This window comes from Sycon ciliatum, chromosome 11 (genome assembly GCF_964019385.1).
Source record: "Sycon ciliatum chromosome 11, ocSycCili1.1, whole genome shotgun sequence".
In the NCBI taxonomy this organism is placed as follows: domain Eukaryota; kingdom Metazoa; phylum Porifera; class Calcarea; order Leucosolenida; family Sycettidae; genus Sycon; species Sycon ciliatum.
The window spans coordinates 7,487,192-7,631,370 of NC_088653.1; the positions used below are offsets into that span (position 1 = coordinate 7,487,192).

At 47.5% G+C, this 144,179-nt stretch overlaps 1 protein-coding gene across 1 annotated transcript; it reads right to left on the reverse strand.

The window, feature by feature from the left end:
* Positions 1-48,456: 48,456 nt before the first annotated feature.
* LOC135827044 (uncharacterized) lies at positions 48,457-111,510 on the reverse strand. The gene is made up of 15 exons (XM_065339566.1): positions 111,187-111,510; positions 107,297-107,347; positions 106,619-106,684; positions 100,964-101,357; positions 98,773-98,999; positions 81,283-81,489; positions 79,115-80,215; positions 78,546-78,723; positions 78,159-78,219; positions 72,915-72,991; positions 70,410-70,493; positions 62,893-62,953; positions 57,907-57,983; positions 55,360-55,683; positions 48,457-50,111 (listed from the first exon to the last, which is right to left on the reverse strand). The coding sequence occupies exons 1-14, from the start codon at positions 111,508-111,510 to the stop codon at positions 55,364-55,366; spliced, it is 3,228 nt and encodes a 1,075-aa protein (XP_065195638.1). The 3' UTR covers positions 48,457-50,111; positions 55,360-55,363.
* Between the last annotated feature and the right edge of the window lie 32,669 nt (positions 111,511-144,179).

Consider the following 144,179-nt stretch of genomic DNA (forward strand, 5'->3'; position numbering starts at 1 on the left):
GAAGAGGGGAGGCATGGAAGAAGAAACATGGTGGAAATCAACCAGAAGAAACCCAGCAACGATGATAATCATGTCACTAAAAGGCTACATGATGCTACAAGTGCTAAAAGGTTACTTTTATAGCAGGTTGCGTGCCCCTGTGCGTAATTTCACCAGTTTTTATCAGTTCGTGAGCACTCCTGGAGCCTGGGCTACATTTTTGTGATCATTCTCTCTTCCTGCCAGCCATTTATTTCCTTTCCTCCTTTGCTTCTTTCCAACCATAATTCGCCCTTATGTTATAGGGCCTAGTAAAGGTTTCATTTTCAAAGTAAAATAAACACAAAGGAACAAGGTGTACATAAGTAAGACTAACTCCGTTAACTGTGTTTTTTTTGTCATGCGTAGTCACAATCACTGTACGCGCTTTACATTTCGCAAACCTATTTCGTGGCGATGTCTGCCAATGTTCACTGCGGTATCCGGTCAGTTAGACGAATGACATTATCCGCTCGAGACATTTCCAGATGGTGTAGTGTTATGAGCATGATGGTCAACTGTTTACTTGTAGTGGTCCCAGTCTACACTATGCACAAGACTGGCAAACTCTCAGCAGGTCAGTCAGTGTGGGCTTGTAAGTTGTGTAGCACGTTCAGCCAGTCACTCGGCATTATGAAAACTCGGTATTATGAACAATCGGTATTATGAACAGTTTTTGTGTGGTGTGGAAAGCCACTAGTCATCATGATTGTATCAATGTGTGGCTATCATGGAAAGCAGACAGGTACAGTAGTAAACGTGTGCTAGCGAAGACGCACTGACAGTAGCAGGAGGAGTACAAACATACTAGTATATTCCTCCAAGTCCAAGGCATGGGTGTGACGGTTAATAGATGCTCTTTGGATGGCATTGCTCATTAGTGAAATACCAAGAATTATCATCTGTACAGCAACCCCAGTGTCCGGGCTGGCTCGGGGGAAACATGGAAGTTAGAGCACAAGTCATGTTTGTACAGTTTTTAAAAAGTAACTGAGATAGAAATGGATATCACGAGCAAATCCATATACATTTTACATGCAAGGTGTAAGCAAATATTCCGGTGTATAGAACTTTGGAAGAATAATGGAAAACAGTGATGCGCTGACCATGCGTGACAATTTGACTCTTTGACCAAAGATTTGACTGTAGAAACGTACAGTTACTGATCAGAAAACCGAACACGATTACCTGAGATATTTGGTGACCTGGTAAGCCGCTAAACGCTTGCACAGCTCAATACTAGTAGCGCTAACCACAGTTACGGTAATTTCATGTACAGTCGCTGATTTTATACGTCTGAGTCGTAGAAACTTGGTCCCAGTTGGCCGTAGTCTGAATAGCCTATGATTGGCATAAAGTGCAAAACCAGCGCTCTGGACCAGTTAGGTTTTTTTGCGGTATCAGCCCCATCTACGGGCAAAACCAAGTATAGTGATTATTATTATGTGTCTAGGATGCACAGTACTGTGAAGTGACTATAATACACTGCTAACACAAGAGAAACTCAGTCCAAGCAACATTCAAAACGTATTTTCAGGCGTGCCTCCGCAACGACAACCGCAGCTGGATCTCGAGGTGGTTGGACCTAACACGCAAACACATGTAGCTGGACCTTACCAGCGCAAAGCATAGCCGAGTGCGGAGCATAGCCGAGTGCGGAGCATAGCCAAGTCATGGAGGCAGAAAACCGATCATTTATATTTTCAGAGACGAGACCAGCCAAGCGCTTGTACAGAACCTATGTTACTATCACTGAAATCCGGTCAAAGGTGCAAACCTAGCGCTCTTGGCCAGCTATGATTGCATCCCTTCACATACATATCTACTTCCATCCGCATCCTTACCAGTCACAAGGGGCTAAATATGCACCTTGGATCAGATTTCGCCGTACACATCAAAAGCAGAGAAAACAAGAAGAAATCGAAATGAAAAAGAAGGAAATGTAAAAGCAACACTGAATGAAAGGGTTATGAGTTACAGTACACTACTTGAACAAGATAATACACAGTTAGAAAGCGTGGTAATAATAATAATAATAATAATGACAGTTCGCATTTCACTCATTGCATGAGGTCAACGCATCTGTTAACAATTTCGAGCCAAGCAGCTCTATCAGAAGCAGATTGCACAGCATCCAGAAGCGACAGATTAATGCATTGTAAGTCTTTCTTGACAACGTCGATCCATCTCAGACGTGGTCGTCCTCGGGGTCGTCGTAGCGTGGTAACTTAGTACAAAACTGACAGGCTACTTAGACATTCAACTACCAGACACCTCACATAATCTAAAAAATATTCATTGCCCAAACGAACATACTTCCAGCCTGGAAGGTTCAATATTATGCTAGGACCTATGAGGGGAAGGTGAGCGCAGCACAAATGTGCAAAAGCTGTGTCTCACGGCAACAAAGAATGTGAGAAGTAGAATAGAGAACAATGGGAATGTGGGTACTACAGAGTACTTGAAGTCGTGTTGGTGAGTCTGGGCGAACTCCACAGACTAGTGGTCTTAGGAACAGCATGCCACCAGAGCATAAGAAGAGGGGAGGCATGGAAGAAGAAACATGGTGGTAACCAACCAGAAGAAACCCAGTAACGATGATAATCATGTCCCTAAAAGGCTACAGGATGCTACAAGTGCTAAAAGGTTACGTTTACAGCAGGTTGCGTGCCCCTGTGCGTAATTTCACCAGTTTGTATCAGTTCGTGAGCACTTCTGGAGCCTGGGCTACACTTTGTGATCATCTTCTCTTCCTGCCAGCCATTTATTTCCTTTCCTCCTTTGCTTCTTTCTAACCGTATTCGCCTCCATGTTAAAGGGCCTAGTTAAGGTTTCATTTTCAAAGTAAAATTTACACAAACAAACAACAAGATGTGCATTAGTAAGAATAACTGCGCTGCATAACAGTGCGTGTTTTTGTCATGCGTGGTCACAGTCACTGCACGCGCTTTACATGTCGCAAACCTGTTTCGTGGCGATGTCTGCCAATGTCCACTGCGGTATCCCGTCAGTTAGGCGAATGACAGTATCCATTGGAGACATTTCAAGATGGTGTAATGTTATCAGCATGATGGTCAACTGTGAACTGTGTACTTGTAGGGTTCCCTGCCTACACTATGTACAAGACTGGCAAACTCTCAGCAGGCCAGTCAGTGTGGGCTTGTGAGTTGTGTAGCAACTCAGCTAGTCAGCTAGTCACTCGGTGTTATGAAAACTCGGTATTATGAACACTCGGTATTATGAACATGTTTTTGTGTGGTGTGGAAAGCCACTAGTCATCATGATTGTATCAATGTGTGGCTATCATGGAAAGCAGACCTGTACAGTAGTAAACGTGTGCTAGCGACGCACTGACAGTAGCAGGAGGAGTACAAACATACTAGTATACTCCTCCAAGTCCAAGGCATGGGTGTGACGGATAATGGCTGCTCTTTGGATGGCGTTGCTAATTAGTGAAATTGCAGGAATTATCACCGGTACATCAAACCCTGTTTCGGGGCTTAGTCTGGTGAACAAATAATATTTGAGATAATATACTTCTAATATTATTAGAAGCAAGGAAGTGAGATCATCTCTCATATTTGTACAGTTTGAAGTAACTGAGATAGAACTGGATATCACGAGCAAATCCATATACATTTTACATGCAAGGTGTAAGCAAATATTCCGGTGTATAGAACTTTGCAAGAATAATGGAAATCAGTGATGCGCCAGCCATACGTGACAATTTGACTCTTTGGCCAAAGATTTGACTGTAGAAACGTACAGTTTCTGATCAGAAAACCGAACACGGCTACCTGAGATATTTGGTGACCTGGTAAGCTGCTAAACGCTTGCACAGCTCAGTAGCGCAAACTACAGTAATGTTAACTGAAATACGGTCAAAGGTGAAAAACTAGCGTTCTGGGCCAGTCATGATTGCATTCTTTTTACCTGAACATACCTAGGTCCAGCCACATTCGTACCACTTCCAAGGCGCCAAATATTCACTTTTGATTCGATTTCGGAGCGCAAATCACTAGTAGACGCTGCAAATCTCGTTGTTAGGAGCAATCACCAAAACTATCAAAAGGCAACACGCCCATCCCAATTACCAGGCGTCAGTTGATTAGCGCTATGGACAGGACCACAGCTGGATACTGTCAGGTTTTTCACACATACAAATACTTGGGTGTTAGCGAGAACAGCGCTCAGTTAGTGTTGACCAGGATCAAGTGAAGATGTGCAGTTAGAACACTCTCATTGGCTGCCATTCTCGAGCCAGAAAGAAGACTGAGGTTTAGAATCAACAACAGTAATTTAGCGTCAATACTTAGCGTTCATCCGATCTGCTTCATTCCGTCAATGGCAGACATGGTGAAGAAGATAGAGCTGATCTACAGTCCTTGTCAGGTCAGTAACCATTTCAAAAAAACGAATCAAACGGTCGATTGGGAAATTCGTTTACCTAGTTATTTTAAACCAGTTGAGCTCTTCGTTGAAGTGACGTTCAAGTGTAGAGACTTTCAGACAGATGTTCCGTTTGATAAGACATTCCAGAATGTACTGCGCGCATTGAACTTTGACCATGTACCCCGAACGAGAGCGAACGTAACAGTAGCAATAAAAAATTGTCCGTTGGAATGCATGGAAACGGTTACCATGGAGATGTTACACTTGAGTAATGCGCGCCGATCCAGTGGTGATATACCTGAGACATTATATAGGTTCTTTCATCTTACAGCTCCCGGAAGGTCGATGAAGAAGCTCAACTCCCGTCAGCTGTACCAAACATCCATAGTGCATTGGCTGCTACGAGGAAATTTAGAACTTTTTCCTTTCACAATAAGCATGCTATACACGGTGGCAGGTTCTCAGCAAATGAGGGAGACCGTATATTTTTATATGAAGGGTGATGTCTGGTCTGCTCAAGTTGACTTAGATGTTTGCTGTCATCGCAAGAAAAGCGCCTTGGATTTGAGTTTACTGCAGCGGAACATACGCCTGGTTTCCTTCCTAGCGAAAACGAGTTTTCGAGGATTTATGCATCCATTACCAAGGTTGAACAGGTTTGACACGTTTAAAATCGAACTCGACTTCTGTCAAATCTGCATACCATTGGTTATAGCTGCCCTCAGATTCCTTCTCAACACATTGTCCCATTTTCACGTTTTCTTGCCAATTGACCATGCATTCAGTTTACGTGCTGTGTATGGTGCATCCGACAGTAATGATGTTAACTGGAATTCGACATGGCCTGTTGGATGCTTTTATATTCCAAATAATCTCTTCTTTAACATGGAAGATTATCGCCCCAAGTTACGCCTTTATGTCGGTTCTAATTCTAACCCTCCACAGTATGATCAAAGTAGTAGAGGACTCAGTGCACATGACCGGCATACCAAGCTTGGGTCTTTCTCATATATGCTGCCCAAGCCATGATCATGACAACATCTGCATCAGTGGATGTATTTCACTGTGACCTGGTCCTTTCTATTCACAGAATATACATTGTGTTAATATCGCATTTCACAAGTTTCATTTAGATAATTATTATTTAGGGTTGATATCTCTTCCACCATGGTTGATTTAAGTATAATTTTGACACTTCTTGCAGACAAGTATTATGACATTAGTGTTTGATGTGGTTGATTTCACCACTACCACCGTTACTCTCTTTGACTGACAACACTTGCTTGGGTTGGATTTGTTAGTGGTTTCGAAACGTTTTCGCTTTTCAGAATATTTTCCAGTTTCTTATGTATTCTTTTTGCCATTGATCCGGTTTATAAAGGGAAATGCCCCCTCCCCCCCCCCCCCCCCCCCTGCGGCATCAGTTCCAAAGATCTATTGCAGATACATCGTTAGTTACAGTGCAAGCATTGTCACGTATTGTAACCAGGTCCAAGTCACTGCCGTAAGGGCACGTTTAGACTACCGTGAATCCCGTCAAACCGTGAATGCCGATAAACCGTGAATGCCGATAAACCGTGAATGCCGATAAACCGTGATGGACATTTACACTACCCATAAACTAACGTTACAGGTACGTAAGTTTTGCAGCTCTCACTGAGGCACTGAGAAGGGATTTTCCCTTTTTCCCAGGCCGAGCACTCTTTTTACTGCCGGAAAAGGTTTACTGCCGCAGCAGCCGCGGCAGTAAAAAAATTCCACCAGTAACGTGCCAGTAACGTCACGTGATCAAATAACCTTGGAAACTTCCCCATTCCGTCACTTTTTATCGGTAGTCTGATCGCGCCCTAAGGAGTAGTGGACGTTGCATACTGTCTGTCATCGTGACACCAGCCAGTATCCATGGTCCATAGTTTAGTTTCGTTTTGTTTAAAACTATACAGCGTACATGTACATGGCTGGGGCTGCCACTGACCACTTTGCGTTGCGATTGGACGGCTTTTATGGCCAATCATTGCCGGCAGGAAAAATAAAAATAAATCGAAATGAAAAAGAAGGTAATGTAAAACCAAGACTGGATGTATGGGTTACGAGTTATGAGTTACTTTACACGACAACATGTCTTGACTGCGCGCAGTCAAGACGCTAGTAATGAAAACATACTTCGCAGCACATTTCATTCCTGTATTCACGACGATACGTGCGTTCATGGTGAGGAAGGACGTTCTACCATCCCATAGTTTGAGCCATTTGGTTTACCAATTTGAGTGCCGAAATTGTGGTAGCCGGTACGTTGGTAGGACCCTTCAACACCTGACCGCACGTATCAAACAGCATGTACTGCTGCATATTCTACCGGATGCAGCTAAATCCAAGCGACCGAAGCGTGGCCGACCGCTCAAGAACCCGCCCCCTGTGCCAGTGGTACAGACTGAGCCAACACAGAATGCAGTGCCGTGTGGGAGAGCTAGGCTGCCCAAGTTGCCAACTCCAGCAGCACCACCGTCGCCCTTGCCACCACCAGAACCGCCACCGGCTCTTCTTGTGGCGGGGGCTGGGGTGGACCCAATACACTCGCGCTGGTATCACCAACTCTCACACGAATTGCCACGCCGCCCACATTAACCCAGAGACCTCGGAGGGCAACAGCAAACTACCCCACAGAGATCTATGCTAGAAACGGCCAAGGACCACACGGTGTGGACAGTACCAACAGGAGGAGGGTCGAGCAGTATCATGAGTCTGTGAGTGAAGCGGATCTGGAGGAACAACTCCGCTCACGGGACGAGCAGCTAGCAAATGGGAGACAAGTGGTCTGTACTGAAACGGAGGATGAGACGGATGATCAGGGGATGGAAGAGGAATTGTATGACGAAACGGTTGGTGAGGAGACAGAGGACGAGGCAGATGATGGTGGTGATGATGATCGTGGGGATGACGAGCGGAACGAGGAAGAGGGCGATGAGATGGACGAGGAGGAGTCGGGTGGGAAGGAGCGAGATGAGGCGGATGAATGTGTTGATCGTAAGAAGTCAGCTGTGTATCTACACTTGTTATCTCGTCCTGACTGTCTTGGTTTGTATGATGACTCTCATTTTCTGTACTGTGTCGTGCGCGTTATGTCCAACAGTTGAAAGTCCTTGAGGCAGTTTGTATACGTATTCATAAGCCTGTTTTGTGTAAGCAGAAAGAGCACGTTGTTGCACTGAAGTTGTATTCGTAGGTTGACACTTCGTTCAGTGCCTTCTCGCCTTTGGTCATGTAATCTTGTTACCTTTTTGCGTTTCCTTTAGTGGTTTTATTGCACTTGTATCTTGTTGTTATTTCTAACACCTTTCTATTTACAGTACTTATCTTCAGTTTCTTTGGTTGTATCCTTAGTTCCGTTTTTTCCCACTGATGATTGGAACGAGAAAATCGATTCTGGGTTTTCAAAAGAATTTTTGTTTTAAAATACACAGTAATACATGTCAAACAAGTAACGTAGTTGCGTGATGTCTGCGGCCTTCATCCTATTCATAGCTATATTAAAATTATTATCTGCACGTAGGTTATTTGTATATAAAATATAAAATACACAGTAATACATGTCAAACAAGTAACGTAGTTGCGTGATGTCTGCGGCCTTCATCCTATTCATAGCTATATTAAAATTATTATCTGCACGTAGGTTATTTGTATATAAAATATAAAATACACAGTAATACAAGTCAAACAAGTAACGTAGTTGCGTGATGTCTGCGGCCTCAATCCTATTCATAGCTATATTAAAACTATTATCTCGACGTAGGTTATTTAAATAAACAAAGGTGTACATTAGTAAGACTAACTTGGCTACATAACAGTGCGTGTTTTTGTCATGCGTGGTCACAGTCACAGTACGCGCTTTACATGTCGCAAACCTGTTTCGCGGCGATGTCCGCCAGTGTTCACTGCAGCATCCGGTCAGTTAGGCGAATGACATTATCCGCTCGAGACATTTCCAGATGGTGTAGTGTTATGAGCATGATGGTCAACTGTTAACTTGTAGTGTTCCCAGTCTACACTATGCACAAGACTGCTAAACTCTCAGCAGGTCAGTCAGTGTGAATACCCGGGTATCATGAACTGTAGTCGTAGACTTGTGAGTTGTGTAGCATGTTCAGCCAGTCACTCGATATTATGAACAGTAGTTGTGTGATGTAGGAAGTCAATAGTCATCATTTACAATACATGTACATGTCCATGTCCTGTACATGTGTTGTTTGGCTTCCGTAGAGTGCAGGAAGGTACAGTAGTGATCGTGTTCCAGTGACGTCATGACTGTAGAGGGAGGATGAGTGATAATAGTACCCTCCGCCAAGATATGGGTCTGGCTGCCTTTTAGCCTGTCGTTGCTCATTAGGGAAATTGCAAGAATCTTCACCTGTACGTCAAACCGGGTGTCGGTTCGGGCGAAGAAAATAATTATGGGAAAAATGGAATTTGGACTTTGTTTTTCTAAGAACTCTTCCTACTGGTCAGAAGGGCTGAAGACAGCAGAAAACGTAATAAAAAAAACAGCAGGGAGGGTAAGGGCTTCGAAGCAATCCTGTGCTGGTGAGGCAAGCCCACAACTCTTTGGTCTCGCCGTTAACGTGTACATGCACACCAAAGCATTAAACAGGGGGGAGGGGTGATTTAGTGCGAAAAAAAGACAAGAGATGGAAACAGGTGAGGTAGAATGGTTGAGAAGAGAGACAGAGAAAGAACGAGAGAGAAAAAGAGAGAGTGAGAAGAGAGAGACATAGAGAGAGAGAGAGAGAGAGAGAGAGAGAGAGAGAGAGAGAGAGAGAGAGAGAGAGAGAGAGAGAGAGAGAGAGAGAGAAGAGAGAGAGATGTAGAGAGAGAGGGAGCGAGGGAGAGAGAGAGAGAGAGAGAGATAGAGAGAGAGAGAGAGAGAGAGAGAGAGAGAGAGAGAGAGAGAAAGAGAGAGAGAGAGAGAGAGAGTGAGAGATAGAAAGAGAGAAAGAAATAGAGAGAGATAGAGTGAGAGAAAGAGAAAGAGATAGATAGAGAGACAGCCAGACAGAGACAGAGAGAGACAGAAACAGAGACAAAGAGGCGGAGAGACAGAGAGACAGAGAAGGAGAGAGAGAAAGAGAGAGAGAGAGAAAGAGATAGAAAGAGACCCGAGGAAGAGTGAATTTTGGGAGAATAATTGCAAGGAGTGATTCACGAATTTGCCTGTACGAACGTACATGTGTTAATCAAATCCCAGAGGACACTCACAGGTATATGAGACATTTGGTATCATGGTAAGCTGCTCAAAATCGCTAACTACAGATAAGCTTACTAGAAGTGGTTAGCATTTTTACCGTTCACGCTATTTTCCACGGTCCGCCTGTACCGTTTTTTTGTGTGTGTACGCATGGCATGTTACCGTTCATGCTAGATCCAACTGTACTCGCCCTCTCCACGCCGAACGTCGAAAATAGCTTGAACGGTAAAATGTTAACCATGTCTAATGAAATCCGGCCGACCGTGGAAAACTAGCGCCCAGGCCCAGTTACGATTGCATCACTTTACTTGGGCATCTGTACGTCTGTACGAAGAGGAAAAGAAGAAGAAAAAACGTCTGTACGTCCCGAAGATTTTTCCACCACTCCCAGGACGCCAAATACGCACTTTGTGTCGCATCTCGTTGTTATGAGCAATATCGCCTCAACAACACCACCCCCCCCCCCTACCCCTCCCCCATACTCACGAACTGGCGTCAGAAATCGCCAAAGGCAGAGTTGATTAGCGCTTTGGGCAAAGACTTCGGCCGTAAACTGTAAGCTTCTGACACATAGAAGTACATTTGTGGCTTGAAGTACAGCGTTCAGTCGGTGTTTACCAAGATCAAGTGAAGAGGTGTAGTTCGAACACGCCCGTTGTCCGCCATTCTCGCGCCAGAACGAAGACTGAGGATTTGAGTCAACGACAGCAATCTAGTGCCGTTACCTGACGTCCAGCCAATCTGTTCCATTTCGCCAACATAAGACATGAAGGGGAAGCTAACGCTGATCTTCAGTCCTTGTCAGGTCAGTAACCATTACCGGGAAACCAATGAAACTATTGACTTGGAAATTTGGTCACCAAGTTTTAAGGTATCACGTGAGCCTGGTAAGCTTCAAGGGACGGTAGAACTTGTCGTTGAAATGACGTTCAAGTGTAGAGCTTTCCACACAGAAATTCCGTTTAGCGAGATGTTCAGGCGTGTACTGCGTGCACTGAAGCTTGGTCGTGTACTCCGTCAAAAACTTAGCGTCACGTTAGCATTGAAAAATTGTCCTGCGGAATGCACTAAAACGGTTGCCATGGAATCGCTTCACTGGATGAAGATGGTCCTACGAAAATATTATGATTCTGACACATGCGGCATATTCTGTACTCTTAAAGCTCCCAGGAGGATGATAGAGAACCTCACAGCCAGTCAACTGTACCAAACAACCATGTTGAATTGGCTGCAACGTGCCAAATCAGAAATTGCTCTTGCCACCGAGTGGATTCATTACAGTTTAGACGGTTTTCACCCAGCATTTTGGACAGAGCGTTATGCTAATGGTGAAAATGTTATGAGTATATCTATTTCTCATCATAAGACAAGCTCTTTGGATATGAGTTTACTCCTCAGGGAGTCACGCCTCGTTTTTTTCTACGAATAGCAAGTTACATTGACCTTGCAAACCCGTTACCAAAGCGGACAAGTTGGGACAACCTTGAAATAACTATTGACGTATGTGACATCTGCATACCTGTGGTTGCACCTGCCCTCAAATACCTTCAGAATACGTTGTCCTACTTTCACACGTTTTTGCCATTTGACTGTTCTGTGCACATGTATAAAAGATTGTCCTGTGATTTCTACTGGAAATCAACATGGCCTGTGCAGAGGTTCGATATTCCAGACTTCCTATTCCAAAACACTATTAACCCTTACATGGAGTTGAGCATTCGTGTCTGTGCTGACTCTACACGGCTTAATCCACGCAACCCGATGTTGTCTACTGGATGTACAGCATACAGTTCATATGACCAGAATACCGGAAGGGGCGAGTCTCACTCGCAGCTACAGCCCAAACCATGATCAGGACAACATTAGGATCAGTGTATGTAGTTCGCTTTGGGTTGGTCTTTTTCAGAATACATAAAGGTTCATTGTGTTGATATTCTATTTCACAGGTTTCTTTCAAGGTTAGAGTTTAGTTTGATTAAAACACTTGCTGGCACACAAGCATTATCCCAGTAGTGTTGCATTTCTACCTTGACTATATCACCATCACCGTTGTACTCTTTGCTGACCATACTTGCCCGTGTTTGAGTTGCTTTTCTTAAAAAAACCTTTTACGCATGTCAGAGTGTGGTCCATGTCGGCTATAGTTCCTTGGCATTACCCAATCCAAATCATGCAGGTTGAACCAGCTTAGAAGATTGTGACAGCTTCAGCTGCTCTTAGACGACCACTAGTCAGACACATAGCGATGTTATGCAAACTGTGGTGATAGTGACCAGCATTGCTGATACTTACCGTTTACGTTAGTTCTATTCCAAGCAATACAACGTACAGTGCAGGGGCAGCTAATGACAATATTGTTTGGCGAATGCAGGGCTTTTATATACAACAATGGCGGACAAGGAAAAGAATAATAAGTCAAATAGAAAAGGAAAAGGAGAAACTGTAAAAAGGGAAAAGAAAGGACATACAGGTAGATGTGTGGATAAGGAAAATTATGAGTACCTGTCCAATACTGTCACAAGATATTAAGCGGTCAGATACTGCGAAAAAAAGCAACAAACTGACAATCTAGTGAGACAATCAACGACCAGAGATCTAGCTCTAACAAATCTCCAGTGCGTAAACTAACAAAATTTCATATTTCAAGTTTGTTATAGTAGGGACCTAGGAGTTGAAGGTGATCACAGTAGAGAACAATGGGAATGTGGGTACTACTGAGTAGTAGGGTTGGTGAGTCTGAACATACTCCACTGACCTTTTGTCCTAGCACTAGCATGGCACCAGAACACTAAAAAGGAATGCATGGCGAAAGAACATAACAACCCAGAAGCCAAATAAAAAAGAGTGATCTAGCATGGATGACATCATATCCCTTCAAAGCTATATCTACAGTAGGTACACTGTATGCTGTGGTTACAGTGTGTACTTTTCATCATGTGTGGGCACAGTTACGTGATACGCTTTACATTTCGCAAATTTATCTGGCAGTTATCGGCAGGTGTCAACTGTGGTATTCGGACACTTAGGCGAATGACATTTCGTCTCGAGACATCTTGAGGTGGTAAAATGAATCCGTCGAGTGACAATTCACGACTGTGCGATTTCGTGTTATCAGCATGATGGTCAACTGTTTACTTGTAGTGTTCCAAGTCTACACTATGTACAAGACTGGCAAACTCTCAGCAGGTCAGTCAGTGTGGGTGCCCGGGTATCATGAACTGTAGTTGTGGACTAGGCCTTGACAGATTATGCTAGCATATATTTTCGCATAATTCCTACCAAAATCGAATAATTGCATAATTCGAGGCAAATTGCATATATATGATACGAATCGCATAAAATTGGAATAATCCGCCTGTTCGCATCAAATTCCATACAGTTGTACATGTTCTACAAGTACAAATACAAGTAAAGCGCCTTTCCAGTGTTCCATTTGCACCCCTGGTTCTCAATCTATTGCTCTTCCTCTCCTGTGACTTTAAAAAAATCTCAGATTTTGAGTTTTTTGCACTCCATACATCATTTTATTTTCATTATTTTATTGGTTTGGTGAGACTCCCATTATAGGTATATATTTCTGCCGAGTCTTGAGATGTTGTAATAAATAATAATAATAAATAATAATTTACCTCTGAAGAATCCGTAAATATACATACCAAACAAGTAGATGCACGAGGAAGTCGTAGGTTTACGACTCCCTTGATAACATGTCTAGTCCACTACAATCCTATTGTGGACTGGTGTGTTGTGCAGCATGTTCAGCCAGTCCCTCGGTATACTAACAGTTTTTGTGTGGAGTAGGAAGTCACTAGTCATCATGATTGTATCAATGTGTGGCTGTCGTGGAGTGCAGGAAGGTACAGGGGTCATCGTGCTCTAGCGACGCACTGACAGTAGCTGGAGGAGCACAAATATACCAGTATACTCCTCCAAGTCCAAAGAATGGGTGTGACGGTTAATGGCTGCTTTTTGGATGGCATTGCTCATTAGTGAAATTGCAGGAATTATCACCTGTACATCAACCCCCTTTCGGGGCTGGGTCTGTTGAAGAAATATTTGAAACATGGAAGTTAGAGCACAACTCATGTTTGTACGGTTTGAAGTACCTGAGATAGAACTGGATATCACGAGCATATCCATACACATTTTTTGTGCAAGGTGTACGCAAATATTCCGGTGTATAGAACTTTGGAAGAATAATGGAAAACAGTGATGCGCTGACCATACGTGACAATTTGACTCTTTGGCCAAAGATTTGACTGTAGAAACGTACAGTTGCTGATCAGAAAACCGAACACGGCTACCTGTGATATTTGGGGACCTGGTAAGCTGCTAAACGCTTGCACAGCTCAGTAGCGCAAACTACAGTAAGGCTTACTGAAATACGGCCAAAGGTGAAAACCTAGCGCTCTGGGCCAGTCATGATTGAATCCCTTTACCTGTACATTTCTACGTCCAGTCGCATTTCGTACCACTCCCAAGGTGCCAAATACTAGAGTATGTACTTTTGATTGGATTTCGCAGTGCACATCAGTAGTGGAATGTGAAAATCTCGTCGTTATTATGAGCAATCACCAAAACAGTCAAAAGACAACACGCCCATCTCAACTATCAGACGTCAGATAACGCCAAAGGCTGAGTTGATTAGCGCTATATTATGGACCACAGCTGTATACTGTCAGTGTTTTTTACAAATGGAAATACATGTGTGTCAGCGAGAACAGTGCTCAGTTAGTGTTTATCAGGATCAAGGGAAGACTTGCAGTTAGAACACACTCGTTGGCTGTCATTCCCGCGCCAGCACAAAGATGGAGTATTAGAATGAACAACAACAATCTAGTGCTAGTATATGACGTACGCGTGTGTGTGTGTAAGAGCGCGTTGGCGGGGGGGGGGGGGTGGCAAGGGTGAATAAAATAACTATTTGAAACATGGAAGCTGGACCTACACTCATGTTTGTAACTGAAGTGGTGCTGAATATCATTAACCAATCCATCTACATTTTATATGTAAGTGGTAAGCAAATTTTCGCTGTGTAGAATTTGGGAAGAAAAATAGAAAACAGTGACGGGCGGGTAATACATGACAATTCGAAAATTTGTCAAAGGATTTTTAAAAGAGATTTCACTGTAGGAAAGTACAGTTTCTGATCACAAAACTGAAGAGAGGTACCTAAGACATTTGGTGACCTGGTAAGCTGCTAAACGCTTGTACAGCACAATAGCACTAACTACAGTTGGGCTCACTGAAATCCGGCAAGAGGCACAAACCTACCGCTCTAGACCAGTTACGAAGCATCACTTCATTTGAACATGTACATCTGTACCTGCAGCTGCATACCTATCACTCATAGGCCGCCAATTATGCTTGTACAAAGCCTCTTCTACGGGCGAACAAAACACAATACGCCATTTTCCTATCACTCACAGGTCGCCAAAAATGCACTTGGATTAGGGTTGGGTTTCGGCGAGCACTGGTGTAGTAAACTTTGGAAATCATGTTGTTAGGAGCAATACCGACGCAGCATCTTCAGAACCATACAAGATTGATGCTGGGGTCCCACAAGGGAGCATCCTTGGGCCCACACTGTTTTTGCTGTACGTGAATGACGCCTGCGACGTCCTACCGGAAGGGATCACTCCGGCTGTTTACACAGATGACACCACGCTTTATGCCCACATCCCAACGCCACATGCTGTGACAGAAGTGTGCCGCAACCTCCAAGCTGGTGTGGATGCACTTGCTGAATGGGGTGCTCAGTGGCGCGTCACTTTTGAGCCAACGAAATCACAGGCCATGACTGTGTCCCGCCACCGCAGACCCTGGGAGACACAACCCATCATGTTCAACGGCTTAGCGGTCCCAGAATGCTCGCGGCTGAAGCTCCTTGGAGTGACGTTTGATGCCCATCTAACATGCTCAGAGCATCTTCGAGGAACTGCAGTGCGTGCCACAAAGCGAATTGGTTTCTTCCGAAAGGCGTGCCACGTCCTGGACCCACCGGGCCGGGCCACAGCATACCGGGGGTTCATTCGGCCTCTAATGGAGTACTGTCCACTTGTATGGATGGGAGCTGCGGCTACCCATCTCTCACAGCTGGACCGAGTCCAGCATCGTGCCCTCACCCTGATTGGGACAGGGGCTGCAATGGACACTCTGTCCCTGCGGCGCCGTGTGGCCGGCCTCACAACTCTGTACAAGCTCCATTACATCGCAAGCCCGCCAGCTCTTGCAGCGACACGCCCAGCCAGAGCCATCGCACCCGCCATCGCGCCTGCCACACGTCGCCGCTCGGCAGCCAATCTTGCGCACGAGCTTCAACTCCAGACAGCCCTACCTGCCAGATCGTGCAATGTTGCGCTGCGCTCTTTCCCGGAGTGCCTCATCGAGGCCTGGAATGAACTGCCAGCCACTCTCCTCCGCAATGCACCGTCTGCCAAAGGGATGCAGCAGTTCAAGGTTCAGACCTACCGCTAACTGAAACGGTCGGGTTGGTCATTGGCCACGGACATCGCCCCCTAGGCTACTGCCAGTACGACCCTGTTCATGTTCTCGGAGCACTGCCTTCTCATCAAACTCCCAATCCATCTGTCTTTATCTCTCTCTAACTCTCCTCCATTCTAACTCTAATCTTTCGTCAAATCTGCACGGCAATCAGCCTCTACTTTTGCCTCAGCATCATGATCTTGATACTGCTATATTTGTACTTGTTTGCGTACTTTTTTGCACTCATATCTTGGAATAACAAGTTTCCTGGTTTCCTACCCCCCCCCCCTCCTCTCTTTCCTACCCTTAGAGTTCTTGCTCTCCTGCTCCCCTCCCCGCCCTTCCACTCCCCATTTTGTTTCCTTTGGTGCACATGTGCAGCTGTGATGCCGAGACCCTTGGTCGGCTGAGCTTCACAGGTCCCACCCACTACGTCCTGCTGGATATGTACCGTTGTGTCGAGTTCTTCTCCTCATTTTAGTTCATCACGCAGTGAGTGTTCAATAGTAAAAAAAAAAAAAAAAAAAAAGCAAATAAGAAACAGGACCCCCAACCCAATAATCAGTCCTGGAGATGTCCTAGATAGGACATCACGGAACCCAGCATGCCCCAGCATACATACTATGCTGTTCCCATAGTAATCGTGACACGTGACTCAAAACTTTGTGTCGCGTCCGAGGAAGATGAACATTCGAACTCAAAACAAACGCAACGAAGGCCTTTCGTCTCAAAAGTAATTAGTTGTCGTTCTCCTGGCGGCTTGCCTCAAGCGAGTCGAGATTCGTATCTTGCCTCTTGCCTTCACGAATTTTATTTTCCTCGTTGTGGAGTACGCCTGGACAAAGGAACTGGCAAGCGAATCATTTTGGTCGCATTGAAAATTGCAAGTGCACAAGAGGATTGGCGAAGCAATTTGTGTTCGCACTTTCAGCAGAGCAGTAGCTGCTGCTGCGATAAAGTTTTACTTTCGCCATTGGTTTCAGGCAGCAGAAGGATCTGGCTGAAAGCGATGGCGATACGTCCATGACCACCACGTCCTGGGTTGATATCCAAGAAAGACCGTCCAAGGTCCAGTTTTAGCCAAGACCTGTCGTATCCAAGAAATCGAAAACGCCAACAGCAAGCTTTGGCCAAATAATATCTTCCAGGCAGTAATTTACGGGCCTAGCGCCTGCTGCCTCGTCGTCCTCCTCTGCATGGCCAGGTTTGGGGCGAAATGAACGCACGGGGCGTGAAGAAACATTCCAAAGGCAAAACATTCAAAAATTAGAACCAATCGTTTCCAAAGAAGCGCCGCGTGGCTACGAGAAACCCCACATGAAATCCCCAAACGAAAACGGCCATTCGGTCGGGTATTCGATGGCGAATCGAATATACACTACCTCAATCCCCGCCGATGTCTGATATTCTCCGCCTATTCCCTCAAACTTGACCAATTCGGAAAGAAATCCATCGCCATTACGATCGTGCATCCTCCACATACATTCAGAAATGCTCACGCAGCACTTCTTTTCATCGCGTGTGCGCGACCGACGCTTCCATGACAACTCTGGGACAGGTAACCAATCAGACTCATTCAGAGTGCGATGTCCTAGATAGGACATCTCCCCGACTGATAATCAGGCGGCAGATATCGCCAAAGCCTGAGTTGCTTAGCGCTATGGACAGAACCACAGCTGTAAACTGTCAGGTTTTCCACACATAGAAATACTTTTGTGTCAGGGAGCACAGCGCTCAGTTTGTGATCACCAGGATCAAGCGAAGACGTGCAGTTAGAACACGATAATTGCCTGCTATTCCTGTGATAGAATAAAGGCCGAGGTTTAGCATCAACAACAGCAATCTAGTGTCGGTACCTGACGTCCAGCCGATCTGTTTCATTCAGTCAACAGCAGACATGGTGAAGAAGATAGAGCTGATCTACAGTCCTTGTCAGGTCAGTAACCATTTTAAGAAAACCGATCAAACGGTAGATTGGGAAATTTGTGTACCCAGTGATTGTGAACCATTTGAGCTTTTCGTTGAAGTTACGTTCAAGTGTCGAGATTTCCAGACCGATGTTCCGTTTAATGAGACGTTCAGGAGTGTACTGCGTGCATTGAACCATGATAATGTATCCCGTTCAAGACTAGACGTAACGATAGCAGTGAAACATTGTCCAGTGGAATGCATGGAAGCGGTTACCATGGAGATGTTACATTGGATGACTACATTCCGACACAGTGATAATCGTTCTGAGAGATTATCTAGGTCTTTTCATCTTAACGCTCCCGGAGGGTCGATGAAGAAACTCAACTCCAGTCAGCTGTACCAAACATCCATAGTGAAGTGCCTGCGACGTGCACATTTAGGAATTTTACCTCACATTAGACGCATGCAATACAGGCTGGAAGGTTTTCAGCTAATAAGTGAGACCGTATTTTTTACCTTGACTGGTGGTGTCTGGTCTGGTCTGGTTAACTTAGATTTTTGCTGTGATTACAAGGCAAGTGCTTTGGATTTGAGTTTACTGCAACGGAACATATGCCTCGTTTTCTTCCTAGGGATAGCGAGTTTTAGAGAATTTAGGCGCCATTACCAAGGTCGAACAGGTTTCTCGCGTTTCAAATCAAAATTGACTTCTGTCGAATCTGCATACCAGTGGTTATAGCTGTCCTCAGATTCCTTCCCAACACGTTGTCCCATTTTCACGTTTTCTTGCCAATTGACCATGCATTCAGTTTACGTTCTGTTTATAGTCTATACCACACTGATTATGTTAACTGGTATTCAACGTGGCCTGTTGGATGCTTGTATATTCCAGAAAATCTCTTCTATAACGTAGATGATCCTCGCCCCACGTTACGCATTGATGGCTATGCTAATTCTAACCCTCCACAGTATGATCCAAGCTATCCGACGGAGTCTACTTCTAGAGAACTCAGTGCATATGGCCGGTATACCAGGTTGGAGTCTCACTCACATCTGCTGCCCAAATCATGATCATGACAACAATTGCATCAATGCATGTATATCACTGTCATCATTGTGTCCTTTACTATTCAGAAAATGCATATTGTGTTCATATCGTATTTCACAGGTTTCTTTTGTTGTTAATTTGTTAAGGATTGCTATCACCTCCACCATGGTTGATTTTAGTATAATTAAGACAATTCTTGTACAAAAGTATTATGACGGTAGTGTTTGATTTCTTGGTTGATTTCACCACTACCACCGTTACTCTCTTTTCCTCAACACACTTGCTTGTGTTGAATTTCCTAGTGTTTTCAAAAACGTTTTCACATTTAAGAAAATTTTCCAGTTTCTGATGTAGTTCGTTGGCATTACCCAATACAAATCATGCTGGTTGAACTGGCTGAGAATGTTGTGACGGCTTCAGCTTGTCTTAGGCGACCACCAGACACACACACAGTGACGTTGTGCAAAGTGTGGCATGAACGTTTCCATGTTCTCGGCATCGATGTAAAATGCGGTTGTACTGCAGGGTTGAACGACTCGTGCTTGTAGCCTTTTGTAAATTGATCCGGTTCAGAAGCGATATTGGCCTCCCCCCCACCCGTCCCCCTCCTTCCATCAATCTAGCTACACATATCCACTGTGAAACTAGAAGAATCATGACCTGTACCAACCCTGTGATGATTCGTGCAGTTTCACTAATGAGCAATGCCATCCAAAGAGCAGCCATTAACCGTCACACCCATTCACTAGAGAAGTATTCTATTAGATATGTACTTCTCCAGCTAATCTCAGTACGTCAAAAACATGAGGGCAGGACCATGAGACCTAGTGTTGGGGTTGGCTCGGGTGAAGAAAATATTTGAAACATGAACGTTGGACCTACACTCATGTTTGTAACTGAGATTCGCGCATTTGAGTGCCGAAACGTACAGTTGTTGCCCACGAAACCGAAGATGGGTACCTGAGACATTTTGTACCCTAGTAAGCTGCTAAACGCTTGCACAGCTCAACAGCGCTAACTACAGTCACGCTTAGTGAAATCCGGCCAAAGGTGGAAAACTAGCGCCCTGGAATAGTTATGATTTCATCACTTTACTTGATCATCTGTACGCCCATCCGCATTCCTATCACTCCCAGTGCCCCAAATACAGTAAACTTCGCTTATAACGACACCCGACGGGGCATCAAAAAGGTGTTCTTATTTGCGAAGTGTTGTTATAACAGTACCCGAAGTCTCATTATATGTATGTGTTATTAGCCGAGTATCAGGGCAATACCGGCCGATATCTGCCCGAACGGCGTCAGCCGTGAGGGCAGATATCGTAGCCGGTATTGCCCGTACTACGAGGCTAATAACACATTTATTACATGCATACTTCCCGAATTTGATGTACTCATCAACGTACACTGCCTTCACACGTGGAATTCGGGATCAGTACTCGAAAAACTACGAGGCACATGTATCCAACTGGTATTACATGCGCACCTATGTACTTCCCATGTTAGTTGATCCAATCACCGTACACTGTCATTCATATTGGCAAGAGTACATAACCTCCCAAGAGTACCCCCCGTGATATCAAGAGTACATGCCCCCCCCCCCTCCCTCCCTTGTTGGTGATACATGTATCCGTATTCTGATAAGTTTGTATGCGACATTCATCACCGGCACCGTAGGCCAAACACCATGCATGCACCACAAACATGAGACTGGCCATGTGTACTCACTCGCTTGCCTCAGCTCACACTTCTACTTGTAGTTCAAATTACAACAAACACATCGAAGCTTTTTATTTCTTCACAAAGTTGATTGTGCAGTTGTTGAAAGTGCACGTCTTGAAAGCTGAAGGCATTGCTGCAGGCATTTCCTGGTGGCATTCGAGTTCATCCAGCTCTTTCTGGGACGCCTGAGACAGGATCAGATCAAGATCATCATCACCGTCATCATCCTGGATGGAAGGAGTGGCTTGGCGTGCTCGCTTAGCCGGAGGCGTTGAAGATGCAATGGATGCTGATGATGATGCTCGCTTTGCACATGAACGTTGATCCAGTAGTGCTGCTGCGTGTAGCTTGTCCTTTTCAGATGGCTGGTCATAAGACGCAAGACTGGCGCTGGATCTGTGCTTCGAAATGCCCATAACAGTGGACGGTGCTAGACCCTGTCGAAGAAGCTCAGTGATGCAGCTGGCTCTCACCGAGTGGTTCGTGTACTTTACGGTTAGTACAGCGGCTTCTGATATTTGAGTCATCATGGACCCGAGGGTGTTCTTGCCCAGGGGCTTGCCATTGTACCACGTATCTCTCTGACGGGTTGCTGCTGACACTTGCTGGAACAATCTTGTTTTCTCTCCTGTGCCCTTCGTTAGCTTGGAGGTATACAAGTTGAACGCACTCACTTGAAAGCTGTCCACGATCCTACCATCGGACACTTCGTCAGCGGAGGTAAGGGAACCCTGGTGATTTTTTTCTTTGTGGGCAGTGGTCATCCGGATGTAGGTTGTTGTGCAGTCAGACTTGACAGTTTCGAAGTCCTCTATGCACAGACTTGATTGGCTTTCCCGACCTCTCATACAGAAATGCTTGGTCACAACAAACCAAACGAATCTCGAAAGCCTAAGCGGATCATTGGTGCAGTCTGTGAAGTACTTGTCCAATCTTGTGTTGTCTTCTTCACTGATGGGGGGCTTGTGACTGACCGCTTTCAGGTCACCGTCAGATTTCAGCTTCTTTATGTAGGCAGCAAACACTTTGTTGCACTCTACGAACTCGATGCCGGTTATGATGTTGATGTTACGCTTGTGATTGTTTAGCTCTCGTTGGATAGCGTTTCTAAACGACACTAAGCTTGACTTCGCATAAGGGGCGCCTTTCTGTGTTTTGAGCGAAACATACGCAAACTTCAAAATGCTAGCTAGATGTGAAGCGGAAACTGACTTCAGATCACACTGTTTCTTCTCTGCCACAAGATAGTCACTAAACACTTTCAGCCAATTCTTCGTTGAATTCTTTGTGTTTTTGTTTTCCTGTTCCCACAGCATCTTCTCAACATCTTGCTCGCTCACTCTCACAAATCGTGAGTTGACAGCTCGTTCACGGACACCATGTTCTGTCTCAACTCGAACGACGCTGGTAGCTTGAACTTGGTTGATTGGTTCACCGTCCAAGTCAGCTAGCATCTCGGTCAGGACATCCGGGTGTACGTCCAATATTTGAGACACATCGTCAGGAAGGTCAGACAGAAGTCCTTCTTCCTCAGCCATCGTCAGCGCTCCTTCACACCACAAGTAACAATGAAACCTTTTTGGTGGTGTGGTTTGCTTTGTTGATATGTGCAGTGGTGCAGTGGTGCAGAAATGAAAGGACCCGGGGTGCGGGGGGGGGGGGTGGGTGTGGTGGGTGCGGAAGTGTACGCGTGTACGATTTGTATGTGTATGTGTACAGTGTGTATGGGGTCAAATGCCGGGCAATATCGTGTAATATTGGACCGCCTGAGCGGGCTTGTATGGAGAAATATTGCCCGCTCTATCTGGTCGCTGATTGGCTGTAGACCTGGAAACGGTCACCTGACGTGTAATAAGTATTACGATGGGATGGCACTTTGCTCTGGGCATTGGAAATTCTGTCGTTATTTGCGAATTGTCGTTATATCCGCAGTCGTTATTAGCGAAGTTGACTTTGGATCGGCTTATTATATTATATTATAATACTAAAAGCATGTCCGCGTAGGTGGCGGGGGTGCCACTTTCGCTTATGCCATTCAGGATTGATGTCTGAAGAGTAATACGATACAATGAAATAACAGAAGTGACGTCAACAAAAGCCGTTAGCAACAACACCAATATGACTAATGGAAAACTTCATCCAAAGTATAAAATAAACTAGAATATGCATACAACATGTCTGGTCAGTCCTGTTAGGTAGGGCGGGCTCCACGCCATGCCTGTCGGTCCGCTGCCATTGCGCGGACTGCGTCAACATCTAGCGGCTGGTGGAGGGTAAGTCCATGCCATGATAACAGTTCCGTCTGCAAGACCGTTACCTAAGTCGTCCGAGGTCGACCCCTGAAGCGTTCAGCGCCTTCGTCGTTGGCCAGGCGAAGATACATATCCACTGCCAACTGTGGAGGAGCAGTTGGGGCCAAACGAAAGATATGGCCAGCGAGACTGTAGCGCTGCCTTGTGATCATCTCGATGATGGGAACAGCTCCGCAGCGCTTATACAGAGTGTCATTGCTAATTCGTTTAGGGTACCGCATGTCGATGATGCTCCTTAGCTGGGTCCTGTGGAACGAATCCATTCGCGCGAGCTCCGACATCGGTAGGCCCCAAGTGTCGCAGTTCTAGGTAAGGACTGGGATGACGTAGGCGTAGTAGAGCCTCAACCGAAGACCTTCACTGATCTGGCGCCTGCGGGTCCAGATCTTGAGGAGTGAGTTGAAGGCGGCGGCGGCCAGTTGACGCCTCCGAGCAGCATCTTCGGCGTCACCAAGGAGGGAGCCTAGTTTGCGGACAGTACGCCACGTTTCTTGGTTCCTATCGGGAAATCGGGTGACGGTGGTATCCTCTGTCTTGGAGGGATTAACGTTCAGGTTCCATCTCGCAAGAACTGCTGGAGCTTGCTGCTCAACTTCACTGAGAAACGTTCATTTGAGGCTTTTGGAATTGGAGAATTTATTGAATTTAAGCATGGCTCTCGTCCCTTCTAGAGAATTAACCAAGACCCTGTGGGGGGCAGAAGATGACTTCGTTGGCTTCGTGAATACACTAGCTATGCGGTGGTCTAGTAGTTTGAGTGTGTGGTTCGTAATCAAAGTGTTCCAAGCCGCAGTTCACTCTAAGGTCATCGTGGATACGTCTGGACTTGAAAATGAAGGCTGGAAATGGACTGCCTGGTGTGTCCGAAGGGTATGTTTTGCACTGAAGGCATTTTTGTATGAATTGTTGAAAGTGTCTACTTGTTCGAAATGCAAAAGGGATGGTCGCAGATCCTTGGCCCACAACACCCCACTAAATAAACTATGACCTGTCGTGAAATGATGTGAAATTGATCAACACAATCATCCACAAATTACCTTATGCCAAAGTCTTGCAAATAAAAAAAATAGCATCCCTTTACCTAGGTCATGTTTGTAGGGCCTTATGCCACCTTTTTGCATGATTTCCACATGCAAATCGTGTGCCTAGCTTCGAAAACGCATTGCGCTAAGGGCCGAATATATACCTGTGAATCAGAACAACAGCACTCACTATTGCTTTCATGAGTGGTAATGGTCAGCTGAAAGGAAACTTCTATCCATCAACTCATAAGTAAAGTAATGACTAATCTCCTTGCTGCGCATGTGGTTCCTTCGTATTTATATGCACCGTAAAGTACCGCCAGAGCGCCCCTCCATCTCGTCCTTTCGGGGTCGTATTGTGGAGGTGGTCTCCTTTCTGTAGGTTATACGACACGAACTTTGTACACACATTGCACGTTCTTCAGACAATCCGTAGCTTCGAGCGGACACGAGCTCCACACAAAAACCTGCTTAGTGTGACCTCAGTACACTAAGAGTGCGTTCTTAAATCCTCTCGGAAAAGTTGGAGACTCTCCGAAAATTTCGAGAGCTGTTCTTATATCCTCTCCGAATTTAAGGAGGCTCTCCAAAGCTCTCGAAGCTCTCTAAGCTTCAGAGGTGGTTGAAACTCGGAGATTCCCGCGGTTTCGGATCAGCGCATGCGAACTAGGCTAAAAGCCACGTGTTGATCATGAGTGTACGCATTTCCCTTTTCACATACGCCCAGCGCATACTATTTTCGTGGCACTCAAGATCACGGTCCCTTTGGCGCTCCATTTTGCTTGACATCTGCAAAATATCTCCGAATTCTTCGAGACCCGTTCTTGAAGAATCCCAGTTTCTTCGACTTCTCTTTTCTTCTTCTTCTAGAAGCTGGAGAATTTAAGAACGCACCCTTAGTTGCTCACACCGTACGAACTTCGTTTCACTCTGCCTTAAGATTTTCCTTTCCCTCGCTGTAAAATCTGTCGCAGCAAAATCAAGGTGGGGCGCTCTCGCGGTACTTTACTGTATGTGCACCTCTCTGTGTTCGGTGAATGATTTTGAATATTTGCGCACGACTTCACGAGAGTGCACATTGTGTGGATGTACCTGCGTGCGTAATCCTTTCATGATTTAAAAAATAGGAGCTGTGCTTCTCATCACCGTGGACAAGTAAATGTCGGCCAAGTACGTAGCGTTTGGAGACTTGCACAAGTACAGTTGCGTGTCAATTATGCGGCACCCGCGGAATAAAATGAATATTCTGGATGACTGAAGCTACAAAGCCATTTAACAGATCAAAAAGACAGTACTTCGAAGTACCTGTATTTATCACTACTAAAAAAACAGTAAACACAGTCGTGCTCATCTCTAGAGACTGGTTTGTATTTAACTCTACGTAATGGCAACTTTCAGGATGCTGACTGTCTACATTTCTTGAAGTAGGACTATAAATACTAAATATAAGGTCTATAAGCTGTCAGTGCGGTGCTGTTAGATACCCGACATGCCATGTGACTGATCGCCAGATAAACGATATGCGAATGTACCAGTCACAGTGTAGCTGGATTTTCACGAAAAAATGAAACTTGTACGATTGTGAGAAAAGTTCAGAAACCACACTTACACATACACACACACATATACACACACGCACATACGCACACACACACACACACACACACACAAACACACACACACACATGTACCGTTCTGTTAAGCCACTACCACAACTTGGCACAAGGATCGCATCGGCCCCAAAGGGGCAGTAGTCCGAAAGTGAAAGGTGTTGGCTTCGAGTTCACCTATCTCTACGGTGAACGCAAAATCGATCGAAAGTCATGCCAAACGGATTTATTCATTATTCTCTTAGATACACACCTAGGATATATTAGAAGTTAAAGAAGAAGCGGCAAATAAATGAATTTCTCTCCGGTGCACACCTAGAGGTTGACTACTTCTTCTTCGAGTTAGCTTTGTCGTTGCTATAATATCTAATCTTACTCAAAACAGAAATGCGCAGCCGCTTTAATGCAGCAGACGCCGTATGCTTACATACGGACATACACTAAATGTACATCAAGCAAAGCTCCGTATTAGTTCCGTACTACTTCCGTATTGGTCGGGCAGGGATACTACACCCTTCCTTCCTACAGATACTAACGCCCTCGTGATTTTCAAAAAATTAGTGAAGAGTTACGAACACAGCGTCAACCGGAAGATGGCAAATTATATCGGAAATGATAACGTTTAGAGTAGACAGAAGAAATGAACTGATAACAAATCATAAAATAGAAGTAAAAGCACACCCTGTTCACACGATCTCTCGGGTCAAAAGGGAAAGAACGGTCCTCCAAACAGGACGTGAAAGACAGCCAAATTTCTGAACTTCGCGGGCTCAAACTGCCAGGAAATTCACAATTTCAAAAAAATGCACTGCATCATGGGAACTTACTCCGGTACACACCGGGAGTGTAAATGGGGATTCTCCCATACTTCTCTCACCAGGTTACTTAGGTAAACCGTGGCTCACCATGATCAGACGCCTACCAAACTAAACTGGATTCACACACTCGCGTAAAGGAAGACTGAAGAGACCAGGGAGACTGAAGGAAGACAGGCAAGAAAATGCCATACCTGGAATCAGCGTTAGTAACCACGGCGGCGGCTGGAGCTATGGCGGAGTGCGAGCCAGGTTTTATCTTCATATTTGGTGGAGCCAGTCACTCAGAGCGGCTAGCTCGGCGTCAGACAAATGACCTCCCTCCTCGTCTTGAATCGTGGTCTTCACATGGTCGATAGCATCGCTTTGCGCGACGTAAAGAGTGATGGTCTAGCCAGGAAGAGTGTTGACGAAAATCTGCATCCCACCACGGAGGCGAAGTACCAAATGAAGAGTGTGCTCCTGCTTCCGACTGCGTGCCGGCGAAAATCAAACGCTGCTGGTGTTGGTGAATACCCTCCTTGTCTTGGGCAGCAGCCTGCCTGTTGTCGTCCTCATCAGCTTCGCCATCACCACCGGTAGTATACATGTAGGTAGCGGGTCGCTTGGAATCGCCATCGGAGTCACCAGTGGATGCCATGCGTAGAGAAGGGTGATCCATGCTAGCACCCTGACTGTGCTGCAAGCTAATAAGCAGGGCCAAGCCCAGGAAGGCAAGAAACATGATTCTCATCTTGATTCGTCGCAGGGAGCTGCAGCGGGTTGAGCCATGGGGGTCTGGGGTCGAATCACGTCGTTTTATTTAAAACTACACCACTGCCACCAATGTAACAGGTAGCGGAGTGGTAGGCGCGGTGCAATTAACACGAGTTATCTTTTATTATTATTCTCTTAGTTACACACCTAGGATATATTAGAAGCTAAAGAAGAAGCGGCAAATGAATGACTTTCTCTCCGGTGCACACCTAGAGGTTGACTACTTCTTCTTCGAGTTAGCTTTGTCGTTGCTATAATATCTAATCTTTCTCAAAACAGAAATTCGCAGCCGCTTTAATGCAGCAGACGCCGTACACATACAGAGATACACTAAATATACATCAGGCAAAGCTCCGTATTAGTTCCGTACTACTTCCGTATTGGTCGGGCAACATCTCCTGGCTCGTCAGAAGACTGCCAATATATATGAGAAGTCGGGTGGTAGCCAAATACGGCGAACTGAATAATAAGGAGAGAAACAAAGAGAGTACTGCAAGGGGAGGCATGACGAAAATGGTGAGATTATTTAGGACAAAGAAGCTGAAGCTTGAACTCCTTAATGTCTGTGCATGCTTTAAGGCAAGTTGGCAGGGAAGACCAGAGAGTGTACGAAGAGAAGATAGGAGATTTCAGAAACAGGGAGGTATTGGCACGGGGTAATGAGAAGGAATGACGTGTTGATCTGGTGGACACAAACCAGTTATACTTAGCAAAGTGTTTGGGAGCCAGGTCCAATAAGATCATGTGTACAAGGATGCAAAGATGTTGCTGGTGTCGCTCTAAGAGGGGAGATACTGAAGCTAAACTGTAGAGACGTCGGGAGGAGAATGTTTGATTTTTGCGAAACAGGATTTTTAGAAGCAGACGCTGGTGTATTTCCAGAGTTTGAACAAGGGCCTGAGACAGACCGCACCACGCTGTGTCACAGTAATCAAATATAGGTAGAATATACGACGTAAATAACAATTTTCCGGAATGGTCATTTAAATGGTTGCAGTGAGGTTGCAACATGCCAAGGGAGGAGCTAGCTCGCTTGCATACTGACTGGACCTGTGGGGACCAGGACATATGTCGAATATAACACCAAGGTGTTTGTGTTCATGAACAATTTTAACGTTAGCATCTGCTCCTGGAAAGTGCAACGGCTGAGTAGGCGGCGATGGGCTGATGAACATTGCTTCGGTCTTCGCGATGTTGGGCCTCAGCTTCCAAGCTTCATTATGCTACAGTATGCTGGATTTATGCCAATGATGGTGGTACGCTATGCTGCGGTCCAATATAATGGTATGGTGAACTCAGTTCAAACAGCCCTTGGCTGATTATGCTCGGTAAATTGCGGATTTATGCTTTCCATTATGCCAGTGATAATGCTACGTTAACAATTATGCTGCGTTAACAATTATGCTACGTTAACAATTATGCTACGTTAACAATTATGCTACGTTAACAATTATGCTACGTTAACAATTATGCTGGAATTACACCAATGATGGTGGCACACTGTACCCTTGTACTCTTGTTGCACTTTGCAACGTTAAACGGATGAAAGCGATGGTGCAACGTTACACGAATGAAAGCGATGGTGCAACGTTACACGAATGAAAGCGATCGTGCAACGTTACACGAATGAAAGCGATGGTGCAACGTTACACGAATGAAAGCCATGGTGCAACGTTACACGAATGAAAGCGATGGTGCAACGTTACACGAATGAAAGCGATGGTGCAACGTTACACGAATGAAAGCGATGGTGCAACGTTACACGGATGAAAGCGATGGTGCAACGTTACACGAATGAAAGCGATGGTGCAACGTTACACGAATGAAAGCGATGGTGCAACGTTACACGAATGAAAGCGATGGTGCAACGTTACACGAATGAAAGCCATGGTGCAACGTTACACGAATGAAAGCGATGGTGCAACGTTACACGAATGAAAGCGATGGTGCAACGTTACACGAATGAAAGCGATGGTGCAACGTTACACGAATGAAAGCGATGGTGCAACGTTACACGAATGAAAGCGATGGTGCAACGTTACACGAATGAAAGCGATGGTGCAACGTTACACGAATGAAAGCGATGGCATGGCTGCAAGGCTCTGGAGGATTTTCTGACAGCAGCCTAGCTATATAAGTATGAAGCCGCCGCCACACGACTGGAGGTTCAGGGGGTTCGGACGAACCCCCTAAAATAATTTCGACCATGGGTCCAGTCGATTTTTCGGTGATCTCCAAGTGCGCAGTCAGCGAAGTGTAGCGTACATGCAGCGTAGCCAGTAGACTTCACTGCAAGTACATGTAGTCACGTACAGGCAGTGCAGGTATACAGTAGGTCACTGCATGCATGCAGTGGTCGGGACTGTTGTACGCGTACCGTTCGAATCGAAGGGTCTGTACGCGTATCATGTGACTTGAAACGATCGACAGTTCAAGTGGTGGAGCAAAAGGAGGAAAAACTGCCACTTGTCCTCCTTCCTTGTCGTTTTGTTTTATTTCGCGCTGGCTGGACTGTAGGTTTCCTCCGTCGCAGTACGAAGATAATGTTTGTGTTTGTCGTGTAGATTGCCATGTCGCGGTGGAGCAAAAGGTGGAGAAACTGCCACTTGTCCTGCTTACCTTCCTTGTCGTTTTGTTTTATTTCGCGCTGGCTGGACTGTAGGTTTCCTCCGTCGCAGTACGAAGATAATGTTTGTGTTTGTCGTGTAGTTTGCCATGTCGCAACGTCTGCCAAAGAGGCGAGCGGCCGATCAGTTGCCATTGAGCTTGGCTTCGTTCCGCCATGTACGGCGCGAATGTGACGACACGGAGTCCCAGCCGGAGGACAGTCAGAGAACTTCGCCTTCCGTCAGTTCGGAAAATGCTGCAGTCACGGCCTTAGACTTTCTGCCTGTGCTGCAGCTTTGTACTTTGTAAGGCTCTAAACGCATTACCCTTGCCTTATTGGCAAGCAATGCAAGGGCTACCGTGACAATAACGATTTTGCAACTCCCGGTGTAGTGAACGAACCGAAAACAGTTTGAAGCGAATTTAATTCTTTGCACTCGAAAAAATTTGAACCCCCCCTGAAAAATTCCTGGATCCGCCCCTGGGAACCTTTTAGGATGCGGACATTACAGACTGGAACCTTAAGATGCGGACATTACAGCCAGAACACAATGATGCTCTACGGTCCTCACGTGCTCTCTACGATAACGCTCTTCTCATTCTCATGATTTCGATAGACAGTGGGAAGAGGTGAAGCAAGGTTTTACAATGGTTTGACAACGCATGTGGGTTAAATACCCGTACATCGTAATGCCTCGCAGAATCCACCGACACCGATATCTCGGGAAGCGTGGTCATCAGTTGTTGGCGACCGACGCGGAAACCGATCCCTGGCCAGTGGATGGAGGGACGGCTGAACGGACATAATATGTGCAGGGAACAACATGAAATCGTCGGAGTGCCATTTGTTTGGATGAATGCAAGAATCTCTCATCATTGCACCAGCGAGTGTCAGTGTCAGTGCAAGTGTGATAACTGTTCAATGATGATGTCAGTGCATGTAGCAAGCGTGATAACTGTTCAATGATGATGTCAGTGCAAGTGTGATAACAGTTCAATGATGATGTCAGTGCAAGTGTAATAACAGTTGAATGATGATGTCAGTGCAAGTGTGTAACAGTTCAATGATGATGTCAGTGCAAGTGTGATGACTGTTCAATGATGATGTCAGTGCAAGTGTGATAACTGTTCAATGATGATGTCAGTGCAAGTGTGATAACAGTTCAATGATGATGTCAGTGCAAGTGTGATAACTGTTCAATGATGATGTCATCATCATCATCATTGGAAACGGCCTCTTGTACGGGCATGAAACGGTGATAACCGAGATTATGTGCAAAAATCGTGATAGATATTCAGGTAAAAATATGACATTTAAAGTTGAATGATTAGTACCAAGTAGATATTCAAATGCTGATTATTTTACCAGATAGATATTGAATGACAGATGATGTTACTTTACCAAATAGTTATTTCTAAAATGTGATGTTATCCATAGTGATATTGTTGAGAGGCATAGCATAAAAATTCACTATGCGGCCAAACGACACTGGGCCACAAAGGAATTCACCCGCCGTCTGTTATAAGACCCTCGGCAACCACGAAAGCACGTAATGGCCCACCTAAAGAGGCAAAACGACAGGCGGGTACGCAACATACCATCCCATGACAACAGGATATTTGAGATCCTGGCTTCTCTCTACAAAGAGAGAGGCAAGAGACTTTAGGAATTGAGTTGTCTCAGGCCCGCTGAAACAATAAGTCGAGAACACCAGTGGGGTGAACGATCCTCGCTCGACATTCACAACGCGGCTGGCATATTGATTCTTTTTTGCCCGTTCATGGGACTTCAGCTGACTCAAGGCTTTTGATCGAGACAACACGGACACTGCGGGATGTGTAATCCGCACATCAAAAAAAGCGTCTTGTTGCCACGACCAAAAGCCCCGAGCCCGCACGTCAAGACGAGCCTCAGTACTTCTGTTGAGCGAGCGCCCTCCTGGTAGATCCTCATCACCGCACGGCAATAATTTAGGCTCGGTCTCGACGTCAACAACACCTTCCTCTCTCAGGAGACCGGCAACAAGGTACCTCACCTCGTTGTGCCTGGCGATTGTGTACCCACCAGTAGCGCAAGTGTGCGGGACTGAGATCCACTCCAAACACACATTTCTCCGGCAGTCCACTCAATCTGTGACCATACCGGATGCATAGAGCGTCCCGGAAATCTGATTTCTTTAAAATTGTTCCATGCTGCCAGCGGGGAGCCACCGTCAGCCACGATGATAGACCCTTCTCATTTGCGACTTCTACCAAAAACTGCTGCTCGGCAGTCAAGCATGGCTTGATATCGGCTTGGCGACGACACACATCCCCGATCCTGGCCGCACGCGTTGTTCTTGCAATGTGCCGTGCATCGCCCACTGCATCACGAACCGGATCATGTGTCAAGATTAATTGATCCGGATTCGCCAGCACACCAATATTTCCATCAGGCTGTGCGATTTCCTCCTGGGCTTCCATCTGTGGCACACAGGAAACGTCAGGAGGGCTTGTGTAATCGCCAGTCAGCAGCAGCTCTACCAGAGGCTTGGTCACTACCCTTGACGCAATAAATTCAGCAGGTGCACTAGCCGCCAGAACGGGAATGGCAAGGCCACCATACCGGACGGGGAATGTCAACAGCTCTCTCTCAGGACTATCAGGACGGACACCATCGCCAAGTAGGGCCGGAAGCAGACGTTCATCTATCACGGTGTCGATTGCCGTCAGGAGCTCTGGAGAACATGGCGAACAACGAATGTGATAGGTCCAGGAGCTCGACAAACCTTTAGTTAATACGCTATAGGCTGCCTGTGACTGTGTGGTCATCATCATCATCATCATGTGACCAAGCCGCTTTTACGGGCAACAATATTATGAATATAAAACGCAAGGTATTGTAAGAGCAATTTTCTGAAAATAATGTTAAAACACGAAATAATTTATAGAAATGCATTATCACACCGTAGCCACTTTTATGGGCAAATTCCAATACAAGGCAATAGGAAAACGAGGATGAAGTTAACCTTTTAACTCAAAGAAAAGACAAAAGATGTCAACAATAGAACTACAAATATAAAAAACAAACATCAGGTCATAAAAACTACTTTAAAACATAACCAAATGACAGCAAAGCGTGGAGAATGAGATTGACTTACAAAACAAAAGTAGTCCTACTATGCTTACAAAACAGAATCTACCTACACCACTAAGGAAGAAACATTAAATGATTGCAGTCTCACAAACACCGGCCTCTATCTAACGACCCATCAAACAATAACTCCTGAAATTCTTGACTGACTTTTTCTGGTAGGAGCTACGGCAGCCGCGAAAACAGGTCACTGCCCAACGGAGTAAAGTGAAGGAGAGCAGGCACCGCAATCGACCCATAACCAGCGAGTAGGCCAAGTCACTGTGTTTATCGACATACTGGGCTGCAAGACACTTGAGAAAGCGGTCTGCCTCCCGGCCACACATGCCATTCGTGGCGAAAACCAACGGGGTGAATGTGCCTCGGTCTATATTCACAACACGCGCTCCGTATTCCCGCTTTTTCATGCCTTCATGCTTTTGGAGATGGCGCTGGACTTCTGGACGCGACAGCAGGTTTGGCTTTGGGTGAGTCACCCGAACATCAAAAAAAGCCTCCTGCTGCGTGGACCAGAAACCCCGCGCCCTCACATCGAGGCGAGCTTCGGATTTCCTGTTGGCTGTACGATGGGGAAGATCCTCCCCATCAAATGGCGCTAGCACCGGCTCCACCTCCACGTCAGGCAATACCTCCGACAGTACACCCGCCAGCAAATCGCGAACATCATTATGGCGTGCGATGGTGTAGCCGCCAGTAGGACAAGCCATTGCATGCTCAGTGGTTAGAGTTGCTCCACAAACACAAGTCTCAGGGAGGCCATCCAGCTCCAAACCGTATCGGAAGCAGAGAGCATCCCGGAAATCAGATTTATTGAGTATGGTTACTGGCTGATTGTATGACGGTTGGGCGGTCAGCCAGCTGGAGGTGCCTTTCTCACCCGCTGTTTCTAACAGTAGCCGCTGGCACGGAGACAGTCCAGGGCCAATCTCTGCCTGCACACCACGCGAAATCTGGTCCCGCTGTGCTCTCACCCGGCGCAGCCCAGCACGCACCGCAGCAACAGCCTCAGCGACACCACACGGACCACTAGGATTAGTCTCGCCAGGCTCTTCGACGCCTAATCCCACGGCAACAGGCCCCGCACGCAGCGCAGAGAACGATCCGGCATCAGGTAGTTGGTCAAGATCAGGCGGAGGCGGACCCGCAGGTGGAGGCGACAACGCGCCAGCATAATCAGGCGGAGGCGGTCGCACATGTGGCTGGTCTAGACCAGGCGGAGGCAGCGACGCACGAGCACAGTCAGGCAGAGGCGGTTCCGCAGGCGGAGGCAGTGACACGGCAGCACGGTCAGGCGAAGGCAGTCGCACCGGCGGTTGGTCTAAGCCAGGTAGGGGCCGTCCCACAGGTGGAGGCAGCGACGCACCAGCACAGTCAGGCGGAGGTGGCCGCGGAGGCCGAGGCAGCGACGCATCAGCACAGGCAGGCAAAGGCGACCCAGCAGGCAGAGGCGGTGACATATTAGCACAATGATGCGGGGGTAGTCCCATAGGTGGTTGGTTAATATCACGCAGAGGCGGTCCCGCAGGCGGAGGCAGTGATGCACCAGCACAGTCAGGCGAAGGCGATGATAGAGCAAGCTGAACCAGAGGATCAGTGGCACTGACAGAGGCCTGATGTTCCCCAGCCGCCGTCTTCGACAATATGGGGACGGCGAGGCCCCCATGCCGGACAGGCAAAGCCATTAGCCGACGTTGGTGGCTGGCCTGCGCAATTCCATGACCCAGCAAAGCCGGCAGGAAATGGTCACTGAGGATCTCATCCAAGGCCTCCAAAACACCTGTCGAGAACGGCATTGAGCGCAAGTGGTAAGTCCACCGTGATGACAGGGCCTTGGAGAAGACGGTATACGCCGCGTGAGGTTGAGTCTGGGCGATCTCACACAAGGTGCGCAGGTCACCAGCCCATCTATCCGCCAACTGCCCCATATAAGAGCGGCAGAAATCTTCTGACCCTAGGGCGCCCCCGAGGAATCGGCCGCCAGCGGCGGTAATCTGGATGCCACTGTCGAAGAAGATTTCTCTGGCCCTATCCAGATGCTCTGGCTTTGTGATCAGAACAGTTTTGGACGCGTTCGGGTAGTAACCATAACCAGGGCCAATGGCCCGGAGTTCATCCCAGTAATTCCGAAGGCGAGCCAGAAGACCTGCACCCGAGTCATCATCCGCGAACCAAGATTGGACAACACTGGGGCATGTCGCAGCCAGGCGCCTGACCAGTGGCATGATCGCCACAGCATAGGCTGCCATAGCCAGTGGGTCGCCCTGAGCCGTGCCTTCACGCGATTCGATTTCACCTCCACCAGACACAAACAGGCGGGAAACTGATCCATACGTGTTACGAAACACCGTTGCAAGCGGGGGGCAGAGACGCGGAATGTTGTGTAGCGCAGCCTGCCTATTCAATGCATTAAATGCATTGGAGGCGTCCACAAGCAAGACACCCTCAACCCCCGGGCCAGCGAACAGACGGGACATTGTGTGTATGGCGGCTTCGCAGGCTGATGGAACGCCCACACAGAGTTGGACAGGAGCTGTTACTCTCAGCACATCACTTTCCACTACTGACATCACGGCACGACCAATGATACGCCGGTACACTTCGCCCACAGCGATGGGGCGCACGCCAGGTTTCTTATCGAGGGGTATTAGGCGAGCGGATGTAAATCCAATCATCGCGCAACCGGCAAGGCGCTCGGTACATATGCACCTCCCCGCGGCAGCAAGGGATGAACACAAACGCCTTGACGAGGCGTCATAGCACGTCAGCATTCGGCACCACGCCTCAGCGTCCAGGCCAGACGGTCCAGAGGAACCCTGCATCATCATCATCATCATCATCATCATCATCATCATCATCATCATCATCATCAGCTTTCGTCTCACCAAGCGTGACTTCTGGGATGCTCTGGCATTGAGATATGCATGGCCGCTAGCCAATACACCAGCAACCTGTGTGTGTGGTGAGCTGTTCTCAGTTGAGCATCAGCTATGTTGCGCCAGGGGCGGCTTCCCGACACTTCGTCATAATGAGATACGTGACCTGTTGGCGAGGGAATTGACTGAAGTCTGCACTGCCGTTTCGACAGAACCAGCGCTGCAACCTCTTTCTGGTGAGAGGTTTCCTCTTCGGTCAACGAACCGCCGAGAGGATGCGCGCCTGGACATAGCCGCTCGAGGGTTTTGGACCCGTGGGGAGGAAGCTTTTTTTGATGTAAGGGTATTTTGCCCAGATGCTCCTTCCTACGGGTCCAGAACCCTTCCTGCATTGTACCAGCAGCACGAGCGGCGTAAGTGGAACGAATATGGGCCAAGAGTCACAAATGTAGAAAGAGCCGCTTTCACACCTCTCGTGTTCTCTGTGCATGGTGGTTGTGGGAGGCTGTGCAATGTGTTCCTCAAGAGACTGTGCCAGATGCAGGCCGAGTCATCGGGATCTCACTATTCCCAGGTCATTGGTTTACTCCGCTGTCGGCTGTCTTTTGCTTTGCTGCGTGCTGCTGTGTTGTGCATACGTGGGGCTCGGTCACGGTACCACCATCCGGCGAGATGTTTTCATGATGTCTCGATTGCCGTGGCCGAGTCAGGTCTAGTTTGTTAAGTATCGTGCTGTGTCCTGACTGTGCATGCGGGATTGGTATGGCGCTTACCCTTTTGTTGCTGTTTTGTTGCTTTCATGCCTTTAAGCATGTAATTGTGTTCAATTGTTGTATTTCATGGAAAAACGATCTTTGCGTCGGATTCATTTAAACTATTATTTGTGTAGGGTTCCACTCCTTCATCTTGGGAAATTGTGTTTTGTTTGCCCAAAGAAGTGGCTTAAAAACATCAAAAAAAAAAAAAAAAAAAAAAAAAAATCATCATCATCATCATCATCATCATCATCATCATGTGGCCAAGCCGCTTTTACGGGCAACAATATTATGAATATGAAACGCAAGGTATTGTAAGAGCAATTTTCTGAAAATAATGTTAAAACACGAAATAATTTATAGAAATGCATTATCACACCGTAGCCACTATCATCATCATCATCATCGTCATTATCATCATGCGCTTGCGGGGGTCGGTTTGACTTTTGCGTGCTCCGACTTTGTGGCTGCTCTGGTTGGCGGAGGAGACTTGCGTGGCTACGGGGCTGCGAGGCTGCCAAGCTGCTTAGCTGCTTGGTTGCTGTTTTCATCTTCCATTTCTTTCGTGAGTCGGTGTAGATTGTTTATCTCTCCGCGCTCTCCTTCTGCCCTTGCGTGAGTCGGTGCAGATTTTTATCTCTCCGCGCTCTCCTTCCGACCTTGCGTGAGTCGGTGTAGATTTTTATCTCTCCGTTCTCTCCGCTCCGCTCATCGCTCTGTCGCGCTCCATTGCTTGGTAGCCTCCTGGCTTCTCCTTCTTTGGCCGACTCCTGTATCTCTCGGCCGGTATCATTCTTGGTTTAGGAGTCGGTTTGGGTTTTCTGTAATCGACCTGTTCCGCTCATCGCTCTGAGTGCTGTGCTCCTTTCTGCTTGTTTCGACTTGGTGTGGCTTGGCTGTGTGCCATTCTAGCCGCTTCACCATTACATGTACTTTGTTCCTATCCTGACTGCACCATACGACATCTCAGATATCTGCCTCGGCTGCCGTTCTCTCGCCGTTCTTCTGCCGTGCCTGTTGTTGCTCCAGCGTCGTGCACTGCTCAGCGCTCGTGCGTGGCGACTTCATACAGTTTGTTACTGACTACCATGGTTCATAGTGGTTGCTCCAATGATACTCGGTTTCTAGACCTGGCGAGTGTTGTTGTGTTCGAGTGGGGAGGCCCGTCATGGTTTGCTGTTCTTGTGCAAAGACTAGAACATGCGTGCGTTGCGTGTGTGTATCCAGTCGCAATCCATGCTGGGATTGTTACCCTGGCCGTGAAGGCCAGTGCGCAAACCGTGTGCCAGGGTCCCATAAAGCCCGTTTTCAACGAAGTGCTAGTAGTAGTACACGGACTCAGTCCGCTAGTGCTCGGGATGGTAATGGCGACCCTGGAGATGCATGTGCGCCTGCTACTGCCACTGGTAGTACTGCACGGTGTTTGCGCTCTCAGGCACCTGCAGTTGAGCCGTCTGAGGCCAGCGAGGGCGCTGGGTCGGAGGATCGTGCTTCTGTTCATCACGGCCCTTCTGTGCCTGTGGTCTCCAGTGACCCTCAGGTTTCGCGGTCGGATGGTGTTGTGACGCACAGCACTATCTGAACCGGGTGTTCGTGCTGTTTCACATGAAGGCGTTAATAATAGCCAACTAGATGTACAGATGCATGCTTCAAAATCCTATTTGAACTCACTGGCGGTCTCCCATGTGCGGTTGCCTGAGCTGCCCCGTGCGGGTGGTGTTGTGGCGCATGATGCTGTACCCGAGTCGGGCGGTCTGGATGTTTCACATGATTTCGGAAATATTAGCCAATTACATGAACAATATTCAAAATCCAATTCACATTCACTTATGGTCTCTCATGTGCGGCTTCCTGAGTCTTCGAAGGTCGGTTCGAAGAGAGTCCTACCTGTTGGTGCGGTGCCGCGTGACTATGGCTACGCAGAGGATGATGAGGAAGGGGTCAACATCGTTCCGTTGGCTTTGCCCACCTCAGCCGAGTCGGCTGATTTAATTCCTCGGTGCCGTTCGGAATCCGGGTCTACACTTCCTGCTGGGATTCATGCACAACCATTGCTTGAGGCTGGTGTGGGTGGAGTCGTGGATACTCCAGTGGACGAGATTTACAATAAGATCGTTCATTGGGACAAGCATTTATTCCTCGTGCCCACCGGCAGCACGGGGAAAGAATTTGTGCGGCTCATGGCTCAAGAAATACAGACCTTTGTAATCTCTGGTTCCATCGATGCCTTGTATAAACTGTTCGTTCTTCCTGCCTTGCTATTGCAACGAACTAACAGGAGTTCAGGAGGGCCTCGAATGTCAGGACATTTGGCGCAATCTCGGTGGTCGATCCGGTGGTAGAAAACGCGGCGGTACTGACCAAGCCCGTGAGTTTAGGACTCGCATGGCTACAGGGAGAGTGCATGATGCACTGCGTTGCCTCGATGAGGCTATTGCTGGCACTGGACAGCAGGGTGTTTTACAGATAACGGATGAGATAACGATTGATGACAACGTTGTGTCTGTGGGCGCGGTACTTCAGAGCAAGCACCCGGACGCAGCGCCCTCGGACAACAGTGCTCTACTGTCCGGGACACTGCCGGTTGTCGATCCGGTCAGATTTTCTGCAGTCAATGGTGACTTCATCCGGAAAATAGCGATGAATTTAAAGGGGGCCGCGGGTCCATCGGGTATGGATTCCCACTCATGGCGTCGGGTGTGCACCGCATTTAAAGGTGCTTCCACAGAGATTTGCGAAGCTTTAGCTGCTTTTGCAAGAGCGCTGTGTACAAAGCCAATCTCGGGTGAGGCACTACTGCCTTTCACGTATTGTCGCCTTATTGCTCTTAATAAAAATCCAGGCGTTCGCCCCATTGGGGTTTGTGAAGTGATGCGCAGGCTTGTAGTCAAGGCTGCGATCTCAATCTCTCGCTCACAAATACAGCACGCCTGCGGTTACATTCAAACCTGTAGTGGTTTGCCGGCTGGTATTGAGGCAGCCACTCGGGTTATGCGGGATGGCTTTGCGACTCATGACACCGAGGGTGTATTGCTGGTTGACGCCAGCAACGCTTTCAATAATTTAAATAGAAATGTCGCTTTACACAATATCCAGTATACTTGCCCAGCTCTCTCCTTATTGGCGAATAATACGTATGCCAAACCAGCGCGGTTGTTTGTAACTGGAGGTGGGGAGTTGGCATCGGCAGAGGGTACAACCCAAGGTGATCCTCTGGCGATGCCACTGTATGCCCTATCGACTGTTCCTCTGATCAAGGAATTACACACAGCCCACTCTGAAATACTTCAGGATTGGTATGCGGATGATTCTGCTGGTGCTGGTAGGCTGCTTGAATTGCGTAGATGGTTGGATATGCTGGCTGAACGTGGCAAAGTTTATGGGTATCATGTTAATTGGGAAAAACTCAGCTGCTTGTGAAACCTGAGTTTCTTCAGGAAGCTGAACGTATTTTCATCGGCACGGGCATCCAGATTGTCACTAGTGGGGTGAAATATCTGGGTAGTCCTATTGGATCTGAGGAATTTGTTAACACATTCGTGCATCACGCAGTCTCCCAGTGGTGTGGTCAAATTGATAAACTAAGTGGTTTCGCGGTATCAGAGCCACATGCTGCGTATTCCGCGTTAGTACATGGGCTGCGGGGTCGTTGGAATTACTTACTTCGGACCACTGCGATAGCTCCCGAGTCACTTGAGCAGCTTGATATTGCTTTGGCAGGTGCTTTCCTCCGTGCCATTACCGGACGGTCGTCCTTTACGGACACTGAACTTTCGCTTCTTCGGCTTCCTGCTCGGCTCGGTGGCATTGGCCTGCCGTCTGTTGTCGAGATGGCGAGGGAGCAGTTGGAGGCTTCTGGCCGTATTACCGAGGGTCTCACGACGCTCATTCGGAGGCAGGAGTTCCCAGATGGTCCGGATGAGGTTGATGGAGTTTTATCCGCCGTAGCTTGTGCCAAGCGGGAGTGTCGTAAAGTGGCGTGTGAGCGACAGGCAGAGCGCTTGCGTGCTCTTCAATCGCACCTGTCTTTGGAAGTTAATCGTCGCGTGGAAGAACTGGGTCGCCCAGGTGTTTCATCCTGGCTGTCGGCGCTCCCTATTGCTGAGCATGGTTTTGAATTATCCAAGGGAGACTTTCGCGATGCCATTGCGTTACGCTATGACTGGCCGCTGCGTGACACCCCTGCTGTATGTGCTTGTGGGGCGGGTTTTTCCACTAGCCATGCTTTGAATTGTGCTTTTGGTGGATTCCCAACTATTCGACACAATGAACTACGAGACCTGTTCGCTGTTGCCTTGACCGAGGTTTGCTCCAGTGTGTCTGTGGAGCCACCTCTCGCCCCTGTCGAGGGTGAGGTTTTTCAGGCCAGGTCGGCGAACACCTCTGTCGAGGCTCGCCTTGATGTGAGCGCTCGAGGCTTCTGGACGCGTGGGCAAGATGCATTTTTTGATGTAAGGGTGTTTAATCCTGACACTTCTTCCTACGCGTCCAGAAGCCTGGACGCGCTCTTCCGGCAACATGAGGGCGCTAAGAGACTGCAATATCAGGAGAGAGTAGTCAATGTTGAGCGTGGTGCCTTTGCACCTCTTGTGTTTTCCGTGAATGGGGCTGCTGCGCCGGCATCCACGGCCTTCCTCAGGCGCCTTTGCCTCCTTACAGCTCAATCTTCGGGAGGTAGCTATTCGTCGTTGATGAGTTATTATCGTTGTCGGGTGTCTTTCGCGCTGCTACGTTCCGCTGTGTTGTGTGTCAGGGGTGCTCGGTCGGCCCGTCATCGTCCAGTTCACATGCTTCGTGAGTTGGCGATGGTGGAGGGTCGGGTTCCCCTGCAGTGATTGGTGCTGCGCCGAGCTAGTTTGGTGTGAAAGTGTAACTAATGTTATTATTCTTATATATACATCAAGTAGTACTAAATAAATGAGAGGCTTTGAATCGTTTTTATCAAAATCAAAATATTTGCCGGGTTGGAAGGTGGGATCAAAAAAAAAAAAAAAATCATCATCATCGTCATCATCATCATCATCATCATTGGAAACGGCCTCTTGTACGGGCTTGAAACGGTGATAACCGAGATTATATGCAAAGATCGTGATAGATATTCTAGTAAAAATATGACATTTAACAGTTCAATGATGATGTCAGTGCAAGTGTGATAACTGTTCAATGATGATGACAGTGCAAGTGTGAGAACTGTTCAATGATGATGTCAGTGCAAGTGTGATAACTGTTAATGATGATGTCAGTGCATAGCAAGTGTGATAACTGTTCAATGATGATGTCAGTGCATGTAGGAAGTGTGATAACTGTTCAATGATGATGGATCCTTGCTGTTGTGTACCCTGCTGTACTGGAACTGGTCCTAGTCACACACATCGTGTCATTCAGTCATACATAGAGACGATCTGTTGGCTACTCTCTTGGTCTCCACCCTACGGGAACAGCCAACTTATCTTTCTGGACCCATCCCATAAGCTATTTCCCGGCGCTCTCGCTCTCTCGTGCTAACCTTTGAAAGCTTTCATACATCATTGCTAGGGTTTGGTGTGATGTAAAAGAAAGCCACTTCCTTTCCTACATTGTCGGAATCGGTCTATGCACCAGCGTAACATGTACTTCAGTCGTGGCCAAAGAAATCACACCCGCAAGTTAGCAACTTTTGGATAGCCCAGTCGGCATCAGGCCGGTCTGGAGGTACCGGTAGGGTCTTAGCAGCGGTTGTAGCAGTCCAGTGTAATAGGTAGCAGTAGTAGTGTGGTGCCCGTAGTCGTAGTCCTAATTTTTTTGAAATGGGCGAGCTGACAGGCGAGCCGACAAAACTGCTCTGCTCTCTGCATTGTATTGAGCAAAATGTGGTTAGCTTGCTGCAGACTTTGACAACTTTTGTCAGCGAGTCTAGAGACCGGGAGAGGTGCCTCCTACGACGCTTGGATGAGCTCTCTGCACAAATCGTGGAGTTGAAGGCGGAGGTTCGTGTCTCCCTTGAAAAGAAGTCCGCCATTACAGCCGTGGATTCCTCCTCGGAGCTGCCCTGCAGTACCCATACTCTCAACAGCCAGCGTACACGCTGTACCCGTGCCAAAGGCAAAGGCAACCATGCAAGTAAGCAGCAGCAGCATGATCTGCAGGATCAGGAAACAACTGGAGCGCACGTGGAGGCCGTATCCCGTAGCGGCACTTTCGAAAAAGTGATCGAGGACAGTGGGCCCTCAGGCACGGAGTGCTCGGACGCAGATGACTTTCAGCAGTATGGAGGATGTCGATCCGGACACATGCCAGCCAAGCCTGTGCCCAACGCAACCCCTGCATTGGACTTGGAGGCCATCCAGGATGATTCTTGGCAGTTGGTGGCTCAAGAGCCTCACCGCAAGAAGCGAGTAGTTGTCTTTATCGGCAATCTTAGTGCCCAGTGCAATGACCAACGGCTAAGCGAGTTCATCACAACACGCTCCACCGCAGTACACCAGACAGTTGCAGTTCATGATTGCAGTGCCCGTGAAAACAAGAAGGGAATGATGACAGGAAGAGTAACTGTTGATGCTGATGCCCTCCCCACAGTCACCTCTGTAAACTTTTGGCCTAGACCACTGTATGCGAGGGAGTGGACATTCCATGAAAAACGTCATGGGGCAGTGCCAGGAAAGGGAAATGGACAGTCTGTGCTTTCGAAGAAGTCAGGCAAGGACTCGGCCACTCACAGCTCCGACCTGACACCATTGCCTCCCGACCGCAAGCGGCGGCATGGGGATTCACCTGACTCCGGCAGCCCACTGCTCAAGAAACTGGACGAAGACCATCAGCAGCAAGAGTCTGCCGAGCAACAACAACTGAATGCAGACAGCCAGCAATCATGAAGCTCCTCCTGACCAATGCAGGCGGGCTGCTGGCCAAATTCGGAGAGTTTCAGCACACCCTGTTGCTCTCAGGTGCGGATGTTGCCATAGTCACTGATACGAAACTAACAGTGGATAAATGCTCTCACAGTGTATCTATGATCCCGGGATACTGTGGCCCGATTCGCAGAGACCGAACAGAACACGGAGTTGGCATTGGAGTCTGGATCAAAGTCGGCATCGCGTACCAGCATCTGGATCAGTACCAGTCTGCTGAATTCGAAACAGCCTGGCTCACCGTTGGCCAGTGCAACAGCAAAACTGTCATAGGTGCAGCCTATCGCCCTGGTTCCCGCTGACAATGATTTCTACTCGAGCACTTAGACCAAAACATAGATACCATGCGGCAGCATGGTAAGCACATGATTCTGGCTGGAGATTTTAATGTTCACAGCACGTCCTGGCTTGGCAGCTCTCGAACAACAATCGCAGGGGAGTTCTTGGAAGAAATCAGTGCAACAAACTGTCTTGTCCAGCACGTGACCCAGCCAACCCGTGGGCCAAACACATTGGATCTCGTCTTGTCCGACTTTCCTGGCACTGTCCACACAGCAGTATCATCTCCCATCGGGCGCTCTGACCACTGTGTAGTATTGTCCAACTTTCAGGAAATCACTCCTGTACTGGAGCGGCCAACAAGCAGGAAAGTATGGCGTTATGACCAAGCAGACTGGGGCAGACTGAGGGCACATTTCCGCAGCTTTGACTGGGCTGCTGTCGTCTGCGATGTCCCCGAACTTGCATGTGAACAACTCACAACTGTAATTCTGGATGGAATGGACACGTTTATACCATCTAAGACCCTGACAGTACGGACGACAGTCCCTTGTTGGTGGACACCTGAGTGCAGCACTGTAGTTCAAGCAAAGATTCGTGTATGGAAACGGTAGCGTCAGCACCCCGATGATGGAGATTTGCGAGCTTCATTCATCAACCTAGTGGCCCGAACAGCTGCTATTTTGCTGCGCGCCCAATCATCACATGATGCTCGTGTCGAAGCTAAGCTCAGCTCAGGCTCACTTAACTACAAGCAATGGTGGTCTAACATTAAAAGAGCTGCTGGGATGGAGCGTGCCTCTGAGATACCTCTGCTGAAGGACACCGACGGCACAGAGTATCCAACTCACCAAGCCAAGGCCAATTGCCTCGCCAGGTACTACTCCCAGAAGTGTAGCCTTGCAGATGATGACATCTCTCCAGACGATCTGCCAGAAATGAAGCATTTGGACCGCCATGGTCTTGACCGCATCCATTTCCGGCTTGCTGATGTACGCCGCCGTCTAGCCAAGCTGAATACATCGAAGGCAACAGGACCTGACAATATTCCAGCAAGAGTCCTAGCTCAGTGCTCCAGTGAGCTTGCAGAACCAGTCACCAAACTGTTCTCACTCTGCTTTCGCCACGGTGTTCAACCTACCAAATGGAAACTGGCCCATGTGGTTCCAGTCTTCAAGAAGAGCCCCCGCTCGGATCCCAAGAATTACCGGCCAGTCTCACTACTATCCATCCTGTCAAAAGTAATGGAGAGTAGAGTAAACAAGCAGCTCGTGAATTATCTGGAGCGTTTCAATATTCTTCCCGACAGTCAATATGGCTTTCGGCAAGGAAGAGGCACGGGCGACATCCTCACTGCTTTGCACACTGAGTGGGTCAAGACTGTCAGCGATGGAGGGTACGCTCACATGGTGGCGGTGGACATAGCAGGAGAATTTGATCGGGTATTACACTCTGGACTGATTTTCAAAGCCCAGAACGTTGGCATTGGTGGCTGCCTGCTGCACTGGCTGCAGGATTACCTCCTGAACCGCAAACTATCAGTCCTGGTCCACGGCGACTCATCCTCTCCGGCGCCCATAACAGCAGGTGTACCCCAAGGCAGTATCCTTGGCCCGACACTTTTCCTCTTGTATGTGTCTGACCTGGATCAGTGCCTGTCTCCCGAGACGCGACTAAGTTCCTTTGCAGACGACACAACCCTCTACAGCCTCATCCGCACACAGGACAATATGCATGACATGACTGCCGCCTTGCAATCCAGCCTCAAGCGTCTTGAAGAGTGGGGAGAACGCTGGCGCATCAGATTCGAGCCCTCTAAATCGCAACAGCTGCTGATGACTACGAAAGCCACACACCCTGCAGTCTCTGACATAAAGTTTGGAAGTATCGCGGTTCCGGAAGCCAACACCATCAAGCTTCTTGGAGTGACATTTGACGCCAAGCTGTCATTCCGGGATCACTTGCACTCAATTGCAACACGTGGCTGCCAGAGACTGGGTGTTTTCCGTCGGGCTTGCCGGGTGTTAGATTACCATGGCCGGCTTTGTGCGTACAGGGGATTTGTGCGACCCATCCTCGAGTATGCTCCCCTTGTGTGGATGGGAGCTGCATCCAGCCACCTCGCCCGACTCGACCGTGTACAGAAACGTGCAGTGGCCATTATTGGCCCTGGTGACCTTCTCCAAAGCCTGTGCCAAGGCCGGATTGTACCTGGGCTGGTATACCTGTACAAGCTCCAGTGCATCCCAGGACCGCCCCAGCTCACCGCCATGATCCCCCCTCCAGCCAACCATGTAGAAGCTTGGCGCACCCGGAGTCAACCCCCTCCTGGCCAGCAGCACCATGTGCAGCTGCAGCAAGTCCTGGACAGGAGTGCACCTGCATATGCTTCTCGCTCCTTCCCGTTTTCTGTAGTGGCAGTATGAAACAGCTTGCCGAGCGAAATTGTAAGGGCTCCACTCAGCTTGAAGCGGCTCCACACGTTCAAAGAAGATGTCCATAAGTACCTCACGCACCAACACTGGCTGATGGCTACCGACTTCTACGGATGAACTCTTGACTGTGGCACGGGTCATGTTCCTTGGTTCGGCTATGCTGATGATATTGGGCTTCATTTACCTTTTATTATTTAATTTTTATCATTAATTTATTATTTAGTTTGTCTTGTTTGTTATGATTTCTTGGTTTTCCACCCGATTTAGTTATAATTTAAATTATTATTTGGTGCAGCTTTAGCGCTATGTGGTTTATTATTTCCCTTTTTCTTAATTTCGTAGTTAGCGCTTTTGGGCGTCATTATCTTCTTCTCATTATTTCGCACCAAGTTATTATTTTGTGGTATTCTCTAGCTTCTTTTTGTTTGCAGTTGTTCTTGTGCAACCCCCCCCCCCCCAAAAACACACATTTTTCGATGCCTAGTTGCAACGCTGACGCCGAGACCTCTGGTCGGTTGAGTTGCTCCCAGCACATCAGCACGTTGTCCCTACATCCCCCATGTTTTGTCCTTTTCCTCGTTTCTTTTTGTTCTCCACCTGTATTCCAGTAGGGCTGTGTCTAGGCACCGGCGGATAATGCTTGCATAATAACTAGCATAATGACCCATGTGGGGAAGACCGGCACTGCCCTAGCATAAAGCCTCCAAATGTGACCTTGTCTAGCACAATCGATGTGTGAAACTAGCAATACGTCCAGATGAAAGTGTATGCTGGATGCCACCGTTGCCAGAAGCGTGTTTGGCACTGTTTGCTGCGTTTACGGAGTTGTTCAAACTGCACTGACTTGTACTTGGAGCTAAATATAGCATTGTGCACACTTTTTGCAAATTTGATTTCCAAATTTGCAATGCTTGTCTTGAAGTTCAATGTCAATGTGTTATGTTTCCACCATGTTTGCCCTGTGATACTGCCATATTCCGAGTGACTGCATAGGGAAGTCATTATTTCCCACCGCATGGATTGACATTTTTGTAGCACTATCGGCACTGCTAGCATTATAACTAGCATAATCGCTCCAAATAACTAGCAGTGCTAGTAGCACAATTTCCTCATATAACTAGCATTATCCGCCGGTGCCTAGCTGTGTCAATAGTAAAAAAAAGAAAAAAAAGAAAAAAAGTCAAAAGTAGCTCAGCGTTTGCACTCCAATGGCATCATGAACATTCCTAAAACTGATCCCGAGGCCCAGGGCCGCAGCGGCCGCATGAGACTTGGCATTGCTTTCGTCACGTGGGTTGGCCAATTGGATTTCTTTGGCCACGACTGTTCAGTCATCATGATTGTATTGGATAATATGGAATGAGGGCAAGTTAGTTCTGTGACAAACTGTACTCTGTACTGTGTAGTGTGTAAAATGCATGGTGCAGTGCAACACCTAAGTACACATGTACTGTACTGTGTAGTGTGTAAAATGCATGGTGCAGTGCAACACCTAAGTACACATGATGTACTGTGTAGTGTGTAAAATGCATGGTGCAGTGCAACACCTAAGTACACATGTACTGTACTGTGTAGTGTGTAAAATGCATGGTGCAGTGCAACACCTAAGTACACATGTACTGTACTGTGCAGTGTGTAAAATGCATGGTGCAGTGCAACACCTAAGTACACATGTACTGTACTGTGTAGTGTGTAAAATGCATGGTGCAGTGGAACACCTAAGTACACATGTAATACAATCATCATATAGTTAGTACGGCCTTAAAGATAAGTCCTTGTTACCTGAGATTAGTTACCAGGACAACAGGCACTTCGTACATAACTACTCTCTCACACATGCAGTCATCTTTAAACAATTTTTATGCTCTATTTCTGATTCCTGTTATCATGAAGTACATAGTCAGCCATCTCTCTGTCCCCACGCCGTTTCTCCACTGACCAATTTTGTCATTATCAAATGTCAGCCTTCAGCATATCTCTGCTGTATTTGAGAGCGATGGAAAAACGGATTTACATAAGGATTAGCTGTACTATAGTCACCATCAGTGCACACACAGGTGAAAACAGCTCAGTAACATGCTTCACCGCACTCATACATTGCATCCAACACAACACATTGAGCAGCAGACAGCACACAGGCACACTGTGAAGGTCGGGTCTCCGTATGGACAACAAAAACAAGACTTCCGAATAATGATGATGAAAATAGCGAAAGTGGAGTGCACAGTACACTAACAAGTTGTGTACCGTAATGACGTAATGACGTCATGACGTAATGACGTAATGATCCGGCAAGGCAATTGCAGCAGTGGTACATGGTGTAAACCTTGGTAAAGTGTAAACGCATCATGTTGTGCAATGATAAGGAAAACAAGTGCAACATCAGTGCAGACACACACACACACACACACATTCTGTGCTGTAATTAAAAAAGAAGGCATGCAAAGTAAAGTGCAGTTCCGACAAAGTGTGTTCCTTGCTGATACAGAAAACAAAGTCAGAAAACAGCAGAGCATGAAAATACATTGCCGACTCCAACCATGTAGAATACTAGAGGCGAAAAGCAACAAAAATAGCAACGAAAACAGCTGGCAGTGAAAAAGCAACTAAAACAGCTGGCAGTGAAAAAGCAACGTAAACAGCTGGCAGTGAAAAAGCAACGAAAACAGCTGGCAGTGAAAAAGCAACGAAAATAGCAATGAAAACAGTGATGAGCTGCACAAAGACCACTCTGTGATCTCACATCATGGATAAAAGTAATGAAGTGCATGATCAGTCCACACACCCACCCACACACGTATTCTCTGCTGTAGTGATAAGAAAAATGATACAAGCGAAACAGCAGTGTACACAAACACATCATGTTGTGTAACTGTCACAGAAAACAAATGAAAACATCACTGCACACACACCCATGCAATCATATTGCAGGTCGGTAGTGATGTAGGCTGGCAAGGAAATAACAATGACAAAAGCTCACTGGGGTCTGGAATGATGGGTAAAAAAGAGGGAAACTGTGGGTCACACAAACAAATTCTGTGCTTTAGTGATGAGAAAAATAACAAGCGACACTGCAGTGCTGTAGTTCATAAACATTATACATGTAATTGTGTCATGTGAAAATAAAAGTAAAAAAACAAGTGACATCGCAATGCACACACGCACACATGCATATTTCCACGAGGCAATGATGGAGACTAGCAAGTGAAGCTGCAGTGCAATGCACAAGCCACGTTGTGATCAGAAATGATGGATAAAAACGAGTCCGACTGTGCAACATGCAAACAATCATGACAGTGTGTTCTGTTCCGTTGTAGTACTAAAAGCAAGCCGAACGGGAACTTCAGGGCAAAGACACACGTGGACATCATTGATGACGAAGAAGAGCAAGTGAAATGGCATTACGCACAAGCACATTGTGCTACAAAAATAGCTAGGCAAATTTTGTAGGCGGCTATAAGTGCACATGCACATACAAACACACACACACACACACATACATTCAACATACACATACGCTCACAAACACATACATTCATAAAAAAGACTTGAAAAAGATGAGTGAAAGTGTCAGTGAACACAAACGCAAAGTCCACAGTTCTCTGTAATACTGAGGTAAACAAGAGAAAGATTGGTTTACAAACATGCAGGACAATATCCAAGTGAAAGAGTAAACAACAAATTGCCACAATGGCCAATTTCTAGCCAGCATGACTACTAATTGATAATGTAAAACATCAGCCACTGCTCCGACTCTGGCCTCAGTGACCATGACAACGATAACCTGGTTGGAGAGTGTAGACACCTGTAACCTGTATGTGACAAACAAACACATACATGATGTACACATCATTTATACACACACACGTACACAAATACATGATGTACACATCATTTATACACACACACGTACACAAATACATGATGTACACATCATTTATACACACACACGTGTACACAAATACATGATGTACACATCATTTATACACACACACACACACAAATACATGTACACACACACACACACACACACACACACACACACACATACACACGTGTACACAAATACATGTACACACACACACACACACACACACACACACACACACACACATACACACGTGTACACAAATACATGTACACGCCCTTGTCTCAGGGGATTCTCTCCCTGCATTAGCTATGCTTGTCACATGCTATGAGATTGTGTCTAATAATAATAATAATAATAATTTATACACACGTGTACACAAATACATGTACACACACACACACACACACACACACCATGTCCCGTGTATCATGTATACGCCCGTCGCAAGAGAAGCACGACCCACAGATTTTCTATTATAGCAACGATAGCGAACAAGATCTGAATGAGACAGATCAAGACTTGCGCCAGATAACTGTCTAATCCACAAAACTGGCGAAGCCATGTGAATCAACCATCAATGCACACCTGGTCTACACCACACAGAGTACATCGGCATAAAACGGCAAAGACATTTACCTATGCACACCCTACACTTCCTGGGGTAACCAGTATATACAGCACGCTGCTTTGATGGAAGCAGACACTAGATGCGCTGGTACCTTCAAGTGAAATTGGAGTTATTAGATAACTCCAATTTCCATTTACCAACCAGCCTCGGCTACTGAGTACTGGGAACCCAGAGCCAACAGACATACCAACAACCTCAGCCACGAAAGATATTATAGTAAGGACACACTGGATTGTGGAGCCGAAACCAGTCCAACTTCCAAATGCTTACACGCACACACACACACACACACACACACGCACACACACACACACACACACACACACACACACACACACACACACACACACACACACTACTATAATTATTCCCGTAGCTATGCAGAAGACGTTACTTCAGTAGCGTCTGGCGCTAGCCAGGGTCCACACAGCTTTAATTTGATATTTGTTTGTTTGTTTGTTTGTTTGTGTCACGCCTGGCGCTATCCCGTATCTATCCCGTACCGTACCGTAACATCAAACACAGCTGGCCACATACAGCTGGCCGACATATTCAAAAAGGGATTTCAAACGCGAGATCATAACGTGAAGCAACTTTGAGGAATGAGTATGAATTTATAACATCCCTATGCTTTTTTGCCTAGGTCATCAAGGCGGTAGACGGTGTCGTATTACCCTGTCCCGTACCTGTCCCGTACCTGTACCGTACCGTACCATCAAAGACGGCTGGCCACATGCACAATGCATATTCAAATAGGGCTTTCAAATGCAACATCATAACGTGAAGCAACTTGGAAGAATTAGCACGTATGCGAAGTGTATCGGGGGATGCATGCAGGGCGATAGTGCGGGTTCCAATCCCACGTTATGTCTTCATTTGTCTAGGTCATCAAGGCAAAAAGCATAGCGTAGGGCCCTGAGCTTCCAAGCTCTCTCGTTCACAGCAGCCAGAAATGGCCACACTGCTCCCGAATATGCGGTGTACTTCAGTACACGGTTGGTGATGGTGGCAATGACACCATCACCATCATCAACACCAACGACGAAGACAATAACAACAAAACACACTTGCACACATGTGCACACACACGCACACACATGCACACGCACACACACACACACACACACACACACACACACACACACACCTGTCCTGTCCTGTCCTGTAGAGCCACTGCCACAGGGGTCACGTGGGCCCCGGAGGGGCATCAGAGAGGAAGATGGAGCACGCAGCCTGATGACGCCGGAGATGGTGGGGCAAACGGAACCGGCGAGAACACACGCATACATGGCTGAACGAATTACGCTGCTGGGCAGTCGGGCGCGGGCCAGTCCTCGAGCACCGGTGACGACCGCGGCCTTGCACAGACCGAAAGCAGCAGGCACACACAGCACAGTGTGCAGCACAGCAGGCATCCTGCACATAGACTTGCCGGGGCTCGGGAGGCTGAGGCTGAGGTGCGGAACAGCAGTGAACAGCTAGACCACCCTTGCTGCGAAACCAACGCCCACAATCTCCACAGTGGCAAGCCCCTCGCTGCTCAGCAATCAGCTTTGCCCGCTCAACCACACATTTGTGGCGAGCACGATCTCCAGGGTGCGAGAATGACCGATTGCAATCCGCAGTTATCACTGGGTCAGGCTGAGGCACATTCTCCACAGGCTCGGCGTACATAGTCCGCCAGTCAGCACGGGACTCACAGGCGATAGGGTACCATTCCTTGGTGAGGCCACGAACTCTTAAGTCGGAGACAACGCAATCCTTCCAGCGCTTGCGAGGGCCATGTGCTGGGCGACGTGTGAGAAGTGAGCCAAACAGGATCTGTCTCGGCATCCGGCTACTGTCCATTCGAGCAACATGGCCCAGCCACTCTAGGCGATGCTGTGCGACCTTCACGCAGATGGTATCAGAGTCACCCCACATCTCCAACAGTTGGGCGTTGGTCGTGTGATTATTCCAGCAATCTCTGCGGGACACACCCAGGATGGAACGGATGCACCGCATATGAAAGACTGACAAACGTCTGAGATCGTGTTGCAATGGTGTCCAACACTCTGACCCATAGAGGAGGAGCGACAGCACACATGCATTAAACACACACCTCTTGATATGCAAATCAAGGTCAGGATTGCTGAAGATGGTTCCTTGCAAGGCGCCACAAGCACGAGAGGCATGCGCAATCCGAGCAGTGATGTCCTGTGTCGACCGGCCACCGCGATGAATGAGAGATCCCAGATACCGGAACTCCGAAACACACTCGATGACCGTGCCAGCTAGCTCGATTGGAGCGCAGTCCCCAGGCGAAACATCCCTACCTGCAACCAAGAACTGTGTCTTGGTAGCGCTAACTTTAAGCCCAAACTCAGCTGCGGTCGTGTCAAACACTGCAAGTGCCGTCTCCGCCCCTGCACGAGTCGTCGCGAAAAGTGCTGAGTCGTCTGCAAACTGTGACTCAGTGGCAATGGCAACCGGATCCGTCCTGGTAGGCTTGCGGTAAAGGTTATTGTCACCATCACAATGCCGGAACTCAAAACCAACACCGGGTACATCTCGGACTCGTCGCTGCCACACAGTCACCACCGCCCACATGAAGATGTTAAACAGCACAGGTGCCATGGTGCACCCCTGACGGAGACCATTCGTGACGCGGATAGGGTCAGTTGTCGTGTTCTCTACCCGAACCACCGCCGACATGTCAGTGTGAAAGGAACGGATCACGGCAAGCATGGGAGCAGGGATACCCGCTCGGGATAAGACTTCCCACAGGCAATCCCGAGGCACGGAATCATAGGCTTTCTTGAGGTCTATAAATACAAAGAAGCCTTTGCAGTCGTGCTCAATGGTCTTCTCGAGGAACTGCCGAACACTGAAAACCATATCTGTACAAGATCGGCCACGCCTGAAGCCACACTGAGACTCTGGGAGAAAATCTGCAGCCACGGACTGGAGACGAGTCTGGATGACGCTCGCCAGAACCTTGCCCACAACATCCAGCAGTGAGATACCCCGCCAATTATCACAGCGAGATAAATCCCCTTTCTTTGGGATGGGGACCAACGTGGCGTCCACCCACTCCTGCGGGACCACCCCAGCACGCCACACATCGCCAAACAGCTCCACAAGCTTGGCGGTGAGGTCAGGGCCACCCCTCTTCAGCATCTCAGGGAGGATGCCAGAGGCTCCAGCGGACTTGCCGTTCTGTAGGCGGGAGATAGCGCGGCTGACTTCACGGAGAGTCGGCGCCTCAGCAAGATGATCAGCCTCCTGTCGCTGTGGGATGTCGTCCAGGGCATTGCGATTCCATGCACTTGCCACGTTGAGAACACCGTCAAAGTGTCTTCCCCACCGGTGGCTCTGCTCCTCTGGTGAACTACAGATGTTACCGTTCTCATCCAGCACGGCGGAAGTGCGCACAGGGGCGAGGCCCCGGGTACAAGACTGGAGGTCATGGATGCACTTCCATACGACCGCTCCATTGAATCTCGACTCTGTGGCCGCCTGTGCCTTTGCCTTTATCCAGTCTACCCTAGCCGAGGATATGGAAGCACGCGCCCTGGATCTAGCCACCTTAAACGCTGTGTAGTGCGAGCAGTCGCGGCTCTGGCCACTACATAGCCAGTCGGTATAGCACCGATTCCGTCACACACACACACATACACATACACACACACATGCACACACATACACACACCACGCACGCAAGAGCACACTCACGCGCGCACGCATACACATACACTAAACACACTTCAGTGTATACTTGGTCCGTCTAGTTAAATTTTGCGCTTTTCTTTGCACTTGATAATATGTTGATATTTTGGTGTTCTGCCAGTGCTGTATGGCATGGAACCACCGATTCACCATCCTAACATAACCATTGAGCAGTGCTTCCGACGACATGGCAGCACAAACCATCACAGAAGTTGCGATCGGTTCGTTTGAGTCTTTTTCACTGGAGCTGGCGCCAACAAACACTTCCGTCCGCGCTAGAAAACGCTGCAACCTCTGTTCCAGTCCGTAAAATAGGTTGGGATGTTCGCATTTCAGAGCGAAGGAAAATACAGTTTCTGCTTACTTCCAGCTGTCTGGTGGCGAGAATGGTTGAACACAAGGAGTTTTAGAGAAGCTGGAAAAGTGCTTCGCGAGCTTGAATTTCAGTGCTCGCACAGTACAGCGCCCAGTGAAAAGTTATCACCAGCAAAACGCTGACGAAGAAACTACACCTCAAGTAGACATCTCCAGAATATGAGACCAATCCGGAGGACACACTTTGAAGCTCACAGAGGACTGTGCAAAGGAGCTAATCAAAATAACCACCAAGTCCTGAGGGAAACTCTCGTGCAAAGGACTTTCAGGAAACCAGCCGAAAAGACTAGTTCAAGCCCTTAGGAATTAGGAAATTAGGTGCAGTAGATCTACACACAGGTGTTACATCAATCAAGCGGAAGCTATCACTGCGCTGCAGGGTATGGGAGGGCCTTCAAGCAGCCAAACAATTTTCAAGCAGTTGTCATGGCAACCCGCAGTGGTGATGTAATCAGATAGGAGTGTGCTGATCACTGACCTGGTTAGACTTGATCACTCTCCGTCAGCAAACTGTTCATCTGCTCAAGACGCGTTGTGTACAGTCCGAATTCCTTGACCATCTTGCACAGGTTGATGTAGCCATCACGTTCCTGTGCCATGATGATAGCCAGCAGCTCACGGTTGTGGGGTTCGTTACCATGGTTTCTCTCAGTGAGCGCGAGCCTGTCGATCCGAGCAAGATCCGTAAAGAATCCGTACTTCTGCGCTTTGCCACGTAGGCTGGCAGCATCTAGTGATTGCAGCCAGATGTGGATATCATTAATGAAGATGGCATGTTTGAATGGGTTCTTCAAGAACGTCTCTGAAAAGCAGAAAAGAACGTGACCATATTGTTGAGGCCAATGTACAATCTGATCAGGTGCTGTTTCTGCCAAAGCAGCAAAGGCAGTATAAACGTTCTCCAGACAAAGTGCCTGTAATGAGAAATTATCAAACACCCTTAGAAACTCTTCCAGCCCGTCAATTTTATTAAATAAGCGACGAGGACATAATAGATTTCCCTGATGAGTGTGTCATGAAAAATGATTAGGAAATTTTGCATTTAGATTCATCATATTATTCTCTTCTTTTTGTTTCGTAACGTCCGCCTTACTAATACTATTCTTGACATTTTTTATCGGTTGAACGCGTCCTTATCGCCATCAAGTTTTTAAGTTGTGCATTCGCCTCATAATGCATGCTGCCACAACACTCTGATTAACTTTGCTATGAATGAAGCCACAGTTTTTATAGCTGACAATAACGAGATTGCTGCAATACTTCTACACCTAGATACCTGACAATAACGAGATTGCTTCAATACTTCTACACCTAGGTACCTGGCTCGGAATTTGCATTCACGGTGCTTGCAATGCTTTTCTTTTCTCAAGCACATTTCAAGACAAGATGATACAGTTTTGCTCTCGCTTTCATTGTTAAAATTCACACTTGTAAATTTCTCTGCTGTTGTTCTTAGTGTTATTTCTCTAACTTAGATTATCTATGATAGCTCCATTTTGTTTCAGTGTCCTTTAGTGCAACGACGATTCCTGAGGAGTGTTGCACGAAAACTTGTTTGTATCCTTGTTTTCTCTACACAATTTCTTCATATTTTCATCGTTTTATTGTCTTCACATTTTCGCATTGTATGAATAAAGTGTACATTAATGTCGATTCAGCTTGTCTTATTGATTGGGGTAATAAAATTATTGTCTCCTCGCCGTTTGTTTTAATATACTTATACCTCTCCATATTCACCCTATCATCCCTATCACCCTATCATCCCTACAGCCCAACAAACGAGTCACGTTGGTCATACATGCACATGTACGCAGAACTAACGTAAGTCGTTGTTACTTCACTACCGACTGGCATATTCTTGCATGAATCGGAGAGCGACGTGTTCTTGACAGAATCTTGTTCAAGTTTTTTTAGGACAGATCGTGTACACGTACTGGTGCATGTGGCACGAGAGGCGACGACCTTGGAGAATACGCTCGAGCCAATCTCCTTGGAGAACACGCTCGAGCCAATCACCTTGGAGAACACGCTCGAGCCAATCACCTTGGAGAACATGCTCGAGCCAATCACCTTGGAGAACACGCTCGAGCCAATCACCTTGGAGAACACGCTCGAGCCAATCACCTTGGAGAACATGCTCGAGCCAATCACCTTGGAGAACACGCTCGAGCCAATCACCTTGGAGAACACGCTCGAGCCAATCACCTTGGAGAACACGCTCGAGCCAATCACCTTGGAGAACACGTTTGTGCTTTACGAGAGCCAGTCGTCGTACGTTTCGATGCGAAGATTTGACGAATCCATGAGCATAACGCCAATTCAGGAGTAGTTTCACAGACACGATCCAAGCGATTCTGCCCTCCCTTATTTTCTTTTCAGGCATCGCTCCGGAGCTTTTGTATGCCCTAGAAAAGTTCTACGCCAACGTCCATGAACAAAATATTCCTGAGTACAAATGAAATTCCTTGTTTGCCGCTTGATCCGAAATCCATCGACATATTGAGCGTCCAAAACCTTGTTTGCTTGTTTGAACGCTCCGTCTGTGAAGATGCTCACTGTTGGCTGATACTAGTAACTTGTCAGCACCTGGTCATATGCGGATTCAGCGCCCAGTGGCAAGCAAGGAATTTCGTTTGTACTCAGAAAAGTCCTGTTTACGGAAGTTAGCGTAGAACCTTTCTACGACACTGGCCAGCTCTGGTGTACTGACTGAAGTTAAGCTCAGCACTGAGTACTGCTCTCTTCACAGTACGTATCGAAAAGTGGTGAATATAAGCGGTGAATATGTAGCAATTTCCACCACTTATGTAGATGGCCAATTGCATGAGGGTGAATATGGAATCAAGTACTTCGAAGTATAAGCCAGTGTATAAAGAGCAAGAAGGTATGTATTTTTGCTTATGTATATAGCATACAGACAGACTAAGACAACAATAGTAACAGCACACACATTGAAGGGCAGTTGAGCGCAGATAGATGAGAGCAGAATAAAGGGAGAAGTCCTATGTTAAAAGGAATCACGCACCTGTTTGTGCAGAGAGCTCCGCTACATCCTCCTCATGCAGGTTTGCAATGCGTTCGTCTGTTGACCGCATGGCATGGCTGAAGACACACACACACACACACACACACACACACACACACACACAAACACACATATACACACATACACATACACACAAACATACACATACACACATACACACACACACACACACAAACACACACACACACAAACACACATATACACACACACACATACACACACACACACAAACACACACACACACACAAACACACACACACACACACACACAAACACACACACACACACAAACACACATATACACAAACACACACACACATACACATACAGTAAAACCTGGTTTATGCGACCATGACACGGTGCAAGGAAAAGCGGTCATTAAAACCAGGTGGTCTTTAGAACCAGGTCCCACAATCTCTGTGTAGAACTGTCTGTGCATGGAAAAACGGTGGTTAAGATCAGGTAGTGGTTAAAACGAGAGGTCACTTAAACCAGGTTTTACTGTACACACACATTTTAAATGAACAAACATGCAATATACTCACCAGTTGATGACATAAAAATCGATACATGCGCACACATATAGTTGCCGACATTCCTGGCCGCACTCCTGAGCGCATTCCTGCCCACACGCTTGCCACCGCCCAAACGCCTGCCCACGCTCTTGACCTCACATTTTTTGCCCACGCTCCCCTGCCCACACTTTTCTGCGTGCAGTCCTGACCGAACTACTGCCCACACTCCTGCCAACATTCCTGAACACAATTATGCTCGCACTCTTGCCCATACTCCTCCCCGCACTTCTCGGCTCGCATGCCTGATCACACCTTCCGGCACTCCTTCCCACAATCCCTCCAACGCTGATCAGTTCTACCTGCACTCCTCAGTCCTGCCCGCACTCCCCAGTCTTGCCCGCAATCCTCAGTCCTGCCCGCACTACTGCCTACACTTCTGCCCGCAATACTGCCTACATTTGCCCGCACTACCGACTAGTGGTGAAATCCGACATCTCCCCTCTCGGACACACGCTCGAGGATTGCCTCAACACTGCACGGGACAAAAAGCTATGGCTGGACTTAATTGACAAATGTACATTGGTGTAAAAAATGGCATGTACTTGTCATGTGCTAGAACCTGTATATGGGTTTTTTCGTCTGCTATTCTTCCTGCTGCAATCTATTTCATGGTGAAACAGTTGACAGATGCGTGGAACCCATTATCTGGGAGACATGCGACCTGTATTATTATTATTATGATTGCCACCTACACTACTGCCTACACTACTGCCTGCACTACTGCCTACACTACTGCCTACACTATTGCCTACACTATTGCCTACACTACTGCCTACACTACTGCCAGCACTACTGCCTACACTACTGCCTACACTACTGCCTGCACTACTGCCTACACTACTGCCTACACTACTGCCTACACTACTGCCTACACTACTGCCTGCACTACTGCCTACACTACTGCCTACACTACTGCCTACACTACTGCCTACACTACTGCCTACACTACTGCCTACACCACTGCCTACACTACTGCCTACACTACTGCCTACACTACTGCCTACACTACTGCCTACACTACTGCCTGCACTACTGCCTACACTACTGCCTACACTACTGCCTACACTACTGCCTACACTACTGCCTGCACTACTGCCTGCACTACTGCCTACACTACTGCCTACACTACTGCCTACACTACTGCCTACACTACTGCCTACACTACTGCCTACACTACTGCCTACACTACTGCCTACACTACTGCCTACACTACTGCCTACACTACTGCCTACACTACTGCCTGCACTACTGCCTACACTACTGCCTGCACTACTGCCTACACTACTGCCTACACTACTGCCTACACTACTGCCTGCACTACTGCCTACACTACTGCCTACACTACTGTCTACACTACTGCCTACACTACTGCCTACACTACTGCCTACACTACTGCCTACACTACTGCCTGCACTACTGCCTGCACTACTGCCTACACTACTGCCTACACTTCTGCCTACACTACTGCCTACACTACTGCCTACACTACTGCCTACACAACTGCCTACACTACTGCCTACACTACTGCCTGCACTACTGCCTACACTGCTGCCTACACTACTGCCTACATTACTGCCTACACTACTGCCTGCACTACTGCCTACACTACTGCCTACACAACTGCCTACACTACTGCCTACACTACTGCCTACACTACTGCCTACAGTACTGCCTACACTACTGCCTACACTACTGCCTACACTACTGTCCGCAGTTCTCTTCACACACTTTACCTCACACTAGGATTTAGGCTGTACACCCGTTCATGCACTCACCACAATAATTATGCTGAAGTGATATTTGCAAAACATGTTATTATTAAAACAAACAGTGTAGGGAAATTATTGCTACTGCCTACTGACCAGCACTTTGGTCGAGTGGTTGTGGGCTTTCCTGCCAATCCCAAGGTTCTGAGTTCAAGACCAGTGCTGACACCAGTGAGCGTGTACATTGTTAACAAATGCTGTGATGCAAGCGTGAAGCACTTTACATGCAGTTATAACTGCTCTGACAACCACGGTTAAATGGCTACTGACTACACTGTCAGGGCTCACCACGACCGTACAAAGCGTCAATAACGCTCATTTGGATTTGACCATTCAGCGCACGGCAAAACGGGCTGTTTCCTGCAATTGTGGGGTGTTTTCTGAGTGGAACTTGGCTGTATTCGTTGGTTTTAGACATTAGGCGATTGTGGATTCGTGTTCAGAAAGTGTGTCTTTGGAGGGTTACCGTCTTTTTTCGAGTTGGCCTTCGTTTGGCTGAGATCGGATGGTTAAATCACTCAAACGCGAAGGCGTGCAAACAAGTGAATGAAGGGAAAATTAAAAACCAGGGACGGTAAACCGATAGAGAATTCCAAGACCTTGAAAATGAGCTATCGATGGTGAGAATCAGCCAAGGAGAACCGCTGTTCTACTTTTTTGAAGATATCAAGGTCGGCCGTGCGTCGCCGCGCGCACCAACAAAAACTGGCAGCCGTGCGCATATCGGGAAGTGCAACAGAGAGACAGCAAGCGTTCCAAGTGAAGAGTTTACCTTCGTGTTGACTCAAGCTAAGGACTCGTGCCAGTCAGGGATCATACCAGTCACCTCTCATCATGGTCATGACTAAGTGTACATTTGTGGCCAGAAAACTCCCCACTCGCAGCGTGAAATCTGCGAGGCCAAACAGAAAAGGGTGTGCCGAGTCGCGATCCGAAAATGCTGAGTTCTACAGACACCATTGGTTAGCTAGGCGCGGCAAATTCTTGTAGATGCCAGGACTCCAGTTCACCAGTACCTTACGGACATATCTTGGTCGACACCCTCCAGCGGATTGAGAAAAATGACCAAGATGGCTTGGAGAAAGGACGTCTTCTCCGCGTGTCTTTCCCGACATCAAACAACAAGATTCGCTTCGGCACTGGCCCTTCGCTGTACAGAGTAGACCAGGGAGTCGTAAGATACCGGTATTTTACGACTAGACTGTACATCGCTGTACATCGAGGAGCATGAACTCGGGTGCGTAGCCGCTATGACTGCACACACTCTGGCCTCCGCGGCATCGCCATGTTTTCAAAATGGTGGTCGACGCTTTTCGAATTTTGTATGGTCGGGGTGAGCCCTGACTGTATTTGAAGTGAGGGTAACATAGAGGCAGCTAACGAGGTTTGCACCTTGTCGGGCATTGCATGTGATACTTACTAAGTCACCTTCGCTGTCACGCACTGCATCTGCCACCCTGGTATCTCAGGCATGGTGGTGGCCTTGTACAAGCGAAACTTCCTAGACTGGTTGTGTTTCTCAACACAATTCTATAAACGGTTGTGTTGCGCGTCTGCGATCTTTACTTTCTTCTGATGATCCTCAAAATAGGGAAATGTGTTTTAAAAGGATCTGGGAACTACACAGCTCAATAAGACCTTTCTGGTTTCTAGGGATGATGCCGCCGCATGAAAAGACCACATGAAAAGGCTACATGAAAAGACAACATGAACGCTTTTGCAGATATATTCCCAGTAAGCCATGAACGGAGACCCCTCGACTTAGGCCTCGGCCTTTCGGGAATCCAGAAATAAAATTTAAAAAAAAGACCACATGAAAAGACCACATGAAAATACCACATGAAAAGACTACATGAAAAGACCACATGAAAAGACCACTTGAAAAAACCACATGAAAAGACCACATGAAAATACCACATGAAAAGACCACATGAAATGACCACATGAAAAAACTACATGAAAAGACAACATGAAAATACCACATGAAAAGACTACATGAAAAGACCACATGAAAATACCGCATTAAAAGACCACATGAAAAGACCACCTGAAAATACCACATGAAAAGACTACATGAAAAGACCACATGAAAATGCCACATGAAAAGACCACATGAAAAGACTACATGAGAAGACCACATGAAAATACCACAGGAAAAGCCTACATGAAAAGACCACATGAAAATGCCACATGAAAAGACCACATGAAAAGACCACAAGAAAAGACTACATGAAAAGACCACATGAAAAGACCACATGAAAAGACAGCATGAAAAGTCGTCAGATGCCGCTTCTTTACGGATGGAGAGGAAAACTCAGATTCACCAATTACAGTTTACGGGCAAAGGTGAAAACCCACTTTCTGCATCAATGTTGCCCTGTTTTCCACACCTCGTGTTCCCAACTACCTGTGGTGTACGGCACAATTAAAGCAATCCTCTTCAAGTCAGGACTTGATCATGGTACATATATCTGCCATTGCACAATCATGGTCTGAGAACTCACTCACTGGGCCGGCCTGACTCATTATGCTGGAAATGGTGCAGTACATTTCACTGAATGTTACCTAGGACTGATTCAACGGTTCTATACTTCATTGTTCAGCAATGCATGAATAGAACTTACAGTGGTGAAGTGGATAGGACAATACCGCAGCTTCCATCACCAGCTAGATGGTCAGCATGGCCTGATACATTCAACAGGAAAGAACAGAAAACAGCATATAAAAACTATCCATGTCTCTGTGCTGGACCCAGCGGTGGATCGCTGCAAGAGCCATTCGTTACCGACAGCAATTTCACATTCTAGGCCTGGACATGTCCAAGGCCTTCGATACGATTAACCGCCTGAAGCTGCTGGAGGTGATGTCTGCAATCACCAATCCAGATTGCACATGTCTCATCCACCACCTACTCCACAACACAACTATCACTGTTAAGGTTGCAAGTGCCACAGCTGAACCGTTTGAGAGCACTATTGGAACACCACAAGGCGACAGTCTCAGCCCAGTTCTCTTCATCTGCTATCTGGAGGCTGCACTACAGGAATGCAGAACTCGTCTCGCGCCCCGCCCTGCTGGCGACGCAAGTCTACCACCAGAGACGGGTTATGCAGATGACATCTCCTATTATTCAACCTGCAGGCTGTGGCTTGAGAATGCTCTGCCTGTAATAGCAGACACACTGCACGATTGGTCATTAAAAGTAAATCCAGATAAAACAGAGTGGATCCGTGTGTCACCTGATTCCGAGAGCTGGCGGACATCTAGGCAGCTTGGCTCCTTGATGGGGGAGGAAGAGGATGTTCGGCGCAGGATGGAACTTGCCTCTCGCGTGTTTGGCCAGCTGTACGCCCTATGGCTGCGTAGAGATAAAGTAGCGGAGAAGACACGCTTACGCCTGTACAACGCTATCGTACTGCCGACATTCCTGTACAATTGCGAGACCTGGGGATTATCGTCAACAGCAATGGCCAAGGCAGACGCATTCCACCGGCGTCAAATGCGATCACTCCTTGGAATACGATACCCAGACACAATTTCAAACGACGACCTATACCGCAGAACCAAGAGCAACCCTATATCAGACACAGTTGCATGTAGGCGACTACGAATGACCGGTCATGTGCTACGGATGGACACGGACACGCCACCGCAAGTAGCCATGAGCGGCTATTTTGACAAGGGCAACAAAGCACCTCGTGGACGGCCAAGGTTGACACTGGCCACAAGTCTGGTTGCTCAGCTGAATAAGCTGGGTGTGCCAATGAAGACCATGGAAGACCTTTCCAGGTGCCGACAGCAAGCAGCAGACAAGACAGACTGGAGGAAACTGTGCAGCTCGACACCCGGCGAGAAATCGGTATCAGCAGCTACTACACCTAGCTGATGATGCTCACAAGACAGAAGCGGAAAAAACACTGAATTTCTTTATTTAGTGCTCTACTACGCGAAATGTGCTATTATTATTATTATTATTATGTCTCTGTGCAGAAAAAATTTGATTATAGGAATGGGTATAAATTATAAACTGATTTCATAAAAGGTAAGCATAAAACACATTCCTAACTTGTCATGTATTCACTATCCACAGAGACAATGACTCTTCTACTTGTCATGTATTCACTATCCACAGAGACAATTACTCTTCTACTTGTCATGTATTCACTATCCACAGAGACAATGACTCTTCTACTTGTCATGTATTCACTATCCACAGAGACAATGACTCTTCTACTTGTCATGTATTCACTATCCACAGAGACAATTACTCTTCTACTTGTCATGTATTCACTATCCACAGAGACAATTACTCTTCTACTTGTCATGTATTCACTATCCACAGAGACAATGACTCTTCTACTTGTCATGTATTCACTATCCACAGAGACAATGACTCTTCTACTTGTCATGTATTCACTATCCACAGAGACAATTACTCTTCTACTTGTCATGTATTCACTATCCACAGAGACAATGACTCTTCTACTTGTCATGTATTCACTATCCACAGAGACAATGACTCTTCTACTTGTCATGTATTCACTATCCACAGAGACAATTACTCTTCTACTTGTCATGTATTCACTATCCACAGAGACAATTACTCTTCTACTTGTCATGTATTCACTATCCACAGAGACAATGACTCTTCTACTTGTCATGTATTCACTATCCACAGAGACAATTACTCTTCTACTTGTCATGTATTCACTATCCACAGAGACAATTACTCTTCTACTTGTCATGTATTCACTATCCACAGAGACAATGACTCTTCTACTTGTCATGTATTCACTATCCACAGAGACAATTACTCTTCTGCTTGTCATGTATTCACTATCCACAGAGACAATTACTCTTCTACTTGTCATGTATTCACTATCCACAGAGACAATGACTCTTCTACTTGTCATGTATTCACTATCCACAGAGACAATGACTCTTCTACTTGTCATGTATTCACTATCCACAGAGACAATTACTCTTCTACTTGTCATGTATTCACTATCCACAGAGACAATGACTCTTCTACTTGTCATGTATTCACTATCCACAGAGACAATGACTCTTCTACTTGTCATGTATTCACTATCCACAGAGACAATTACTCGTCTACTTGTCATGTATTCACTGTCCACAGAGACAATTACTCTTCTACTTGTCATGTATTCACTATCCACAGAGACAATGACTCTTCTACTTGTCATGTATTCACTATCCACAGAGACAATTACTCTTCTACTTGTCATGTATTCACTATCCACAGAGACAATTACTCTTCTACTTGTCATGTATTCACTATCCACAGAGACAATTACTCTTCTACTTGTCATGTATTCACTATCCACAGAGACAATTACTCTTCTACTTGTCATGTATTCACTATCCACAGAGACAATGACTCTTCTACTTGTCATGTATTCACTATCCACAGAGACAATGACTCTTTTACTTGTCATGTATTCACTATCCACAGAGACAATCACTCTTCTACTTGTCATGTATTCACTATCCACAGAGACAATTACTCTTCTACTTGTCATGTATTCACTATCCACAGAGACAATTACTCTTCTACTTGTCATGTATTCACTATCCACAGAGACAATTACTCTTCTACTTGTCATGTATTCACTATCCACAGAGACAATGACTCTTCTACTTGTCATGTATTCACTATCCACAGAGACAATTACTCTTCTACTTGTCATGTATTCACTATCCACAGAGACAATTACTCTTCTACTTGTCATGTATTCACTATCCACAGAGACAATGACTCTTCTACTTGTCATGTATTCACTATCCACAGAGACAATTACTCTTTTTTTCGTACAGAATCTCATGCAAACTGAAGTTCTCTTTGAGACCTGAGCAAGCTCATAGATCAAATGAGCCTCTAAATTCAAAAAGGTGGCTTATGTCATTTTTGAGCATTTTGAGTGATCTATACCCTGGCATTGCTGTATCCCAGCTGATCACTGTAAAAACACCTAGGTCTAAAATTGTCATGTTTCACAGAGTTATAGGTGTTTCAACAAGTGTTATTTTTCGTTGGCTGAGCGTAGTGAATGAAACGAAAAATGTATTTTTTTGCCAGCATTTTCACCATAGTTACGGCACCAGGATTGCGTCAGCTGTTTTTTGTCAGTGTTCTCAAACTTTTCTCTTCATCGTGGTCTTTCTCTTTTCGTTGTAGTTTGCATTTTTGTTCGTCCGTGGAAGAGTTTGACCATGCCACAAACGAGAAGTAAAAACTCGCTGGCAAGCGTTTCGCTTGCGCCCCTGGTTCATATCCCAGTTCCACCCAGAAAAAGCGGACCCGGTCCGCCTCACCTGGAGCTGTCGGCACGGCCCGAAAGCGTATCCATGCTGGCAACGTCGAGGAGCAAGTACCTACTCTGGATCCTGTCATGGTGGATTCCCCGGAGGTTGCCGGCGCCCCGCCAGCTTGTTTCGCGCAGGCCTTCGGACAGCTGTCAGAGGAGATCCAGGATGTCAAGAGAGAGACGAGGGCTGCGCGGGCTGAGCTGGCAGCCTCCAAGTCGAACCAGGTCACGTTGAAGCAAGCTGGCCTGTAAAAACAATTCGACGTAAACCAAACTGTGCTTGATGGCGTGGAGGGAGCGCTCACTCAACTGCCATCAGGTCATGACGCGGCTGCATACCTAGAAAAAAGTAAGGCGACCCTGACCCTCCGCCAGAAGCATCTCCGGATTGCGGACGCTTACGATTGGAAAATAGTCGAAGTTTATGAAAACGGGGTGCTGCGTGACGGGATGGCAGATGACAAGAGGATTGCTGAGGCGGCTGCAACAGCACGGCGGATAGCAGCACGTCCTGATAGCACGCGGGAGCATCAGGAGCGGAATATTCGCACCCCCAGCCAGCAGTATATGTCACGGCCGCCTGCACAGTTCGGCCGAAGAAACACTGGCTTCGGGGCGTTCAGAGACGGAGGCAGAGTTCTGGGCTCTGTGGGAGTCACCTGCTATGCCTATGGACAGGTGGGTCACATGGCCAGAGTATGCCCCAGCCAGCAGCGTGGTCCATGGCAACACCAACCGTGATTTGGTGGAGCAGCCAATGGGCAATTCGGCGGCCCCAGTATGCTTAGTGCTTCACCAGCGGCAGCAGCCCTCATGCCAGCCCAGCACCCACAATAAGATAAGTGTGCACGGGCGGCTTAAGCCATGTGTTAGTTTTTGGCGTGGTATTGGCGTGTCAGAGTTTGTATTGAAGATTATTGGGTGTGGATATTTTTTGTGTTTCACTGCCCTTCCTCCTCCAAAGGTCATCTGTAATTCCCCTTGCTGTTTTCTCCAATGCTGAGTTTGTGTCCTCCAATGTCCGGGATTTATGTTTGTCGGGTGCCGTTGAGGAAGCCCCACTGGCCAGCTTAGTTGTGGTCAGTCCTTTGGGTGTGGTTCCAATGAAAAATGGGAAGCTCCGCCTAATATTTATCTGCGGTATGTTAATCAATTCCTAGCTGATATGCGTTTCTCTTTTGAAGATCTTCGTGTTATTCCCCAGTTATTTCAGTCCGAGTGCTTTATGTTCACATTAGACTTGGAGGAGGCATAGTTATTGGATTTTTTCTTGTCTTGGAAAGCAATGGTGTAGATTTATATGGGCTGGGCTTGATCCTATGCGCAAATGGGTGCTAGCGGAGTGCTGTCACTACAGTCTATGGAGGGCATGCATGTTTGTGTGAGGCTCCCTGGGAGCAAAGGTGTGCAACACTTGGTGATCTGCATGCCTATGGGAGGCAGAGCGTGAGCTCCCTGGGAGCGTGTGTGTCATTCCCACCTGGTGGGCAGGTTGTGCATGTGTTTTCCCAAGGGGACAATGTGCGACGGGACACTGGGTTATCTGCATGCCAATGAGAGGCAGGCCTGGAGCTCCCTGGGAGCGGGTTGGTCATCCCCACTTCGTGGGTAGGTTGTGCATGTGTTTGCCCAAGGGGACAATGTGTTACGGGATGCTGTTGTCTGCTGGGTCGGGTTTGTTTGTGGCTCGGAAGCCTACGGAATGAGCTGCTATCATGCATGGGACCCGTTTACGATGGCCATTAATGAGGACCCATGGTGGTTGTTGTTTTTTTGCTGACTGGGTTGCATGTTTCTGCCTATTTTTGCTTCTCCGTGTGTCATTCTTGTCAGGCCCGTCCGCGTTCTGGGTCGAGGTGGACGCTGTGACACAACCGTCCCTGAAACCTCTGGCGGACCTGCTAAGGACAGTGATTTGGAAGGATGTTGCTAGCTCCACTGCGTCTGCGTACCAGCGCGCGTTACACCGATGGGAAAAGTGGGCCGTACCGTGTCAAGTTACGTCATTCCCAGCAGCACCCACCAGCGTGTGCTTATACATCGTCAAGTTTTTGCAGTCACCATGGGGTCACTAAACCAATTTGTGGCGGCATTGCACTGGGTGCATTGTAAGGCGGATTGCCAGGATCCCACACAACATAGGGTGGTGAGACAATTGCTCACTGCTGCAAGACGTCTTTGTGCCCGACCAATCAATCGCCGCTCACCCTTGAGGTCGGTGGTGTTCAACAAGGTCGTCGCCACACTGGCTATCCCTACCGCCCCGTTGCAGGACTGGCAAACCGCAGCGTTGTTTGTCCTCGGCTTAACTGCTCTGCTTCGCTGGGACGATTTACAACACCTCACGCCTCAGGATATCTCCATTTGCGGCACGCATATGTCCCTACACCTGCGACAACGCAAGAACGACCAGTTGCGCCAGGGCGATGTGGTCATGGTGAGCCGACTGGAGCAGCAGGCCACTACACCATGTCCTGTGTCGGTCATAGAGGGTTTCTTGGAGAGAGCGCGGCATGTACCCACTCAACCTCTCTTTGGCAAGGTCTCTGCAGCAACCCACCAGCCATGTCTGCGGGGAAAGATGACATACGCCAGGGCGCGCGAATTGATCCACACAGCTCTCGCCCGCGTAGGTGAAGACCCCACAGGGTATAGCACTCACAGTCTCCGGTCGGGGGGGGGGGGGGGAGCGACGGCAGTGGCCAATGCTGGCGTGCCAGAGCGCCTTCTTCAGCGGCAAGGGGGTTGGAAGTCATCCACATGTAAGAACATGTATGTGTAGGCTGTTCCCTCAAGGACATGCTGTCGGTGTCTGACGATATATTGCACCAGTGACTATCGGGTCGGCTATCCTTTCCGTCGTGAGTGAACAAAGACCACACTACTACTGTGATCTGTATCTTTCTGTTGTGTGTGGGTGTGTCTGCGGTGTACGCAGAGGCCAGCTAGCTGGCAAAAAGTGGTATTTTTCGTTGGCTGAGCATAGCGAATGAAACGAAAAATGTATTTTTTGCCAGCATTTTCACCATAGTTACGGCACCAGGATTGCGTCAGCTGTTTTTTTGTCAGTGTTCTCAAACTTTTCTCTTCATTGTGGTCTTTCTCTTTTCGTTGTAGTTTCCCACCCGCCCTCCCCTTTATTCTCACTTCCGGATAGGTTCTGCAGGCTACGTTTTGTTCATTTATCTTATGGGGTTATTCTAACCGGTTTTTCCTCAGGGTTGTGCCTCCGCCGGGGTCCTGAGGTTTTTTCCGCCAGCTTCGGGCTGGTTAATTATCCGGCGGCCCCATTCGCCACATTGGTTCACTTTTTGCATTATGTTGGTCTGGTACATATGTGTACAATGTATATGCGTGAGGTGGCATGCCCTTCTTCATGCTCATCTATACACTACGCTAAGCTCTTCCATCTTCCACCGTGAGAGAACAAAGACCACACTACTACTGTGATCTGTATCTTTCTGTTGTGTGTGGGTGTGTCTGCGGTGTAGGCAGAGAGGCCAGTTAGCTGGCAAAAAGTGAGTTATACATCACTTTATGCGGAAACCACACAGCTTTAAAATGCATTTTCTCAGTACTGCGTGAAACTACATAAGCGTGTATGTTCGCAAGTTGTACTTATTGTAGTGTTGAGATACCCAATTCAACTAAACCAATACAATACCAAACAAGAAAAATAGAAAAAAACCTCTTTTCCGATCTAGAGGCTCAAGTTGTGTTGCAAGATAGTGTGAAGTAGACATTTGCACACAAGTAAACTAACACTAGCATACAGGGAGCACACATGGTGTATTGAGCACATTCTACTTTACCAGCAGCATCTTGGCGAGCAGCAGTGGACTGACTGGCTTGATCAGAGTGTGACTGGCTGTTCGAAGGAACGTTCTCCACCGAGTCTGATTGAACAGTAGAGGAAGTGAATTTAAAAAATATCCATGTCTCGGTGCAGAAATATTCGATTTTAGGAATGTGTATTAAATGCTAAAGGTCAGCATAACCCACATATCTAACCAGTCATGTGTTCATTATCCACAGGGGAAATAATTCTTTTTTTCGTATAGAATCCCATGCAAACTGAAGTTCTCTTTGAGACCTGAGTAAGCCCATAGATCAAGTTGTGTTGCAAGATAGTGTGAAGTAGACATTTGCACACAAGTAAGTAAACTAGCAGTAGCATACAGAGAGCACACATGATGTATTGAACACATTCTACTTTAAATAAGCGACGAGGAGATAATAGCTTTCCATGATGAGTGGGTCATGAAAAATGATCAGGAAATTTTGCATTTAGATTCATCATATTATTCTCTTCTTTTTGTTTCGTAATGTCTGCCTTACTGATACTATTCTTGCCTTTTTTATCGGTTGAAAGCGTCCTTATCGACATCAAGTTTTTAAGTTGTGCATTCGCCTAAAAATGCATGCTGTCACAACACTCTGGTTGACCTTTCTATGAATGAAGCCACAGTTTTTACAGCTGACAATAACGAGATTGCTTCAATACTCCTACACTTAGGCATACACATATGGGATAGGTGTGCAATGAGGTTGGTGATCTCGCTACTCATGGTTAGTCACACACGATTAATCCACACACTTGTGATAAGTCACACACCATTGACTCATGCACTCAGCATAAGTCAAGCACTTTCGAAAGAAGGGCATTAAATTTCTGGACAGGCAAGCGCAGCGAGGTAGGTAATGAAAATTGTCTCGGGCAATATTTTTCGGTTGCAAGTATGGCATCTAATGTGTTCTTTATCGTTGTTTCTTTTCCTGGCTTCCCCGATCAGGTTTGAGTCTCCTCAGGGTCCTTGCCCTCCCAACCTTCATTTCTGTGCACATCAATCTTGCTTTTTCAAATTAAATTTTGCTATGATGTGATTTGCCTGCTTTTATGATGCCATACAATCACCATTGGGGACATGCACTTGGTTTTTCCCCTCACTACTACGTGCTTCCACGCGAGGATTTTTACCAGCGGGCGCGGTCCAGGAATTAATCTGACCATCCCACGTACTTCAATAAGAAGCGCTGTTCTGCATCGTGACCCGTCCTTGTAATCCTCGTGCATACCGTCTTCTTTCCATTTAAAACATTCTGTTCTCAGTCAGTATTTCTAGACTTCTCTCGTTATCCGGTTCACATCTATCAGCGGTCAACTGTCCTTTAATTAGTGTGCTGTTCCTATTTATGAATATGTCTGTCAAACAGAGAGGTTCCAGGCTGTCCAAGAGAGTGCTCAATACCGAGAGGCAGAGCGGGTTCAGACAATAAGAGGACAAAGATAGTATTTTAACTCCGCGTTTCACGCACTAAGCGATCATCAGAAAACAGTTATCCCTACAGCTGAACAAACGAGTCACGTTGGTCATACATGAACATGTACGCAGAACTAACGTAAGTCGTTGTTACTTCACTACAGGCTGACATGTTCTTGCATGAATCGGAGAGCGACGTGTTCTTGACAGAATCTAGTTCAAGTGTGTTAGGACAGATCATGGACACGTACTGGTGCATGTGGCACGGAACTTGACGACCTTGAAGAACACACTCAAGCCAATCACCTTAAAGAGCACGCTCGTGCTTTACGTGAGCCAATCATCGTCCCCGTTTCGATGAGAAGATTTGACCAATCTGTGAGCATCATTTTCGGGAGTCGGTTAATAGACAGCAATCTAAGCGATTCTGCCCTCCCATATTTTCTTTCCAGGCAGCGCTCCGGAGCTGTTGCGTGCCCTAGAATGGTTCTACGCCAACGTCCATAAGCAGAACATTTCTGAATACAAACGAAATTCCTTGCTTGCCGCTCGATCCGCAATCCATCGACATGCCGAGCGAACAAAACCTTGTTTGCTCGCTGGCTGATGACTTGCCACCACCTGGTCACATGCCGATTTCATTTGTACTCAGAAAAGTCCTGTTTGCAGAAGTTAGCGTAGAAATGTCCTACGGCACTCGCCATCTCCGGTGCGCTGACTGAAGAGAAATCAAGCGCAGCACCGAGTACTGCTCTCTTTACAGTAAGTATCGAAAAGTGGTGAATATAAGCGGTGAATATCTAGCAATATCCACTATGCCTGTAGATGGCCAATTGCATGAGGGTGAATATGGAATGAAGTATAAGCCAGTGTATCTATATAAAGCAAGAAGGTAGAGCAAGAAGGTATGTATTTTTGTGTGTTTTCGTGTATGTATATAGCATACAGACAGACTAAGACAACAATGGTAACAGCACACAAATTGAAGGGCAGTTGACTGCAGATAGATGAGAACAGGATAAAGAGAGCAGTCTTATGTTAAAAGGAATAACGCACCTGTTTCTTCAGAGAGCTCCGCTTCATCCTCTTCGTACAGGTTTGCAATGCGTTCGTCCGTTGACCACATGGCATGGCTGTAGATACACTCGCACACGCACACACACACACACACACACACACACACACACACACACACACACACACACACACACACACACACACACACACACGCACACACACACATACAAACCCACAAACACATTCAAAATGAACAAACATGGAACATACTAACCATTTGATGACAAAATTTGATACTTGCACAAACACATGTAGCTGCCCACATTGCTAGCCGTACTCCTGCACGCATTCCTGCTCATACTCTTGCCAATGCCCAAACTCCTGCCCACACTCCTGTCTGCACACTTTGCCCACGCTGCCCCTGCCCACACTCCCAGCCCACACTCCCAGCCCACACTCCCTGCCCACACTCCCAGCCCATACTTCTCTGCCCACACTCTCCCCCGCCCACACTTCTCTGCCCACACTCCCCTGCCCACACTTCTCTACCCACACTCCCTGCCCACACTCCCCTGCCCACGCTCCCCTGCCCACACTCCCCTACCCACACTTCTCTACCATGGCTCCGGGTTCACGGATATGTGTTTACTGGCTGACATTATGCCATCCTTGGTAAGTGCACCCACACAATTACTGGCCACAGTGTGAGCGGACCTAGCTTCCCCAGTTGACCCCCTTTCAGAAGAACAGTGTACACTCTGCCCACACTCCCCTGCTCACACTCCCCTGCCCACACTCCCCTGCCCACACTCCCCTGCCCACACTCCCCCGCCCACACTTCCCTGCCCATACTTCTCTGCCCACACTTCTCTGCGCGCTTTCCTGATCACACTCCTGCCCACACTCTCCTGCCCACCCTTCTCTGCCCACACTCCCTGCCCTCTTTTCTCTGCCCACACTTCTCTGCCCACACTCCCTGCCCACACTCCCCTGCCCACACGTCTCTGCGCGCATTCCTGATCACACTCCTACCCACACTCCTGCCCACCCTCCTGCCAGCCTTTCTGAACATGCTCATACTCCTCCTCTCACTTCTCTGCTCGCATTCTTGATCACACTCCTGCCAGCCTTTATGAACACGCTCATACTCCTCCCCTCACTTCTCTGCTCGCATTCTTGATCACACTCCTGCCAGCTTTTCTGAACATGCTCATACTCCTCCCCTCACTTCTCTGCTCGCATTTTTGATCACACTCCTGCCCACACGCCTGCCAGCACTCCTTCTCACAAGCGCGCGAAGGACTAAAGGGACCGTCACTTAATTTTTGCCGACTACCCGCCAAAAAATCTTTTCGTTTCACGTGTCAGACACGTCCGCGTGCGCCTACGATCACGAATAGCGACTACGTAGTCGACTTGCTACCTTTCACGTCAAGCAATCTGTTCACGCCACATGGCTGGATATCGATACTAGTTCGTCCACCAACAATTGAAATTAATGTTTCTCACTTGAACACTCTGTTGAGCTGTCGCTGTCGTGACAAGGCCGTGTATACTCCAAATCTACATGTAGGATGAAGAGTAACAGTTAATACTGCTGATAATGCTGATAATGAAGTTTGCTCCACAATCGCTCAGAATGCTAATGTGTGTCCATGGAGTACTAAAACGCCCAACGTGGATGAAACGGACAACAGCAGCGGCTAGAGCGTTCTCCTTCCTCGGTGAACACTGCTACAAGACACTATGCTTGATGATTCACCAAACACCAAGTCACCATCGTTGGGGGCCAATTCAGTAGTTTTCAGGCACCAGCGAGTTGTTCGTCCAGCAACTAACTTTGAGTCTTTCTTCAACACTTCGTAGAGCAGCCGCGCAAGGCCTTTCCTTCACGTTAGGGTAGCGATCCTTCCTAGATGCTATCGCCATTCATTGCTACTTTTTACTACTGTACAATGACACTCCAGTAGTGTTTCTCCGAAAATAAAGTCAACTGCCATTACTGAGTAAAGAGTCAGTACTCTCACAACAGACTCAGTAGCAGCTCGGCCTAGCGCCTAGCTGGACTTGTAAAAATTTATTATTATTTTGCAAGTCTTCAATCATGTATTGTTTGCTTGTACGCGCTATCGATATCCAGCCACGTGGCGTGAACAGATTGCTTGACGTGAAAGGTAGCGAGTCGACTACGTAGTCGCTAGTCGTGATCGTAGGCGCACGCGGAATTGTCTGACACGTAAAACGAAAAGATTTTTTTGGCGGGTAGTCGGCAAAAATTAAGTGACGGTCCCTTTAGTCCTTCGCAGCGCCACTCCCTCCAACGCTGCTCAGTCCTGCCCCCACTCCTCACTACTACCTACACTACTACCTACACTACTGCCTACACTACTGCCTACACTACTGCCTACACTACTGCCTACACTACTGCCTGCACTACTGCCTACACTACTGCCTACACTACTGCCTACACTACTGCAGTACTTTGCCACTCGTCGCTCCAGCCAAGCACGCAACTCGGGAGTATGTAGCTTCTGTAGTTGCAGCAGTTGGATAAAGTTCGACTCTGCATCGCCGTGGCCACGCAAGGGAAGACCTTGGTGACCCAAAAACTTCATGTTCTCTAGGATTCTCACGAACATTCGCCGATTCAGGGCTTTCTCCTTGGCATGGGCTTGACTTAGCACCTCACCAACGTCCGGGACAGTCTGCGGTAGCACACGCATCACCTGGACAGCGTCGATATGACACAGCGACTTTTCGTGCCGGCGGAACCCCTCCGTGGCATCTTTCCAATTCTTGAAGGCCTTAGAAATGAAGGCCGAGTCCTTCGATGGCGCTTTCAACTTCCCTTGCTGATCAGCAAAGGAACACAAATGGCAGGTCACAGAATCCGTCGACTCGTCGTAGTGCAACCAGTTGAATTTATCGAACCAAGCTGGTTGAAACGGACGCTCAACGATCGATGTTCGCCCGAAACTTCGCTTTGGAAAAGCAAAGTTCCGAGGCTGATGTGCATCACACAGTGTACATGGTCGTAGGCCATACCGGTAGGCCTATATGCACGCACACTTGCATGTGTTACGCATAGGGCTCCCTGGTGCAAGCCAGGAAGTGGTATGACCCCCTACGACTCCGTGGTGTAGGCCATGCAGCATTGCAGGGCCTTCAAAAAAACGTGGTCGGGCGAAAAAGTGGTCATGTCATTAAGCAAGCAGTGAAGGGAAATTATTGCCACTGCCTACTGACCAGTACTTTGGCCGAGTGGTTGTGGGCTTTCCTGCCAATCCCAAGGTTCTGAGTTCAAGACCAGTGCTGACACCAGTGAGCGTGTACATTGTTAACAAATGCTGTGATGCAAGCGTGAAGCACTTTACATGCAGTTAACTGCTCTGACAACCACTGTCCACTAGCAACTCACTACACTGTATTCGTAGTGAGGGTAACATAGATGCAGCTAACGAGGTTTGCACCTTGTCAGGCATTGCTTGTGATACTTACTAAGTCACCCTCACTGTCACGTGCTGCATCTGCCACCCTGGTATCTCAGGCATGGTGGTGGCCTTGTACAAGCAAAACGTCCTAAACTGGTTGGGTTTCTCAACACAATTGCATAGCCGGTTTTGTTGCGTATTTGCGATCTTTACTTTCTTCTGCTTATGTACTTCAAATAGGGAAGGGTGTTTTAAAGAGGATCTGGGAACTACACAGCTCAATAAGACCTTTCTGCTTTCTAGGGATGATGACGCCGCCACATGAAAATGCCACATGAAAAGACTACATGAAAAGACCACATGCAAAGGCGTCAGATGCCGCTTTTTTACGGATGGAGAGGAAAATTCAGATCCACCAATTACAGTATATGGGCAAAGGGGAAAACCCACTTTCTGCATCAACGTTGCCCTGTTTTCCACACCTCGTGTTCCCAACTCACTGTGGTGTACAGCACAATTGAAGCAATCCTCTTCAAGTCAGGACTTGATCATGATACATATACCTGTCATTGCACAATCATGGTCTGAGATCTCACTCACTGGGCCGGGCTGACTCATTATGTTGGAAATGGTGCAGTACATTTCACTGAACTTTACCTAGGACTGATTCAACGGTTCTATACTTCATTGCCAACTGTGGTGTTCCCCAGGGATCGCATCTGTCTCCTCTACTGTTCGTGATCTACATTAATGACCTACCAGAAGCCATACATCATTCGCACACCTTCTTGTTTGCGGATGATGTCACTCTACTTTTGCCGTACAAAGGCTCTCTGTCAAGTCCTGGTATCCAAGCGGACATTCATGCATGTCAAAACTGGGCCAGGGAAAGAGGCGGAGAGTTTTCGCCCTCAAAAACTTCTATTTTAAGCTTCCGTTATAAGCCAGCGGCAGCATCGTCACCAGCACCAACATCTGCCACCTACACTATGGAGGGTCTACCTCTTCCCAGTATTGACATCCTCAAACATCTGGGAGTTCGCTTCAGTGCAGACCTAAACTTCCGTCAACACTACCTTGACATCAGTCGCAAATTCAAGCAGAGAGTAAGCCTACTTTGTCACATGGCACATCGTCTTACACCGCAGGCCATGATGCTCCTCTACAAGTGCTATGTTAGACCTGTGATTGAGTATAGCGTCGTAGTGTGGTCCTTTCGTCTTCGTTCAAGCGACTTGACTGAGCTGGATAGAGTCCAGGCCAGGTTTGCAAGATCCTACCTTAGGAAACGCAAAATCCAAATCGACTTTAATACACCCAAGCAGGATCTTAATAAAAAAGCTAACATTGAATCCCTTCTTTACCGCAGGCAGTTTTTAAGCTTGGTTACCATGCACAAATTTATTTTCAAGTATCGACGTTGCCTAGCTTCATTCCATTTCAATATCACGCAGAGTGCGAGACGCCCTAACAAAATTATTCTCCCTAAAGCAAAGACCACATCAAAATCGTTGTTTCTCTTCCAAACCTCCCTCTTATGGAACTGCCTCCCACCAAGACTAACTGCAGAACCATCCATTATTGTTTTCAAGAATGAGCTTCGCAAACTCACTTGCAAACATAGTGCTTTGCTCTCCGGTATGCCTACGCCATGTACATAACCCCCCCCCCCCCCCCGTGTGCTCCCCAACGCATTCACGCTGCACAACTTTTCACTACTTTCACTTTAGCTCATACGTGTACATGTACATCCTTCAAAGCGGTGAACCCCTTGATAGGCGACAAGCCTCTGGGTCATCCTAATAAAGATATTATTATTATTATTGTTGAGCAATTCATGAGTAGAACTTACAGTGGTGAAGTGGATAGGAAAATACCACAGCTGCCATCAGCAGCGTGATGCTCAGCATGGCCTGATACATTCAACAGGAAAAAACAGAAAACCGATTTTAAAACTATCCCTGTCTCTGTGCAGAAGTATTCGATTATAGGAATGGGTATCAAATCATCAAGGTTAGCATAACACATACCTAACCAGTCATGTGTTCATTATCCACAGAGAAAAATATTCTCTTTTTTCGTATAGAATCCCATGCAAACTGAAGTTCTCTTTGAGACCTGAGCAAGCCCATAGATCAAGTTGTGTTGCAAGAGAGTGTGAAGTAGACATTTGCACACAAGTAAACTAACACCAGCATACAGGGAGCACACATGCTGTATTGAGCACATTCAACTTTACCAGCATCATCTTGGCGAGCAGCAGTGGACTGACTGGCTTGATCAGAGTGTGACTGGCTGCCAGAAGGAACGCTCTCCGCGGAGTCTGACTGAACAGTCGAGAAAATAGCTCCGGCAGAGACCTGCTGGACGGCTTGCACCCGACGCTTCCGGAATATGTCTGGGAAATCGGTGGCCAGCTGCAGTGTGGGGAGTAACAAATATACAAACAAGCAACAAACATGGCTCTGATATCAACATCAGCTAGTGTCAATATCATCCACACCACTGAGAGTGAAATCAATGAGAGGTACACGACCGAGAATACATTGTGCATTGCGTAATGGTAGGTGACAGATGTTTTGTTGAGTAAAATGATAGAACAACTTGCATACATCAACAGAGACACATAGGCAGAGAGGCAGAGAAGTAGAGAGAGACTGAGAGAGAGAGAGAGAGAGAGAGAGGGGGCAGAGAGAGAGAGAGAAAGAGAGAGAGAAAGAGAGAGAGAGAGAGAGAGAGAGAGAGACTGAGGGAGACTGAGAGAGAGACTGAGAGAGAGGGGCGTGCGCAACAGGCCATCACACTCACCAGTTCTTCATGCTGCCGTAGCACCTTGCAGATCTTTGCAAAGCGCTGGGCGTTCGGTGATTTCACTAGCAGCTGGTGAAGCTTGGTCGAGGTGTGATGGTAGTCGGTAACTGCCCAGCTGTGGACCAATGCTGCTGCAGCGTGTAGATGATTACTGTGCCCACGTGATGAAGATGATGATGTAAGGCCCAGGCAGGTGGCCAGTGCAGGCAGGTCGGACTCACCAAGGCTTTCTCGGATGGACTCAGAGGACTTTGCAGAGAGCAGTGAAGCATGGTTGACCGGCCATTCGAGAAGAAGCGGGGCACGATCATCGTAACTGTAGGTAGTTGAGAGAATATCCTGTGTCGCTACGGACGCTCGGACTTGCTCTGCATTGTACACAGCGAAATCAAACTTGTGGCTTGGCTTGCGAAGGTGCTGACGAATGGAAGCAGAGCTGAGGATGCTCGTGGAGTAATTAGTGCCCGGGCTATACTGTGCAGCGAGCCTATCAAACACCTTGCGCAACAGAGCCAGCAGACAATAGCCATCTAGCGTATCTTCAACGGGCGCATGGACAACAGCGACAGCTTGGCGCAGGCTGTCCGTGACGGAGATGCAACCACGGGCTGTAGAATGGACTGGAGTCACTACCACCAGATTCTTCCAGAGCTCAGCAGGAATGCCGTGAAGCTCGTGGAAATAGGCGTACAGCTCTGTCTGCAGCCTGATAACTAGAGCAGTGGAGAAGCAGTGCTGAGTCGTGAAAGAGACTCCTGCGCACGCCGACCGAGGTGATGAATCTTTCTTGGCCAGTGGGCCGAGGCAGTTGTCAGCGGTCGGAAGACGGCTGGGTGCCAGGATCCTTTCTTTCTCCTGCAGCAACACACCTAGTTGTATTACCATCTGCAGCAGCAGAGGGCCTTGGCCTTCTGCTCCCTCGCAGCTGTTAAGCTTGTCAAGGACTTCCTGGACCTTTGCAACACCATCTTTGAAGTGGAGCATAACTTCATCGTCAAGCCCAGGTGGTGCAAATATCAGACCAATGACCTTGGAGAGCAACCAGTTGGGTCGGTTAACAATGATGTCGTCCAGCTCAGGTGATGAGAAAGAAACAATCTAGAAACAAAAACACGATAATGCAAACCCATACACACATAATTGTAAGCCGACGCACGATATATGCCAAAACATGGATACACACACATTCCACACGCATGCGCAGACAGGATATTAAAAAGGCCAAATACCTCCAAAATAATACAAAACAAAGCCGGTACTCTCCTATCAAAAACAATGGTGCCCTGCCTCGAGACCGGCCTTGTGCTGCTGTGGAGTGTACGCATGACATCAGAAGATCCGATTCCGCTCGACCAAGACCCTATGCAGAGCTGGATCGGCAATGCACACTCTGGGGGTTATGTACTCTTGGTATCGATGAAAAACTGGTCTAGCACTGAATGATAGATAATAAACTACAGCTAATGGCAGGATGGGCATCGTAATGTTCTAGATATGGGCTGTAAAAGAAGTAGGAACAAATCAAACCGGTTGCATCTTTCCCTAAAACCAACGAATAAGAAGGGTCGTTGGAAAAGTTTTTTTTGTTGTCCCTGAGACGAGCATCATTCGTTGGAGGGGTGGAGGGGGGGGGGGGGGTCGGGCAAAAATCGCAAGTCGACCGACACTACAGTCAATTCCTCGGAAACTGTCTCGCTGGCTTTTGAAAGTTCGATCTGGGCCGAATTGAGGATCAAAAACCCACTTTAAATCTCAAGAATCTCATTCTGGGTTTGGGATTTGCTTCTCCACATATTTTGCCATGGCACCGGTGCAAATTTTATAAACCTGGCTGAATGTCTACTATGTGAGGGGGACACCAGAAAGGTAGGGTACCAGTTTCCAATAAATCGGGAAAAATCACAAGTCGACCGATACTATACATATGTACATGACTACATATACATGCATGCAATTTTCATCATCCAGCATAGCAAGCTACGTTCGTTTCATAGGGAGTGGAGGGTGTGCGAGCAAGAAATGAGCGATGTTCATTTCAGGGATGATAAAACACTTTCGCGACGACCCCTTAGAAATGTACATGACGTAGATGACATACATCATAACATGAAATACATCTACTGCAAGTAAATTGAAATTACTCTATCTGCAGAGTATGTACATACCAGACCATACGCATTGAGGATCTTGCGATATCGACGGATTTGTGCGGTGTTGATGCTGTCTGCATTGTCATCAAACTGTACGTGGCTAGCAGCACAAAGCTGTCGAGAGAACTGCCGACTTGTTGAGAATGGCTCACGGATGTTGTCATGCAGTTGTGCCAGTACTTCCTCTGCCTGCCCGAGCACTTTGGGTTGCTTGCAAGATTTCTGAACATGAACATCAACACAGTGGGTTAATTAATTTTAACCCTAGAACAGCCAATGGTGTCATTTGACACTGAGCGAGTCAAACTTATGGAATAGACCGATCCCCTTATTATACTGGGTTCGAGCACGGGGGCAACCTCTCTCGCGATCGAGCTAGTTTTTGAACGTGACAGCATCTTTGACAGTGTGTTTCAGGTTTGTTTTGGAATGTCTTCTGCTTAGTTCAAGTGGTTTGCGATGGCTTCGAGCGGTGCTGAACCTCCTGCTGGTAGGAGCAGAGTCTCCGAGAGAGACATGGACTGTGATGCAGCTGCAGGATTTTTTTAAGGCGCGGGAGGGAACGATCTCGGGCCACAAACAGGAGTTACTCCAGAGGTGAGTTTTTTTGTTGTTGAAATATTCGAATCGCGAATCGTGTTGTGAGATTTATTTTGGGCCTAGGCTACAGCAGACCGTATTTCTTTCTCCTTGAAATCGGTGCTGAAGATAATTGTAACCTTTTTCTGGTCTGCCTTTTCCTCTCCAGAGCCATCTTCTATGAAGGTAACCGTGGTGCTGCCAAGTCACCAAGTCGCGATCGCGATCAGCAGCCCTGAAGTGGAGAAATCGATTTTTCAACGATCTGGTTGGACATCAGCCACTAAAGTACTTCTGATGTGCCTGTAGTGACAACAGCAGCCATCCTTGGACACCTTGCCAAGACAGGAAAAGCCACTGGTGGAAGCGACTGCTATGAGGTGACGATAGCAGTGGTGATCGCTGTTTTGTCAAGTCGTAGAGCTAGCCAACCCAGAGGAAGCAAAATAAAACGATGAGCAGTGCGTGGTATTTGTTGAGCGTGAAGAGCTAGAGGAGGACAGTGCAAACACATGGAAGGAGTGGATGGTGTTTGAAGAACAGTGTGATGTGTGCCGGCTGGTGGTGATGGTGGTTTTTGTCATGTATTCGTGCTGCTTCTTGTGCTGGAACACTTCTCGCCCAGCAAGGCAGATTGCGTGCTCCCTGGCCCTCAGTCGGCAGTGGAGCATTTGTTCCAGGAACATTACCCCAGCCCAGAGCCAGTGATGAGTCGTACCTTTGAAAAGTCGAAGCTTGCTGTTAATCGCAAGCGTAGCGCAGTGGATTGCTCCCTCTTCGAAGCACGAGGGCCAAAGCTTGCCGCTGTCTGCAGCAAAGTGTGTGTGCGGTTCTTTCGAAGCTATGAATATACCCCCCCCCCTCTCTCTCTCTCTCTAAGGCTGCAACCACACTAGGTACAAAACTGCGTAAACGCAACTTTTCTGCTTGTGTCGTCAAGGAAACGCGTACGAAACGCAAAAGGTACTGCGTTTCGTTTCAGCAAACCGGGTACCCCTGTAGAAAGCAACTTTTCGCCTTTTCCTTGCGTTTCGCTCAGTTCTTCATACGGGTAGATGTTTCTTGTTGAGGCTTGCACTGTGTCGGTAGTAGACGGCTTCCTTGTCAGTGCAGTTTGTAGTATTTGAGGTTTCATCTGCCAGGGCTTTGCTTTCAGTATAATTTCCGGACAGTCCCGTTGCCTGCTGTTGTTAGTTCGAGATGCCGCGCAACTACATTGTATTTCGCTGATAATCTCGAATTGAGAAGCTCATGCAGCTTGGGGCAGCGTACCATGAAGACAAAGCAGGGCCAGATGACAGCCTGGAGCGGACAATCCGAGAGAAGGAGATGACCGAGGCCTTGAACGTGTATGTCAAGGCGCTCGCGACTCTTTTTCAAACTACTACTACTTCAGTACATGTAGTACAATACATTTTCACAGCGCTATTTTTTCTGGGACCCAGAAATGTAGACAAAACGCAAGGATTCCTTGCGCATGAAAGGGCAGTGTGGATGCGACTTTGCGTTATCTAAAAGCTGAACGCAAAAGCGTACTTGATTTTGTACATAGTGTGGTTGCAGCCTTAGGAAGACTGCATGTTCAGAGTGAACTATTTTCTAGTATATTTAATGTAAGGCGAGCTTTTTACACCCAAGATGAAGATACAGTCTTTTTTCTGTTTCTATACCTTCCTAATAAAATACATTGTGACAGAGCTTTCGGTCATACTCCGCTGTACTACATCCTCAACCCGCCACCACCATGCGCTCTTGGCCGAACTAATGCACGAAGCGTAAACGCACCAGCACAGCAAGGACACTTCCGTTGACAGATATTGTTTACGCCTCTAGACAGCTGTTTCGTTTCTTCGAGCTCATCGTTAGAGGAGGATAGTAGCAGGATACTAATAATGATAATATAATATAAGATGATAGACGGTTTATGGTCCGATATTGATGATTGGAGATCTAAGAAAGCAATGACAGTGATTGCGAAATGGATAATATCATGATTATACTTCGAAGTATGCCAGTCTGGTAATGCGTTGTACTAGTGGACAGTATTGGAATCATCACTGCATTCGATGCAGATATTGGTATACCTTTGGTTTCAGTATTGGAAAAAAAAGAGTAACAGAACCTGGTTGATTTGGTTGCATCTGCGACTGGCTACCGGGTGTTGTGATCAGCAATGTTACCATGAGAGAAAATAAGAGCGCAAGGATCTGTTTGGTCTTGTGCACCCTAAGTGCATGGCAAAATAGAACTGTTTCATCCACAATGCAGAATGTCTTGCGGTACATGGCATTGATGACTGAACATCTTGCCAGCTCGCCCAAATGGGGATCATGCCCAAACGGAGGAACAAGACATCTTCCAGCTCAGCTAGCTATATACCGTGAAACGGATGATTAACTTGTGCCATGCATGTCAGCTTCTGTTCCTTTCGGCCCAGGCTTAGACACATCAATGCCAATAGCAGCTGATCCTCCACTACATGCTCATTGGAGATTTACGGCCACCTCCAACTGTATCCGCCGTCCCTCCGCTTCCGTCTTCGCAGATCTGGCGCGGCGCAGTACAAATTTTCTCGGCTGGGCTCAAAGAAGTCCCACAGAGCGGTTCAAACACCTGAAGGCAAACCAGTCAGAAACTGGAGCGGCTCAGAGTCTTTCTTTATGTTATTGTACGTAAGCTGTTTTTCGGCTTTCTTCACCCCAGTCATCACATCGTCCAACTGCTCCACGAGACTCTGTACACGAGCTCTACTTGCTGCCAGCTCCTGATGCAGATGCTGCACTTCCATTACAGGACCCAACTGCACTAAGCCAGGTTCCTTTTCAACTCAAAGTACCGTTGCCTCCTAGCAAAATACTGGTTTGGGAGCATGGGGAGCTCGTGATGCAGATTCTGCACTTCCATGACCGAACTGGACTAGGCTCAGCAAATACTGTTTTGCGAGCATAGGGAGCAGGGCGTCCGGACTCCACTCTCCTCCGAAAAGCAAACCTGGTACCGTAGGACAGGTGTTTGGGTTCCTGGACTCATCCTGCCCTTGTAGAGCTGGGCAAAACGATTTCGGGATCGAAATGATCGCTGCAACTCAAATATTCAAAGTAACCCTGAAACTACGTCCTTCCTCGGGGCATAGCCTGGATCCGCTTGCTCCAGGCCGCTGTGGCTCCACACGAGGAAAGGAGTGAAATGACTTGTTTGCTTCGTCCTCCTGTTCTGAAAGTGAGGAACGCAGCAATGATCCTGAGAAGGCATCCTGAAGTCGTAAAAAGGAAGACGTCTAAACAAAAACAAAACAGCTCAAATCAAAAGTCCTTGTGACATTTTTGTGGACAGGCTTGCACTGCATGTAGATTTCGCGTGCTCTGCACTTCGCATGCGAGAAGTCACGCACAGCCAAGGTGAGGTTGGTCGCGTGTGTAACCTCATTGCGGAGTTGCCCCCTTGCTCGAACCCAGACAATAATAAGGGGATCGGTCTATTACCGAAATATGGCTAATCAGAATAAGCTCAAATCTTGTGACTATTCCTAATTTTGCTTCCTCTTTCGTCTGCCATAAACCTTTGGTTTGTAATTGATGAGGTACCATAATGGCGAGTACGTGTACATATACCTAGAACGGCCAACCAGTGTCATTTGACACCTGCACTATAAAAAGCCATTATTGCAGCTAGATGGAAACAATATGAACATATTTCGAAGGTGTCGGCCATATCGAGTTGCTTGTATGCCAACCAGACAAAAGATAGGTACATGTGCAGGAACATTGCTGAATACAGGCAAAAATATATGATCAACATCCAACCGTCGGGCGAGAATCGCGAATTTGTGGCGGGTAACCATTAGTTCACAGATTACACAAGCACTCTTCAGCTAATGTCCTTGATACTGCTCATTCCCTTTCATTTTCCTGTAAATTGCCCCAGAGGAGCCATCGCGGTCTGACGGCCAAGGAAATACTAGAACGGATGCAGCCTATTACCATGCATGAATCTGATGATCATGAAAGAGAAATTTCCTACTTTATCTTCATTTTATGGCTGTTCAAGTGTAGTGACCATTGGCAGTGGTGAATCTGGTCTGTCATTGAGGGTGAATCGTATGGTCACAACACCTGAGTACCTGTGGATTCAGAATGTATTGAGGTTTACGAGCCTCCAGAGAGCGGACGAAGATTGTGGGATAGTCCAGACAAGGAATTGTCAGAAACAGTTGCAGGAGTGGTGGAGACCCCGAAATGGATAGTGTTGAGGAAGAGGAATTGCAACTCTGCAACCTGGAGATGGTACACCGCATTATCGCAAGGATGGTGCTGTGTAGATAATCCTTCTAACAACTTGACGAGCTAATAAGGCTCTTGAACCAAACCTCTTCCTCCCCCTCTTCAGGCTAAACGGTAGGCAGCCGCTGGGATGCCTTCTCTCTCTTTAGAGGCCCCGGCTGCTGCAGAAGGTGATTGCTAAGTAAGAACTAATAACTTCATCATCAGTGCATTACTGGTCAAGAAACTGTTGGAGAAGAAAGAGTTGCAGTATGAACCACTTTGGTAAATTGAAGTGAACTACCATCTAACCTCATTGCCAATAATAGCGGATTGAATTTTGTTTTTCAAGATTACATTGTAGGATGCAAAGACGGTAGACGTAGAAGGTAGAAGTAGCAAGAATTATCAATGGTCCGCCTAGTGTAGACCACCTAGAGCCATATGTTTTACATGGTAAGAGTAGGAAGCCCCACATCGTCCAATTCTAGCAAAAGACGAGATATGTCCTTGACCGTTTCGATCGAATGTGGTAAACCTACTCAACAAAGACTATTCCAGAAGATGTCCCCCTGCAAGGCGGTTACATAAATGAATAGATGTGACAGGCATCAACGCCTTCACAACATCCCAGAACTTTGCTAGTTCATGCACATCCAGAAAGCTTGTAGATAGTCATGGCATCTGGTTTCCAAGTGCCAGCCAAGGAGAAGAGAAGGGTATACCTCTTTGAAAGAGTCTAAAATGCACTCGTTACTAGCCTAATCTTGAAACCATGTCTAGCAGCATATGTGTCAGCTTGGTGAAAAAAGATGCTCATAGTCAGTCCATATTTGTACTTGTTACTGTGTGTCATTCATCGTGATGGTCGAGTAATCCGATTATGCCAAAGCACATATTCCCGAAAAGCAGTTCCCCATGTGCCCAGTGACGTTGACACATTGCTTGTTATTGTAGCTCTGTGATTATAAGACATTCCTATGCAAGTAATTGAAGTTTTGCAAGTCATTGAGTTCATCCTTCGCGATTGCCGTTACGCGTACATCGTTTTTTAGTTGCGTATAGCCAACAATAGTGTCTGTGTGAATCCTAAAGTGTTGTGTACATCATAAATGCCGCTAGTGATAGCCAGCACTGAAAACAGTTCTTAGACATGGAAATGTATGCAGGTGTCAAATGACACCGTTTGACCGTTCTAGGAGTACTGAAAGTGGTGGCCGTCCTAGGGTTAAGTACTCTCGATGCACAAACCTGATTAACCCTGCTACCGTTAATGACGTTTAAATACGTCACTGAGAACGAACCAAATACACTAATGACGTACTTCCTCCGTAAGCAAAACTTCATGGCATATTTACAGTTCAGTCTAAAGCATTCTATGGCTACAAACATACTTTGAAAAGTGGAAAACATAGCAGCATATGAGAGATTCGTTATTTCCAGATGTCACACAGCTCGTTTCAAAGCAGTCTAGCTTCACTCTTCCTCTGAATCTGATGACGACTCACTCCATGATACCATCGAGTCTGCATCCTCGCTGACTTTCGTTTTTGTTCCGCAGCCTTTACAAGTTGCCAAGACACTAATTAATCATAGAGATCGCCAAGTTCTTTTCCAGAACTGTGAGCTTGACGACCTCCACAGTGGCGCTGGTAGTTGTTGTCTCTGCCACTCTCCAGAATGCCGTGATGGAAAGAGGCGTACCGACACAGGCAAACACTTCTCATCTTGGCAACGGGGTATTCATGCCAACATGTTTCCACAGCTTGCAAAAGCTTATTTCTGGTTTCCTTCGTCACAAGTGACCAGTCTGCCTCCAGGCTGTGGAAGAATACCAAGTCGTCGAAGTTGAGATTGGGACTTTGAGTCGGCTGAATGGCAACCCGCATGTCAAACCCTTTTCTTTCCCTGTGCTGCTAACACACGTGCATTGATTTTGGCTGTGTGCGGACGTGCAACATCGTGCTGGTACGGCATGCAGTGGCTGGCCGGCTTCTTCGAGCAACGCATCTTTTAAACAGTTTCTCATTTTCGCACTTCGGTGTCGCCTGGGCCTGGCTGGGGTTGTGTTCTGGTGCCGATTTTCGAAAGAACTCCACCCTTTTCAGTGGCGTGTCCAGGATTTGGCTGAGGGAGGGGGGGGGGGGGTTGCGGCCGGGATGGGGTGGGGGTAGACATCATGCTATGGTCCCCGGTCAGCCATTTTGAAAACCGGTGTCAAGAAGCCGTAAATCTCACACACCACTTAGAGCAGTATTTCTGTACACGCAGTTACATTGTACATTGTAAACTTGAAATTACAATTCTTTTCAAATACATCCATTTTCAACCTCATATCTTATCCCTTTTTCATATCAATATTTTTATTTTTTATTTATTTATTTATTTATTTATTACAGCATCTCATAGCACAGTGAGAACACCGGCCAATACAAAGAGAGAGGGTGTTAGCCAACCACGGCAAGGCAGGGAGAAGGGGAGGAGAAGAAAAAGGAACCGGCATGGATAAGCAGTGATTGCAACCAAATCAGAAACACAAAATCAAAATCAAGGCGCGACAAGGCTCTTAAAAAGGCGGAGGGAAGAAAGGTCCTTAGCTTCTTGAGGAAGTGCCAGCCACGCAGAGTACGCAATAAAAAAGGGAGAGTGAAGTAGAAAGGAGGACTTAGGTTTCGGAAGGGAAAGGGAGTTTCTCGTGCTACGGGAAGAGAACCAGTTGAAACAGTGGAGGTGAGGTGGACACAGATTGAGTTTGAGAGAATGGATAAGGGTGACAAGATGTGAATTACGTCTCTTAGACAAAGGGGAAGTGTCAGCAAGGGCATAAGGGGTGGAAGATGGAAGCATGCGGGGTTTTCGGAGGAGGATTTTGAGGACTTTTTTGTGTTGAATCTCGAGCTTGGCAGCACGGGTTGTGGAAATTCCAGCCCAAGCAGTATCTGCATAATCAAAAATGGGGCGTAAGTAAGCTGAGTAAAAGAGGAGTTTACAAGAGATTGGGAGATGGTAACAGTGAGAAGAGAGAATTCCTAAAGATGAACTTGATCGTTTACATATGTAATCGATGTGGGGTTCCCATGAAAGATTAGAGTCAATGAAAATGCCAAGATGCTTATGGCTGGAAACTATGTCTATAGGCTGGGGGAAAGTGGGATGGAGGAGGGGCGGAACATCGGGCTGAGAAGGAAAGAGCATGATTTTAGTTTTAGACAGATTGGGCGATAACCGCCAAGACGACATCCAGGAAATAACTCTTTGAATCCCGTTAGCTAGGTTACTAATCAGGCCAGTGATGTTAGGAGATGCCCGTAGGAGCGTTGTGTCGTCTGCGAACAGTGATGTGCCCGGGGCAGCTGCGGGCAGATCATTGACGTATAAAATAAAAAGAAGGGGGCCGAGGATGGAACCCTGGGGAACTCCGGATAGTACTGTTGTGTCGGCCGAGGACGTCCCATGTACCGTGACGTACTGCGTTCGCCCAGTTAGGTAAGATGTCAGCCATAGCAGGGGATTGTCGTCTACAGTAAATGATCCACGAAGCTTGGCCAAAAGCCCCCGGTGCCAGACGGTATCGAAGGCCTTGGCAAGATCGAAAAAACAAATCCCGACTAGATCTCCAGCATCCCGATGTCGACACACTAATTGTACCAGGCGCGTCAGCTGGAGGGTGGTAGAATCGCCTCTGCGAAATCCGGACTGAGCTGAACTCAAACGTGACGAGACATGACAGTACAATTGGTCGTAGAAAACGCGCTCACAGAGTTTGGAAACACAGGACAGTAGAGATATCGGACGGTAGTTTGATGCTTCGTGGCGGGACCCTTTCTTGTAGATCGGTATAAAATTAGCTGTTTTCCATGCAGAGGGAAAACGACCAGTGCGGAATGATAGGTTGAAAATCAGACATAATGGGTATGCTATTGAGGGCGCAAGGGACTTTAATACCAGATTAGTGATGCCGTCTGGGCCCGGAGCCTTGTCAGACGGGAGCTTTCGAATGTAACGTCGAATGGCAGCAGTCGTAGTAAAGACAGATGTGAGACGGTCAACCTCACCCGACTCCTCGGCAAAGGGGGGAATTTGTAGAGAAGGGTCATCAGGCACGGCCACTGAGGCGAACTGAGAGTTCAATGCAGTGGCTTTAGCTGAAGAGGTAGTAGCCTGCTGCGTAGAACTAATGGTGAGTGTCGGGATGTCACGAGATACTTTATGATTTTTTAATTTGTCCACGAACTGAAACAGTGATGGGCGGTTTTTGTCCTGCAGCGTAGCTTGTACGGACCGAATGTATCCCCGGTATTTCGATCGAGTCAGACTCTTCACCAAGTTCCGTTGAGATCGATATACATGCATGTTAAGCTGGGTTGGGTATTTCTTACATACACTGTAGAAATCGTGCTTTGCCTTAATGGCGGCACGGAGGGGGGCATCAACCCAAGGTGGCTGACCTAAACGTCGGCATGAGGGGGAGAGTGGATGCCGGGAGAAGTACTCGAGGTGCTTCTCTATGACCCTGCTAAGAATAGAGTGGAAAGACGAAAGAGCGTCATCCACGTGCGAGCTGCGGAGGTGACATTTCCAGTGGACATCAGCAAGTTCAGCATTCAGGTCATCCCATACGCAACATGGCACCAACTTGAAATTGTAACCTGGGGGTGTAGGGGTAGATGTTGGGAGGAAGTGATGGTGTAGGGTTGGATTTTTGGACGTGGCAGGGAGACGGACTCGACAGATGAGCTGCACGTGGTCAGAGCTACCCAGTGGAGCGGCTGAATCAATGGAGAGGAACTGTTGGGGTGAATTTAGGACGATGAGGTCCAAACAAGATGACCGGCCACTTGGGCTCCAGTGCGTAGGGAAGTTGACCAGTTGCTCAAATCCGAAGCACCTGAAGGCAGCTTCAAGGCACTGACCCACCGGGGTTGTCCGATCACCAGCCAACCATCTCGAGTTATGGGCATTGAAGTCACCGATGAGGAGTAGTGTGGATTCAGATAGATTAATTGACAGAAGGCAGTCTTCCAGACCATCAGAATAGGCCTGGATATCCGCCAGGGTACCACCAGGAGGTCGGTAGGTGGCGCAGACTATGAGTGGACGTTGGGGTGAGTTGGCTGTGAGAAGCTCAAGCCAGATGGCCTCCAAGCCCGGTTGCTGAAGATTCGCCAGAGGCTTCACCGATGTAAAGGAGCCATCTTTCACCAGTATGGCTACCCCACCATAACCTCTGGTGGGATTGGCTGATTGAATATTACAGGTGGGACGATCCCGTCGATGAACTGTGTAGCCTGCCAATGAGAAGAGGTTGGCAGGGGACAACCATGTTTCACACAAACATATAACCTCCGGAGAGTAGATGTTGCACATAACAGTGAGTTCCGCTACTTTGTTGACCACTGAGCGGCAGTTGAGGGAAAGGATGGTAAGGGCAGTATGGATGGGAGGATAAAAGGGACGGGCCAGTGGATTCAGTGTTCCAGTAGTGTTGGGGAAGACAAGGTTACTTATAACATCATGCTGCATGGGTTCCACAGCGGGGCAAAAAGGTGGTGGCTGAGAGAGAGTGGGTGAAGTCATAGTTAGTTGTAGGAGGTAGCAATGCGGTCAGATGCGAATCGCCATTCTCGTACACGCAGGGTTTCTGGCCAAAAGTCGGCAGACATAGATCGTTCAAAGTCGGATTCCGGGAGAACCACGTGGGCAAAAGCCAGTCCGAAGTACTTCGTTTCCGAAACTGAGCATTTTATTACGGAGACTCCCCTGTCGCTACACCACTTCTCAATGCTCTCCGCAGAACATCCAGGGTGGACGTTTCCCACATAAAGGGCTTTGCATTTTGTTCTGGATGCCGCTCGTAGGGTTGCTGATTGTTTTGGTGGGTGCTGATAGTAGGATGTGACGGCAGTCTTAGATCCGGAGGAGTGTGCTGTGGATCGTGTCATTGACGTGGGTACTGTGACATGTGACGTGACCTGAGTGCCTGGGTGACTTTGATATCGCGTAGTGCGACTCGTACTGGGGCATCCCCGTACGTTGTCCCGATCACGTACCTGTGGCCATGGTGATGAGTGTAACACACCCACACCAGCCTCGCGAAGTTTCCCAACCACCTCCGCGCGAGCCATACAGTCCAGGCCATCGATGCTATGCCGCCGAGCTAAACCTCGCAGTTCCTCGAAAGTGAGAATGGCCAAGTCTACGACGTCACCCAGGCTCATCCTGCACCAGATTACCGCAGACACGGCCGCAGCAAGTCTCGAAAATAGCGTCGTAAAGACAAGCCAGCAGTGTCAACAGAGGCGCGAGCACTCCACTCCAGCGCGTGATCCAGCGCCAGCCCTAGCGCTAAGGATTAGACCAGACCTGGACCAGGACTTCATCCAATGGCAGGACACTGCCAACTCAGCCAACCTGAAGATACAACAGCAGCCCCAGCCAGCTCCAGACCAAACAGCAACCAAGTAACTCAGCAGCCAAGCAAGCTTCTTCAAGCTTCTTCCTCCAACCAGGAGGAATGTAGTGAACGCAGACCGAACAAGGTTGTTTTCAACTCTCACGGGAAATTTTTACCTTCCCTTTTCTTACATAAATCGGACAATTATGGAATTGCTTTCCACCCAAAATTACCGCTATAGATTCTGTTTCAGAATTTCGGACACAATTTTGCGCTCATTATAAACAGCATATATTTGCCTGCACAAGTCGTTATAAATTATTGATCATTCTCACTGTTAGGAGATCATCCAACAATTTCTCACCGCTCAAAACATCCTCTACATAGGCAGCGGTACTATGTCCACTTGTCACTGTGCACTGTTCTTCATGTTATTGCTGCTCGCTGACAACAGGTACTTCCACGTCTGGCGGAGTGTGACTGTCAAGTGTCAGTCCGCTCCGAAAGTAAAAGTTCAACTGGAACAACAGCGACTTCATCACTCCCACTGTTTCCTGTTGGAGCGGCAGCAGGAGTTGCGCCGCCAGAACAACGCTTTACAAAAAAATCCAGGCTCTGCTGGCTAGAGCTTGGCCTTTGGGGATGTCGCTGAGACATCGAAGAAAAGTCCTCGAGTCAACCAAAACACGATTCAAACGAGGATGATCGCCCGAGCCCTCGTCATTCGAATCGTGTTTTGGTTGACTCGAAGACTTTTCTTCGATGTTTGTACGTACACTCTATGTTGAAGATGCGTCGAGCGCGTCCCAGCAGGGATCACACTGTACAACAGTACAGTGTACAGTGTACACAGTCAGGTCACCCTCCGTGTTTCTGTAGCCGTGCATGCTCACTGTAGTCTGTAGACCATTAGTAGACAGTACTCTGGATTGTAGTCTGTACAATCAACACTAGTCACCAGCTCGACGATCGTTTCAGGCCGCGCGCGCCCCGAGCCTAGCCTAGCTAGCCCCGGCGCCCTGCCTTTTATTTTTCGAAACCAATGTCGAAACTTTGGAGGGGGGGGGCGCGCCCCCCCCCCCCCCGCCCCCCCCTCCCCTAAACCCGCCACTGCTTTTTGGAGGCTTAAAAGCCTGTCAGAATAAAAGTCGGCACTGCGGCTACCCTATGGAGGGGATATATCACTGAAATGTTTGTCTATTGCCGACAAAAGAGACCATGAACAGAAGACAATAAACACAACGAAGTTTTGTGTAGTCATCATCATCATCATCCTCTGCGTTGCTGAAAAAATAATACTAGTGAAATAAAAATAAAAATAATAAACGACACTATGCAGCTGTGTAAGCAGTAGATGCACAGTGTGACTGCCAGGCATCTCTGTCAGATGCCAATTGGCAATTCTCATGCAGAGACAAACCAGTCCACGAAACGATATTGTCAGCAAAGGAAATCTTCGGACGACCACGCTTTCTCTTACCATCCATGACAACAAACATCACGTCACGTACAAGGTCACAGGCAGATGGGCGGCAAGTGTGCCCGAAATAGGTCAGTTTGCGTATCTTGACCCTGGCTAGCAGTTGTCTCTGTACTCCCAACTCCACCAGGATACTTTCATTTGTGCGCTTCTCCATCCAGGATACTCTGAGCAGACGTCGGTAGCACCACATTTCTGCTGCCTGTATTCGTCGTTCATCTGTCTTCCGGAGAGTCCAACTCTCAGCTCCATACAGCAGGGCAGACCACACAAGGGCATGCATTATCCGGATTTTCAGTTGTCTGGAGATGTTGTGGTCTTTCCAGATGTCAACTAACTGCAGCATCCGCTCTTTCGCCATGGCAATTCTTGACCGAATATCGAGGCTGCAATCACCGTTTGTTGTCTTCCAGGATCCCAGATACTTGAAACTGCTCACCTCTGCAATTCGTTCTCCATCGACCACAAGTGGTGTTGAAGCAGTATCGTTTGCACCAGCAGTACAGGTTCCGATATGCATGATCTTGGTTTTGGACAGATTCAGTGCCAGGCCCTTCTCTCTTCCAGCGTTATTAACAGCATTGGCGAGGGTAGACACTTCTGATGGATGTGCACACAATCCCGTGTCATCTGCATATCTTAGGTTCGACAGCTGGCGTCCTCCGATGCTCACACCGATACTGTCCACATCAGCAACACACATAACACTCTCAGTATTTTTTTCTACAAAATCCACATATCTCCAGACACTGGGGTGAATGATGGAGTATGGTGGTGGGGCCCATTTAGCTCCGCCGACCAGAGGTCTCGGCTTCATTGCTCCATGGACACACCAAAGGGATATTGGGTAGGGAAGATTAAATTGAAAAAGAAAACAGAAGAAAGAAAATGGAAAGATTGTATTGCTCAGTGAGCAAAAGAATAAGTTGAGTATTGACGTGAACGCTGTTAGACTTTTAAATTCAAGAGGAGACTGTCTGTGAGGAGAGATTACATGTATGTCCAAGCAGGGTAGGACACTGTACCCTCTTACTCGCGTATGCTATGAGTGGCCCAGTATACAGGCTAAATAGATGTGGGGACAAAATACAGCCCTGCTCAACACCCTTCTTGATGGTGAACTCTAGCGAATGCGAGCCATTCCATCTGATAACTCCGCTCATCCCCGTGTAAAGATTCTGGAGCAAACAAACTATATGGCGAAGGAAACCAAAATCCAAAAGGCAACCGAAAAGATGTAAGTGGTTAACTGTGTCAAAGGCTTTACGAAAATCGATAAATACAATGGATATAGGATTCTGCCATTCAAGAGATTTTTCGATAATGATTTGCAGAACACAGAGCATATCTACAGTACTGCGACCAGCTCGAAAACCAGCCTGCTCATCTGGTAACTCAGCCTCTATCTCCTCTTTCATACGATTCAAGATAATTGTCAGAAGGATCTTGCTTGCATGTGACATCAGAACAATGGTCCGATAGTTGGAACACTCCTTAGCTGATCCAGCTTTGGGTAGCACGACGATTTCTTGACGTTTCCACGCTTTTGGCAATCTCCCTGTTTTCCAAATCTCCAAACAAAGTTTATGTAGGAATAGAACACAAACTGAGGATGCATGCTGAATCAGTTCCGCCACGATCCCATCAAGTCCAGGGGCTTTCCTCTTCTTCAAGGACAATATGGCTCGCTCAGCAAAGAGAGGCACAGGCTCAGGGGTAATCAGTGGCGATGGAAGCTCCTCCGCACCATTCCCCGCCGAGGCCGAACACCCTTGATCTCCTGACAGCTGGCCAAATAGCTGCTGCCCATATTCACACCACCGCGGCAATACATCTTCCTTCTCCGTCAGGGTCGTGCCATCAGCAGCATTGATACATGCTTCATTTGGCCGGAATGATGATTTTTTAATGGATTTAATGGTGTTGAATAACTCTCGGACATCATGGTTCCTCCCAGAAGATTCAATGTGTTTACATTTATCCTCTAACCACTTTCTCCTGTCACAGCGAATCCTTCGGCGCACTTCTAGTTTCAGTTCCTTGTATTCTTGGTCCTTGCCAGTGCATCTGGCTATACGCCTTCTTTCTGCCAGAGCTATCACCTTCTCACTGATCCAGGGCTTGGGAGGCTTTTTCCTTCCTCTGCGCCCAACTACTTCCTCCGCAACCTCCATAACTACCGCTTGAATCTGATCCCACAACTCATCTGGTGTGTATTCCTCATTGTACTGGTCCTGCAGCAAGCTGAAACGATTCTCAGTCGCCACTGAATACTTTTCCGAGACGTCAGGATTCCGCAGTCTCGCCACGTTGAAAGGTCGCACAGCCATAGACTTGCAGCGAACCTGACGGAAATGCTTGGTGCGTCACTTCAATGTAACTAGATGGTGACCAGTGTCACATTCAGCACCAGGGCGAGCTCTGGAATCCAGCACACTTGAGAACCACGACTTGCTGATCATGACATAGTCGATTAAATTACAGGTGCAACCATCAGGAGATATCCATGTGTAGCGACTGCTCAGATTATGCTGAAAAGCTGTGTTACAAATGACCAAGCCATTAATCCTACAGAACTCTGCCAGCATGTCCCCACGTTCATTGCACTGTCCAAGGCCATAGTCCCCAACACCGCTTTCAAAGTCTCTCCCAAGTCCCAACTTGGCGTTGAAATCGCCCATGACTACACATACCTGACGACTCTTCATGGCGTCAACGACAGCTTGCAATTTTTCATAGAAATCATCTATTTCGTCTGCCGAGCATGACTAGGTCGGCGCGTACACTTGAATGATGGTAATAGGGACAGGAGTTGCCTGTATGCGCGCCACCAAGAGACGATTTGATACTGGAGTATATGATAATAAGCTGTTCTTCACCGCTGCGCTCAGAACGACAGCCACTCCGCCATATCCTACGTCCGGCGAGCCGCTTGAAATTACCAACTTGTCACCGCTGGCGAAATGGCCTTCCCCGCTCCAACGCGTTTCACACAGACCAAAAACATCCAGCTTGAGTCGTTCCATTTCCTTCAGCAAAAGAGCTAGCTTGCCCAGCTCTCGCAGAGTTCGAACATTCCAGGTCCCAAACTGATACGCTCGTGAGTTTTCCGTCCCTTTTTTTGTTGGTTTCCTCCAACTCCTTTGCTCACCGTTTCGTGGACCGGCTCTCTCAAAACTTTCTTCATGAAACAAAACAAACACCAGAGCACCGCTCGCCCACTACTCCACAGTCTTCGGCAAGAATAAAACAAGCACAGAAGGTTGCCATTACTTTCTGTGCTATCCATGTGCACCAAGAGAGTGGAGCACCAAAAAGTGCAACCGCTCTCCACCAGCGCACATCTTTGTGTAATGGAGGAAGTGTATTATCCTCATGAAGGGAAGAGCTTCCATAAAAGTATGGTGAAATAGAATGTTGTTGCAACTGCGAGTTTCCCGCATGTGAGATTATCAAACAAAAGGCATTATGCCATGAACAATAGATAAACAATAAAACACCACAGTAAGAACAACTACGCCAGCGCAGCACATTTTTCCACAAGCATCCGCCATTTTTTCTTGTCTATAGCCAGTTCAAAACAGTCAGAAATATCAATATCGGCGTGCTTTAGATCATTTTTAATATTGTCAATCCATCTGAGATGGGGTCGGCCACGTGGGCGCTTGATGTCCCGGGTATTAATTGCCATCTCCACTGCTTGGTAGGACGCTGAGTTAGGTTCATCGCGAACAACATGGCCCAGCGAGAGCAGCCGACGTCTGCGACAGGTAGTGCTGACTGGGTCTTGCCGCGTTGAGGAGTACACCGTAACAATTGACATGTGGTGAGGGTACACAACACCAAGCAGGTACCGCAATTTTCTTCGGTGACACACATCCAGCCGAGTACTGAGTTGCTGGGTCAGTGCCCACAGTCCTCAGTTATACAACAGGATAGGCAGAATGAGGGCAGAGAACATACAAAGTCTGGAGCTCAGTTTATGCGGCTTCCATGAAATCGAGCCAAACGCTCTATTTGCAGCACCTATTCTTGCCTGAATATCCTCTGCGGACCCTAACAAAGAGTCAAGCAGCTTGACAGATTGCCAAGAGGAGTCGGCTTTAGTTACTGTAATATATTGTGTTTTCTGCATATTTAACATTAGGTAATTTGAATTTTTCACTTGATTTCTCCACCATCTCCTCGACTTCTCGCCTCTCCGTGTCATGGATTGTTGTGTCGTCTGCATATTGGGTGGTTGGTGCTGGAAAAGATAAGTGCGATAGCTTAGGATCAAGGTGGCGCGTGGAGCTTGCCACTTTCTATGCCGCACATTATTTTGTGAAGGTCATTCTTGGAACATCGTATAAGGTTGCTTTCCAGTTTGAATAGTTCTTTCATAACCAAATCCACAATTCACAGGAGAGGTGCAAGTGCGGATCACCATAAATGATTATTAACTCTGTCTAATGCACTGGTGTGCATTGTAGTTCTATCTCCGTCTCACTTTAACTCCCAACCTCACTCTCTGTCTCCCCAACTCTTTCCCTCCATCATTTTTCCATCTTTCTCTTCTTCTCTTTCTGCCTCTCTTTCTCTCATTCTCTTTCTGCCTCTCTTTCTCTCATTCTCTTCTCTCATGGTCTGTTCTCTTTCTCGTTCTCATTATCTATCTCTTTATACCTCTCCCTCTTTCTCTCCATCTTTCCATCTATACCTCTCCCTACCACACTTTATCTTTCCTGATCCCTTTACTATCTCCTAGTTTCTCCACTTGTAGTAATTGAAATCTGGTTGACAGTTTTACTTACGCTCAGGATATCTCTGCAAACCACAGAAAGTTTTTCTCTCAGGCGGTCGAAGCTTGCGTCATTGACGGTGGCATTGATAGCAAAGGGTCCTTGAAAGTGGAGTTTATCACCAAACTCCCCCTTGGCACTACTATAGCTTGCGGCAAGCTTTGCAGCAAGTTCTCCATGATCCTCTCTCTTGATCTCGTCGCGGAAGGTCGCAATGATCATGACAGTGAACGGCTGGTCTGTATTTGCAACAACAAGAGATGGGAAACGCAAACAAATAATATCTATATATATTTGTGGTGAGGAGATTTGAGGAAAGGTGATTTTAAGCAACACGCTCTCCGCAATATCATAGTATGCAGCTAAAAAATTGGTCAAAAGAGTGTTTTAAAGCAATTGTGCTAATGCTACTTCAAATGAATTGGCGACCAATAGTACGTACTAGGGTGTTATGACCGGCCTCGAAGATATATCTCGTGAGTGAGGATGGAACCATGCCTGACCTCCATGTGTTCGGTCTCGGGCTGAAAACCTTGGCAATCTACTGGAGAAGTGGCTGCACAGGCCAGTCAGAAGTGTGCGCTGCTGTTTCTGCGACAAATGAAGAAGAAGCAGCTAATGCCGACCAGGCTGATTCTATTATCAGATCTCTAGAGAGCAAAGTCTGGAGATGGAGAAGACAGATGCAAGTTCTCTGAATGTTTCCGAAAATCTTGGGCTCCATCGGGCATAGACAATTTTTGTATGGACATTTCGGACGTTGCTCAATTGGAGAAGGGAGCAGAGTATTTGAACCAAGGGCACGGCTCTTCCATTCAAGGCTCTCAACAATAACGGATCTGAACGTTTTCGATCCAGAAGCTGTTTGCTGTTTTCTCACTTGTCAGTTATAGGCTCATTGTTGCAGCAAAGATGAGGCGGGACTATTCCATGCCCAAAAACAAAATAATTAATTTCTTTCTCAAACACAAAGCTCACTTTCCCTGACTGCATGTATGTGCACGTGACAAGTCTGTGGACTTGTGCCACGTGATTTAGGCAGCACGATAGTGAGGGTATCCAGTAGACTGGCAGTGTTACATAACTTCAGGCACAGACCATAGTGCTCTGTGTGGTAAAACTGTTACCCACTGCACACACACAGCGTGAAAAGACCAACTATGGAAAGTTTGGAATAACTTGAAGATTTGTATAATGTCCACTATCCGTGCACGCGCCCAGGTGCCATGTGTCGACACTCTTATCTCATTTTCTAGACCACCTCCGTGTGAAAACGCATGGGCAAAAGGAAAGACCCAGTACATGGGGCAGTGCATGTTCAGCTTGATGTGCAGTAACAATTCGTTAGTACAGTGTACAGTGTAGTGCACAGCACTTGTGAATAAAACTGTTTGTTCATGTGAAAATCAGTCTGATTTCACGTATCCAAAATATCGCCGGGACCACATACGCTCCCGGGCCCGTATTGACGCACATGTGCTCGACCTTCACCAATGTTTCAACCCAAGGACTTATTACAGGCATTTACCATGGACAGAGGGATGAATATCTAGGGCTGAGTCAGGTAGCATTTTTCTTCAGGGATTTTTTGGGTAGTTTTCTACGGGTAGCACGGATACCCTATTGGGTAATGTTTCCATGGTGCACTCCTTCCCTTACACACTGGATAGACATGCAGAGTACTATATGAATTTGTACATGTGCACTGTACATGATGCCATCAGCGACTTCGGGTTTTCAGGTACTATTCTGTACCCGTCTACATGAGATCCTCACGGGCTGCATGGGTATCCGACTACCCATGCACACCATTATAAATAACACACACATACACACACATATGCATGCACACACACACACACAGTGCCCTCCCTGCACCAGTATACAGAATCAAACACATACCCCAATCATTCATTCATTCATGTACTGTCGTGGACATGGAAATCCGGTCACACATCTAGCGGCCCCAGGGCACTCATCATGTGGCCGTGGACAAGCGGTACACACATGCATTTATGCTCTGCAGAGCGCTGGTCGCATCGGATCAACATGTGCACTGCACGTAGCGTTCTGTTCGCGCTGAGGGCGCCGGCCCCGGTCAATCAACTGAATTTCCATGTCTGCTACAGTACATGCCGACATACGGATCAACAGACACAAACAAAATTTCACAAAAATGCATTTGATAAAATATCGCACTGACCTGATGTTACCGATGGTGGCTTCCGGCTCAAAAACCGACCAACTGTGGTGGTTATGCTTGTTGTAATCCGTTTCTCGTCCCATTTACTATTGACAACAGCAAGACCGAGGCTTGGTACTGATGTGGATAGGCAGAATATGTCGTGTGTCGCTGAAAACGCGTCCTGTCCAGCGAGATCTTTGATACGCAAATGCTGACCAAGATTATCAGTGAAGTTGGACATCTGGATGCCTCGGGTTCGTTTCGAGTCGTTTGATGTGCCGTTGTTTCCTTCTTCTCTCAATGTCTTGATCAGTGTGGATTTCCCAACAAGTTGTTCCCCGCTAACTAGAACAACTAGAGTGTTAGCGTCCACTTGGCCTTCAGAATAAAATTCTTCCAGCTGAAGGTAAGTCTGCGTATATATAACATACACAAGAACAACAATTAAAGAATAGGGGGTTCGTCAACTTACAACCGCTCTATGCAGTTGCTATTCCCACTTGGCTCATGCGCTGGATGAAAATTCTTTATCAGTGACTTCGAAAAAATTATGACGTTTCGGGCCACTCATTGTGCAAAACGTTAGCAACTGAATAGAGCGGTTGTCAGTTGATAACTCCCTTTTCCTTATAATGCAGTTGTGTGATGTCCACCATTATCTTAGTGAAGAAAAACAATTACTGGATATAAGTGTTGAAAGCAATTTTTCCTAGAGGTTGGTTCACATAAGCAAAATCGGCTCCGAAAGACATCACAAGACATCGGCGGAGATCCCGATCCGTTGCGCATACGGTTCGACTACCAAATCTACTACAAAGCAGTACAGAATGTGTCCAAATGCTACGACAGGTTTGCCAATTGAAGCTTGAATTCTTTGTTTCTTCAGCGGTTCAAGGTATTTCGGTGATGGCCACTGGTTGCTACCTTTTACTGGACATCAGGAGACTACTTCTACACATTTTCTTGCAGTCTAGTAAGCTATGGTGTCGAAATTATGCATGCAAACGTTGATGAAGTCACAAGAAGTTGCCAATGTATCCATCATATTTTTATTTGTTTCAATTGTATTTGTCTCATAAACTGCACAACAGTAGAGATGTCAGAGGGGTTACGTAATCGCCCTAAAACCGTGTCGCTTGACTGACCATAGCTGCTACAGTCACCCGTGGCACACGACCATGAGGCTGCGCTCGGCTGAAAAAAAAGCGTGGGCGTGCAAGCAGCATACTTCCACGGGCTAGTACAACAGCCCAAGCGTGTTTTTGAAATGTTTGGAGAGGAAGAAGGCCAAGAGGAAAGAGAAAGCCGCTGTTCAGAGTTTGAACTAGCGATCTGCGGTGTGTTTTCGCGAAGCTGCCGTGGAGCCAAGGTAGGTTATTTTCGCTTGGCTTTTTCAGGCCCTGCGCATCGTTGCACTGCTTGGATTCGTTCACCATCGTCTTCCGCGTCCTCAAATTTAGTTTCGTGCAAAGTTTGGTCGGCGTGCTTGCTTGCGCACCATGGTTTTTTGATATTTTTGTGCGTACCTATGTGAACAGGGTAAATATGAGTGGTCTAAGTGCAAGCTCAAGTGGTAGTCCTTTGGATGAGAGGCCCTTCATGGAACGATATGGTTTGCGTGTTGGATCATTTCTGGCCAAGCAGCTTGAGGTAAACCAAATGGACGCCATACCGAATGGCCTGGTCTTGGAACTGAGCAAGGTGAAAGAAGAAAATAATTGTACAAACATGTCCCTATGTTCCTGGATTCTCAAGCTGAGTGGTATGCCTCATGATGTCTCCCCCCAAGGTGAAAAAGCAATTATATCCTCCCTAGCCCGACTGCAAGAAAGGTACAAGGCTTTGCTGAAGAGCAAACACAGGAGCACTGGTCAGCAAATGCTAACGGCATTCCTGGAAAGTTCATACACCCTACCAAAGTTGGAGCATGCAACACGCAGCACAACCCACACGGCAACATCCAGCACGACAAGCCACACGGCAACATCCAGCACGACAAGCCACACGGCAACATCCAGCACGACAAGCCACACGGCAACATCCAGCACGACAAGCCACACGGCAACATCCAGCACGACAAGCCACACGACAACATCCAGCACGACAAGCCACACGACACCACGCCGCTCAACACCAGGACATCAACCAGGAAGCGATAGTGACAATAGTGAAAGTGAGGAAACTCAACAGCAGTCGCAAAAGGTCGTGGCAATGGAGAAACGAATCAACACAGCCCACGACAAACTCAGAAATGTTAAGAAGAAATTACACAGAAGAGAAAGATCGCTCGAGGATACAACCGATGAGCTGAAGGAGGTGATGGACAAGGCAGCAGGATTAGCAGCAACTGTGGGAGAGGCTCAACAACAAGTGAAAAAGGCAGACGAACGTGTGGAGGAAACAACAGCAAAATATGAGCGCTTGACACAGCAACACCAGCGGGCTTCGCGAATGCTCCGCTATTACAAACAGCGATCAGCTGAGCAGACAGAAGCCGATGAAAGCGAAGCAACACCATGTGAGCATAAAACGACTCAGGAGCGAGAGCTACAACAGGAGTTGCTGCATGCTGACAATGCTATTGCTGAGCTCGAGGAGGAGTTAGAAGAGCTCACAGCCGAGGCCAATGAAGAGATTGAAACATATAGAGATGGTCACTACACGGACAGCATGCGCCAGTGCTGCATGTCCTTGCTGGCACTAAATGTGGGCATAAAGAATGTCGGCCCAGTGATCATGGAAGTACTGAAGCTTGCTGACCGAAAGCCAAGCAAAGTACCAACCTATGGGCTGCTTCAGCAACTGGTTATCGAGGGTAGGAGCGTGAGTCACGCTCAAATAGCTGAAGCAGCAACATCAGAATCTGCGAGCACTACACTACATTATGACGGGACCACAAAGGCTGGCCAGAAGTATCACTCATTTCAATCACCAACAGAGGAAGGTACTTACACACTGTCAGTGACCGATGTAGCCTCAGGGTCAGCAGAGCATATGATGCAACTGTTCAAGGACGTGGTGAGTGAGATACAGCAAGCTGGTACTGCCACTGGTGTTACTGCTGCAGGTGAAAAATTAGTTAGTTCGTTAACAAATACTATGACAGACAGAGCATCCGTTAACACCAAATTTAATGAACTTCTCCGTGTGTACCGTCAAGATGTCTTGTCAACGACAGTTGAGGGTTGGAATAACCTCTCCGAGGATGAGAAGTCCTCCATGCGCAAGCTGAACAACCACTTCTGTGGGCTTCACCTGCTCGTCAACCTTGCTGAACAAAGCAATGCCGTTCTGAGAGAGTTTGAGGCCAGCCACGCAGAGCACGACGACTTGAGCCCAGTACAAGAATGTGGCACCATTCGGCTCATACGCACCGCCTGCAAATTGTTCGAGCGACATGGCAGCGAAAAGGCTGGTCGCATGGTGGACTTTGCCGCATTCTGCAAAAGTCGTGGACTAGCAGCACTACCGTTGGCAGCCTTCAGAGGCAACAGGTTTAACATTCTCTTCTTTGACGCAGCTGGGGTGTACTTCTTGCGTCCGCTGATGTTAGAGTACTGCTCTTTTGCTGAAAAGGGAAAGCTGCCAAGTGCTGTGGCTGCAGATCTTGAGGACGAGCGCTTTGTTGCTGGCAGCCGTGCCCTGGGCATCATCGGAAAGCTCATCACGGCCTCTCTGTGGAGGTTTCTTGTTTCCGACAAGCCCTTCGCAGAGGTGTTCCAGGTGTACGGCGGAATTTCAGCGAAGCTTGCTGTCTGGGCTGAAGATGCTGCTGATCGTCTGGATGGCAGCGGACGGCCGTTTAAGTCAGCGACCGTTCACTCCACAACTGACGTGTTCAACACGCTTTTCACGCCAGCCGAGACAGACCAGGCAACGCTGGAGTTGCTTCAGCTCTTGGCTGCAACGTTGCATGGGTACATGTCCCGAGTATGGTCGCCATACCTGCCTGGTGGACAACTTACTAGCACCGATGCCGCCAGCATGCAAAGTCTCCCCAAGACTAATGTAATATCCGAGCACGACTTCGGTCAACTTGACCGTTTTCTGCGTGAAAAACCCAATGCCACTACTCTGGCAATTGAGAGCATGATCATGCTCGCGAACAACAGAACAATGAGCTGGCTAGCAAATAAATCCGATGAAGATAGGGCTCAAATCTTGAAAGCCGCTCGTCCCTCTCTGCCACAGCAGCGCCAGTTGGCGAAGCAACGGAAACTGGCAATCCATCAGCACAGAGAGCACGTCATACAACAGCAGCAGGCCAAGAAGCAGAAGCAGAAAGAACGCCAGGCACAGCGCATCCAGTCGTCAACGGTAGCACTCACAAAGTATGGAGGCCTGTGGGTGACTCAAGATGACATGCAGCAGAACCTGGAAAAGCTTCAGACGCAGTCGTCCAAATGTGAAGCCCTCAAAAGCCAACTCAGGTTTCGTAAGCATGTGATGCTGGAGAGCTCCAAGGAAAACGCCTTTCGGTTCGCATTCTCCAAAGCTGGCAAGGTGCTGCCCATTGAAGAGATGCAACAGAATTTACAAGCACTCATGGCTGCAGCAGCGTCCAGGCAGCCAGAGGCAGGTACGGCTGCACCATCGCCAACCAGCGATGAGGAGATTGATGACGACGACGATCCCCAAGCTGAGCAGGACGAGGACCAGACCGTCCAATAACTGCTCTAGTAAGTACTGCTTCACTTAGTTCTGTGCAGGAAATACCTCTTAGTAACACTGCCGTAGTTGTTCGACACTACACTATCACTAGCTTTGCGATAGAGAAACAAAATGCTTGGTCCCGACAAGAAGTTGTCCTTTCTGACAAGAACTAATTATTAATAATTTTGTTGCTTGGAGTACGGATTTCCTTTTCTTTTGCACAATAAGTCGTAATATTTGCACTTTCCCGAAGCGCTGCACTTTGTTATCCATGGCAACCGCTGATGACGCGCTGGGCAAGTTGACAGCTTTTGTGCCATCGCTTCTTGCTGTTTGTGTGCAGTGATGCATCCCTCAAAACGACAATGGCGGGTGCCTGTCATCCTACTTCGAGCGCGTATAAATACCACTTCCATAGCTTGGATTCACCTAAAATTTGACCAATACGAAGCGTTTTGGATACTGATTCGATTGGTATATCACTCATTCCACTGGTTTCAATTTAAAAATTTCGTCTGATATCGCTAACAACAGTCAAGGAGATCATCCGAAAAGGACGGGTTGGAATGCTGACTTATTTGCCACCTTGAAGCGATTACAAGAATGGCGAACGAACCTGGTCTCTAGCTTCAATTTAGGAAAATTTAGGTCGAGCCTTCGTTTGAAATTTTGACAAAGTTTGGCTTCCGGCAGCCGGCGATCACCGGCGCAAACGGTTCAAAACCACTTTTGGTCAAAATCGAACGGGATCGATGCCGGGGCAGATCGCAAGAATTAGGCACTGTCCAACTTTGCCGGCGGTCCCTTACGATATTTACTGTATGATTTTGTTACGACTGGGAAGATAATAATGCTCCATAGTTGGTAGTGTTCATCTGTTTGACAGTAAAGTATGCGAGGAGAACATTTCTTAAGTGGTGATGTATTTTTTTATAAGTAGGACAATATGAATGAGAAGATCTGGCTAAATCGGTGGACAGCTAGTCATAACTCGTAACATGTTGTGCTTTCTCTACTAACCCGAAGAAAACGACAGTTGTGAGACTTGGCAGACTTGTAAGCGGCATGTCGCACAATTTCCATGACCTACATTGCCAATAGAACACACAGGAAAAACAATGACAGTTGTACAAGTAGGAATAGGGAAGAGGACAGCTGGTTGGCAGAGAATTGTCCGTAGAGAAACAGGGTTGCAGTGAAGTGAGGTGCCATTAAAGACGGTCACGGACAAGGTAGCATGAGTAGAAAGAATACTTTTCTTTGTGGTTATTTACTTAATATATATCTATTATTACACGAATAACGAGGTCAATAGATGAAGCACAGAACGAGTAAAAAAGGAGGTCCACCGAGGTCTTTTACGACATCTATATTTCATATATTGACCGATTATGGAACTAATTAGCCAGATGTCCGCCATTGTAGACCTGAAAGCGGACGTTGAGTCTCTCCATTGCCAGCTAGCAGACGTTAGTTTAAAATCACAAACCCACGTACCTATCCCGCCCACCCAACCTACCGGCATGCCTTTTGATCACCATGAACCTACATGTACGAGTAGTTCCCCATCCGATACACAGCATTTGAATTCCACCGTAGCACCAGCCCCACGTTCACAGCAGCAGCAATTGAATCCCAACGCACCCGTACAGTTTGAACAGAGGCTCACAGACACTCGTCCGCTCTACAGCGCCCAACTGATGAGCCTGCCACACCGTAGTACTCCACCGCCATCATTCCAACGCCCAGCTGACCAAACACCCACACCATACACGCACAGTTCAGTCACATCATACTTCCACAATACAAAGAAGTCAACACAGGGTCTCCTACGCTGTGGTTCCCGTGTAAGGTGCAAAGCGCTCCACGTCAGCAACATAGACAGCGGCTGCCATGCTGAGGCAATAGCTAAGTGGTGCGCAAACAAAGATGTTCACATCATCAAATGCTCTGTGGCTGAAACACGCTATTTTGGACTGGCTTATGCCCATGTTGTGGTTCTTGAAGAGCACTTCACCACGGTCCAACGTGATGATTTCTGGCCTGCCTCCGTACGTGTTCGGGAATGGCGCTTCTCCTCTGACAGAGTAGGCAAATGAGCAGTACATGCATCCTAAATCCCAACGCTCTCCCCTTCAACCCACACCCTCCAACTACTTCAACCGTTCCCTCGAGCCTGGACTCTACACTAAATGTTTTTGCACAGCTCTTCTATCCTATCTCCAGCTCCTCCAGCTCCTCTATCCATTCTACTCAATCTTCTTCCCACGTGTCTGTTGCGGTGATAAATGCACGCTCAATAAACAACACACTCGGTGAACTCTCCATCTTTTGTAATGCCAAGAAGCCTGACATTATCTGCATCACCAAGACTTGGCTTACCACCAACCATACACTTACACTATGCAGTATTCCGCCGTGACCAACCGCAAACTCCCTCTAACCTTGACCCCTTCAGAGGCTATGGGGGTGTTGCCATCCTGGTGCTCACTATCGCCTTCAGCAAAGTGAGAGAGATTCACTCATTTCGCCAACAGAACTTTGAAGCAATTGCTGTTGAAGCTACTCCCATAGGTTCATCCCAACCACTGTCGTTTGCCTGCTTGTATAGACCCCCTAACCAGCACGCTGCTGACCTACAATACTTTGTAGACACTCTGCGGACTGCTCTCATTAAGCTACCTGCTCCATCATCTACCATTGTAACTGGTGATTTTATTGCCCATTGCCAGAGCTGGTGTGCCTCCGACTCAACATCTGCTGCACGCTCTGCCTTGTGTAACCGTTTTTGCTCCATAGCACTGTCTCAACTTGTTACGTTTCCCACCCATCTTACATCCAATGGGCCCTGTGGCTGCCTGGACCTGGTCGCCACAAACATTCCCGAGAAGTTCTCATCCATTGAATTCCTGAGCCCTCTGGGTGCCTCCGATCACTTAATCGTCCTCGGCAGGCTCTCCATAGCTAAAGACATAGCACAGTCTCCAGAGTCCACATCTGACACTGCACCGCCTCGCTTCAGCCATCACTTGCTCACTCAATCGCAATGGGAAGGCGTCAATGCTGAAATTGCCGCAACTCACTGGAGTGACCTTTTATGCGGCCTTGATATTGATACAGCCCTTTCTAACTTCTCGTCTGTCCTCGAATCGTCTCTCTCAGTCTGCTCTTCTCACCGCGATCACCAGTTAACCACCAGAAACCGAAGCCGCCCTTCATGTCAGGATCCACTATGGATGACACCAGTGCTCAGGGCAGGCATTAAGAGAAAGCATGACCTCTACAGCATCTATAAATATACCCTACCCCGTCCAATGCAACACAGTACAAACGTCAGCGGAATATAGCAAAAACGTTATCACGTGTAGCCCATAATGAATACATCCAGTCCATTACTATTTCTCTCACCGACAGCCAGCGTCCATCAATTCACTCATTTATAAGAACTCTTCGTAAATCAACATCGCCATTGGGCTCTAGTCCAACAGCAATCACACGGTCTGACCAAAGTTCCGCCACTGCGCCTCTTGATATTGCGGATGCTCTGAATGAGCAGTTTACCAGCTTCTGCGTTAAGGATAGACCTGAATGGTTAGTTCCTCCAGTCCACCAAATACCTGTAGAGTCAATGTTTACATCGCTGACGATTTCATCCCGTACTGTAACCAGATACATACGCAGTCTCCCCAATAAGAAGTCTCCTGGCTACGATGGTATACCAAACGAAATCCTGAAACACCTCCAAGACAGCCTAGCATATCCGTTATCGCTGCTCTTTAACATCTCTCTGTCGTCTGGAATCTTTCCCTCCTCATGGAAATACGCACTAGTGGTCCCAATTTATAAGCGCAAAGGCTACCGGTCGGATGCAACGAACTAAAGACCCATCTCCCTACTGTGCTGTATTTTTAAGCTGTTTCAGCGCATTGTGTACGATCAGCTATATCGACACTTGTCCCCGTACTTGCATACCATGCAGTCTGGTTTCCGGCGAGGAGACTCCACAGCTCTGCACCTAGTCCACCTAATCCAAAACGTCATGCAGTCCCGACATTTGAAAGAATATACTGGCATGTGCTTCTTTGACCTGGCGAAAGCCATTGACACTGTTTGGCATAGAGGCCTGATTGCCAAGTTGGGTGCCTATGGCATTGGTGGCAACCTGCTTTGTTTCTTTGAAAGCTACCTAACTGACAGGTTACAGGCAGTACGCGTCGGCAACACCCTCTCGTCTCCCCAGGCAATTAATTCTGGTGTGCCACAGGGGTCAATCCTGAGGCCACTATTCTTTTTTGTCTACGTCAAAGATCTATCGATGTTTGTCCCTTATGTTTCACTGTTCGCCGATGACACCACAGTTTCCGCTTCAAATAGTTGCAGGCAATTGCTAGTTAGTGACCTCCAGAAAAAGATAAACTCCACCATTTCTTGGATGTCGACTTGGAAGCTGAGACCGAACACTAGTAAGACCAAAGTGATGTTCTTCTGTAGCGGTGCTAGTGATCAGTTCTGTAATGTGTCTTTATCATGTCCTGGCAGCTCATCGACCATAGAAATTGTCCATGAACATAAGCACCTTGGTATAATTATTGACGACTGTCTAACATGGGCTCCTCATGTAGACTATATTTGCAAGAAAACTAGTAGTGTTCTCGGCATACTATATCCTCATCGTTCTCATTTGCCAAATACATGCCGTTCTATGTTTTATCGCTCGTATCTATTACTTATGTTCCAGTATGCATATCAGTCTTGGTGTAGTCTAAGTCAACATCTTGTGAACAAACTTGAAATCCAACATAAATCTCTTCTTAAAATATTGTTTAACAAGCAGCGTTTATTTCCTAGTCTTGAGCTCTATTGTATCAGCAATACTCAGCCACTGCAAGATAATCGCAACCAGCAGCTTTGCACAGAATTCGCCAAAGTAAAATTCCCATTCATCTCTCCGTACTCAATTGGTTTTCTCTGTCCCGGTCCACTCGTAATAGTCTCTCACTTCCCCGTGCTAATTCAGCCGCATTTACCAACTCTCCTCTGTCTTTGTCCTACAGCCTTTGGCTGCAACTTCCCCAGCATGTTAAGACATCAAAATGTCTTTCCAGCTTTAAAAATGCACTCCGATCGCATAATGTAGTACGATAGTACGATAGTACGATAGTACTCATTTGCGTGCCAATTGGTCATGAACCACGAGTTGAGTGAAATAAATAAAGAAATTAAATAAAAAATGAGGCCAATAAAAGATTTATAAAAAAAGGTTTCAGAGCAGACTCGCTCTCTTCCCATTCACTCTGCAAACTCGAACTCGGGTTCACGTCCATTGTGGCTAGAATTGTTCCCTCTGGTGCTTTCATATCTGGGCATATGGTACGAATATGATCGAGAGCATCGCTGGTATTGGTTAAATGTGCGGGGACGAATTCTAGTAATTGATGTAGTATGCGCTCTAGAACGATCGAGATTCCTGTAACTGGACTATCACAAGCGGAAACAACTGGGCGGAGGGGCAAATTTTGCTTATGGTCTTTGGGCAGGTCGTAAAACTCTAAAAATCTCGTTTCACTCGGTATTATCGACTTCAGTACATCACCGTCCATGTTCTGACAATGAATCTTCAGGATACTTTTCACTTTCTCCTCATACGCGTTGATGGTGAGGTCAATATTCTTGTACATGGTGCTATCGGATAGAAGATTCCCTGCTTTCTCCAAGTAAACTTTCTGCCTCATAGCCACAAGCTTCTTACTCTTATCTGATGGCTTGATGACTGTATTTGGGTCGTGGCGAATTCTTGTCAGCTCCTCGCGCTCTTCTCGAGTTATATCGGGCTTGGACGGCTTATGGTTGTCAAATGCTGCTACGATCTCATCCTTGAAATTGGCGTGCTTCCTCTCTTCGTCTGGGCTCATCTTCGGAGGTTGGTTGAACCCACGCTTTTTCAGCTTCCAAAGTTGGCGGTCATTTCTATTGCCAGGATCAGGATCAGTCTCCGACAGGTCAACTTCCTGAGGCTGTGCTTGTTGTCATCTTAGGGTGTAGGCCATTCACTCCACAGATGTGGTCACTTCATATCATTTACGGTTTTTAAATCTACCTGTAGACGGTACGAAACTCGGCCCAAGCTCCAGAAGTCGTCGTGACTCATGTGGCACGCAAAAATCCACAACTAGTGCCCGTTGGCCAGCTTCCGCATCGGACTGGGTGATATGACCATGGGGTGTGTTACTCTCTCCATGCAGCCCGGTTACAATTGTCCGGTGCGATTCTTCTGGTATCACCTCTCCAGCATGGACATTGGATAGCTTCCCGCGCAGCCTGGAATTGGTGCTGATACGTTCGTCTGTCACGTCACAGCGCCGCAGTGATGAAATGCGTATGTAGTCCTCCCGGGTAAAAGTCCAAAGCTGCTCGCGGAAGTGCCTGCATTGCTTCCAGCGAAAATCCCTTTTCCGCGAACTTATCCTGTATAGCATCGCTCAGAAGACGGAGGCAATATTGGAATCGTCCTTGCTGGCGGATCCTCTTGTGTCTTGATGCTGGTGGCTGCTGCAAGGGTTGTGTGATGAAACGGGGAATAAGGCGCTCTCGTCTGCACTGGAAAAGAAATGACAACTGGCATTCGCTCCTTTGCAGCTTGCACGCCCACTGCACATAACGCTTTGGTGCTTCGCTCCGAGAAGAGGAGAATCAACTCAGTAGCAGTGGTGAGGCTTCCTGCAGCTTCATTCATAAAAAGGTTTCAGAGCAGACTCGCTCTCTTCCCATTCACTCTGCAAACTCGAACTCATTTCTAAATGAGTTCGAGTAAAATATATTTTTTACATTTCGGCAAAATTGCCCTCATCAGGTATGCAATGGTGTGCAGGTTTGCAAAGGAACAGTTATATACATATACATGCAATTTGTGATGCTATGAAGTATGATTATGTTACATCGCGCCCACCGTGACGTGCCAGAATCATAAAGATAATGATACCTCAAAGAAGTATGATAGCACCAACAATTATTCAAGGAAGACAATGCGGTAATAAATTCACGAAAAGCCCGAAGTGCTTTCACACAGATACCCATGCACACCCGCAAACCCGTGCACACACACACACACACACACACACACACACACACACACACACACACACACTCCAACAAAATGATAATGCACAGTGCACTGGTGTAAGATGTAGCCAAGATACCAGCCAGCATCAGATGTCACCTCAAGAGTGAGTAACTCAACGCACAGTAATATTTCTAGGTGCGATGTTGAGTAACACTGAGCGAACTGTCATACTCACAGAAGTCCCCAGCCAGAGTTGGTGTTAATCTGTGGTCCCAACTTCCTTATCTCCACAGCTTCCCTTAACTTCCTGCTTGCCCTGTCTCCTTCCCTGGCTAATACTGACACATCCGCGAAAACAGTATTCCCCAGCGCCAGTCTCTTCTGAGCATGCTTGGTGCCCATGTGCTCACCCCAGGGCTTGTCGCGGGTACGGCGGCGCGCTTCTCCATTAAGCACTTTGGGCTTTTTGTGAATTGATCACCGCATTGTCTTCTTTGAATATTTGTTGTTGGTATATTACTTCTTTGAGGTATCATTCTCTTTATGATTCTGGCACGTCATGGTGGGTGTGATGTAACATATCATACTTCATAGCGTCACAAATTGCACGTACATGTATATTAGTGCAATTAGGAGTATAATCGATGCAGACATGGCCAGACAACAACGAGTTCATGGAATTTTTTAAGGATTTTTATGTTATTCAAAATCGATTTTCGTGTTCCGCTCATCAGTGAATAGTATCGGAACTGAGGGTACTGTGTACAAAAATAGAACATTTTATAACAGCATAATTAATAAAAAGTGTGAGCAACAAAGGAAGTGCTACAGCATTACATAATAGGTGTCAAACATAGTGCTAACGTATATAACTGAGTGCAGCCACAAAGCAAGAGGTGATACAGTGCAACATGACACAACATTTACATCTGATAACCAGCTACGAGAACAACTTTAGCGCGACTACGTGCTTCTTTTGTTTACAAAGAACAGGATTATGCACACGAATACATACAGCTTCCAGAACCTTCAACTGCTTAACATAACTTGCACGGCACAAAACAGAAAAGTGAGAATCATCGTACACACTAAGACAATCTGGACGTGATAACAAGTGACAAAATACAGCTGACTTTTTTCTCACGTCGCTCTCTTCCGTCTCATCCCGCTCCTTTCCTTCGACCTCCTCCGCCCTATCCTCGTCCTCCGTCTCATCTTCATCATCATCGTCCTCATCACCACCATCATCATCATCAGTCACTTCCTCATCATCCGTTTGATGCTCAGTCTCACTGCACTCCTTATCAGCCTCCAACATGGCTCCATCATCTCCACCAGCATCACAAGTCGTTGTTGTCTGGCCATGTCTGCATCGATTATACTCCTAATTGCACTAATAAAATTGCTTTCTCCACGCCGACTCTTTAAATACATGTATATTACTGCTCCTTTGCAAACCTGCACACCATTGCATACCTGATGAGGGCAATTTTGCCGAAACGTTGTAAAAAAATGATTACAGGAGTTCGAGTTTGCAGAGTGAATGGGAAGAGAGCGAGTCTGCTCTGAAACCTTTTTTATGAATGAAGCTGCAGGAAGCCTCACCCCCGCTTCTGAATAATAGATTTATCACGACATTATTATTATTATTAACTGTTTTGAGGGAAAGAGACAAACGGGAAAAGTATTATTATTATTATTATTATTATTATTTTACAAGAAGTCGGAGGCGGATATTACTTTAATAACGAAGGTACGTGTTGGGTCGTAAGTATCCACGCAAACACACATCCAATCAAAATAAGGCACTTGTCAAAGTATCCGAACGTTTTCGGTCCCTTCTCATCGAGGATTATACAGGGAATGGCTCAAGTTGGAAAGACTATAACTTATATAGCGTAAAGATATGAGATAACAACAAGTCGGAGTAAGAAGCTCAATAGAAATCCGCAATGGAGGAGACGTAGCTGAAAGGACACTGGGCATCGCGCACACAACGGCTAGTGTCAGAAAACGTGGAAGGCCGCGGAAAAGCAAAGAGACGGATAGTGGTGATGCCGCGAAGAGGCGAGATGACGGGACATTGGAGGAGACAACACCCAACGGAGCTAAGAATCGCACTTCGTCAATCAAGCAGCATCTGTCAGCCCGTACCAATTGTCGTGAGTTGTACAGTGATAATGTGTTCTCATTATTGTCACGTAATATTTGCACTTTCCCGAAGCGCTGCACTTTGTTATCCATGGCAACCGCTGATGACGCGCTGGGCAAGTTGACAGCTTTTGTGCCATCGCTTCTTGCTGTTTGTGTGCAGTGATGCATCCCTCAAAACGACAATGGCGGGTGCCTGTCATCCTACTTCGAGCGCGTATAAATACCACTTCCATAGCTTGGATTCACCTAAAATTTGACCAATACGAAGCGTTTTGGATACTGATTCGATTGGTATATCACTCATTCCACTGGTTTCAATTTAAAAATTTCGTCTGATATCGCTAACAACAGTCAAGGAGATCATCCGAAAAGGACGGGTTGGTATGCTGACTTATTTGCCACCTTGAAGCGATTACAAGAATGGCGAACGAACCTGGTCTCTAGCTTCAATTTAGGAAAATTTAGGTCGAGCCTTCGTTTGAAATTTTGACAAAGTTTGGCTTCCGGCAGCCGGCGATCACCGGCGCAAACGGTTCAAAACCACTTTTGGTCAAAATCGAACGGGATCGATGCCGGGGCAGATCGCAAGAATTAGGCACTGTCCAACTTTGCCGGCGGTCCCTTGCGATATTTACTGTATGATTTTGTTACGACTGGGAAGATAATAATGCTCCATAGTTGGTAGTGTTCATCTGTTTGACAGTAAAGTATGCGAGGAGAACATTTCTTAAGTGGTGATGTATTTTTTTATAAGTAGGACAATATGAATGAGAAGATCTGGTTAAATCGGTGGACAGCTAGTCATAACTCGTAACATGTTGTGCTTTCTCTACTTACCCGAAGAAAATGACAGTTGTGAGACTTAGCAGACTTGTCAGCGGCATGTCGCACAATTTCCATGACCTACATTGCCAATAAAACACACAGGAAAAACAATGACAGTTGTACAAGTAGGAATAGGGAAGAGGACAGCTGGTTGGCAGAGAATCGTCCGTAGAGAAACAGGGTTGCAGTGAAGAGAGGTGCCATTAAAGACGGTCACGGACAAGGTAGCATGAGTAGAAAGAATACTTTTCTTTGTGGTTATTAACTTAATATGTATCTATTATTACACGATTAACGAGGTCAATAGATGAAGCACAGAACGAGTAAAAAAGGAGGTCCACCGAGGTCTTTTACGACATCTATATTTCATATATTGACCGATTATGGAACTAATTAGCCAGATGTCCGCCATTGTAGACCTGAAAGCGAACGTTGAGTCTCTCCATTGCCAGCTAGCAGACGTTAGTTTAAAATCACAAACCCACGTACCTATCCCGCCCACCCAACCTACCGGCATGCCTTTTGATCACCATGAACCTACATGTACGAGTAGTTCCCCATCCGATACACAGCATTTGAATTCCACCGTAGCACCAGCCCCACGTTCACAGCAGCAGCAATTGAATCCCAACGCACCCGTACAGTTTGAACAGAGGCTCACAGACACTCGTCCGCTCTACAGCGCCCAACTGATGAGCCTGCCACACCGTAGTACTCCACCGCCATCATTCCAACGCCCAGCTGACCAAACACCCACACCGTACACGCACAGTTCAGTCACATCATACTTCCACAAGACAAAGAAGTCAACACAGGGTCTCCTACGCTGTGGTTCCCGTGTAAGGTGCAAAGCGCTCCACGTCAGCAACATAGACAGCGGCTGCCATGCTGAGGCAATAGCTAAGTGGTGCGCAAACAAAGATGTTCACATCATCAAATGCTCTGTGGCTGAAACACGCTATATTGGACTGGCTTATGCCCATGTTGTGGTTCTTGAAGAGCACTTCACCACGGTCCAACGTGATGATTTCTGGCCTGCCTCCGTACGTGTTCAGGAATGGCGCTTCTCCTCTGACAGAGTAGGCAAATGAGCAGGACATGCATCCTAAATCCCAACGCTCTCCCCTTCAACCCACACCCTCCAACTACTTCAACCGTTTCCTCGAGCCTGGACTCTACACTAAATGTTTTTGCACAGCTCTTCTATCCTATCTCCAGCTCCTCCAGCTCCTCTAACCATTCTACTCAATATTCTTCCCACGTGTCTGTTGCGGTGATAAATGCACGCTCAATAAACAACACACTCGGTGAACTCTCCATCTTTTGTAATGCCAAGAAGCCTGACATTATCTGCATCACCAAGACTTGGCTTACCACCAACCATACACTTACACTATGCAGTATTCCGCCGTGACCAACCGCAAACTCCCTCTAACCTTGACCCCTTCAGAGGCTATGGGGGTGTTGCCATCCTGGTGCTCACTATCGCCTTCAGCAAAGTGAGAGAGATTCACTCATTTCGCCAACAGAACTTTGAAGCAATTGCTGTTGAAGCTTCTCCCATAGGTTCATCGCAACCACTGTCGTTTGCCTGCTTGTATAGACCCCCTAACCAGCACGCTGCTGACCTACAATACTTTGTAGTCACTCTGCGGACTGCTCTCATTAAGCTACCTGCTCCATCATCTACCATTGTAACTGGTGATTTTATTGCCCATTGCCAGAGCTGGTGTGCCTCCGACTCAACATCTGCTGCACGCTCTGCCTTGTGTAACCGTTTTTGCTCCATAGCACTGTCTCAACTTGTTACGTTTCCCACCCATCTTACATCCAATGGGCCCTGTGGCTGCCTGGACCTGGTCGCCACAAACATTCCCGAGAAGTTCTCATCCATTGAATCCCTGAGCCCTCTGGGTGCCTCCGATCACTTAATCGTCCTCGGCAGGCTCTCCATAGCTAAAGACATAGCACAGTCTCCAGAGTCCACATCTGACACTGCACCGCCTCGCTTCAGCCATCACTTGCTCACTCAATCGCAATGGGAAGGCGTCAATGCTGAAATTGCCGCAACTCACTGGAGTGACCTTTTATGCGGCCTTGATATTGATACAGCCCTTTCTAACTTCTCGTCTGTCCTCGAATCGTCTCTCTCAGTCTGCTCTTCTCACCGCGATCACCAGTTAACCACCAGAAACCGAAGCCGCCCTTCATGTCAGGATCCACCATGGATGACACCAGTGCTCAGGGCAGGCATTAAGAGAAAGCATGACCTCTACAGCATCTATAAATATACCCTACCCCGTCCAATGCAACACAGTACAAACGTCAGCGGAATATAGCAAAAACGTTATCACGTGTAGCCCATAATGAATACATCCAGTCCATTACTATTTCTCTCACCGACAGCCAGCGTCCATCAATTCACTCATTTATAAGAACTCTTCGTAAATCAGCATCGCCATTGGGCTCTAGTCCAACAGCAATCACACGGTCTGACCAAAGTTCCGCCACTGCGCCTCTTGATATTGCGGATGCTCTGAATGAGCAGTTTACCAGCTTCTGCGTTAAGGATAGACCTGAATGGTTAGTTCCTCCAATCCACCAAATACCTGTAGAGTCAATGTTTACATCGCTGACGATTTCATCCCGTACTGTAACCAGATACATACGCAGTCTCCCCAATAAGAAGTCTCCTGGCTACGATGGTATACCAAACGAAATCCTGAAACACCTCCAAGACAGCCTAGCATATCCGTTATCGCTGCTCTTTAACATCTCTCTGTCGTCTGGAATCTTTCCCTCCTCATGGAAATACGCACTAGTGGTCCCAATTTATAAGCGCAAAGGCTACCGGTCGGATGCAACGAACTAAAGACCCATCTCCCTACTGTGCTGTATTTTTAAGCTGTTTCAGCGCATTGTGTACGATCAGCTATATCGACACTTGTCCCCGTACTTGCATACCATGCAGTCTGGTTTCCGGCGAGGAGACTCCACAGCTCTGCACCTAGTCCACCTAATCCAAAACGTCATGCAGTCCCGACATTTGAAAGAATATACTGGCATGTGCTTCTTTGACCTGGCGAAAGCCATTGACACTGTTTGGCATAGAGGCTTGATTGCCAAGTTGGGTGCCTATGGCATTGGTGGCAACCTGCTTTGTTTCTTTGAAAGCTACCTAACTGACAGGTTACAGGCAGTACGCGTCGGCAACACCCTCTCGTCTCCCCAGGCAATTAATTCTGGTGTGCCACAGGCGTCAATCCTGAGGCCACTATTCTTTTTTGTCTACGTCAATGATCTATCGATGTTTGTCCCTAATGTTTCACTGTTCGCCGATGACACCACAGTTTCCGCTTCAAATAGTTGCAGGCAATTGCTAGTTAGTGACCTCCAGAAAAAGATAAACTCCACCATTTCTTGGATGTCGACTTGGAAGCTGAGACCGAACACTAGTAAGACCAAAGTGATGTTCTTCTGTAGCGGTGCTAGTGATCAGTTCTGTAATGTGTCTTTATCATGTCCTGGCAGCTCATCGACAATAGAAATTGTCCATGAACATAAGCACCTTGGTATAATTATTGACGACTGTCTAACATGGGCTCCTCATGTAGACTGTATTTGCAAGAAAACTAGTAGTGTTCTCGGCATACTATATCCTCATCGTTCTCATTTGCCAAATACATGCCGTTCTATGTTTTATCGCTCGTATCTATTACTTATGTTCCAGTATGCATATCAGTCTTGGTGTAGTCTAAGTCAACATCTTGTGAACAAACTTGAAATCCAACATAAATCTCTTCTTAAAATATTGTTTAACAAGCAGCGTTTATTTCCTAGTCTTGAGCTCTATTGTATCAGCAATACTCAGCCACTGCAAGATAATCGCAACCAGCAGCTTTGCACAGAATTCGCCAAAGTAAAATTCCCATTCATCTCTCCGTACTCAATTGGTTTTCTCTGTCCCGGTCCACTCGTAATAGTCTCTCACTTCCCCGAGCTAATTCAGCCGCATTTACCAACTCTCCTCTGTCTTTGTCCTACAGCCTTTGGCTGCAACTTCCCCAGCATGTTAAGACATCAAAATGTCTTTCCAGCTTTAAAAATGCACTCCGATCGCATAATGTAGTACGATAGTACGATAGTACTCATTTGCGTGCCAATTGGTCATGAACCACGAGTTGAGTGAAATAAATAAAGAAATTAAATAAAAAATGAGGGCAATAAAAGATTTATAAAAAAAGGTTTCAGAGCAGACTCGCTCTCTTCCCATTCACTCTGCAAACTCGAACTCGGGTTCACGTCCATTGTGGCTAGAATTGTTCCCTCTGGCGCTTTCATATCTGGGCATATGGTACGAATATGATCGAGAGCATCGCTGGTATTGGTTAAATGTGCGGGGACGAATTCTAGTAATTGATGTAGTATGCGCTCTAGAACGATCGAGATTCCTGTAACTGGACTATCACAAGCGGAAACAACTGGGCGGAGGGGCAAATTTTGCTTATGGTCTTTGGGCAGGCCGTAAAACTCTAAAAATCTCGTTTCACTCGGTATTATCGACTTCAGTACATCACCGTCCATGTTCTGACAATGAATCTTCAGGATACTTTTCACTTTCTCCTCATACGCGTTGATGGTGAGGTCAATATTCTTGTACATGGTGCTATCGGATAGAAGATTCCCTGCTTTCTCCAAGTAAACTTTCTGCCTCATAGCCACAAGCTTCTTACTCTTATCTGATGGCTTGATGACTGTATTTGGGTCGTGGCAAATTCTTGTCAGCTCCTCGCGCTCTTCTCGAGTTATATCGGGCTTGGACGGCTTATGGTTGTCAAATGCTGCTACGATCTCATCCTTGAAATTGGCGAGCTTCCTCTCTTCGTCTGGGCTCATCTTCGGAGGTTGGTTGAACCCACGCTTTTTCAGCTTCCAAAGTTTGCGGTCATTTCTATTGCCAGGATCAGGATCAGTCTCTGACAGGTCAACTTCCTGAGGCTGTGCTTGTTGCCATCTTAGGGTGTAGGCCATTCACTCCACAGATGTGGTCACTTCATATCATTTACGGTTTTTAAATCTACCTGTAGACGGTACGAAACTCGGCCCAAGCTCCAGAAGTCGTCGTGACTCATGTGGCACGCAAAAATCCACAACTAGTGCCCGTTGGCCAGCTTCCGCATCGGACTGGGTGATATGACCATGGGGTGTGTTACTCTCTCCATGCAGCCCGGTTACAATTGTCCGGTGCGATTCTTCTGGTATCACCTCTCCAGCATGGACATTGGATAGCTTCCCGCGCAGCCTGGAATTGGTGCTGATACGTTTGTCTGTCACGTCACAGCGCCGCAGTGATGAAATGCGTATGTAGTCCTCCCGGGTAAAAGTCCAAAGCTGCTCGCGGAAGTGCCTGCATTGCTTCCAGCGAAAATCCCTTTTCCGCGAACTTGTCCTGCTTTGTGTTTGCACCTCGTTGTGTTGCGCACTGGCCGATTTTTTTTGTAGTTTGTTCGTGATACCAGCATTTGCGTAGGTTACGACCACGATGTCCGACTCAGACCCTGCTCCTGACATTGTTGCCCTGACCGCGATGTTGGCGGCACAAATGAAGTCCTCAGAGGAGAGGGAACGTAAAATGGCTGACCTGTTCCAACAAACTATACAACGACTGACACAACCAACACAACAACCCGTGCAACCCAGCACCACATCACCAGCTCCAAAGCCTGTCTCTGCGGAGCGACCGATTTTACTGTCGTCCTCGACATTAGCCGACTTCACGGCATGGCAGGAAATGTGGCGAGACTATTATGAGTGCCAGCACCTGTCAGCCCAGAGCCGTGAGACCAGAGTATCCTCGCTGCGGCAAGCTCTGGATGAGGAGCTACGCAGATTTCTCCGCGAGGGTATTATCGTGACTCCACCGAATCCCGATGCGGACGATGTGATTTCTGCAGTCAAGGAATATTTGCGACGGCAGCGCAACCCACTCCTGGATCGTATCGCATTTTACGACAGGTGTCAGTCGAAAGGCGAGTCTTTCGATTGTTTTTACACTTCGTTGAAAGAATTACACACTAGCTGTGATTTTCCGGACGTTGTTTTGTGCTCACAATGTTCAGCACACACATGTAGTACCTGTCGCACAAGCCTGACACGTGTACGTGCTGACACCCTGCGTGACAGGATTGTCATTGGAATTGGTGACGACGCTACCCGGCACAAGCTATTGTCTGCCAAGGACTTGACCCTGAACGATGCAGTCACAATTTGCCGGGCGGAGGAAGCGGCTACCACGACGAGCAGCAGTATCCCGTCCACCAGCCAGCTCAATGCTGTGCGGCGGTCCGCGTACCAACGCAGTAAGCAACAATCCCGACAGGGACAGCCTGGCAGCAAGATGTCTGCACCTGTATTGCCATCTGCATCCGCTCCCTCTTCAGGAAGCGACACACACAAGAAGTGCCCCAATTGCGGCCGGAGCCCGCACACAAAATCTAGTTGCCCTGCCAGCGGCAAGAAATGTAATGGCTGTTGCAAGACTGGTCACTTTCTCGCTATGTGTAGGTCGTCGTTACAATCGGACCGGAACGTGAAGCATGTGGGCCAACTGAAGTTGCAGCGTACTCCTCTTGCTGCGCAGCCTATTGTGCGTGTGTCCACCCGTTTAGCCACTGAGGATGAGGCAGTCTCGCTACCCTGGGTCCCTGATACTGGCAGTGACGTCGATGCCATTGGCGAGCATCATCTCGAACTGCTTGGCGGGTTCCCCGAGAACCTCGACCATGACCCAGAGTGCGTCCTAGCGGCATCTGGAGAGCAGTTGCAGAACGTCGGCAGTATTCGTGCTTCACTTCAGGTTGGCGAAGTACAACACAGCACCGTAATCCACGTGTACAAGGGTCTGGACGATGCTCTTCTATCACGTTCGTCCTTGAGTGAACTCCAGCTCCTCCCGTCAGATTGGCCTGCACAGTACCCTGCTGCTAATGCTGCCGCGCCACCTAAGATCCGTGCTGTATCAAAGCCTGTTGTCAATCCTAGCTCTGCTGATATCGCTCGTGTTCGCGATGAGCTACTGCAGGAGTTCTCGGACGTGTTTTCCGACACTGGCTTGAAGGCGATGGCAGGTCCTCCGATGGACATCCAACTTCAGCCAGATGCTAAGCCGTCATGTGTCCATACCGCACGCCCGATTCCGTACGCGTTTCGTGACCAGGTCAAGTCACAACTGGACACAATGGTTGTCGATGGCATAATCGAGCCTGTCAGTGAGCCTAGTGAATGGTGTCACCCGATTGTGCTTGTCGGCAAGAAAGGTACCACTGAGAAACGCCTCATCGTCGATTTCAAACGATTGAATGACCAAGTCCTGAGACCAGCCCACCCTGTTCGCACCGCTCGCGATGTGGTTTCTGGTATTGGATCGGCACAGTTCCTCACCAAGCTTGATGCAAGGCACGGATACTGGCAAATCCCACTGAGTGAGCAGGCATGTCCAATGACCACATTCATCACCCCATACGGCAGGTATCGTTTCCTACGCAACCCTCAAGGCCTGATTTCCGCCGGGGATGTTTTCAACTGCCGCACTGATGCTGCGTTCGATGCAATCCCGAATTTCGCCAAGGTTGTAGATGATTGCCTGGCCTATGATGACGACTTTGCCTCCCATGTCACCCATGTTCGTGACATCCTGCTGTGTGCTCGACAGCATGGCATTACTCTGAGCCCGTCCAAATTCACCTTTGCATCACGTCACATCCATTTCTGCGGCTACATTGTCAGTCCAGACGGCTGGGTTGTTGACGATGACAAGGCAGCGGCTATTCGCGATTTTGACATTCCTGCGAACCGCACTGATTTGCGTTCGGTTCTTGGCCTGGTGAACCAGTGTAGCGAGTTCTCACCACACCTCGCCGCCTGCACCACTCCGCTTCGTGGTCTGTTGAAGACGACCCGTGAGTTTGTCTGGGATGCCAACCACACTGTTGCGTTCGAGAAGACCAAGTCTACTCTGCTGTCCCCTCCTATCCTGGCCTTCTACCAGCATGGACACGACCTCCGTCTGGAGACTGATGCCTCTGCACTACGTGGTCTCGGCTTCGTTCTGTGGCAGAAGCAGGATGATAAGTGGCGAATCATCCAGTGTGGCTCCCGCTACCTCTCTGACGCTGAATCTCGCTATGCTGTTGTTGAGCTCGAGATGCTCGCAGTCGTTTGGGCTGTGCACAAGTGCAAGTTGTACTTATCCGGCACCCTATTTGATCTGATCACTGATCACCGTCCGTTGATCCCGATTATCAACGCGTATTCTCTAGATCAGATCGAGAATCCTCGCCTTCTTCGTCTTCGCCTGAAGCTGCAGTCGTTTCAAGTGCACGCTTCCTGGCGAAAAGGCTCTGATCACGCGTTTGCTGATGCGCTGTCTCGCAATCCCGTCGGCATCCCGTCTTCAGATGACGAACTCGGCGAAGCCCCTGCTCTTCATTGCCGCAGCATCCGTGTGTGCATGCTCCGTGACGATGGTCCTCACCCCAACCTGAAGTTTGCTGAACTTCGAGCAGCCGCCTCAGCTGATCCAGTCTATCAGTCTCTTGTCCAGTGCGTTCTGCATGGTTTTCCCGCTCGTCAGCGTGATTTGGATGCTCCACTCCAACCCTTCTGGAATGGACGTGAACACCTGTCAGTGGACCAGGGCATCGTCATGAAAGGCCAACGCATTCTAGTTCCCTTGGCTATGCGTCAACGCGTTCTTGCTAACCTTCATGCCTCGCATCAAGGTCTCGTCCGCACTAAGGCTCGCGCCCGACAGCTCGTGTACTGGCCTGGTCTCACCGCCGACATAGACACCCTTGTCCGTACCTGTTCCGCGTGTCGAGAATTCCAGTCGTCGCAGTCAGCCGAACCACCGATGAATGACCGTCATCCTACTCTGCCGTTCGAGTTTGTGTCCGCTGATCTGTTCTCTTGCCAAGGCTATGAGTTTCTTGTTTATGTCGACCGTCTGACTGGTTGGCCGTGTGTTGTTCGAACCGGCAGGACCACGTCATCACACGATGTCATTCTCGCTTGTCGTCGTTGGTTTGCCGATCTGGGTGTGCCTGCTGTACTGTGCACCGACGGTGGCCCCCAGTTTGCATCGAAGAAGTTTGCCGACTTCTGTAGCCGTTGGCAAGTGCAACGCGTATCCTCTTCCCCGCATTATCCCCAGAGTAATGGACATGCGGAAGCCGCAGTGAAAGCTATGAAGCGCTTGCTGCTCAAGACCTCGTCAAATGGCAATCTCGACACAGATGCATTTCGTCGTGGTCTACTGGAGTGGCGGAATACGCCCGGTCCGTCTGGCAAGAGCCCAGCTGAGCATCTTCTCGGGCATCCACTTCGGTCTTTCGTCATTGCTGAGTGGACGCAGTTTGATTCCTCGTGGTCGACCGTCGCTAGTGAGCGTGAAGAACAGTCACCACCCTCGACACCTGTTTCAGCCAGTACTCCAACCCACCGCTCTCTTCCCGTTCTCCGTATCGGCACTCCTGTGGACGTCCAGGATCCAAAGACGAAGCGTTGGACAACCCGTGGCGTGATTGTGGCCATTGGGCAGCACCGTGACTATTTCGTCAAGTTGGCTAGTGGTCGAGTTTATTGGAGAAATCGCCGTTTTCTTCGTCCGTTCTCTCCACCCGTGCCGTCACCAGAACCATGCGTTTCACCACAGCCGTCTGTTGTCGTTGCTCCTGCTACGCCTCCTCTGCGTCGCAGCACACGAGCACACCAACCACCCTCTCGTTTGAACATTTCCTCCACCCGTGGACAGTCTTATGCATCTTGATTTGTTCTGGACACATCGTGTACATGTTCTTGAGGATTGGTCTCATATCGTATCTTTCTGTATCCTTGTGTGGCATGCTATGTCTGTTCCGCCGTGTGCTATAGGCCGTTGCTTGCCATACTTATTTGTTTGTTTGTTTGGATTTGATAGATAATACTGGATTTGTTTTCTCAGCATTATCTCGAAGGGGCGTGATGTATATGGATTCCCCCATGCCATATTTGACCTGTAGTTCATGTACTCCCGTACTAGATTTGTACCACAGTTGTATGACCTCGCACCATAACGGCATGCTTGCTTGGCTTGGGAGATACTTCCGTGCTTCATGTGTTTTGCCTCTTCAGTTGTGTTTTCCTTCTCTTCAGATTTGTTTTATAATAAATGTCTTCTTGCTAACTGTAGACATATCAGCAGCTTCATTCATAAAAAGGTTTCAGAGCAGACTCGCTCTCTTCCCATTCACTCTGCAAACTCGAACTCATTTCTAAATGAGTTCGAGTAAAATATATTTTTTACATTTCGGCAAAATTGCCCTCATCAGGTATGCAATGGTGTGCAGGTTTGCAAAGGAACAGTTATATACATATACATGCAATTTGTGATGCTATGAAGTATGATTATGTTACATCGCGCCCACCGTGACGTGCCAGAATCATAAAGATAATGATACCTCAAAGAAGTATGATAGCACCAACAATTATTCAAAGAAGACAATGCGGTAATAAATTCACGAAAAGCCCGAAGTGCTTTCACACAGATACCCATGCACACCCGCAAACCCATGCACACACACACACACACACACACACACACACACACACACACACACACACACACACACACACACACACACACACACACTCCAACAAAATGATAATGCACAGTGCACTGGTGTAAGATGTACTTCGAAGTAGCCAAGATACCAGCCAGCATCAGATGTCACCTCAAGAGTGAGTAACTCAACGCACAGTAATATTTCTAGGTGCGATGTTGAGTAACACTGAGCGAACTGTCATACTCACAGAAGTCCCCAGCCAGAGTTGGTGTTAATCTGTGGGCCCAACTTCCTTATCTCCACAGCTTCCCTTAACTTCCTGCTTGCCCTGTCTCCTTCCCTGGCTAACACTGACACATCCGCGAAAACAGTATTCCCCAGCGCCAGTCTCTTCTGAGCATGCTTGGTGCCCATGTGCTCACCCCAGGGCTTGTCGCGGGTACGGCGGCGCGCTTCTCCATTAAGCACTTCGGGCTTTTTGTGAATTTATCACCGCATTGTCTTCTTTGAATATTTGTTGTTGGTATATTACTTCTTTGAGGTATCATTCTCTTTATGATTCTGGCACGTCATGGTGGGTGTGATGTAACATATCATACTTCATAGCGTCACAAATTGCATGTACATGTATATTACTGCTCCTTTGCAAACCTGCACACCATTGCATACCTGATGAGGGCAATTTTGCCGAAACGTTGTAAAAAAATGATTACAGGAGTTCGAGTTTGCAGAGTGAATGGGAAGAGAGCGAGTCTGCTCTGAAACCTTTTTTTATGAATGAAGCTGCAGGAAGCCTCACCCCTGCTTCTGAATAATAGATTTATCACGACATTATTATTATTACGAAGTAGTGGTTGCGACTTCGGCGATGACTTGTAAGAAAGGGTTTGCTCCCCACACCGGAGCTCGCGCTATTCCGCCGACTTTACTTGACACTTGACTGACTCACGACTGCTATCCAGAGCACACGAGAAGTCCATCGAACCTTCGACTCGGCAAACCTGCAAGAAAGCACCACTCCCTGCTCAATACACAGTGTTTCGGGGAATTCACCCCTCATCAGTTGAGCTTGAGTAGGCTGAGGAAGATTGTGCCTGAAGAGCACCACTTATATAGTGCTCTCCAGGCACAAACATCACCAGGGATACAAACTTACAGAGACGCTCCGCTTCCAGCGCGACAAACACCTCGTGAACACCAGATAGCAGCGTGAGTCAGTGTCGCTCCTGGACGGTGAGACAGACGTCGAGGACCCTCGGTCATTCGCAACGCTGTCACCTCCAAACCAACTAGTCGCAAGCCCGCGCTGGGCACAACAGTACGAAGTAGTGGTTGCGACTTCGGCGATGACTTGTAAGAAAGGGTTTGCTCCCCACACCGGAGCTCGCGCTATTCCGCCGACTTTACTTGACACTTGACTGACTCTGACTCGTCCAGGAGCGACACTGACTCACGCTGCTATCTGGTGTTCACGAGGTGTTTGTCGCGCTGGAAGCGGAGCGTCTCTGTAAGTTTGTATCCCTGGTGATGTTTGTGCCTGGAGAGCACTATATAAGTGGTGCTCTTCAGGCACAATCTTCCTCAGCCTACTCAAGCTCAACTGATGAGGGGTGAATTCCCCGAAACACTGTGTATTGAGCAGGGAGTGGTGCTTTCTTGCAGGTTTGCCGAGTCGAAGGTTCGATGGACTTCTCGTGTGCTCTGGATAGCAGTCGTGAGTCAGTCAAGTGTCAAGTAAAGTCGGCGGAATAGCGCGAGCTCCGGTGTGGGGAGCAAACCCTTTATTATTATTATTATTAACTGTTTTGAGGGAAAGAGACAAACGGGAAAAGTATTATTATTATTATTATTATTTTTATTTTACAAGAAGTCGGAGGCGGATATTACTTTAATAACGAAGGTACGTGTTGGGTCGTAAGTATCCACGCAAACACACATCCAATTAAAATAAGGCACTTGTCAAAGTATCCGAACGTTTTCGGTCCCTTCTCATCGAGGATTATACAGGGAATGGCTCAAGTTGGAAAGACTATAACTTATATAGCGTAAAGATATGAGATAACAACAAGTCGGAGTAAGAAGCTCAATAGAAATCCGCAATGGAGGAGACGTAGCTGAAAGGACACTGGGCATCGCGCACACAACGGCTAGTGTCAGAAAACGTGGAAGGCCGCGGAAAAGCAAAGAGACGGATAGTGGTGATGCCGCGAAGAGGCGAGATGACGGGACATTGGAGGAGACAACACCCAACGGAGCTAAGAATCGCACTTCGTCAATCAAGCAGCATCTGTCAGCCCGTACCAATTGTCGTGAGTTGTACAGTGATAATGTGTTCTCAATATTGTCACGTAGTAGATGTGCGTTGCATCTGGCTGTGTTAGAAGCTTTGTATATCCGTAAGTTAGATCCTGAACTTTGCGTACAGAACGAAAATGTGTTGTCGCTACAATTGTTTGGTGTTACTCCTCGTCGAGGTATTAACAATGTAACTTAATTTGCTCACTATGTTCTTGTCACTATTATTATTTCCTTCGAGTTTTGTGTCGTGCTGAACTTGATAATTTTCCACCTTGTCACGAGTGTTGTTATCTCATATCTTTACGCTATATAAGTTATAGTCTTTCCAACTTGAGCCATTCCCTGTATAATCCTCGATGAGAAGGGACCAAAAACGTTCGGATACTTTGACAAGTGCCTTATTTTGACTGGATGTGTGTTTGCGTGGATACTTACGACCCAACACGTACCTTCGTATTTTAAATTATTATTATTATTATTATTATTCAAAGGATCAGTCGGGGAAGTGATCTGCCTGAAAAGAGAAAAAAACGCCAGACCCACCAGGACTCGAACCTGGGACCCTGCTTGTCATGAGCAATGCTCTAACCACTGAGCTATGGGACCAGGCTGAACCTAGAAGGCGCTGACAAGTTTTTCACTCCAAAGGCAGCTCACAACACGTGCCACACATACTGATGGCACTTGGGTCTTTTTCCCTCCCCCAGGGGACCAACCACGGTCAGTTTCTGGAAACTACCAGAGGTGAAAGAAAGTGATTAAACTTGGAAAGGATTGGGAGAACTTCAAATTCAAAGGATCAGTCGGGGAAGTGAACTGCCTGAAAAGAGAAAAAAACGCCAGACCCACCAGGACTCGAACCTGGGACCCTGCTTGTCATGAGCAATGCTCTAACCACTGAGCTATGGGACCAGGCTGAACCTAGAAGGCGCTGACAAGTTTTTCACTCCAAAGGCAGCTCACAACACGTGCCACACATACTGATGGCACTTGGGTCTTTTTCCCTCCCCCAGGGGACCAACCACGGTCAGTTTCTGGAAACTACCAGAGGTGAAAGAAAGTGATTAAACTTGGAAAGGATTGGGAGAACTTCAAATTCAAAGGATCAGTCGGGGAAGTGAACTGCCTGAAAAGAGAAAAAAACGCCAGACCCACCAGGACTCGAACCTGGGACCCTGCTTGTCATGAGCAATGCTCTAACCACTGAGCTATGGGACCAGGCTGAACCTAGAAGGCGCTGACAAGTTTTTCACTCCAAAGGCAGCTCACAACACGTGCCACACATACTGATGGCACTTGGGTCTTTTTCCCTCCCCCAGGGGACCAACCACGGTCAGTTTCTGGAAACTACCAGAGGTGAAAGAAAGTGATTAAACTTGGAAAGGATTGGGAGAACTTCAAATTCAAAGGATCAGTCGGGGAAGTGAACTGCCTGAAAAGAGAAAAAAACGCCAGACCCACCAGGACTCGAACCTGGGACCCTGCTTGTCATGAGCAATGCTCTAACCACTGAGCTATGGGACCAGGCTGAACCTAGAAGGCGCTGACAAGTTTTTCACTCCAAAGGCAGCTCACAACACGTGCCACACATACTGATGGCACTTGGGTCTTTTTCCCTCCCCCAGGGGACCAACCACGGTCAGTTTCTGGAAACTACCAGAGGTGAAAGAAAGTGATTAAACTTGGAAAGGATTGGGAGAACTTCAAATTCAAAGGATCAGTCGGGGAAGTGAACTGCCTGAAAAGAGAAAAAAACGCCAGACCCACCAGGACTCGAACCTGGGACCCTGCTTGTCATGAGCAATGCTCTAACCACTGAGCGATGGGACCAGGCTGAACCTAGAAGGCGCTGACAAGTTTTTCACTCCAAAGGCAGCTCACAACACGTGCCACACATACTGATGGCACTTGGGTCTTTTTCCCTCCCCCAGGGGACCAACCACGGTCAGTTTCTGGAAACTACCAGAGGTGAAAGAAAGTGATTAAACTTGGAAAGGATTGGGAGAACTTCAAATTCAAAGGATCAGTCGGGGAAGTGAACTGCCTGAAAAGAGAAAAAAACGCCAGACCCACCAGGACTCGAACCTGGGACCCTGCTTGTCATGAGCAATGCTCTAACCACTGAGCTATGGGACCAGGCTGAACCTAGAAGGCGCTGACAAGTTTTTCACTCCAAAGGCAGCTCACAACACGTGCCACACATACTGATGGCACTTGGGTCTTTTTCCCTCCCCCAGGGGACCAACCACGGTCAGTTTCTGGAAACTACCAGAGGTGAAAGAAAGTGATTAAACTTGGAAAGGATTGGGAGAACTTCAAATTCAAAGGATCAGTCGGGGAAGTGAACTGCCTGAAAAAAGAAACAAACGCCAGACCCACCAGGACTCGAACCTGGGACCCTGCTTGTCATGAGCAATGCTCTAACCACTGAGCTTTGGGACCAGGCTGAACCTAGAAGGCGCTGACAAGTTTTTCACTCCAAAGGCAGCTCACAACACGTGCCACACATACTGATGGCACTTGGGTCTTTTTCCCTCCCCCAGGGGACCAACCACGGTCAGTTTCTGGAAACTACCAGAGGTGAAAGAAAGTGATTAAACTTGGAAAGGATTGGGAGAACTTCAAATTCAAAGGATCAGTCGGGGAAGTGAACTGCCTGAAAAGAGAAAAAAAACGCCAGACCCACCAGGACTCGAACCTGGGACCCTGCTTGTCATGAGCAATGCTCTAACCACTGAGCTATGGGACCAGGCTGAACCTAGAAGGCGCTGACAAGTTTTTCACTCCAAAGGCAGCTCACAATACGTGCCACACATACTTATGGCACTTGGGTCTTTTTCCCTCCCCCAGGGGACCAACCACGGTCAGTTTCTGGAAACTACCAGAGGTGAAAGAAAGTGATTAAACTTGGAAAGGATTGGGAGAACTTCAAATTCAAAGGATCAGTCGGGGAAGTGAACTGCCTGAAAAGAGAAACAAACGCCAGACCCACCAGGACTCGAACCTGGGACCCTGCTTGTCATGAGCAATGCTCTAACCACTGAGCTATGGGACCAGGCTGAACCTAGAAGGCGCTGACAAGTTTTTCACTCCAAAGGCAGCTCACAACACGTGCCACACATACTGATGGCACTTGGGTCTTTTTCCCTCCCCCAGGGGACCAACCACGGTCAGTTTCTGGAAACTACCAGAGGTGAAAGAAAGTGATTAAACTTGGAAAGGATTGGGAGAACTTCAAATTCAAAGGATCAGTCGGGGAAGTGAACTGCCTGAAAAGAGAAAAAAACGCCAGACCCACCAGGACTCGAACCTGGGACCCTGCTTGTCATGAGCAATGCTCTAACCACTGAGCTATGGGACCAGGCTGAACCTGGGTCTGGCGTTTTTTCTCTTTTCAGGCAGTTCACTTCCCCGACTGATCCTTTGAATTTGAAGTTCTCCCAATCCTTTCCAAGTTTAATCACTTTCTTTCACCTCTGGTAGTTTCCAGAAACTGACCGTGGTTGGTCCCCTGGGGGAGGGAAAAAGACCCAAGTGCCATCAGTATGTGTGGCACGTGTTGTGAGCTGCCTTTGGAGTGAAAAACTTGTCAGCGCCTTCTAGGTTCAGCCTGGTCCCATAGCTCAGTGGTTAGAGCATTGCTCATGACAAGCAGGGTCCCAGGTTCGAGTCCTGGTGGGTCTGGCGTTTTTTTCTCTTTTCAGGCAGTTCACTTCCCCGACTGATCCTTTGAATTTGAAGTTCTCCCAATCCTTTCCAAGTTTAATCACTTTCTTTCACCTCTGGTAGTTTCCAGAAACTGACCGTGGTTGGTCCCCTGGGGGAGGGAAAAAGACCCAAGTGCCATCAGTATGTGTGGCACGTGTTGTGAGCTGCCTTTGGAGTGAAAAACTTGTCAGCGCCTTCTAGGTTCAGCCTGGTCCCATAGCTCAGTGGTTAGAGCATTGCTCATGACAAGCAGGGTCCCAGGTTCGAGTCCTGGTGGGTCTGGCGTTTTTTTCTCTTTTCAGGCAGTTCACTTCCCCGACTGATCCTTTGAATTTGAAGTTCTCCCAATCCTTTCCAAGTTTAATCACTTTCTTCCACCTCTGGTAGTTTCCAGAAACTGACCGTGGTTGGTCCCCTGGGGGAGGGAAAAAGACCCAAGTGCCATCAGTATGTGTGGCACGTGTTGTGAGCTGCCTTTGGAGTGAAAAACTTGTCAGCGCCTTCTAGGTTCAGCCTGGTCCCATAGTTCAGTGGTTAGAGCATTGCTCATGACAAGCAGGGTCCCAGGTTCGAGTCCTGGTGGGTCTGGCGTTTTTTTCTCTTTTCAGGCAGTTCACTTCCCCGACTGATCCTTTGAATTTGAAGTTCTCCCAATCCTTTCCAAGTTTAATCACTTTCTTTCACCTCTGGTGGTTTCCAGAAACTGACCGTGGTTGGTCCCCTGGGGGAGGGAAAAAGACCCAAGTGCCATCAGTATGTGTGGCACGTGTTGTGAGCTGCCTTTGGAGTGAAAAACTTGTCAGCGCCTTCTAGGTTCAGCCTGGTCCCATAGCTCAGTGGTTAGAGCATTGCTCATGACAAGCAGGGTCCCAGGTTCGAGTCCTGGTGGGTCTGGCGTTTTTTTCTCTTTTCAGGCAGTTCACTTCCCCGACTGATCCTTTGAATTTGAAGTTCTCCCAATCCTTTCCAAGTTTAATCACTTTCTTCCACCTCTGGTAGTTTCCAGAAACTGACCGTGGTTGGTCCCCTGGGGGAGGGAAAAAGACCCAAGTGCCATCAGTATGTGTGGCACGTGTTGTGAGCTGCCTTTGGAGTGAAAAACTTGTCAGCGCCTTCTAGGCTCAGCCTGGTCCCATAGCTCAGTGGTTAGAGCATTGCTCATGACAAGCAGGGTCCCAGGTTCGAGTCCTGGTGGGTCTGGCGTTTTTTTCTCTTTTCAGGCAGTTCACTTCCCCGACTGATCCTTTGAATTTGAAGTTCTCCCAATCCTTTCCAAGTTTAATCACTTTCTTTCACCTCTGGTAGTTTCCAGAAACTGACCGTGGTTGGTCCCCTGGGGGAGGGAAAAAGACCCAAGTGCCATCAGTATGTGTGGCACGTGTTGTGAGCTGCCTTTGGAGTGAAAAACTTGTCAGCGCCTTCTAGGTTCAGCCTGGTCCCATAGCTCAGTGGTTAGAGCATTGCTCATGACAAGCAGGGTCCCAGGTTCGAGTCCTGGTGGGTCTGGCGTTTTTTTCTCTTTTCAGGCAGTTCACTTCCCCGACTGATCCTTTGAATTTGAAGTTCTCCCAATCCTTTCCAAGTTTAATCACTTTCTTTCACCTCTGGTAGTTTCCAGAAACTGACCGTGGTTGGTCCCCTGGGGGAGGGAAAAAGACCCAAGTGCCATCAGTATGTGTGGCACGTATTGTGAGCTGCCTTTGGAGTGAAAAACTTGTCAGCGCCTTCTAGGTTCAGCCTGGTCCCATAGCTCAGTGGTTAGAGCATTGCTCATGACAAGCAGGGTCCCAGGTTCGAGTCCTGGTGGGTCTGGCGTTTTTTTCTCTTTTCAGGCAGTTCACTTCCCCGACTGATCCTTTGAATTTGAAGTTCTCCCAATCCTTTCCAAGTTTAATCACTTTCTTTCACCTCTGGTAGTTTCCAGAAACTGACCGTGGTTGGTCCCCTGGGGGAGGGAAAAAGACCCAAGTGCCATCAGTATGTGTGGCACGTGTTGTGAGCTGCCTTTGGAGTGAAAAACTTGTCAGCGCCTTCTAGGTTCAGCCTGGTCCCATAGCTCAGTGGTTAGAGCATTGCTCATGACAAGCAGGGTCCCAGGTTCGAGTCCTGGTGGGTCTGGCGTTTTCTTCTCTTTTCAGGCAGTTCACTTCCCCGACTGATCCTTTGAATTTGAAGTTCTCCCAATCCTTTCCAAGTTTAATCACTTTCTTTCACCTCTGGTAGTTTCCAGAAACTGACCGTGGTTGGTCCCCTGGGGGAGGGAAAAAGACCCAAGTGCCATCAGTATGTGTGGCACGTGTTGTGAGCTGCCTTTGGAGTGAAAAACTTGTCAGCGCCTTCTAGGCTCAGCCTGGTCCCATAGCTCAGTGGTTAGAGCATTGCTCATGACAAGCAGGGTCCCAGGTTCGAGTCCTGGTGGGTCTGGCGTTTTTTTCTCTTTTCAGGCAGTTCACTTCCCCGACTGATCCTTTGAATTTGAAGTTCTCCCAATCCTTTCCAAGTTTAATCACTTTCTTTCACCTCTGGTCGTTTCCAGAAACTGACCGTGGTTGGTCCCCTGGGGGAGGGAAAAAGACCCAAGTGCCATCAGTATGTGTGGCACGTGTTGTGAGCTCCCCTTTGGAGTGAAAAACTTGTCAGCGCCTTCTAGGTTCAGCCTGGTCCCATAGCTCAGTGGTTAGAGCATTGCTCATGACAAGCAGGGTCCCAGGTTCGAGTCCTGGTGGGTCTGGCGTTTTTTTCTCTTTTCAGGCAGTTCACTTCCCCGACTGATCCTTTGAATTAGAAGTTCTCCCAATCCTTTCCAAGTTTAATCACTTTCTTTCACCTCTGGTAGTTTCCAGAAACTGACCGTGGTTGGTCCCCTGGGGGAGGGAAAAAGACCCAAGTGCCATCAGTATGTGTGGCACGTGTTGTGAGCTGCCTTTGGAGTGAAAAACTTGTCAGCGCCTTCTAGGTTCAGCCTGGTCCCATAGCTCAGTGGTTAGAGCATTGCTCATGACAAGCAGGGTCCCAGGTTCGAGTCCTGGTGGGTCTGGCGTTTTTTTCTCTTTTCAGGCAGTTCACTTCCCCGACTGATCCTTTGAATTTGAAGTTCTCCCAATCCTTTCCAAGTTTAATCACTTTCTTCCACCTCTGGTAGTTTCCAGAAACTGACCGTGGTTGGTCCCCTGGGGGAGGGAAAAAGACCCAAGTGCCATCAGTATGTGTGGCACGTGTTGTGAGCTGCCTTTGGAGTGAAAAACTTGTCAGCGCCTTCTAGGTTCAGACTGGTCCCATAGTTCAGTGGTTAGAGCATTGCTCATGACAAGCAGGGTCCCAGGTTCGAGTCCTGGTGGGTCTGGCGTTTTTTTCTCTTTTCAGGCAGTTCACTTCCCCGACTGATCCTTTGAATTTGAAGTTCTCCCAATCCTTTCCAAGTTTAATCACTTTCTTTCACCTCTGGTGGTTTCCAGAAACTGACCGTGGTTGGTCCCCTGGGGGAGGGAAAAAGACCCAAGTGCCATCAGTATGTGTGGCACGTGTTGTGAGCTGCCTTTGGAGTGAAAAACTTGTCAGCGCCTTCTAGGTTCAGCCTGGTCCCATAGCTCAGTGGTTAGAGCATTGCTCATGACAAGCAGGGTCCCAGGTTCGAGTCCTGGTGGGTCTGGCGTTTTTTTCTCTTTTCAGGCAGTTCACTTCCCCGACTGATCCTTTGAATTTGAAGTTCTCCCAATCCTTTCCAAGTTTAATCACTTTCTTTCACCTCTGGTAGTTTCCAGAAACTGACCGTGGTTGGTCCCCTGGGGGAGGGAAAAAGACCCAAGTGCCATCAGTATGTGTGGCACGTGTTGTGAGCTGCCTTTGGAGTGAAAAACTTGTCAGCGCCTTCTAGGCTCAGCCTGGTCCCATAGCTCAGTGGTTAGAGCATTGCTCATGACAAGCAGGGTCCCAGGTTCGAGTCCTGGTGGGTCTGGCGTTTTTTTCTCTTTTCAGGCAGTTCACTTCCCCGACTGATCCTTTGAATTTGAAGTTCTCCCAATCCTTTCCAAGTTTAATCACTTTCTTTCACCTCTGGTAGTTTCCAGAAACTGACCGTGGTTGGTCCCCTGGGGGAGGGAAAAAGACCCAAGTGCCATCAGTATGTGTGGCACGTGTTGTGAGCTGCCTTTGGAGTGAAAAACTTGTCAGCGCCTTCTAGGTTCAGCCTGGTCCCATAGCTCAGTGGTTAGAGCATTGCTCATGACAAGCAGGGTCCCAGGTTCGAGTCCTGGTGGGTCTGGCGTTTTTTTCTCTTTTCAGGCAGTTCACTTCCCCGACTGATCCTTTGAATTTGAAGTTCTCCCAATCCTTTCCAAGTTTAATCACTTTCTTTCACCTCTGGTAGTTTCCAGAAACTGACCGTGGTTGGTCCCCTGGGGGAGGGAAAAAGACCCAAGTGCCATCAGTATGTGTGGCACGTATTGTGAGCTGCCTTTGGAGTGAAAAACTTGTCAGCGCCTTCTAGGTTCAGCCTGGTCCCATAGCTCAGTGGTTAGAGCATTGCTCATGACAAGCAGGGTCCCAGGTTCGAGTCCTGGTGGGTCTGGCGTTTTTTTCTCTTTTCAGGCAGTTCACTTCCCCGACTGATCCTTTGAATTTGAAGTTCTCCCAATCCTTTCCAAGTTTAATCACTTTCTTTCACCTCTGGTAGTTTCCAGAAACTGACCGTGGTTGGTCCCCTGGGGGAGGGAAAAAGACCCAAGTGCCATCAGTATGTGTGGCACGTGTTGTGAGCTGCCTTTGGAGTGAAAAACTTGTCAGCGCCTTCTAGGTTCAGCCTGGTCCCATAGCTCAGTGGTTAGAGCATTGCTCATGACAAGCAGGGTCCCAGGTTCGAGTCCTGGTGGGTCTGGCGTTTTCTTCTCTTTTCAGGCAGTTCACTTCCCCGACTGATCCTTTGAATTTGAAGTTCTCCCAATCCTTTCCAAGTTTAATCACTTTCTTTCACCTCTGGTAGTTTCCAGAAACTGACCGTGGTTGGTCCCCTGGGGGAGGGAAAAAGACCCAAGTGCCATCAGTATGTGTGGCACGTGTTGTGAGCTGCCTTTGGAGTGAAAAACTTGTCAGCGCCTTCTAGGCTCAGCCTGGTCCCATAGCTCAGTGGTTAGAGCATTGCTCATGACAAGCAGGGTCCCAGGTTCGAGTCCTGGTGGGTCTGGCGTTTTTTTCTCTTTTCAGGCAGTTCACTTCCCCGACTGATCCTTTGAATTTGAAGTTCTCCCAATCCTTTCCAAGTTTAATCACTTTCTTTCACCTCTGGTCGTTTCCAGAAACTGACCGTGGTTGGTCCCCTGGGGGAGGGAAAAAGACCCAAGTGCCATCAGTATGTGTGGCACGTGTTGTGAGCTCCCCTTTGGAGTGAAAAACTTGTCAGCGCCTTCTAGGTTCAGCCTGGTCCCATAGCTCAGTGGTTAGAGCATTGCTCATGACAAGCAGGGTCCCAGGTTCGAGTCCTGGTGGGTCTGGCGTTTTTTTCTCTTTTCAGGCAGTTCACTTCCCCGACTGATCCTTTGAATTAGAAGTTCTCCCAATCCTTTCCAAGTTTAATCACTTTCTTTCACCTCTGGTAGTTTCCAGAAACTGACCGTGGTTGGTCCCCTGGGGGAGGGAAAAAGACCCAAGTGCCATCAGTATGTGTGGCACGTGTTGTGAGCTGCCTTTGGAGTGAAAAACTTGTCAGCGCCTTCTAGGTTCAGCCTGGTCCCATAGCTCAGTGGTTAGAGCATTGCTCATGACAAGCAGGGTCCCAGGTTCGAGTCCTGGTGGGTCTGGCGTTTTTTTCTCTTTTCAGGCAGTTCACTTCCCCGACTGATCCTTTGAATTTGAAGTTCTCCCAATCCTTTCCAAGTTTAATCACTTTCTTTCACCTCTGGTAGTTTCCAGAAACTGACCGTGGTTGGTCCCCTGGGGGAGGGAAAAAGACCCAAGTGCCATCAGTATGTGTGGCACGTGTTGTGAGCTGCCTTTGGAGTGAAAAACTTGTCAGCGCCTTCTAGGTTCAGCCTGGTCCCATAGCTCAGTGGTTAGAGCATTGCTCATGACAAGCAGGGTCCCAGGTTCGAGTCCTGGTGGGTCTGGCGTTTTTTTCTCTTTTCAGGCAGTTCACTTCCCCGACTGATCCTTTGAATTTGAAGTTCTCCCAATCCTTTCCAAGTTTAATCACTTTCTTTCACCTCTGGTAGTTTCCAGAAACTGACCGTGGTTGGTCCCCTGGGGGAGGGAAAAAGACCCAAGGGCCATCAGTATGTGTGGCACGTGTTGTGAGTTGCCTTTGGAGTGAAAAACTTGTCAGCGCCTTCTAGGTTCAGCCTGGTCCCATAGCTCAGTGGTTAGAGCATTGCTCATGACAAGCAGGGTCCCAGGTTCGAGTCCTGGTGGGTCTGGCGTTTTTTTCTCTTTTCAGGCAGTTCACTTCCCCGACTGATCCTTTGAATTTGAAGTTCTCCCAATCCTTTCCAAGTTTAATCACTTTCTTTCACCTCTGGTAGTTTCCAGAAACTGACCGTGGTTGGTCCCCTGGGGGAGGGAAAAAGACCCAAGGGCCATCAGTATGTGTGGCACGTGTTGTGAGTTGCCTTTGGAGTGAAAAACTTGTCAGCGCCTTCTAGGTTCAGCCTGGTCCCATAGCTCAGTGGTTAGAGCATTGCTCATGACAAGCAGGGTCCCAGGTTCGAGTCCTGGTGGGTCTGGCGTTTTTTTCTCTTTTCAGGCAGTTCACTTCCCCGACTGATCCTTTGAATTTGAAGTTCTTCCAATCCTTTCCAAGTTTAATCACTTTCTTTCACCTCTGGTAGTTTCCAGAAACTGACCGTGGTTCGTCCCCTGGGGGAGGGAAAAAGACCCAAGTGCCATCAGTATGTGTGGCACGTGTTGTGAGCTGCCTTTGGAGTGAAAAACTTGTCAGCGCCTTCTAGGCTCAGCCTGGTCCCATAGCTCAGTGGTTAGAGCATTGCTCATGACAAGCAGGGTCCCAGGTTCGAGTCCTGGTGGGTCTGGCGTTTTTTCTCTTTTCAGGCAGTTCACTTCCCCGACTGATCCTTTGAATTTGAAGTTCTCCCAATCCTTTCCAAGTTTAATCACTTTCTTTCACCTCTGGTAGTTTCCAGAAACTGACCGTGGTTGGTCCCCTGGGGGAGGGAAAAAGACCCAAGGGCCATCAGTATGTGTGGCACGTGTTGTGAGCTGCCTTTGGAGTGAAAAACTTGTCAGCGCCTTCTAGGTTCAGCCTGGTCCCATAGCTCAGTGGTTAGAGCATTGCTCATGACAAGCAGGGTCCCAGGTTCGAGTCCTGGTGGGTCTGGCGTTTTTTTCTCTTTTCAGGCAGTTCACTTCCCCGACTGATCCTTTGAATTTGAAGTTCTCCCAATCCTTTCCAAGTTTAATCACTTTCTTTCACCTCTGGTAGTTTCCAGAAACTGACCGTGGTTGGTCCCCTGGGGGAGGGAAAAAGACCCAAGTGCCATCAGTATGTGTGGCACGTGTTGTGAGCTGCCTTTGGAGTGAAAAACTTGTCAGCGCCTTCTAGGTTCAGCCTGGTCCCATAGCTCAGTGGTTAGAGCATTGCTCATGACAAGCAGGGTCCCAGGTTCGAGTCCTGGTGGGTCTGGCGTTTTTTTCTCTTTTCAGGCAGTTCACTTCCCCGACTGATCCTTTGAATTTGAAGTTCTCCCAATCCTTTCCAAGTTTAATCACTTTCTTTCACCTCTGGTAGTTTCCAGAAACTGACCGTGGTTGGTCCCCTGGGGGAGGGAAAAAGACCCAAGTGCCATCAGTATGTGTGGCACGTGTTGTGAGCTGCCTTTGGAGTGAAAAACTTGTCAGCGCCTTCTAGGCTCAGCCTGGTCCCATAGCTCAGTGGTTAGAGCATTGCTCATGACAAGCAGGGTCCCAGGTTCGAGTCCTGGTGGGTCTGGCGTTTTTTTCTCTTTTCAGGCAGTTCACTTCCCCGACTGATCCTTTGAATTTGAAGTTCTCCCAATCCTTTCCAAGTTTAATCACTTTCTTTCACCTCTGGTAGTTTCCAGAAACTGACCGTGGTTGGTCCCCTGGGGGAGGGAAAAAGACCCAAGTGCCATCAGTATGTGTGGCACGTGTTGTGAGCTGCCTTTGGAGTGAAAAACTTGTCAGCGCCTTCTAGGTTCAGCCTGGTCCCATAGCTCAGTGGTTAGAGCATTGCTCATGACAAGCAGGGTCCCAGGTTCGAGTCCTGGTGGGTCTGGCGTTTTTTTCTCTTTTCAGGCAGTTCACTTCCCCGACTGATCCTTTGAATTTGAAGTTCTCCCAATCCTTTCCAAGTTTAATCACTTTCTTTCACCTCTGGTAGTTTCCAGAAACTGACCGTGGTTGGTCCCCTGGGGGAGGGAAAAAGACCCAAGGGCCATCAGTATGTGTGGCACGTGTTGTGAGCTGCCTTTGGAGTGAAAAACTTGTCAGCGCCTTCTAGGTTCAGCCTGGTCCCATAGCTCAGTGGTTAGAGCATTGCTCATGACAAGCAGGGTCCCAGGTTCGAGTCCTGGTGGGTCTGGCGTTTTTTTCTCTTTTCAGGCAGTTCACTTCCCCGACTGATCCTTTGAATTTGAAGTTCTCCCAATCCTTTCCAAGTTTAATCACTTTCTTTCACCTCTGGTAGTTTCCAGAAACTGACCGTGGTTGGTCCCCTGGGGGAGGGAAAAAGACCCAAGTGCCATCAGTATGTGTGGCACGTGTTGTGAGCTGCCTTTGGAGTGAAAAACTTGTCAGCGCCTTCTAGGTTCAGCCTGGTCCCATAGCTCAGTGGTTAGAGCATTGCTCATGACAAGCAGGGTCCCAGGTTCGAGTCCTGGTGGGTCTGGCGTTTTTTTCTCTTTTCAGGCAGTTCACTTCCCCGACTGATCCTTTGAATTTGAAGTTCTCCCAATCCTTTCCAAGTTTAATCACTTTCTTTCACCTCTGGTAGTTTCCAGAAACTGACCGTGGTTGGTCCCCTGGGGGAGGGAAAAAGACCCAAGTGCCATCAGTATGTGTGGCACGTGTTGTGAGCTGCCTTTGGAGTGAAAAACTTGTCAGCGCCTTCTAGGTTCAGCCTGGTCCCATAGCTCAGTGGTTAGAGCATTGCTCATGACAAGCAGGGTCCCAGGTTCGAGTCCTGGTGGGTCTGGCGTTTTTTTCTCTTTTCAGGCAGTTCACTTCCCCGACTGATCCTTTGAATTTGAAGTTCTCCCAATCCTTTCCAAGTTTAATCACTTTCTTTCACCTCTGGTAGTTTCCAGAAACTGACCGTGGTTGGTCCCCTGGGGGAGGGAAAAAGACCCAAGTGCCATCAGTATGTGTGGCACGTGTTGTGAGCTGCCTTTGGAGTGAAAAACTTGTCAGCGCCTTCTAGGTTCAGCCTGGTCCCATAGCTCAGTGGTTAGAGCATTGCTCATGACAAGCAGGGTCCCAGGTTCGAGTCCTGGTGGGTCTAGCGTTTTTTCTCTTTTCAGGCAGTTCACTTCCCCGACTGATCCTTTGAATTTGAAGTTCTCCCAATCCTTTCCAAATTATTATTATTATTATTATTATTATTATTCGCATGCAACTACGCAAATCCACACAATCCAGTAGACACTTCTTTTCTATCAAACGTTTTCTTTCCCTTCTCTTCAGGATAGTACAGGGAATGTTAGAAATTAGAAAAACACATAACTATATAGAGAATTTTAGAATTGCGATCAACAGAACGAGCTGAACCGACATTTCACAAAGGCTTTTATTGTATTCAAAAAACGAGTGGATACGAAGGCAGTGAAGAACATGGAAGAAAGAAAAAATGTGATATGGAGAAAATGATGAACAAAAAATCGTACTTCGAACTAGTTTTCGCACAACACTCCTCAGGAAGCTACGTTGTACTAATGAAAAACAATCCAGAAAGATACTAATAAAGAGAAATGGAGTAAGAAGAAACAACACCTATGAAAATGATAACCCTAGCACTAAGGTAATAACAGGAAAAAACTGCGAAAGCACTTAACGAACTTGTAAAGACTACTAGTATACTGTGACACAAGATATGACACCATGGCCAACCAGGGCCAAACAAACAGAACAAGCTGCTACTAGAACAATTTCAAACGAATAATGCTGTCCTTCTGGACACACAGATTAGGCTTATGAATAAGTTGACAAACAGCTTCTAACACACTCAACTGCAACTTATAACCACGACGAGCACGGCACAAAACAGAAAAAGAAGAATCAGAATACACCTTGCAGCAATCAGGACGAGATACAAGATGCTTATACACTGATAACGTCCTACTAGAAAACACACGCTCGCACCCACTCTTACTCAGACAATCATTCTCGCTCTCACACTCACCGGACTCACTGGACTCACTGGTCGAATCCTCCTCAATGACGTCCTGCCTTGGAGCAATCAGGTCCCGTCTCCTCCCATCCCTTGTCTCACGCTCCTGTTGTGCATTCCGTTGGCTCTGTACTTCCGTACTGAAATAGGTCATGGTGTAATTCGCAGTTGTTCTTCTGGGTCTCGTTGATATTGAGGTAGGTATTGTTGTCGTCTCTGCCGGTGATGCAGCAAGCGATGATGACGCAAACGTGTCTGCATGCAACACACGTGGCGTCGCCAAAGCCACATCCACCTCCGCTGGTGGAGGGAGTGACTTGGTCATGGCCACAGGAGCCAATAGTGGACTTGCTGAGTGGGACGCTGGGTCCTGTGTTGGCGGAGGTAGTGGTTTTTTACTTGGTCTTCCCCGCGTGGGACGCTCCAGTTGTGCGCTACGTGGGATAATGTGTAAAGGAGTGTGTTGCTTGATGCGTTCGCTCAGGTGCTGAACAGTCCTACCAACATACCGGCTAGCACAATTCCGGCATTCAAAGTTGTAGATTACATGACTTAAATGATGGGTTGGTAGGACGTCCTTCAACACCGTGAACGAACATATCGTTGTGTAGACGGGTATGAAGTGTACCGCATAGTAGGTTTGTTTGATGATCGCACGAACTTCACGACTCACATTGTCAGACTTCTTGCCCTTCCGATGATGGTAAGCACAAAAAGACAGGACAACGAGCAGGCCCTATCAATTCATGTTTCGGCGTGGGGGCTGTAGACAACAGTTTGCCAACTTGTCGCCTGGGTATCCATTTTTGGTGAAAACTGAACGGAGAAATTCGAGCTCACCACTGAGTTTACAAGGTGAACAGATCCGTTTGGCGCGATCCACGAGATTCTTTACTAAGTTGACTATATAATTAGACGAACAGTACGAGTCATAGGAAATGTATTGTCCGGTGAATGTCGGTTTACGATACACCGATGTTACGCTACCAAATTCGGTTTTCTCAACAAGTACGCCGAGGAAGGATAACTTGCTGGACTGCTCGTGCTCACATGTGAAGCGGAGGGAAGGGTGAAGGCTGTTGAGAGCACCAAGAAAGACTTCGCTGTCTTCTATGGAATCAAAGTATGTGAAAGTGAAAGAGAAGCTGTTTGTCAACGTATTCATAAGCCTAATCTGTGTGTCCAGAAGGACAGCATTATTCGTTTGAAATTGTTCTAGTAGCAGCTTGTTCTGTTTGTTTGACCCTGGTTGGCCATGGTGTCATATCTTGTGTCACAATATACTAGTAGTCTTTATAAGTTCGTTAAGTGCTTTCGCAGTTTTTCCTGTTATTACCTTAGTGCTAGGATTAAAAAGATCAAGAGAAGCATAGATGGGGGAGTCCCTTAGCCGGTTTGTACGTGCTGTGGGTAGCTCAAAGGTTCGGGGGAACCTGAGCGTGTGAATGGATTGCATTCGGGGTAGGTGAATTGCAAGAATGTGTGGTGGTGCATATCTATTAGTATGATGCAGGCTATGTGCAAGAAGGATATGGAGGAGGGTACGGCGGCTGCTGAGTGATCGCCATTTGAGTTGGTGCAGCAGCA

What these genes read in the sequence shown, in the direction of transcription:
- LOC135827044 (XM_065339566.1), bottom strand. Translation starts at nt 111,510, where the DNA reads ATGAGCCCAGACGAAGAGAGGAAGCACGCCAATTTCAAGGATGAGATC. An exon ending in GTCAGAACATGGACGGTGAT is followed by an intron (nt 107,348 to 111,186) that starts GTACTGAAGTCG and finishes GTGTTTGGTCAG; the next exon opens with CTGGGCGTTGGAATGATGGC. An exon ending in TTCCTATCCACTTCACCACT is followed by an intron (nt 72,992 to 78,158) that starts GTAAGTTCTACT and finishes GTGTATCTACAG; the next exon opens with CCATGCCATGTGGTCAACGG.